At 39.6% G+C, this 144,179-nt stretch overlaps 1 protein-coding gene across 3 annotated transcripts; it reads left to right on the top strand.

The window, feature by feature from the left end:
* Window positions 1-44,427: 44,427 nt before the first annotated feature.
* On the top strand, window positions 44,428-109,655 carry GPAT3 (glycerol-3-phosphate acyltransferase 3). Of its 3 annotated transcripts, none has more exons than XM_004472687.5 (13): window positions 44,428-44,559; window positions 44,846-45,135; window positions 52,853-52,919; window positions 91,192-91,462; window positions 94,562-94,636; window positions 95,136-95,225; window positions 96,801-96,894; window positions 100,597-100,712; window positions 102,355-102,410; window positions 102,920-103,005; window positions 103,552-103,680; window positions 105,492-105,571; window positions 108,408-109,655. In XM_004472687.5, the coding sequence occupies exons 2-13, from the start codon at window positions 44,995-44,997 to the stop codon at window positions 108,517-108,519; spliced, it is 1,317 nt and encodes a 438-aa protein (XP_004472744.1). In that variant the 5' UTR covers window positions 44,428-44,559; window positions 44,846-44,994; the 3' UTR covers window positions 108,520-109,655. The 3 variants fall into 3 exon arrangements, with proteins under 3 accessions (XP_004472744.1, XP_004472745.1, XP_004472746.1); XM_004472688.5 differs by having other exon boundaries at window positions 44,428-44,722; XM_004472689.5 differs by having other exon boundaries at window positions 44,428-44,760.
* Window positions 109,656-144,179: the final 34,524 nt, after the last annotated feature.

Raw genomic sequence — 144,179 nt, 5'->3', positions numbered from 1 at the left:
TGAGAAAAATGAAAATGAGAATACAACTTGTGGGCAAGCCGCCGATGCCTTGTTAGACGTAGGAAAACCTCTCTAACTATAAGGCCTTTGGGGTTCCACCCAAAAGATGGCGCCGAGGCATGCGGCGGACATGCCCGGGAAATCTGCCTTCCCTCCAGCAACTAGAGCGCATGAACCAATCAGCCTTGCTAAATTAGCATAGCCATTAAGCTGCTTGCACATTTCCTCACGGTCTATAAAAGCTACTACACTTCCTCAATAAATCAGACCTGCACCACCAGCCTGCGTCTCCAGAGTGGTTACTGTGTGTTGTCTTGCTCTGTTCATCCTTACCTCTTCGGGAGTGGAGCCACTGGATGGCACCGCAACAACAACTTATCAAAACTTTTGGGATACAGCAAAGTCAGTCTTGAGAAGGCAATTTATAACCCTAAATGCCTATATTAAAACAGAATAAAGAACTAAACTCAAAGATTGAAATGAACAACTAGAGAAACTAGAAAGTAACAGCAAATCAATCCCAAAGCAAGCAGAAGGAAAGAAATAATAAAGATTAGAGTGGAAATAAATGAAATTGATAACAACAACAACAACAAAACACAATAGAGAAAATCAACAAAACCAAAATCTGGTTCTTTGAGAAGATCGATAAAATTGACAATCCCCTAGCTAGACTAACAAAGAGAAATAAGAGAAGATGCAAATAAATACAATCAGAAATGAAAGGGGGGAAGTTACAATGGACCCCAGAGAAATAAAAAGAATCATAAGAGGGTATTATGAGAAAGTGTATGCCAACAAACTAGACAACCTAGATGAAATGAACAAATTCCTAGAATTACACAAACAATATACACTGATGCTACAAGAAATACAAGAACTTAACAAACCAATCACATTTAAAGAGATTAAATCTGTCATCAAAAATCTTCCAGCAAAGAAAAGTCCAGGACCAGATGATTTCACAGGTGATTTCTACCAAGCATTTTGAGAAGTAACACCAATCCTGTTAAACTCTTCCAAAAAATTGAAGAGGAGGGCAAATTACCCAACACAGTTTATGAAACCAACATCACCCTAATACTAAAGTCAGATAAAGACACAAGAAAAGAAAATTACAGGCCAATCTCTCTAATGAACATAGATGCAAAAATTCTCAATAAAATACTTGCAAATAGAATCCAATAGCATATAAAATGAATTACACACCATGACCAAGTGGAATTTATTCCTGGTATGAAGCTTGGTTCAACATAAGAAAATCAATCAATGTAATACTCCACATTAACAAATTGAAGGGGGCGGCAGACTTGCCCAGTGGTTAGGGCGTCCGTCTACCACATGGGAGGTCTGCGGTTCAAACTCCGGACCTCCTCGATCCGTGTGGAGCTGGCCCATGCGCAGTGCTGATGCGTGCAAGGAGTGCCGTGCCACCCAGGGGTGTCCCCCGCGTAGGGGAGCCCCACGCACAAGGAGTGCGCCCGTGAGGAAAGCCGCCCAGCGCGAAAGAGAGTGCAGCCTGCCCAGGAATGGCTCCACCCACACTTCCAGTGCCGCTGACGACAACAGAAGCAGATAAAGAAACAAGATGCAGCAAAAATAGACACAGAGAACAGACAACTTGGGGGGGGGGGGGGAATTAAATAAATAAATCTTAAAAAACAAAAACAAAAACAAAAACAAAATGAAGGGAAGATAACACGTCATCACAATCAATGCAGAAAAGGCACTTGACAAAATTTAGCGTCATTTTTTGATAAAAAACACTTCAAAAGATAGGAATAAAAGGAAAATTCCTCAATCTGATAAAAGGCATATATGAAAAATTCACAGTCATCATTGTACTCAATGGGGAAAAGTTAAAAACGTTCCCTCTAAGATCCAGAACAAGACAAGGATGCCCACTCTCACCACTGTTATTCAATATTGTACTAGAAGTTCTAGCTAGGGCAATTAGACAAGAAAAAAAATTAAAGGCATCCAAGTAGGAAAAGAGGAATTAAAACTCTCACTGTTTGCAGTTGACATGATCCTGTATTTAGAAAATTTTACAGAGAAATGGACTTGGCCCAGTGGTTAGGGTGCCTGTCTACCACATGGGAGGTCCGCAGATCAAACCCCAGGCCTCCTTGACCTATGTGGAGCTGGCCCATGGCAGTGCTGATGCATGCAAGGAGTGCCGTGCCATGCAGGGATGTCCCCCACATAGGGGAGCCCCATGTACAACGAGTGCACCCCGTAAGAAGAGCCACCCAGTAGGAAAGAAAGTGCAGCCTGCCCAGGAATGGCGCCGCACACACGGAGAGCTGACACAACAAGATGATGCAACAAAAAGAAACACAGATTCCCGTGCTGCGGACAACAACAGAAGCAGGCAAAGAAGAACATGTAGCAAAATAGACACAGAGAACAGACAACTGGGGTGGGGGCAGGGGTGAAAGGGGAGAGAAATAAATAAATAAACCTTTAAAAAAAATAGAAAACTTTACAGAATTTTTAGAAAATTCTGATGTATCCATGACAAAGCTTCTTGAGCTAATAAATGAGTTCAGCAAAGTGGCAGTACACAAATCAAAAAACAAAAAGCAGTATTGTTATTGTACACTAGTACTAAAAATCTGATGAGGAAATAAGGGGGAAAATTCCATTTGCAATAGCAACAAAAAGACTCAAATACCTAGGAAACAATTTAACCAAAGAAATACAGGACCTATTGTATTAGTCAGCCAAAGGGGTGCTAATGCAAAACACCAGAGATCGGCTGGTTTTTATAAAGTGTATTTATTTAGGGTAGGAGCTTACAGATACCAGGCCATAAAGCATAAGTTACTCACCAAAGTCTATTTTCACATGTTGGAGCAAGATGACTGCCAATGGCTGCAAGGGTTCAGGCTTCCCGGGTTCCTCCCTTCCAGGGTCTTTCTTCTCTCTGGGTCAAGGTTCCTTTCTTCCCAGGGCTTGCTTCTCTTTCCTCTGTGTGCTTACTTACTGGGGTGCCAGCTTAAGAATTCAGCATCAAACTCCAACATTTAAACTCCAGCATTAAAACCCTCAACTTTGTCCTTTGCCATGCCTTTTATCCATGAGTCCAAAGATGGGGACTCAATGCCCTAATGATGTGGTCCAATCAAAGCCCTAATCATAACTCAGTAATGCCCAGGTACAGACCAGATTACAAACAATCCAATATCTATTTTTGGAATTCATAACTACCGCAAACTGCTGCACCCATGTGCAGAAAACTACAAAATAATGCTTTTTAAAAATCAGTGAAGATCTAAACAAATGGAAAGGTTTTTTGTGTTCATGGATTGCAAGACTAAATATAGTGAAGATGCCAATCCTAACCAAACTGATTTATAGATTCAATGCAATATTAATAAAAATTCCAACAACCTAGTTTATAGAAATAGCAAAGAAAATTGCCAAATACATCTGGAAGGGAAAGTACACCCAAATGCCAAAAGCATTCTAAAAGGAAAAGCAAAGTAGGAGGAATTTCACTGCCTGACCTTGAAACATATTACAAAGCCACAGTGGTGAAAACAGCATGATACTGGCATAAAGATAGACACATTGGTCAGAGGAATAGAATTGAGAATCCAGAAATAAACCCTCACCTATATGGTCATTTAGTTTTTGAAATACCTACCAAGTCCATGTTAATAGCACAAAACAGTCTCTTCAACAAATGGGGCTGGGAGAACTGGATATCTATAACCAAAGGAATAAAAGAGGACCCCTATCTCACTCCCTATACAAGAATCAACTCAAAATGTATCAAAGACCTAAATATAAAAGCCAGGACCATAAAAATACTAAAAGAAAAAGTAAGGAAATATCTTAAAGACCTTATGGTAGGTGGTAGTGTCTTGGACCTTATACCCAAAGTGTGCACAACAAAAGAAAAAATAGATAAATGGGACTGCCTCAAAAGTAAACATTTTTGCACCTCACAGGACTTTGTCAAAGGGTGAAAAGGCAGCTGACTCAATGATAGAAAATATTTGTAAATCACATGTCCGATAATGGTTTAATATCCAGGATATACAAAGAAATATTAAAACTCAACAATACAAAGACAAACAACCCAATTAAAAAATGGGCAAAAGACTTGAATAACCATTTGTCCAAAGAAGAAATACAGATGGCAAAAAACCACATAATTTTGTGTGATCTATGTATTATAAAAAAAAATAAAAAAATAAAAAACAGGTCATTTCACACCTAAAAAAAAAAACATGAAAAAATGCTCAACATCACTAATGATTAGGGAAATGCAAATCAAAACTACAATGATATATCATTTCACACAAATCAGAACCAAAAGCTGGTTCTTTGAGAAAATCAATAAATTGACAAACCTTTAACTAGACAAACAAAGAAAATAGAGGGTAGATGCAAATAAATAAAATCAGAAATGAAAGGGAGAAGTTATGACTGACCCCACAGAAGTTAAAAGGACCATAACCGGATATTATAAGAATTTGTATGCCAGCAAACTAGACAAGGTGGATGAAATGGACAAATTCCTAGAAATGTACAACCAACCTACACTGATGCTACAAGAAATACAGGAACTCAACAACCCAATCACATTTAAAGAGATTGACTACATCATCAAAAATCTCCTAATAAGAAAAATACAGGACTTTTGGTGTCACAGGTGAATTATACCAAACATTTCAGGAAGAATTAATACCAATCCTGTTTAAAGGCTTCCAAAAAATTGAGAGGAGGAAAAATTATCCAACACATTTTATGAAATCACCATCACCCTAATACCCAAAGGTAGATAAAAACACTACAAGAAAAGAAAATTACAGACTAATCTCTCTAATGCTCATAGATGCAAAAATTCTTAACAAAATACTTGCAATTTTATATACCATCACCCAGTGGGGTTTATTCTTGGTCTATGTATTAGTCAGCCAAAAGGGTGCTGATGCAAAGCATCAGAACTCTGTTGGCTTTTTAGAAAGGGTATTTATTTGGGGGTGAAGTTTACAGTTACAAGGCCCTAAAGAGTCCAATTCAAAGTTACTTTCTCACTGAGTCTGTTGCTACATGTTGAAGGAAGATAGTGGGCAACATCTGCAAGAGTTCAGCCTTCCTCTTTCCTCTTAAAATTCCATGGACCCAGCTTCTTCCCATCTCAGCTGTAGGCAAGCACAGGCTCATCTCTCTTCTCGGGACTCATTTCTTTCCAGTATCAGATGCTCATTTCTTTTCACAAGGTCAGCTGTGACATGAACAGTCATCTACATACAATGTTCATAGAGGCATTATTCATAATTGAAAAATGTTGGAAACAACCCAGGTGTCCATCAACTGATGAATGGATAAACAAACTATGGAGTATTCACGTGATGGAATATTATGCAGGTATAAAAGGAAATGAAGTCATAAAGCATATGTCAACATGAATGAACCTGGAGGACATAGTGTTGAGTGAAGCAAGTCAGACAAAAGGACAAATTTTGTATGATTATGCTACAATGAACTAAATATACTCTGTAATCTCATGGAATTAATAACTTGAATATGGGTCACCAGAAAATAGAAAGAGGTTAGAGAATGGAAAGCTGAGGGTCAACTTGTGAAGAATTGGTAAAAAGTTTGAGGTAGGGAGGGAAGGAAGGTAGGAAGGGAAGGAAGGAACGAGGGAGGGAGGAAGGGAGGGGGAGAGGAAAAGAGGAAGGGAGGAAAGGAGGGATGGAGGGAGGGAGGGAGGAAAGAAGGAAGAAAGGAAGGAAGGATTTCCAAGAACTTGCCCATTAGTCTCATGTAACCACCAGCCTCCATGTGCGCCAGGCCATTTGCATGTTGGCCTGACTCACAGGAGCACAGACATGGTTGAGAACTCTGTGGAGAGACCCATGGTGTTCTTGTTAAGCTGAACTGGCTGAAAAAAGCTGCCTCCATCACTAATCTACTCTGAAATCTCATAAGAGCCACCTCTTCCCATCTCTGAATCAGGTACTGACCTACCAATAGTGCTCTGGGAGCCTGCCTGATTCTTGCAGTTGGAGGCCCAGTATCTCAGCCAAGACAGTGACCCCACACTAGCAATCTGCTTTTGGTTCTGATATTCACCTTCAAGTTCTTTAGCCTTGTGGTCTCTGGGGAGAAGGAAGCAAATTAGAGGCAAGGTGGAAGGACTGTGAATACTCCATTTCAGGTGAGTGGAGAATCATGATTAAAATTCACCACAGGGGAAATTGTGGGAGGGAGAGGATATATGGGAATCCCCTGTATTTCCAAAGTAACATTTATGTAATCTAAAGCTTCTCTTAAAAAATGTGCCAATCCTCCCACCCCCTCCCCCTAAATAAATAAATAAAGATTAACCTTGGAAACCAGAAGATCAAACCAAGAAAACAAAAAAAATTCACCCCAGGTCACTCTGGGTAAGTGTGTGGTATGGAAGTGGAAAACCTGCCTCTTTGTTGCTTGCACAGCTCTTTTGTCTCATCACAAATGTATTGTTTCCTGTAAACTTGAAATTGGTCATGGTTAAATGCTGGTAAACCAGAGTGAATGTATGACATTTCAGGCTACTGGTCCTGGCTCTTTCCTGCTGGTTTGAGCAATGTTACAGATGGCCCAAGAGTTAATGACACAGGACTACGTTAATGCTTCCCCAGGACCACAAGTTTGAGTCATGATAAATGCAGTGATCAAGCAACACCCTGTCTTGAGGGTAGATGCTCAAGACAGAAAAGATAAACTCTGTCACATTTAGCTGAGTTGGCCACTGCTCCTGTCGCCACTTAGGCAAAGTAAGAAGGTAGGATTAACAGAACCCCATTATTTTCAACAGTAGGAAGGGAGAGAGATGTAGGTTTTGGAAGTGTTACAAAGGGAGAATGGTTGGTGGAGAGAGGTTATACTCTGCCCCTGGCCTTTACAGTTCCACTTTTTGGAGTGTTTTGGTTTTGTTACAGGTATATAAAAATAGGTAATGGGATTATTAGATTTCATTTACACTCACTTGGGTCACCCCATTCCCAGTTTACATTTTCACAAAATTAGTCACTTGCCTGCCTGCCTCCCATAGGAAATATCTTGAGATGAATGAAAACAAGAACACAATGTATCAAAACTTAAGGGATGCAGCAAAGGCAGTCCTGTGGGGGAAATTTATAGTCCTATATGCTTATGTTAAAAAAGAAGAGCTAAAATCAAAGACCTAACTGCACACCTGGTGACTCTGTAGGGGTCCTCTGAGTCTTGCCTTGAGCAGATGAGTTGGAGTCCACACTGGTATGGTCATAAGAGAAAGTGGGTTTCTTAATGCTGGTAGAAGGACAGAAGATGAAGGTGTATTAGTCAGCCAAAGGGGTGCTGATGCAAAGTACCAGAAATCTGTTGGCATTTTTAAAAGATACATAGATCACAAAAAATATTATCTTAAAAAAATATAGGAGATTCCCTTATATCCCACTCCCTATACCCCCTACTTTTCCCACACTAACAAATTCTTTCATTAGTGTAGTACATTCATTGCATTTGATGAATACGTTTTGGAGCATTGCTACACAGCCTGGATTATAGTTTATATTGTACTTTACACTCTCTCCCAGTCCATTCAGTGGGTTATGGCAGGATATATAATGTCCTGCATCTGTCCCTGCAATATCATTCAGGATAACTCAAAGTCCAAAAAATGCCCCCATATTACCACTTTTTCCCTCTCCCTGCCTTCAGCAACTCCAGTGGCTACTGTCTCCACATCAATGATATAATTTCTTCCATTGCTAGAGTCACAATAATTCTATAGTAGTGAAGCAAGTTAGTAAGATAGGGCATCAATAGACTGATCTGGCAAGAAGTCCACATGGACATCAATAACCCCAAGATGGCTGCTGGAAGACCCTCCCTCAAGATTCTGCCACTCGGAAGAAGGCTTTTTCTGGAAGCCAGGAGAAGCCCTGGATATTCCTCAAGGACTTTATCATTGGGCCCCCCTGGGAGATTGATGGGAGAAATAAGCAATCAAAATGGTGAACAGCTGGAACTCCTCCCCTGCCATTAGCAAAAGGGTGGGATAATTAACAGTTTAAAAAGTGGCACCAGGCCTGAGTTCATGCTCTTGCCTCTGGACCCGGACTCTGGCTGCCAACTCCACTGCTTGGATCACTACCATAGTCAAGAACCTAGATAAAATCCAATAACAGTAGAATACCAGTAAGTTCACTCTAGTTCATATTTTATTCCCCAATCATGAGGACTCTGGGATGGTGATGCTCACTCCACCTCTTAATTGAGAGGAGGCTTCAATCCCACATGGCTGATGGATGGGATTCTCCTGCTTGCAGTTGTAGACTCTCTCGATTCCTTAGTGTGATGGTTTACCATCCTCACCTCCTTGTTAGCTGGCCTGAGTATGTCCAACGAACTGGAGAGTGTTGGCTTTTACAAAGGGTATTTATTTGGGGGGAAAGCTTACAGTTACAAGGCCCTAAATAGTCCAGCTCAAGGTACCATAAGAGGTACTTTCTCACTAAAGTCAGCTGCCATGTGCTGAAACAAGATGGTGGGCAATCTCTGCCTGGTCTCTCCTTCCTTCTTCCTCTTAAGGCTCCATGGGCCTAGCTTCTTCTAATCTCAGCTGTAGGATGGTATAGGGCTTGTTTCTTTCCAGGCCTTCTCAGCTATTCAGCAGCTCTGTTCTCTTCAGCTCCAAATTATTGGATGAATGGTTTCTCTCTCCCTGGAGTCCCAGGATCAAACATGATAGAGCTTTCTCCACTTTTTTTTGTACCTTCCTGAGTGAGTGTTGTTTATATCAGCCACCAAGAGGGTGGGGACTCAACAAGAGTCAAGCTCTACTGATGTGGTTGAATTAAAAGCCCCAAATTGATTTAATCAAGGAAACTTAAAATCTTTGAATTTAATACAATCAAAGGGTATCATACTCAGAGGAACAGACCAGTTTACAAACATCTTTTCAGGATTCATACATAATCTCAAACTGCCACAGGGTGTATCTCAGATCTGCTCCCCCTTTAAGGGTTTTCTAACAAAGACAGTTAACCATTAGGGCGATATTTCTAAGAAGAGTCTGAAAAAAATAATTTTTGCTTTTCTCAGTTTATCTGCAAATATGCATGGTACCTAGGGTCAGGCAATCTTAGGGTGATAGGGATGGGGAGTGGTATGGATGTGAAGGTACAGATAATAACAGATGAAGTTACAGACACAGGTATGGATAATGAAGATAATGAAGATACAGATAACGACTGATGATATGGACAGATTTGAGTAAAGATGAGTGAGGAAGTGTATAGTTACACATTTTTAGTGGTGCTATATCTGGTTAATGTTAAATCTGTAGTACTGCTGCATGCTTGTGAGCAAGAGTCCCATTGAATTTTTCTAACATTATAAGGTATAGTTCAATGCTATTTTCTAACATTACAAGGTATAGTTCAATGGTATTTAAGCTATACCAGGTTTTTCTTGTACTACAGAGGAACTAGAACAAATAACAGAAATTAATTCCAAAGCAAGCAGGAGGAAAGACAGAACAAAATTAGAGCAGAAATAAATTAAATTGGGAAGAAAAAATAGAATTCACACAAAAAAGTTGTTTTTTTTGGAGAAGATCAATAAAATTGGCAAACAGACTGATGAAGAAAAAAAGAGAGAAGATAAATATAAATAAAGCCAGAAATGAGAGAGAGGCATTTCTACTAACTCCACAGAAATAAATAACACAAGAGGATACAATGAACAACTTTATACTCACAAATTAGACAACTGGATGAAATGAACAAATTCCTAAAACGTATGCAAAATCTACACTGATTTTAGAAGAAAAGAAGACTTTACAGGTAAAGAGACTGAATCAGTCATCAAAAACCTCCCAAAAAAGAAAAGCCCAGGACCAAATGGCTTCACAGGAGAATTCTACCAGTCATTAGTTCTACCAAGCAGAATTAATACCAATCTTCTCAAACTCTTCAAAAAAATTGAAGTGGAGGGAACTCTACCTAACTCATTCTATGAAGCCAACATCACCTAATACCAAAGCCAGATAAACATACTACAAGAAAAGAAAATTACAGAACAACTTCTCTAATGAACATAGATGCAAAAATCCTCAACAAAATACCTGCAGATTGAATCCAATTGTATATTGACTCAATTGCACACCATGATCAAGTAGGTTTTATCCCAGGTATGCAAGGGGGGTTGAACACAAGAAAATCATTTAATATAATACACCATATTAACAAAATGAAGGGGAAAAACATGTGAAAATCATCTTGATTAATGCAGAAAAGGCATTTGAAAAAGTCTGGCATCCTTTCCTGATAAAAACACTTTGAAAGATAGGAATAGAAGGAAACTTTCTGAACATGATAAAGGATGTATATGAAAAGCCCACAGTTAACATTGTACTCAATGGTGAAAGATTGAAAAATTTCCCTATATAATCTGTAACAAGACAAGTTACCCACTATTATTCAACAGAGTGCTAGATGTTCTAGTTAGAGCAGTTAGGCAAGAAAAAGAAATAAAAGTAATGCAAATATTGGAATGGAAGAGATAAAACGTTCACTATTTCACATGATCCTATTCATACAGAGTTCTGAAAAGTCTACAACAAAGCTATTAGAACTAAGAAATCAAATCAGCAAGGTGGCAGGATACAAGGTCAACACAAAAAACTCAGTAGTATTTCTATACACTAGTGATGGGCAATCTGAAGAGCTAATAAGGAAAAAGTTCTGTTTACAATAGCAACTAAAAGAATCAAAACATAGGAATAAATTTTACCAAGGATGTAAAGGACTTGTACACAGAAAACTACAAAACATTGTTAAAATAAATCAAATATCTAAATAAATGGAAGGACATCCTATATTCATGGATTGGAAGACTAAATAACATCAAGAAGTCAAATCTACCCAAACTGATTTACAGATTCAATGCATTCCCTATCAAAATTACAACAGCCTACTTTGTAGAAAAAGAAAAGCCAATTACTAAATTTATTTGGAAGAGTAAGGGACACCAAATAGTCAAAAACATCTTGAAAAGAAGAATAAAGTTGGAGAACTCACACTTCCTCACTTTAAAGAATATTATGAAGTTACAGTGGTCAAAACAGCATGGCACTAGCATAAAGATAGATATATTGACCAATGGAATCAAATTGATAGTTCAGAAATAGACTCTCATTTCTATGGTCAATTGATTTTTTAAAAAAGTGTATCAGTTTTTTTTTTTTTCTCTTCCTGTGCCCCTCCTCCACCCTGCTGTTTTGCGGTCTGCGTCCATTTGCTGTGTGATCTTCTGTGTCTATTTCTCTTTTTGTCTTCTCTTCTCATCATTCTCCTCTAGGATTCACCGAGATTTGATCCTGGGGATCTCTGATGTGGAGAGAGGTTCCCTGTCTGTATTAGCCAAAGGGGTGCTGATGCAAAATATCAGAAATTGGTTGGTTTTTATTTGGGGTAGGAGCTTACAGATACCAGGCCATAAAGCATAAGTTACTTCCCTCACCAAAGTCTATTTTCACATGTTGGAGCAAGATGTCTGCTGATGTCTGACAGATTCAGGTTTCCTGGGTTCCTCTGGGCTCGTTTCTCTGTTTTCTCCACAAGGTCAGCTGTAGACTATCAGGCAAACGGCTCATGTCTCTCTCCCTGGATCCCCAGCTTCAGAATCAAACTCCAACTGTAAAAGCCCTCAACTCTATCCACCATGCCTTTTATGTGTGAGTCCCCACCCACAAAGGGGTGGGGACTCAATACCCGACTGGCACAAGAGGTTTACCTGATTACTTAATCAAGTAAACCTCTGAATCCAATATAATCTAATATGTATGCCCAGAGGAAAAGATCAGTTTACAAACATAGTTCAATATTTCTTTTTTGAATTCATCAATAATGTCAAACTGCTACACTGTTAATTGTGCCACCTCAGTTCCTTGTCTCTGCTGTATTTCACCTTGATTTTCCTCTTCATCTCTCTTTTGTTGTGTCATTATCTTGCTGTGTGACCCATTTGTGCGGGCACTGGCTCACCATGTGGGCACTCAGCTTGCTGTGCAGGCACTTGGCTTGCCACATGGGCATCGGCTCACCACATGGGCACTGGCTCACCACGTGGGCACTCACGTGGGCACTTGGCTTGCCACACAGGCACTTGCGTGGGCACTCGGCTCACCGCATGTGCACTCACATGGGCACTAGGCTTGCCACATGGGCACTTGGCTCATTGCATGGGCACCTGGCTCACCACATGGGCACTGGCTCCCCGTGTGGGCATGCTTTCTCGTCTTCTTTTTCACCAGGAGGTCCCAGGGATCTAATCTTGGTCCTCCCTTATGGTAGGTGGAGGCCTTATCACTTGAGCCACATCTGCTTCCCAGCCAAATGATATTTGACAAGGCTGTCAAGTCTACTCAACTGGGACAGAATAGTCTCTTCAATGGTCGGTGCTAAGAAAATCGGATATCCATATCCAAAAGAATGAAAGAGGACCCCTATCTCACACCTTATACAAAAGTTAATTTAAAATGTATCAAAGATGTAAATATAAGAGTAGGACCATAAAACTTCTGGCAGAAAATGTAGGGAGCATCTTCAAGATCTTGTGTTATGCCATGGTTTCTTAGATTTTATACCCAAAGCACAAGCAACAAAAGAAAAAATAGATAAACAGGACCTCTTCAAAATTAAAAACTGTTCTTCAAAGTAGTTTGTCAAGAAAGTGAAAAGGCAGCCTACCTAATGGGAGAAAATATCTGGAAACCACATCTGATAAGGGGTTAATATTCAGAATATATAAAGAAATTCTACAACTCAATAATAAAAAGACAACCCAACTTTAAAAATGGGAAAAATACTTGAATAGACATTTTCCAAAGAGATACAAATGGCTAAAAAGCACATGAAAAGATGATCAATATCACTAGTTATTAGGGAAATGCAAATCAAAACCACAATGAGATACCATCTTACACCTACTAGAATGGCCACTAGTAAAAACAAACAAACAAACAAAAACCCCAGAAAACTACAAATGGATGTGGAGAAATAGGAACATTCGTCTATTGTTGATGGGAATGTAAAAATGCTGCAGCTGCTGTGGTAGACAGCTTGGCAGTTTTTTAGGAAACTAAGGATAGAATTGTTATATGATCCAGAAATCCCACTACTAGGTATATACCTAGAAGAAGTGAAAGCAGGGATGCAAACAGACATTTGAACAGTAATGTTCATAGTGGCATTATTTACATTTGCAAAAAGATAGAAATAACCAGTGTCCATCAAATGATGAATAGATAAACAAAACGTGGTATATATATATATGATGGAATACTATTTAGCTCTTAGAAAGAAAGGAGTCCTGATGCATGAGACAACATAGAAGAACCTTGAGGACATTATGTTGTGTTAAATAAGCCAGATGCAAAAAGACAAATTCTGTATGATCTCACTAATATGAACTAATTATAATAAGCAAACTAACAGAGATAGAATCTAGAATATATTCTAGATTACCAGAAGATAGAATGGGGGTAGAAAATGGAGAGCTGATGCTTAACTTGTGCAGAAGTTCTATTTAGGCTGATTGTAAATGTTTGGAAATGGACAGAGTGATGGTAGCACATTATTGTGAGCATAATCAACAACACTGAATTTGTGTGTAAAAGTAGTGAAAGGAGTTATGTATGTTACTAGAAGGAAATCTAGAGGATAAAACATGAGACTGTATAACAGAATGAACACTGTAGTGGATGATGACTATGGACTATAATTAACAGTTGTATTTTAATAATCTTTTGTCAATTGAAATAATGGTTCAACACCAATGTAAAATCAAGAGTAGGGGGATATATGGGAATGTTCTATTTTTTTGCATGACTTGTATGTAAATCTGCAACTTCTTTAAATATAGATATATATAGTTTATTTATATATATATAAACTACCTTGACAGAAGAATAGATAGAATGACACAGAAAATGTGGCAAAACATTAAAAGTTGTTGGGTCTGGGTATCTGGGTGGGTAGTATGTCTGAGTTCACTGTACAGGGTTTTTAATATATTTGCAAGTCTCCAGTAAGTTTGAAATTATTTTGAAATAACAATGAAAAAAAAAGAGAACAATTATGAGATTTTCTAGCCACCCAGAGAGGGTTCACACATGTTGTCTTAAGTTCCTGTTATTACTTACATAGAAACTTGCACAATATGTAGTGACCCTGATGCCCTATACGTGAAGGAGGAAAATATTCTCAAATTCCTTGTAGTAGGATCCCAGTTAGGTGGCACCAACCTTGACTTCCAAATGGATCAGCATATCTACAAAAGAAAAAGGATGCTATCAACAGCATGAATCTGCAGAGGACCTGGGAAAAGCTTCTGATGTTGGTTTGTGTCATTGTTGCCACTGAAAATGCAGTGATGTCTGGGTCATATCCTCCCAGAATGCTGATCAGCAGTGCAATGCTGCTACCAATGGGGCCATTCCTATTGCTTAAGACTTCACTTCTTTTTTTTTTTTTTAAGATTTATTATTTATTTATTTCTCTCCCCTTTCCTGCCCCACCCCCAGTTGTCTGCTCTCTGTGTCCATTTGCTGTGTGTTCTTCTGTGTCCACTTGTATTTTAGTTGTGTCATCTTGCTGCGTCAGCTCTCCGTGTATGTGGTGCCACTCCTGGGCAGGCTATACTTTTCTCATGCTGGGTGGCTCTCCTTACAGGGCACACTCCTTGCGCATCGTGCTCCCCTATGTGGGGGAGACACCCCTGCGTGGCACTCCTTGTGTGCATCAGCACTGCACATGGGCCAACTCACCACATGGGTCATGAGGCACTGAGTTTGAACCCTGGACCTCCCATGTGGTAGGCAGATGCTCTATCCATTGAGCCAAATCTGCTTCCCAAGACTTCACTTCTTGAACTTTCACTAACCAGATCAAAGCAGCTGTCCAGGCACCTCATCTTCTGGTGGGTACCATTCCCAGGGCAGATTACTAGCCTATCACAGAGACGTTTTATGTTAACCTGCCCACCATTGCTCTGTGGAACAGATTCTCCTCCATACTATGTGGACCCTGCCAGGTTATGCAGCTACAAGAGCGCTCACTTGGGGGTATGACATGGATGCTAGGCCGGGAAGTCCAGCACTTGCATGGTGGCACCATTTCCCATGAGCATCCAAGGGACTCCCTGCCTGATCTCTACTTCTACAGAGAGCCTAGGATATTGAAAAGGAAGAGTAGCTGCTACTGAGGAGACTGTTCGTCCAAGGAGGAATTTCAGTGTTAATGGACTACTCCAGGTTTCTGAATTTATGGTCTCACCTAAGGCTGAAGACTGGTCTATGCCTATTCATTTCCCTACAGAAAATGGAGTGCTCAGCGTCAGACTCAAGGTTGGTCTGCAGCTGCCACTGTTCAGGCAGAATGGGGAGGAGCTAACACTGAGTGGTCTTGAATTTTTCTTCCACAGACTCTTGAATAGAAAATGGAAATACAGTTGATGGATAATGAGCATTGCTATCTATTTAAAAGCAAAACAAACCAATAAACAAACAAAACAATCACAAACAGTAGCTTCCTCTTCAATGATTTCATCTAGTTTTCTAGACAAGTCTTTGCTGTTTCCATAACAACACACCCCTCTAAACTTTCATTAACTAAAAGATTTTTAAAATGTTCTACCATAGGGAAGCAGATGTGGCTCAAGTGATTGAACTCCTGACTACTATATGGGAGGCCCTGGTTCAATTTCTGGGGCCTCTTGGTAAAGGCAAGTTGGCCCATGCCACAGACAGCTGATGCAGCAAGATGATGCAACAAAGGGAGACACAGAGAAGAAACAGTGAGAGTCACAGCAGACCAGGGAGATGAGGTGACTCAAGCAGTTGCTCCTAGGAGAGAGGCACTCAACTGATTGAGTCACCTCATCTCCCACACTGGAGGTCCCTAGATTGGTTCCCAGTGCCTCCTAAAAAAAGAGAAAGATGAAAAGATAAGGAGACATGGAACACACAGTGAATGGACACAGAGAGCAGACAGTGAGCTCAAACAACAAGGGGGGGAGGGGGGATTTAAAAAATGTTCTATCATGGTTGCTCCTAAGAGCTGTGAACAAAAAACGTCTTTGCTAAAATGGTTCTCTTTGTTCTTTTTTTCCCCACTCTAATCCATATTTTATTCCTCCATCCTGATGACCCTGGGATGACAATGCCTACTCTACCTCTAAATTGAGAGGGAGCTTAGATCCCACATGGCTATGGATGGGATTCTCCTGCTTGTAGTTATAGACTCTCTCAGTTCCCTGGCATATGAATATGTTCAAGTGTTCATGGTGCATTGTCATGGTGGGTGAACATCTACACAATAACTGAAAGAATATTGAGTTCGTATCCCTGGGAGTTCAGCTATATTCTCTAATAGGACAGCAAGAATCCCCCAAATACATGCACTAGTGAAGGAGGACAGACCATTACACCACGTTGTTGATATTGATGATTGTACTTACCAGCCTTTTCTAGTGAAATTGAAACTTAGACTAGTATTATATATTGCCTAAAACAAGATGATGCAATGAGGAGACACAATGAGGAAACATAATGAGAAACACAACAAGCGGGGAGCAGAGGTGACTCAAGCAATGGGGCATCTCCCTCCCACATGGGAGTTCCCAGGTTTGGTTCCCGGTGCCTCCTAAAAAAAATAAGATGAGCAGACACAGAGAGTACACAATGAACAGACACAGAGAAGAGAAAGCAAGTGCAAACAATGGGGGGTGAGAGAATAAATAAATCTAACAAAAAAAAAGTTATCTCTGAAAGCCTCCTTGTTCCTCAAATGTGGCCTCTCTCTAAGTCAAACTCATCATATAAATGCACTACCATTTTATGAATTTGTCAAAGTTTATTTTTTTTTTTTATTTTTTTTTATTTTTTTATTTTTTATTGACTTTGTAATAATATTACATTAAAAATATATATGTGAGGTCCCATTCAACCCCACCCCCCACCCCCCCTCTCCCCCCCCCCAACAACACTCGTTCCCATCATCATGACACATCCATTGGATTTGGTAAGTACATCTTTGGGCACCTCTGCACCTCATATACATTGGTTCACATCATGGCCCATACTCTCCTCTATTCCATCATGTAGGCCCTGTGAGGATTTACAATGTCCAGTGATTACCTCTGAAGCACCATCCAGGGCAGCTCCATGTCCCGAAGACGCCTCCACCTCTCATCTCTTCCTGCCTTTCCCCATACCCTTTGTCCATTATGTCCACTTTTCCCAATCCAATGCCACCTCTTCTATGTGGACACTGGATTGGTTGTGTCCATTGCACCTTTATGTCAAGAGGAGGCTCAGATTCCACCTGGATGCTGGATGCAATCCTCCCATTTTCAGTTGTAATCACTCTAGGCTCCATGGTGTGATGGTTGTCCTTCTTCACCTCCATCTTAGCTGAGTGTGGTAAGTCCAATAAATCAGATTGTAGGTGCTGGAGTCTGTTGAGGCTCAGGATCTGGCTATCACATTGTCAGTCCAGAGATTCAAATCCCCTAAATATATCTTAAACCCCAACATTAACTGCACCTCCAGCACATTAGCATGAAAGTCTTATGAAGGGAGATCCCATCTGAGTCCAGATTCATCACACATAAACACCATTTCCAAAGAGGGGCCATCTGCCCTGGTAGTTAACCCCATCGGCCATGACCATAACTCCCATGGGTCTCTTTAGCCCTCAAAGGAACCAATATCTGGGGGTTGTATCTGCTTTATCTGTCTCTCTGACTCTGCTCGTTTGTGCATGAGGGCAAACCTTCTGCCAGCCTCCAGACTCTTTTTTAGAAACTCGTAGCCATATAAACTCATTTCTCCTTTCCATTTCCCCCTTACTTTAGGTCAAACAGCATTTTAAAGTCATGGTATTTTATGTAGACATGGATATTCTGCTGATCCGCATTGAACCTTCCATATAAGGTCATTTTCCAGTTGCATCATCAGTTGGTAGTTGATAGTGGTCCCTCGTTGCCAGGGAGGCTCATCCCCGGGTGTCATGTCCCACGCTGGGGGGAAGGCATTGCATTTACATGCTGAGTTTGGCTTCGAGACTGGCCACATTTGAGTAACATGAAGGCTGACAGAAGGGAATTCCCAGGCACAAAGTTGCTCTAGGCCTTGTTATTATTTTGGGTTTATCAGCTCACAAGCATAGTCATTAGTATCAGGGGCTCACTGTTGAACCCTCACTCCCTCCCGGTCCCCACCACTGTACCTGGGAGACTGTCGCTGCTCCCCTAGGGACCACGACAGAGCACCACTGGCCGGGAACCCAGTACCCCCCCTACTGTGGTTTTTAATTGTTGCCACTATGAGTATATCCAAACATTACCATGCACCCTGGACATATGTTCTGTACAGCTGCCTGTCAGTCATATATCATCTGTCATTGGTATCCCATACCAGTATCCCTCCATTGCCATTGTTGAAACACTCTGTGATCCAGAACTCCCCGAAATTTGAAGCCCAATATAATGTCATGGTCCCTTACTAGGGAATGGCATATAGCGATGAGTTTAAAGGATAGATAAAGAACTTGGATAAAGTTAGATAAAGAACTTAGATAAAGAATGTTGACTTGAAAAAATTCCACATCCTATTTCCCCCCCCCCCCCCCAATTATTCAGCTTTTCTTCACAGGAGTCCTAGACCACAGCAATGTATATATATAATATACAGCACTCCCACACATCCACCAGAAAACCTTTTCCCTTCCACAGTGATACTCTTACTCCCTATTCATATCATATTTACTTAAAGTGATGTACAGAGTCTGAGACATTAGCTTTCTAACAAGGTGACATCTGTATTTACATTATGGTGCATACTTTAGGATACACAGTTCTTTACATTTTTAGTTATCCTATGTTTTACATTATGGTTTACATTATCAGTCTGTCATCTCCTATATGTTATGGTGTAATATTACATGTTTTATATCCATCCTTGTGTACTCTCAAGAAACTCCTCTCTTACCCCCCATTTACTTTGGTTCCACACATTTAACGTCCATTTTCCCTTCCACCTTAGTGCCCTCAGTGATAGCCAACCTCCGTTTCCTGAGGAGCCACTTCCAGAGATAGATGGAATAGTGTTCAGGGCCTAACTTGCTCAACTGCCCCAATGCCCTGGGAGCCACCCTTTCTCTCGAGGGATACAGTTCCCTCTATTGGATGGCATTAGTCCTCCCCAGGATGTGGGTCCACCCCCACTCTCACTACTTGGGTTTCTACCCCATGGTGTCACCCACTCTGGCAGAATGAGCATTTAGACATTCCCCAGGAGCCCGTCCTGCATCAGACCCTCCCCTCCGAGCATTCTAAACAGGTAACCCTCTTTATTATATTTTAATATGATTTTCTCGGCATTTTACTCTCCACCAACACCTGACCCTCTCCTGGTTCGTATGCTACCCCTCCCTCCCCCCACTTTTGGGCAACGTTACCCACCCGTCCCTCCCCAGCCACCCTCAAACCCGCAAAGCCCCAAGCAAAGGCAACCCCTTGCCCCCCTTTTATCTCTTCTTTGTGTTCATACTTACCACCATCTCGTCTTAAATTCCACCCCTGCAGACATCGGCTCATATCCTTCCTCCACCCTCCGATTTCCTGCAAGCCTATCGTTCAGTCTCTTGCTATCTAGGGCAGCTTGTTTATTTCATATCATTGAGGTCATGTAGTATTTGTCCTTCAATGTCTGGGTTGCTTCACTCAACATAAGGTTCTCAAGATTCATCCATGTTATCACATGTGTTTGTAGTGTGTTTGTTCTTACAGCCGAGTAGTATTCCATTGTGTGTATATACCACATTTTATTGATCCACTCGTCTGTTGATGGGCATTTGGGTTGATTCCAACTTTTGGCAATAGTGAACAATGCTGCTATGAACATTGGTGTACATATATTGGTTTGTGTTCTTGTTTTCAGTTCTGCTGGGTATATTCCCAGCAGTGGTATTGCTGGGTCATATGGCAAATCTATGGCTAGTTGTTTGAGAAACCGCCATACTGTTCTCCAGAATGGTTGGATCCTTCTGCATTCCCACCAGCAGTGGATGAGTGTTCCCCTTCCTTCACATCCTCTCCAGCACTTGTATTCTTCTGTTTTTTTCATAGCTGCCAATCTTATGGGTGTAAGATGGTATCTCATTGTGGTTTTGATTTGCATTTCCCTGATAGCTAGAGATTTGGAGCATTTTTTCATGTGCTTTCTTGCCATTTGTATTTCTTCTTCGGAGAAGTGTCTGTTTAAGTCTTTTTCCCATTTTTTAAATGGATTGTTTATCTTTTTATTTTCAAGATGTAGGAGTTCTTTATATATGCAAGTTATAAGTTTCTTATCAGATATATGATTGCCAAATATTTTCTCCCACTGTGTGGGCTCCCTTTTTACTTTCTTGACAAACTCCTTTGAGGTGCAGAAGGCTTTAATTTTGAGGAAGTCCCATTTATCTATTAGTTCTTTTGCTGCTCGTGCTTTTGGTGAGATATTCATAAATCCATTACCTATTACAAGGTCCTGTAGATGTTTCCCTACACTGCTTTCTAAGGTTTTTATGGTCTTGGCTCTTATATTTAGGTCTTTGATCCATCTTGAGTTGATCTTTGTATAAGGTGTGAGATGGTAATCCTCTTTCATTCTTCTACATATGGCTATCCAGTTCTCCAGACACCATTTGTTGAATAGGCCACTCTCTCCCAGTTGAGAGGGTTTGGTGGCTTTATCGAATATTATGTGGTTGTATATGTGAGGTTCTATATCAGAGCTTTCAATTCGATTCCATTGGTCTATATGTCTCTCCTTATGCCAATACCATGCTGTTTTCACCACCGTAGCTTTATAGTATGTTTTGAAGTCAGGGAGTGTGATTCCTCCAATTTCGTTTTTCTTTTTCAGTATGTCTTTGGCTATTCGGGGTCTCTTTCCTTTCCAAATAAATTTCATAGTTAGTTTTTCTAGTTCCTTAAAGAAGGCTGCATTGATTTTTATTGGGATTGCATTGAATGTGTAGATCAATTTTGGTAGGATAGACATCTTAATAATGTTCAGTCTTCCTATCCATGAACAAGGAATAGTCTTCCATTTATTTAGGTCTTCTTTGATTTCCTTGAACAATCTTGTATAGTTCTCAGTGTATAAGTTCTTTACCTCTTTAGTTAAATTTATTCCTAAGTATTTGATTTTTTTATTTACTATTGTGAATGGTATTTGTTTCTTGATTTCCTCCTGATCTTGCTCATTATTGGTGTACAGAAATGCTACTGATTTTTGCGCATTGATCTTATAACCTGCGACTTTACTAAACTCATTTATGAGTTCTAGAATCTTCGTTGTAGATCTCTCAGGGTTTTCTATGTATAGGATCATGTCATCTGCAAATAATGAAATTTTGACTTCTTCCTTTCCAATTTGAATGCCTTTTATTTCTGGTTCTTGCCTCAGTGCTCGAGCAAGTACTTCTAAGACAATGTTAAATAGGTGCGGCGACAGTGGGCATCCTTGTCTTGTTCCTGAGTTTAGAGGGAAGGAGTCTAGGATTTCTCCATTGTAAACAATATTGGCTTTAGGTTTTTCATATATACTCTTTATCATGTTCAAAAAATTTCCTTGTATTCCAATCATTTGGAGTGTTTTTATCAAGAAAGGGTGCTGTATTTTGTCAAATGCTTTTTCTGCATCAATAGATATAATCATGTGATTTTTTTCCTTCAATCTGTTTATATGGTGTATTACGTTGATTGATTTTCTTATGTTGAACCATCCTTGCATACCTGGGATGAATCCCACTTGGTCGTGGTGTATAATTCGTTTAATGTGTTGTTGAATACGATTAGCAAGTATTTTGTTAAGTATTTTTGCGTCTAGGTTCATTAGAGAAATTGGTCTGTAATTTTCCTTTCTTGTGATGTCTTTGTTTGGCTTTGGTACTAGGGTAATGTTGGCATCATAGAAGGAGTTGGGTAATGTTCTTTCTGTTTCGATGGTTTGGAATAGTTTCAGCAGGATTGGTGTCAGTTCTTTCCGGAATGTTTTATAGAATTCACCTGTGAAGCCATCTGGCCCTGGGCTCTTCTTAGTTGGGAGATTTTTAATAACTGATTCTATCTCTCTGCTTGTGATTGGTTTGTTAAGATCATCAATTTCTTCTTTTGTCAATATGGGCTGTTTATGTGTTTCTAGGAATTTGTCCATTTCCTCTAGATTGTCATTTTTGTTGGAATATAGTTTTTCAAAATATCCTCTTATGATAGTCTTTATTTCTGTGGGGTCAGTGGTGATATCGCCTTTCTCATTTCTTATTTTGTGTATTTGCATCTTCTCTCTTTTTTTCTTTGTTAGTGTTGCTAAAGGTTTGTCAATTTTGTTAATCTTCTCAAAAAACCAGCTCTTGGTCTTGTTTATCTGTTCAAGTGCTTTCTTATTTTCTATTTCATTTAGTTCTGCTCTTATCTTTGTTATTTCCTTCCTTCTTCTTCCTGTTGGGTTACTTTGTTGTTGTTTTTCTAATTCCTTCAAATGTGCAGTTAGTTCTTCAATTTTTGCTCTTTCTTCTTTTTTGATATATGAATTTATGGCTATAAACTTCCCTCTCAGTACTGCTTTTGCTGCATCCCATAAATTTTGGTATGTTGTGTTATCATTATCATTTGTTTCAAGGTAGTCATTGATTTCTTTTGAGATTTCCTCTTTGACCCACTGTTTTTCTAAGAGTGTGTTGTTTAATTTCCAAATCGTGGTGTGAAATCTGGGCTTCTTTCCCTTGCAAATCTCCAGCTTGACTCCACTGTGGTCAGAGATAATGTTTTGTATGATTTCAATCTTTCTGAATTCGTTCAGCCTTTCTTTGTGGCCTAGCATATGATCTATCTTGGAGAATGATCCATGTGCGCTTGAGAAAAATGTATATCCTGCTGTGTTTGGGTGTAGCGATCTATATATGTCTATTAGATCGAGCTCCTCTAATATACTATTCAGATGTTTTGTGTCTTTGGTGATTCTCTTTTGAGATGTTCTGTCCAGAATTGATAGTGGTGTATTAAAATCCCCCACTATAATTGTAGATGTATCTATTCTTTCACTTAGTTTTTCCAGCGTTTGCCTGACGTATTTAGAGGCACCCTTGTTAGGGGCATAGATATTTATGATTGTTCGATCTTCTTGACAGATTTTCCCTTTGACTAAAATGTAGTATCCTTCTTTGTCTCTCACAATTGTTTCACATTTAAAGTCTATTTTGTCTGATATTAATATAGCTACTCCTGCCTTTTTTTGGTTATTGTTAGCTTGTATGATTGTTTTCCAGCCTTTCACTTTCAATCTCCATGCGTCTCTGGGTCTAAGATGTGTCTCTTGTAGACAGCATATGGATGGGTCATATTTCCTTATCCAGTGTCCCAGTCTGAATCTTTTGATAGGTGAGTTTAATCCATTGACATTCAGTGTTATTACTATCAAGGAATTATTTGTGTTAGCCATATTTTGATTGGATTTGTGTTTGTCATATTTTGTTTGTATATTTTTTTTGTCTTTTTTGTTGTTGTTGTTGGTCTTATACTCTCCTCCAACTTTGCCTTTCCTGTTTTTTCCTTTCTTCCTGCAGAACTCCCTTTAGAATTTCTTGAAGGGGAGGTTTCTTGTTGGTATACTCTTTCAGTTTCTGTTTGTCTGTGAATATTTTGAACTCTCCATCATGTTTGAATGCTAGTTTAGCTGGATAGAGTATTCTTGGTTGGAAATTTTTTTCCTTTAGTATCTTGACTATATCATACCACTGTCTTCTTGCCTCCATGGTTTCAGAAGAAAAATCAGCACTTAATCTAATTGAGCTTCCCTTGTATGTGATGGTTTTCTTTTCTCTTGCTGCTTTTAGGATCTTCTCTTTGTCTTGAGCATTGGATAATTTGACAAGTATATGTCTTGGGGTGGGCCTGTTGGGGTTTATGACTTGTGGAGTGCGCTGTGCTTCTTGGATATGTACATCTGTCTCTTTCAGTAGATTTGGGAAGTTTTCAGTCATTATTTCCTGCAACACTCTTTCTGACCCCTTTCCCTTCTCTTCACCTTCTGGAATGCCTATAATACGTATGTTTGAGCGTTTTGCATTGTCATTCAGGTCCCTAAATCCTAATTGGATTTTTTCTATCTTCTTATTGACCCCTTCTACTATCTGTTTGATTTCTGATGTACTGTCTTCCACATCACTAATTCTCTGCTCTGTCTCTTCTAGTCTGCTGATATTTGCTGCAAGTGTATTTTTGATTTCTTGAACTGTGGTGTTCATTCCCATCATATCTGTTATGTTTTTGCGTATGTCTGCAATTTCCCCTCCAAGTGATGTCTTCATGTTGTTAACCTCTTTCATTACTGCATCAAATTTGTCGGTGATAAATGTTCTGAGATCTTTCATTGCTTGTGCCAAGTTTTGCTCCCCTTCGTGATTATTGGTTTGTTGATTGGATTCAGCCATGTTTTCCTGATTATTGGTTTGGTTCGTAGATTTTTGTTGCTTTCTGGTCATCTCTTTATTTTGACGAATTTAATCAGTTCCTTAGCTTCTTTGTCTGCTCTTGGAGGTTAATTAGTTGTTATTTTTGCACAGGTGTTATATCTTCTCTTTGTCACTTTTATCTTCTTATTCTAGTTACTTGTTGTTGGTTAAGTTCACTTTAGAGGAAAGTATTAGTGTTGGGGAAAGGCAATTGTGTAAGCAAGGGAAAAGTGTAAAGTTGTATTGGTGATGTATGTTAATAAAGCAGGAATATGAGATCTGGAAGGATGGAGGTTAGATTCATGTAGATTGTATAGAGTTATAGCTGTAGGTAGAGTACCTTTTATGAAGTTGATGACTGAATTTGGGAGGAATATGGTATGAACTACACAGCTATTGTTTTCATGAGAGAGGGAAAAAGAAAAGAAAGGTAATAGTTTCAAGAGTGGATAATAGACAGAAAACAGAACAAAGGTATTAGAAATTAAGAGTTAGACACTTTGTGAATCAAAGAACGGGAGGTGGGGGGTGGAATATAGGAGAGACAGTAGATGATAGTGGATATCAAGATGCAGGGGAAGGGGGATAGTGTAGGTAGCCTAAATCAGTTCACACAGAAATGAGGCAGTGGAGGATGGGAAAACCCAGCAAATGTGAGGTGTTCCCTGTAGCACCTATTGTATACTTGAATTAAAGTAAAAATAAGTGGAAGATGAGGGACAAGAGGGAAAGAGAAAACCGAAAAAAAACAAAACAACAACAACAAAAAAAACAAACTAATTATAATAGAGAAAAAAGAAAGGCAAGAAGAAATGAAGAAAGAAAAAGAGGATGGGCAAACGGTGGGGAACGGATAGGGAGAAGAGAGATACAGGTACACACGTGTCACAATTGCAACACTATCTAAAACAACAACTTCCCCCCGCTTTGCCCTAAAACCCCCCCGTCTGTCTGCCCAAATGGGTCTGCAAGCACCTCCCTTCCCACAAACCCCCAATAGGCCGCCCAGGGCCCACGAACTCCCCAGTACTGCAGATGCTCAAAAAAAAAAAAAAAAAAAAAAAAAAAAAAAAATTTAAGTAAAATTAAAAAAACAAACAAACAAACAAACAAACAAACAAACAAAAAAAAAAAACAAAAAAAAACAGAAACCCCTCCGCAGGCCCGGCTCCGCCCGCCGCGGAGGCTTGGACCGGCTCTGCCCGGCTCCTCACGCCGCCTTGGCCTGGCCTGGCTCCGCCCAGCTCCGCTCGCTACAGCGGCCCAGCCGGCTCCGGCATCCACCTCCCGCCACCGCGGCCTGGACCGGCCCTGCCCGGCTCCGTACCCGCCGCGGCCTGACCCGGGCCCGCCCGGCTCCAAACGCTACCGCGGCCCGCAGCCGGGGCCTGACCCGGCCCCGCCCGGCTCCAAGCGCTACCGCGGCCCGCAGCCGGGGTCTGAACCGGCCCCGCCCGGCTCCAAGCGCTACCGCGGCCCGCAGCCGGGGCCTGCACCGGCCCCGCCCGGCTCCAAGCGCTACCGCTGCCCGCCGCCGGGGCCTGCACCGGCCCCGCCGGGCTCCAAGCGCTACCGCGGCCCGCCGCCGGGGCCTGCACCGGCCCCGCCCGGCTCCAAGCGCTACCGCGGCCCGCCGCCGGGGCCTGCACCGGCCCCGCCCGGCTCCAAGCGCTACCGCGGCCCGCCGCCGGGGCCTGCACCGGCCCCGCCCGGCTCCAAGCGCTACCGCGGCCCGCCGCCGGGGCCTGCACCGGCCCCGCCCGGCTCCAAGCGCTACCGCGGCCCGCAGCCGGGGCCTGCACCGGCCCCGCCCGGCTCCAAGCGCTACCGCGGCCCGGCCCGGCCTGGCTCAGCCCCACCGAGCGGGGCTAGATGCCTCGTCTCCGCCTACCCAAGAAGGGAATCCTCTGCAGGTAGCTGGGATCTCCGTGTATATTTCACATACGAATCCTCTCTGTTACCTCCCCTCCAAATCGATGTCCAGACACCTCCGGACCAGCAAAAATCCCGAAACAATCCGGTCCCAAAGAGTCTCCAACGCCACCCAGCCGATTCCCTGCAGAAGACTCTAACAGGGATGTTCACTCAGCCGCCATCTTGCCCCCTCCCTTTCTGTAGTTCTTGTCAAAGTTTATTAATTGAAGGAAAGAACTTGCAAGATGACAAAGGAGTGTCCCTGTTCAAAAAAGATTTGGAAACTGAATTTATATATGGGGATAGGATGGGGGATAGAGCAGGGAAATGTGAAATTAGAAAAAGATCACTGCTCCATTTAACGTAATCATGAAAGCACCTTGTCCCTGTCTGTTGGTAATATAAGATCAGGGGCACCATGACCTTTGTTTGGAAGCTTCCAGAGAGATAAGGTATACACTAAACACTAATAAGAAATAAGAAGGAAATAATAAGCAATACACGTGACTGCTATTCTGAAAAACCAAGCAAAAAGTCTTGTGTCTTGATACTGTCAGATGAGAGCCTGGTCTTCAATTTTGTCACACTTATAATAACACGTCTAATAATTAGTCCCCACCAGATTTAAGAGGCCTGAGGGCAGGAGGCACATCTATCCTATTCACTGTATTATCCCTGGCCCTGTCACAGTGTCTGGCACAAAAGGATATTTGTTCTTCAATAACAAGGTCATTAAGCACAGATTGCTACACAGACCAGCTGGAGTGAAACTGAATATTTGTTTTGTTGCCTGGTGAGAACCCCTGCCTGCTTCCTTGGAAATTTCTGCTCCTATTGCTGGACAGTTCAGGGAATTACCTGGCAAATCCGGAATTCAGGATAGAAGGGCAGTGTATGAAAACTTCACCCTGTGTATAGTTCTCTCACTAGAGGTACAGGTATGTGGGGTAAGGTGGCAGAAATATTTGTGCATAAAATTTTGGAATCTCACACAATTGGATGACTTCAACTTCTTTTATGTATGGATTCAATGAGTATTTGTTAAACAACTACTTTGTGTTTAGCTAATAGAGATGTATGCATTTACAAGAGTCATTCTCCATATGTGACCAAATTCAAGATCCACACTCAGATCATGGTACACCTTCTGCTAGGAGAAATAGCAATGTGGAACTGGACTCAGTTTGGCACAATCCAGCCTGTGCTGGACTGTTGATATCTTACACATGGCAGTAAAACTGAATTATCCAAAATACACTGATGATTGCTTTTAAAATGACAGCTCCAATAGCAGAGTGGAATTGGGGCAAAGGGCAAAAGTGGATTCATTCTAGATTATTCTGCATTTATGGTTTCTTAATTTCTTCACCACACACTGGAACATGTTATTCTTTAGATCTCCAAGGTTTGTCATAATATCTGCGTATACACAGTATGCCTTCCATATTTGCTTACTAATGAATGGACTTTTTTACTAGGAAATTACTAATAGCCTATTATTTAGAATATGGATTAAGATGTCCCTTTATCACCAGAATTTGGAAATAACAAAAGCCTTTGCGAATAAAAACAATGTATATTTATTTCCTTCCTCATTATTTTTTTTCTTGATTACTTATTCTTATCTCTTTTCCCAAAAATGATTTAAAAGGATTTTATTAGTCAGCCAGAAAGGAGTACTGATGCAAAGTACCAGAAGTCTGCTGGCTTTTATAAAGGGTATGTATTTGGGGTAGAAGCTTATAGTTATAAGGCCCTAAAGAGCCTACCTCAAGTTAGCATAAGAGGTACTTTCTCACACAAAGCCATTGGCCACATGTTGGAGCAAGATAGTGGGAGATGTCTGCAAGGGTCCAGAGTTCCTTCTTCCTCTTAAGGCTCCATGGTCCCAGCTTCTTCCAGTCTAAACTGTAGGCTGGTATAGGGGTCGTCTCTCTCCCCAGGGTTCATTTCTTTCCAGGCTAGCCACTCAGGTCTCTTCACAAGGTCAGCTATAGACTACCAGGTTCATCTCTCTTTTCAGGGCCCCTGCTGTGTCTAAAGAGCCATCTCTTGTCCTCTGTGTTCCTCTTCTCTGTGTGTTTACTTCCCAGGCCTCCAGCAGCAGAACTAAAAACTCCCTCCTCTGCTGTGTTGCTTCTACTGAATTGGCCAAATCAAAGCCCTAATCATAATTCAATCAAGTAATAGAAACCTCTGAATCCAATACAATCTAATATGCTCAGAGGAACAGAGCAGTTTACAAACTTAATAAATGTTTGTTTTTGGAGCTCATAAACAATGCCAAACTGCTGCAAGGATGAATGAAAATATGTATTCATTTGTAGCAATGAACCCTATCAGAAAAAAACTGATAAATATGTTGCTGAAGAAATGTGAGGAACACCCAATGAAGCTGACTAGAGTGGATTTCCCAGAAGGAATGACTAAATATGACTAACATGGAAGAAACCTGCGACATTGTTGACTGTATTATACCTGTTTGAGGAAGAAAGGCAGGGTGTCCAAGCGATATCAGGAAAAAGAGGGAAGTGAAAGAGACCAACGTGGGCTATGTTCATATGGCTTGACTGAAGGAAATACGATATGCTGGTCACTCATGCAACACAGCAGTGGTCCTGACACCAGCTTCTCCTGGCCCTGGATGAAAGTACCTGGAAACTAAAGAGCTCTCTGCTTGTCTTAGTTTGCTGGAGCTGCTAGGTATGACAAATACCACACAATGGTCTGGTTTAAGCAACAATTTATTAAATTATGGTTTTGAAGGCTAGAAGTTCAAAATGAAGAGGTGAGCAAGGCCATGCTTTCTCCCAAAGTTAGTAGCATTCTGGGTGATTGCAGTCCTCCTTCACATGGCATTTTCTCTCTATGTTCTTCTGGTTTTCACTGACTTCTCTCTTCTGGCTTCTACTGACTCTGGCTTATGGATTTCTTTTCTTTATAAGGCTTCCAGTCATATAAATTAAGATCTGCCCTAATTCAATTTGGCCATACCTTAATTAATAATAACATCTTCGAAAGGTTCTGTTTATAAATGGGCTCATACCCACAGGAGTGCAAATTAAGATATGGACATGTCTTTTGTGGGGTACATGATTCTGTGCCCAAAACTGCTCTCATTTCTTTTTTTTAACCTTCTGGTTGTGAATTTGATGTTCCATTCCTTTGACACAGTGAAGAAAGCATTGTAATTGAAGATGTTCTGGTCACTAGAAAATTACCTATTTCATCATTTATGGCCATTGGCATTTGGATTTATAGCTCATACTCCTGCAGATTTGATTATTTGGAACTGGCTATAAAAGCTTGACCAAATCAAATTTTTCTGTTAAAACCAAGAGCCATTTTAACCATCTTAAATGGAGATGATCCCACTAAGGTGGGTGGCTGTTTTTGATATTCTTTCTTACCTTCTAAAACCCCTATTGGAATCCTGTGGGATGAACCTGTCATCAGGGTAGCTCATTCCTAGAAATTTGGCAGAATCTCTGCTGCAGAGTTACGTGCATGGCTTTGGCTTTAGGAGTGCTGAGAAGACTAGGTCACAGTGTTTTCCAGGTGGGAGTTATCAAGAAAATGCCTCCCCACAACACTTTTGCAAGGCAGGTCTATGGAAACATCTGAGACTCAGACTTTAGCCAAGAATAAGCAATCTGATGATGCTTATGTCTCGTTTATTCATGCAATACACATGTGTAGACAAATCATCTGCTATTTAAGGTTTCTAATGGTAATCTCATAGGATGGACTTTTCCTGGTGCCAAAGAACACTTCTTCTGGCTTTAAGTTCATTAGATTCAGAAAAGGCTCATATCACTGTCCTTCCCTGGGAGGCCAAGAGAATTCTCAGATCTCTGAAAAGATGTTGTGTATTCTAATCTAAGATATACTGAATTTAAAGAGTGTGTGACCACTACTTCTGTCACCCAGGTTATAACTGCAAACATGGCAGTATATAGCTATTAAGTAGTCATCCATGTGATTCAGAATGTGTGTGCCAACTCTAATAATGAAAACTCAAGTAAAAATTTCTTACAAAGGACTTAAGGAACTCCGAGAGTATGTTTATGTACTCCGCAGGATCCAGGGTCTCCATTTTGAGATGATTGTCATCAACTAATTCTTTATTGATGGATGAGTTCAGATTGCTAGTTGTCTTTACATTTATGTTGAGATCCTGCCCAAAATGTTGTTAGTCTTCTTCAAGTGACAACAATTTCTGATGGATTTAATTGTAAGCAATTTTGTTTGTTAAAATAGGAATGGAAATAAATGAAGCATAGGAATCGTGCTAGGAAATTAGAGTCTTAAAACTGCTACTTCTTTCAAACTTTGCCCAATTAAATGCTGGTTAGGTGAGGACTAGGCAGTAGATACCAGGAGGGAACAAAGAAAGGGAAATGGTTGAAACATTATAAATAATAGGAGTATGTTATAACAGTTATCAGGGTGGTTGGTCAGATTTTCTTTTTAATAGAGGCCAGAGTACATTGAAGTTATTAATTAGTCATCAAGTTGCTTTCTTTTTAATTGTTGCTGTCAGCTAGTTGCTCTCTGTTCAAAATGCAGAAATGAACTTTAGCACTATATACTACAGGGTGTGGCAGCAATCCATTAATTAAAGGCAACCCTCATGATTTGAACAGGTTTTTAACTTATGACCTTGCAGAATGAAAGACTTCAAGACAAATTCTAGAATTAGTTTGATTGTTCTCTTTAACTATCAATCTAATTTATTCTGTTTTAGTGAAGGATGGCTATGACCCTAAATTATATTTAAAATGCCACTTTCCATCCATTACCACCTGCCCAAATATACAATTCAGACTTGTACATAGCCTTTTTAAAATTTATTTTATTTTTAAAAGTTTTTTTTTTTTAATTTTCCTGCACTGTATGAATACTTTAAGGACAGAAGATAGAAAAATCAATCTCTATTACAAATTTTCCAATTATGAATGTATCTTGGTGTATGATTATGCTATTAGAAAACTATAAATCATGCCTGAAATAATCAAGACATATATTTATATACATACATACAAATATATTATGTGTGTATGTTTGTACATATACACATGTACATACACAAGTATGTATGTATGAGAAAGTGGTGCAATATTTTTATTAGGGAGATGAAAACCTTACCTACTTAGGTAAGTTCAGAAGGCTCAGTATCTGAGCAAAATTTTGCTATCATTCAGAGAATTCTAATACAAAGTCAATTTTAAAAACCAGATAAAGGTTTCAATGGTTAGTATAATAATATATTGATTCTTCCAAAATTGGGGAAATAGTTTGGGAAGATAGATAAGTTATGTAAGGGTTGATATTAGTGGGGATAAAGTGATTAAAATTTCCTAAGGAAGAAGTCCCTGATTTGTTTGCATTTATGGTGCTGAGTGGTTCTTTCTTTCTTTCTTTTTTGGTACATTTTAAGTCTTAACTCCCTATTCCTACCCCTACCCTGTCCCCTGGTAACCGATAGTCTAGATCTGACTCCACAAGTTTGCTTATTCTAATTATTTTATATCAATATAATATTTGTTCTTTTGTGTCTGGCTTATTTCACTCAGTGTGATGTCTTCAAGGTTCGTCCATGCTATTCCATGTACCAGAACTTTATTCCTTTTTACGGCTGAATAATATTCCATTGTGTGCATGTGAGTGGTTTCTTAACAGAATCTTTTGCTGATATTTTAGTACATCCCCTTCTTTCCCCTCCTTTATCACTGTCCTTCTCTCTTCCCTAAATGTGCCAAACTCTATAGCCAGGTTTCCTGTTTTAGTTTTGTCCAGAGGATACAAGGTACTTTGCTATCAGACTCCTTTTCTAATCTTCCTTTATAAAAAAAACTTATCCATCCATAGGATCCAACTCTTAGGAATACTGAACATCTAAAGCTTTGGTGGTGATTGGGTAATGGGAGCCTCAGAGGAAGTAGTTTGACTAACCTGTTTAGCTGAGTTTCATTTTTATCGAAATTCCAATGCTTACTGAAAGTGGGTACATAGGTAAGGAAGTAGGAAGGAGGATGAATTTAAGAAAAATGTTAATGGTACTTAGGCACAAAGTACATGCCATTTTCCTCTTAACTCTCTTCTACTAAAAAACCACATTTTTGCCAGGATGACAACAGGAGACAATGGGAGAATCAGGGAGAGGGCACACTGGAGAGGTTACATCAAGTAGGAATGTGAGCTCAATGTTGCCTGATTTTAAAAGAATCCAGAACTTCTCATTTTACTGTGAGTATTTTAATATGTGGACAATAAATCCAAATTTTCTAAAACAAAACAAAAGAAAAGAAAACATTGTATGGGCCTTTGTGCTGGAATAGGGACTCTATGTATGACCTCAGATCCATATATAACCAGTGAGTAAATGAGTTGGGAGGAGAGTTTGGGCTTTCTGGTCAGAGGTTTCCCTTTCCCTGACTGTACACTCCTTCATGGTGCATACTTGCCCTTTTGAGACAGTCCATTCAACTCAGTTAGTGTGCATTAAGCATGTCACTATATGCATAACACTTTGCCCTGGGATGAAAGTTCTCACAACTTGCTCTCACTGCAAGTTGTGGAGATTTGATAGCGTAGGTTCAGATACAACCTGCAACCTGCAACAGTGGTTCCCAATCAAACTGTAGATTAGAATCAGTGGGGGTCATAGCCTAGATCCAAGGGTTATGTCCTAAGCCCAACCAATAAAGAAAAAAGTTGGATTGATCAAAATCATCCTGGAAAAATTCCCCAGGAATGCTCCATCATGGAGATTGTTTTAGTTTGCTAAAGCTACTGGGAGTAAATACCAGAAATGGGTTGACATATATAGTAGGAATTTATTTGGGGTAAAATCTTACAGTTCTGAGGATATGAAAATGTACAAATCAAGGCATTACCAGAGATGCTGTCTTACCAAAGGTCAGCTGCAGGCAGGTCCTAGACACATGCTGTGTGGCAAGGCAAAATGGCAGGTCTGCAGCCTCTCTCTGCTTTCTCCTCTGGTATTATTTTCTCCCAAGCTCAGTTGTGGGTGATAAGGCACAATGGTTCATCTCTCCTGGGCTGCTCTGTTGATTCCAGACTCTGGTGTCTCTCAACCTGTATGGACTTCTCTGTCTTTCTGCAGCTGTGGTGATCCTGGAGTCCTTTCTCACATGGCGGGGTAAAATGACAGCTGTCTTTCTCTGTGTATTTCTGCTTTCAAGTCTCTGCTTACATAAGAATCCTCACTGATGTAGTCCAGTCAAAGGTCCTAAAATGATCTAATCAAAAAGTCCCTTAACTGAATCTAACTCAAAGCCCCACAGCCACAGGAATGGGTTAATTTAAGAACATAATTTTCTGGCGTTCAAGAAAGATTCAAACCAGGACAGAGGCTGTATTGGTCAGTCAAAGCGGTGCTGATGCAAAATACCAGAAATTGGTTGGTTTTTATAAAGGGTATTTATTTGGGGTAGGTACAAAGCCCTAGAGCATAAGTTACTTCTCTCACCAAAGTCTATTTTCACGTGTTGGAGCAACATGGCTGCCGACATCTGTGAGAGTTCAGGCTTCCTGGGTTCCTCCCTTCCAGGGGCTTGCTTCTCTGTGGGCTCAGGTCCTCTGTTTTCTCCACAAGGTCAGCTGTAGACTATGAGACTCTCTAGGCTTTGCTTCTCTCCACAAGGTCAGCTGTAGACTATCAGGCAAACGGCTCTGTGTCTCTCCCTCGGGTTTCTGTCATGTCTAAGGAGTCATCTCAATTCCTCCGTGTTCTTCTCCTGGCTCCAGCTTAAGACCATAGTATCAAACTCCAACATCAGAAAACCCCCAACTCTGTCCTTTGCAATACTTTTTATACTGAGGGCTTAACTGTTAGGCATAAAGAAAACAGCAACTGATTCTGGAAATTCCAAGCCACTGGAAATCAAGCCCCCAGATGAAAGTACCCCATTGGAAGACTTAACTAAACTTGGAACTTATAAATCAGGATTGAAGATGCAGTTATCAAAGAGAGACTTGTGCAAAGTCTTACTGTCTGATAGCTTGGACCCCTGTTTCTTGCATGCTAAACCAAGGTTTTTGAGAGAGGTGTATGAACAAAACTGCTGTCAGCTTGGACTAAAAGGGACATGGAAAGGAGAGATTGAAGGAGAAACAGCCTTAAGAGGAAAATCATGGAAGCTGAGATCTGGAATTAGGACATCACCTTGGGTCAAGAGAGGAAGCCCATCCATGTGTACAGAGAGGGTGAGTTTGCCCCAGCATTTGAAGAGGTTGGATGTTCCTACTCAATGTTCTGGGAGAGTTTTGCTGCTCCAGGGTACAGAGAGGGTGGAGCACATTCCCCAAGGATTAGGGTGCTTAAAGTCAGCACCCTACAAGTCTGAGAGGGGTGGACCTGTCACCCAAAGGTTAGGGAAGGCCATGTGGTCAACTCTTTGCTCTGAGAGGGTTGAGCCTGTTTGGCAAAGGTTAGGGGGAATGTTGTCTTCATGTCACTGTACTAGGGGGGTTAAGACTCTAACTCAAAGATTCAGTAAAATGTGGCAAACACCCCAACACTCTTGAAGGGTGAGGTCTGGAGCTTGGTTGACACCCAGATGCTTGATGAGGGTGAAACCAAGAAAATGGCCACTGGGCAAGCATGTGAAAAGAGTGGGTTACCATAAGGCCCCAAAGAGAAGAAACCATCACCTTAAGAATGACTCTCAGAATGAAATCGAATGGAGGATGCCCTGCAGGTTTACTGAACTGTAGAGGACCCATGACTCATGTTTCCCTCCCAATTTCTCCTTATTTTAATGAAAATGTTTATCCTTTGCCTGTCCATTTGTGTATTGGAAACAGATAAATTATTTTGCAAGTTTCAGAGGTCTATAACAGACAGGACTTTGCCCCAAGACAAACTGTATTTCTTTAAATTGATTGTGATATGATTTATTACTTGCATTGCTACTGATTTTTTTTTTAATATTATAATGTCTTTTTTGAATTCAGAGGGTGGAGTGTAGAAATTTGATATGGCTATGAATTCCAAAAAATAGATATTGGATTATGTTTGTAATCTGGTCTGTACTTGGGCATGATTGAGTTATGAATAGGGCTTTGATTGGACCATGGCATTAGGGCATTAGGGATAAAAGGCATGGCAAAGGACAGTGTTGCGGGTTTTTGATGTCGGAGTTTTGATGTTGGAGTTTGATGCTGAAGCCTTAAGCTGGAGTCCGAGGAAGTAAGGTCACAGAGGAAAGAAAAGCAAGCTCCAGGAAACCTGAACCCTCAGATGGCAGCCATCTTGCTCCAACACGTGGAAGTAGACTTTGGTGATGGAAGTAACGTATGCTGTGTGGCGTGGTATCTGTAAGCTCCTACCCCAAATTTTATTTTGTAAAAAACAACCAATTTCTGGTATTTTGCATCAGCACCCCTTTGGCTGACTAATGTGGCATTTAATATACTTTTTAATATTTTCCATGTAAAAGGACTTTATGTAATTTGATTGCATTGTGATAATAGAATGCTATTTACATTATATTAACTTTTTTATTTTGAGATTTTCATTGTGGCCATGTGCAGTTGAAAGTGTATTCCTGATTATCAGGTACAGATTTTGGTATACATCCACAAAAGCTACCTTATTGACTCTTTTGTTTAGGTTTTCTATATCTCTGCTCATTTTTTAGCGAGTGACAAGATTAGAATGAGAAAAGACTTAAAATCTCCTACTCTTCATGTGTTTCTTTCTACTTTTCTTCATACCTCTTGTATTATTTTTAGTATCATTGTTGCTAGTTTAAATGAAGCACGGATATTCATAACTGTTATATATTCATTGTGAACTACGTACTCCAACATTTCTTTTGGGTCTGAAATCCTACTGAGAATTCAGATAAGCAAAGAATCTCGACCCCTGCCTTATTTTTGTTTGCATTTGCCTGGGTTAATTTATATTAACCCACCCTTTATATTCAGTTTTTCTAAATCACTTTGTTTTAGGCGTATCTCTTATAAAAAGCATAGAGATAGATTTTGCTTTGTGAACCAATCTGAAAATTTTTTTTCACTAATTGAGTTAAGCCCATTTGTATTTATTGATATAATAAAATATGTTTGGTCTTAGATTTGTAATATTCTATACTTACTGTATATATATACACACACATAGATAAAGTGTGTATATACACTTTAATATACATACATAAAGTATTTATGTGGTCGATTTTCTTTGCTCTTTTAAATTTTAATCTTGTTTTTGTGTTTCTTTTAGTATATAGAAAGATTACATTTTTGTTCTATGGTTTAGCCATGGTAATTCTTTTATATAATATCCTTAGTCACTTTTTTCCTTTAGACAATGTCTATTATTTCCTAATATAAACAATAATTAAATTTCTATGTCATCTCTTCTTCCACCACTTCCACCATTCAATTTCTGTCAATAATCTAGTCAGCCTTCATATTAATCTCTGTTATCTTAAATTTAATTAGGCTCTTTAAATTCAGTTTTCATTTTATTTTATTTTATTTTTTTAAAGATTTATTTTTTAAATTTATTTGTCTCCTCTCCCCCCCCCCCAGCTGTCTGTTCTTTGTGTCCATTTGCTGCGTGTTCTTCTTTGTCCGCTGCTGTTGTAGTCAATGGCATGGGAAACTGTGTTTCTTTTTGTTGCGTCATCTTGCTGTGTCAGCTCTCCGTGTGGGCAGTGCCATTTCTGGGCAGGCTGCACTTTCTTTCACTCCAGGCAGCTCTCCTTATGGGGCGCATTCCTTATGCGTGGGGCTCCCCTACACGGGGACACCCCTATGTGGCACGGCATTCCTGGCGCATATCATCACTGCACATGGGCCAGTTCCACACGGGTCAAGGAGGCCCAGGGTTTGAACTGCGGACTTCCCATGTGGTAGACGGAAGCCCCAACCACTGGGCCAAGTCCACTTCCCTCAGTTTTCATTTTAAGTCTTGTTGCTTCATCTTGTTGTGTCAGCTCACTGTGCCTGCCCATGGCTCAGCTTGTGGTCTTCTTTAGGAGGCACTGGGAACCTCTGTTCCCTGGTTTGTTTTGTCTCTCATTACGTTTTTTTTCTTGTGTCTCTCATTGTGTTGGCTTGCTGTGCCTGCCTGTTGCGACAGCTCATTGTCTTCTTTAGGAACCTTACCAGGGACCTCCCACATGGTAGGTGGGAGTTCAGTCCCTTGAGCCATATCTGCTTCCCAAAACTATTTTGATAGTAGTACTAAGGTTATTTTCCCTTTCACCCTCCTTCTCTCACTTGTTGTGATACTCTTTTTGATGTGTCAACTTTGCTAGGTTGTAGTCCTCAGTTAGTCAATCAACACTAATCTAGGTGTTCCTCTGAAGGTATTTTGTAGATATGATTAAAGTATATAATCAGTTGACTTTAAGAGAGGGAGTTTCTTTAAGGTAATTTGGGTGGACCTGATTCAATCAGTTGAAAAGTCTTAAAAACAGAGCTATCTATAGGGACTGAAAGTAGATTAGTGGTTGCTTAGGGCTAAGTGGGGGGTGGGTATGATGGCTAAAGGAAACAGGATTTCTTCTGAGGTGATGAAAATGCTCTAAAATTAACAGTGGTGGGAAGCTGACTTGGCCCAATGGGTAGGGCATCCGCCTACCACATGAGAGGTTTGCGGTTCAAACCCTGGGCCTCCTTGACCCGTGTGGAGCTGGCCCATGTGCAGTGCTGATGTGCGCAAGGAGTGCCCTGCCACACAGGGGTGTCCCCCACATGGGGAAGCCCCACATGCAAGGAGTGTGCTCCGTAAGGAGAGCCACCTGGAGTGAAAGAAAGTGCAGCCTGCCCAAGAATGGTGCCGCACACACAGAGAGCTGACACAGCAAGATGATGCAACAAAAAGAAACACAGATTCCTGGTGCCACTGATAAGGATAGAAGCTGTCACAGAAGAACACACAGCAAGCAGGCAAATGGGGAGGGGGGGTAAATAAAAACTAAATCTTTAAAAAAATAAAAAATAAAATTAACTGTGGTGATAGATGTACATATCTGTGAATGTATACAAATGTCACTGAATTATACACTATAAATGCATGAAATGTGTGGTATGTGAATTATATCTCAATAAAGCTACTTTTTTAAAAAAGAGAAACTAACAATGATGAAGAAATTCTGCCTATTACTGCAGCTTCAGCTCTTGTTCAAGAATTCCAGCCTTCCATTCCTGGCAGCCTGCCTTATGGATTGCAGACTTGCCTAATGAGTTCCCACAATCATGTATGCCCCCATAATCATGCAAGAAATTTATTAATATATATCTCATACTGTTCTATTTCTCTGGTTGTACCTGACTTATACAGATTTTAGTAATAAGAGTGGACCAAGAGGAACAAAATTTAAAGAGTCGTTTTCTTAATTGGTTCTGGGTTTTCTGGAATTGGATTCCTAATCTGATTAGATTTAAAGGAATTAAAGACTCTTTCCATCGGTAAAGAGTGCACTGATAGTACATGGAGTGTAGTGGTTGTACATGTAAAACATCACCATTGGCTACTCCTGATCAAATACATATAAAGGGCAAAGTTCTAGGTAACCATGTATTTACTTACAACATTTTATTTTATTTTACTTTATTATTTATTTATTTCTCTCTCCTCCCCCCATCTGCTCTCTGTGTCCATTGGTTGTGTGTTCTTCTGTCCACTTGCATTCTTGTCAGTGGTCCCGGGAATCTGTGTCTCTTTTTGTTACATCATCTTGTTGCATCAGCTCTCTGTGTGTGCAGGCGCCACTCCTAGGCAGGCTACACTTTTTTCGCACAAGGGAGCTCTCCTTACAGGGCGTGCTCCTTGTGTGTGGGGCTTCCCTACGCAGGGGACAGCTCTGTGTCATACGGCACTCCTTGTGTGTATCACCACTGCGCATGGGCCAGCTCACCACACAAGTCAGGAGGCCCTGGGTTTGAACCTTGGACCTCCTATGTGGTAGGCAGATGCTCTATCCATTGAGCCAAATCTGCCTCCCTACTTATAACATTTTAATCAAAAGAAGGAATATAATGAGATTGGCTTGTTGTTCTTAATTGCACTGCAATAGTGGGAGGGAGGGGGAAAATGAGTTTAGTGTTTCAAATTCCTATGTGAAGCTTCATATAAATGATATGAAAGCATCTATATTCACTTTAAAGAAATCATCATCTCCTGTAGCCATGGGGTTGAGATTTCTGAAAACCAAACTCCGAACCTCAACCTGTAAGTAGCTGAGTTACAATGCAAATTGATTCCCAATCTCACAGGGTTTATTCTGTTAAAGTGAGGGCATTTACTGAGAAGGAAAAGAATCCTGAAAATTGGCATGGTGACATATGGGTAGATCTCAGTAAAGCTGGCATCAAATCCCTAAATTCTGTTGAGTCTTCTTTGCCAGTATAAGCAGCTTTCCAGCCCTGCCCAAGGATATGAACCCTGCTTTGCCTGAAGAATCTATAATGGCCTCTTGTGAGGCTGGTGCCTTTCAAGGCACTGTTAAGTCTCTTCAGGACCCACTAATCACCTATCCTTGCTTCTAGACCTATAACTAGATTCAAGTCCCATCTGGTCCCAAAGTTGAGGTACTAAGTATTACCTGCAAGGAAGTACACTACACTCCAAGAAAACTGCCTGATTTTTTACCAACTTAAGAAGACAGAAATCTGGGGAATATGTGTGGGGATGGATATTAAAGATGTAGGATTGTGGTGAAAGTTACTACTAATTCCAAGAGAGTAAAACACAACTGTGGTCCACCAGTAAGAGTAGGGACTTATGGAGATCAAGTGATCAACGGAATTTTAGCTCAGGCTTTTCTCACAGTGGGCACAGTGAACCCACCCTAGGGTAATTTCTACAGTTCTGGAATGCATAATTAAAACAGACATATACTGCAACTGGCAGAAACCCCACATTGGGCCCCTGATATGAGGACTTTGGAGAAGGCAAGGAGTTGAGGGCTAGGGGGACAATTGTGATGTGGTCAAAGACCCAGGTACTGAAGAAGTACTGCATAAGTCAGGGGAAGTGAGAAAGGTTTTATTGGAATGTAATGGAAGTTAAAGTGGGTTGGACCCAGACAGTGGAGGGCCTTAAGATCTAGCCTAAGATGTTCATTGTTTGGATTTTAATTTGTGACCATTAGGGAGTCATTGTTGGTTCTGAAGAAGAATGTGAAACGAAGTATAATTCTGAGTGGGTAGAGAGGGGATAGCCAAAAGGGGAGAGAGGTACAGCTAAATGATGTGCTTCCCAGTATTAAGGAGTCCACAGTTTTTCAAGGCAGGTTATGATGAAGGATCAAGAGAAGCGTTAAATCAGAGAAAAGAGAGGTTTCCTACAGAGACTGGAGACCAGAGATGCAAACTTTGTTTATTTAATAAAATATATCAGCGATCTGCTTCACACCCAGATTTCCTAGTTTCATCTTACCTCTTAAATTAAATCAGTATTCATCACTTGGCTGCAATTACAACATCCTATTTGTCACAAATAACTATTTGTAAGAGTGTGACATTTGTACAAACTATTTTAGCCTCTGCTTCTCTGTTTACATGGGCCACAATTGCTGTCAAAGGAGGGATTTGAAGAAGGTGCAAATGAAACAGTGTGTTCTCAGTTAAGGGCCAGCTCTGAGGAATCACTTCTATTTTGTCCTGGTGCCCTGAGACTTACCTGGACCCATGTGGCCATACATTATTGATTAAGTGTAAAGTTGCTCTCTTTGTCTTACCCTAAGTCTTTGCTACTCAGAGTGTGGTCTATATACTAGTAACATTAGCATTGCTTGGGAGCTAGTTGGAAATGCAGAATCTCAGACCTAATCCTAGACCTACTCACTCAGAATCTGCATTTTTAAAATGAGATCCCAGGAGGTTCCCACCCACATTAAAGTTTGAGAAGATCTGGACTGTGGTCATCCTTTTTCTTCATTCTCCAAAGCAACCTCGTTTGGCCTCAGGCAAAAGGTCTCCAAAATGATATCCATTTGGATTAACGCAATTCAAGAAATAACTGGATGGGTTTCACAGTGAGTTTTGTCAAAGAGTCTGAAAGTCTAGAGTTGGAAGAGATCTTAGGAATTATGGAAGCATAAGGAAATCATGGTGATTTATCACCCAAACCAGGACATCTTTTTGTATTGAGCATGAAAGTGCTCACTATTAAAATATATTCCAGGATAACAGGTGAAAAACAGGATTGTCCTGGACAACTTCCTTTTTGAGCATTTACTATCATTTTCCATATATAATCTATAATCCTAATAACCTCTGCTGTTATGTGTTATTATCTCAATTTTATAGAGAAGTTAAGTGAAGGGAGTCCCAACTACAGGAAAGGAGGGAGATTCCTACAGAGATTTAATTGAAAGAGTCTCAAAGGGAGGGATAGGTAACAAAATCAGTTGAGAAGAAGGGAGATGAGGGCATGCTCCCTCTCCCATCATGGGGAAGGTGAGGCTTTGTGTACTACTGGAAGCATATCTCTGTGCTCCTCTATTTTAGGAAGGAAAAAGATGGAGATCTTCTGCACTTGAATCAGGCTGCCTTCTGATAGCTGCAAAGAGTTTTGTCCTTTACAAAGCAGTTTCAATTTCTCACAGTCACATTTGACCCTAAAAAGAACCCACTGAAGCACAGAAGAGCAAGTCATTTGACTTGCTCAAGCTAAGACTCCAATCCCATGTTGTTATCATTTCACCACTTTGTTGTGTAAGAATAATCCTTTCCAGACAGTTACAAAAGCAAAACAGAACAAAAATTGATACCTAAAACCAGTATGTGGAGTTTGGTCACGAGCAACAGAAATTGCTGGAGATTGTTTATAGCGTGCCCTCTGCCAGTCTTTGGGCAGAAAGAGGCTGCCCTTAAATGAAGTTGCCTGTGCTAATTCATTTGTTGGGTGAACTTTGGTACAATAATTCATCATACCTTAGTCATCTTGTTTGAGGCAATAGAAAGAGAGAGTTTTGTCTGAATGTAGTCTTGGCCATGGGACAAGATTTCAGGTATTGTTAGAGGCTGTCAATTACAAGGATGGCTTAATTCTATAGTTAGTGTTAAATAAGCCAATATAAGCTTGAGGTTTTGTGCTAAATATGTATCAATATTAGCAATTTTGGATCCATTTTGGTAGTTGTATTTTCTTTGTTTTTGTAAACAGGCAAACCAAAGAGAAGCTTATTATTATTATTATTTTTACTTTTACCTTTTAATTAATAGCTGCAGTATCTGAAATAAATATCTTCTTTTATCATCAATGTCATCAGAAGAACAGCAAAAGAAAAATCGTCAATGTAAAAAAAAGTTTATACATTTAGTATTGGTTATTACCGTACAGACTATCAGAGGAAATGCAGACCTAAGGGACATGGTGATTGCCTATGTGAAGCTTGGGATGTAGCTGTGCAGCACTAGGTAAAACCCGATCACAACAGAGGATATAACCTGCTGTATTGCATGGCAGAGTCCAAAAGTTGTGTCAAAATTCAAAAAGCATAATCACTTCACTTAAAAAATATGGATTAAGTACCTGCTTTGTATCAGGCACAGAGTTTGGTGTTGGGGTACAGGAGTAGGCAAGACAAAGTCCCTGCTCCTTTTTTTAGGAGTTACGTGGGAAGCAGGCACTCAACCACTTGAGCTACATCTGCTCCCCCTTCTTTCATAATTTTTGGACTGAAAGTAATATCTTGTAACATTAACATACATAACATTGGTTAAGTTTAAAAGAAAAACGGCAATATATGCAATATTACCCATATTCTTATTTCACATGAGGTTTTACTATGCTATACAGTCCCAAGCTACATATTTTAGCTTTCCTAAACGAAGGTCTATGACCTTGATTGTCCCCTTTCAACCCACTGTCATACCCATAAGAGGCTTAAGTTTTAGAAACCAAACTCCTGAAATCTGATTTTTCCAGCAGGTGTGTGTGTGTATGTATATATATATAATTTATATATATAATTTTCCAGTTTCTTGGGGGAGGGATTTGTGACACTTACGTGGGACAAATATTTACATTATTTACCAAGGGCCTTCCCTCCTCCCTTGCACTTCCTGCTTCCACCACACCCTGGGAAGGGGCAGCTTTCTTTGCCGTATTTTCTACCAATAAATTTTCAATTCAGTATTGTCAACACTCCCAGTTATTTACAGCTTGAAATAACTCCCGAAAGAGGATTGCCTCTAAAAGATTTTGGTTCGATTCAGGGGTGATCTGGGCAGCCTAGTTTTCTTATATCACTGCAGTTCTTAACACCTCTTCTCATTCTCACTCTTCAGAACAGTTCAGGTCTATACAGAAGCCAACTGTAATGGAATAAATACTCACAGTTTGTCCTTCATTGCTCTCATTAGGGTTAGCACGGTTGCAGTAAGGCTACTCGGAAGAGCCAAGAGGCGCATGCCAGCTCGGCGAAGGTTTACTCCAGCCGGAAATGTTTCTGCTGCTCTGATACAGTGGCTGGCGCGCTACCGGAATGTGGTGATGGGTACGGAAAGCAGTGGTTGGAATCTTCCCCGCAGAAGGGAGCGGCAGACCAGTCAAGGATTTGTGTGTCAGGGAGCTAGTGACTGAGTGGAGTAGGCAACTCGCGGAGAGCTTTCTGCTCTCATTAGTGGGATTTAGCCACAGAGCTCCGTAAGCAAGAGAGGCGAAGGCAGTGCAGGAGGTGATGGAGCGGTGTAAACTGCCGCCCCTCAGCATTCTCTTTCTCTCTCTTTGAAAGCGCTTCCCAAGAGGGAAGCTCACAAGATCTTCAAGCTGTTTCATTTTGGGAGTGAAAAAAAAAAGCTAAATTTTGCCGATGAATACCCTCCGCCTGAAAGGGGCTTTGCTGGAGGCGGCGGCGGAGGGGAGGGGCGGGCGCAGAGAAAAGGGGAGGTCGCCGGGAGGCGGCGGAGGTCTCAGCCCAGGTCCCGCCCTAGAGCTCCTCCCCGGTAGCCGAGGAGGTGGGGCGAGGGCAGGGTGCTGAAGTAGAGCGCCGCTTGCGATCCGCGCGGTCTGCGGCCAGGCGCCAGCGCCGCCTGCGCCGGGGGTGCTGCTGTGCAGGGAGCCCGCAGGGGTCTTTGCTCCAGGAGGGCCTTCGTGAGTCAACCTCTGAGTTATCGCAGTCGTCACCTGAGGAAATTAGGCACGGGGTGGGGCGCGTCCTGGCTCCGTTCCGCGTGCCTGCCTGCGTCGCAGTGTTGCTTCGGTCACCCCCAGCTCCTGTCTCTTACACGCCCTATCCCGGTCTGCCTTCCCAGCGGTGGGTTCTTTCCTGGCCTGGCCTCTAGCGAGGGAATGGTAAACCGAACGGGCGAGGAGGAGCCTGAAAGGGGAAGAAGGAAATTGCCGTAGTTCTGAAAGTTTTTTCTCTTCCCTTCTGCAGTGCTGAGCACCGAGAGGCGGCGGCGCTGACTCCCCGAGCCCCGCTCCGCGCCTCCGCACCCGGAGCTCCCGCCAGAGTGCCTGGGGACAGGGACAGCTGTCGCGCTCGGACCTCTTCCGTGGACGTCCTCCGAGTGGGTGGGCCGAGCCATGGATGGCACAGAACTAGGAGGGAAGATCCTTTCCACCTGGCTGACGCTCGTGATCGGCCTCATCCTCCTACCTTCGGCCTTTGGAGTATCTCTGGGTATCTCCGAGGTCTATATGAAGATCCTGGTGAAAACTTTAGAGGTGAGTGCCAGGGGGGATGCGGCGTCCCCCCACCACTGAGGGCTTTAGGGAGACCCCGGGCCGAAGTTAGAGCTATGAGAGCTGAGTTAACGCGAAGAGTCTAGTTCGGAAGGTCAGCGGTCGCGAGTGGATCTGTTTCTACCAGCATCTTGGCTTCTTGCGTGGAGCTGGAGGCATCTGAGTTGAGACCACTGAACTGCTCCGTTATGTCTCTGGTTGGAAAGAGAAGGCAGAACCAAACTCACCTTTCACCCTGCTTCGTTATTGTTATTATTTTTACTAATTAGAAAAACAATGCGATAGTCTTTTATATAAGTGAATTTATTTCTCTTATGAGGTGCAGCTGTCATTTCACTCTCCTTAGTTTCTATAGCCGCAGGTTTCAGAGGCCCTTTCTTGTACTAAAGCATCCTGTCCAGAAAGGCATTCTGTACTTGTTTATACTCAAGATAAGAAACCAATTGCTAAATGACAGAAAGAAATTTGATTTTATTTTAATAGAGTTATGGAAATTTTATCTAACCAATGGTACTTGAAATGCCTTTGAAAATGTATACTCTGACCTCAGCTCTCCTTACTCCTGTTTCCAAACTGCAACAAAGCTGTTAGGTGGGAGGGGGCTGCAGTTTACCCTTATACTGGTTTTATTAAGTTACAAAGAGGGGAAGCGGATGTGGCTCAACTGATAGAGCTCTGCCTACCATATGGGAGGTCCAGGGTTTAAACTCAGGGCCTCCTGACTGGTGTGGTGAGCTGGCCCATGCTCACCAGTGCTGTGCACAAGGAGTGCCATGCCACACAGGGGTGTCCCCCTGATTAAGGGAGCCCCACGCACAAGGAGTGCGCCCCTCAAGTAGAGCTGCCCTGCACAAAAAAAGCGCAGACAGCCCAAGAGTGGTGCCACAGGTTGGGTGCCACAGGCATAGAGAGCTGACGCAGAAAGATGACGCAACTAAAGAAGAGACGCAGATTCCCTAGAGCGCCCAAGAGGGCAAGCCAACACAGAAGGACACAGAACACAGAGCAAACAGGCACAAGAGAGCAGATAACGTGGGGAGGAGATAGGAATAAAAAATAAAATAAATCTTTTGAAAAAAAAAGTTACAAAGGGTTTTCTGTTTGCTATGTCACCAGATGTTCCTAACAGCCTTGAGAGGTAGGAAGGGCAGGTGCTATGTCCCTTTTACAGATAAAGAAACTCAGGCTCAGAGAGGTGTGACAGACAGGAGTCTATGAGGAGAGGCCTTGTGGCTTCGTGGTTAGGAGTATCACATAGTGGTTCTGGATTCAAATTTGCTTAGATTGAAATCCTGGGTCTGCTTTTCGGAGTGTGACCTCGGCAGGCCACCTATTTTTTCTCATCTGTAAAATAGTACTAACAATAATACCTGTTTCCACAGGGTTGTTAATGTGGTTTAAATGAGTTAAAATATATATCAAGCACCTTAGAATCATGCCTGCTCATGTTAGATGCTATATGTTTGCTGCTTTTAAAAGGGTGTTATTGTTTAGGTTTAACATTCTTGTTTCTCTAACTTTTACAGTACCTTCTGATTTGGGGTCCTATTTTTCTGCCTTTATATTCTGTCTCCTCCCAGAGCTTGGCTTCATCTGCTCTTCTTCTTCAGCCTGTGGGGTGGCTCCCAGCTATGCCTTTCTAAACCATGGCACATGGTCTTCTACCTGATCAACTTCTGTTTTACCCCAGATTCCTGTTGGAATTTTTCTTCATTGCTCTCTTTCTGCCCAGGCTTTGAAATTGTATATTTAATTCTTCACACTCAACTTTTAAAGTTTTATTGTTTATAAAAGTTCTGCTGTTTCTATTTGAGGGCTATTTCTCAGTTTTGAGCCTTATTGACTTCCTACCCTGAGCTTGGTCACACTTTGCTGTGAATTTCTTAGCTGGCTCCTACTTAGGTAGACCTTCTTTAAAATCTTCTTCCTCTGGAAGATGAGCCACCTTTGCTGGTATTGGCTCTTAGAAATCTGAAATCATTTTCCCATACAGAAACGGAAAAGGTCTTTGGGATTTATATTCCAAAGTGAGTATGGAGTGAACGTAAATTGCAGCACACTTGCTTCCAGGCAGTGACTCCTGTCTTGCCACGCTTTAGGAATTCGGTGTACAGCTAAAGAGATAATCAAGGAAAGAGACCAGATAGTTGCTTTCAGCTACACTTCAATGGAATGACTCCAGTCCAGGATCGGGCCTTCGTTTGGCAGGTCCCAGGTTTTAATTTTGTCCATCTAGAATTAAAGAGACTTTCAAGGAGATGCCCATTGTAAATCAAGCTCTTGAGAATGCCATTTTTCAGATTATAGTGGGACATATGCCACTTGACTTAGAAACCAGGTAGATAGCAGTGTAAGGAGCCTCCTTTTTTGCTAAGAATAAGTAACCAGGTCAAAGAGGTACTTGACATATATGCAATTAGAATGGAGATTTGTCTTGTGAACCAACTCTGATTTATTGATCATGGTTGCCTGGAGCACCGGTGTTTGGTAGCAGGTGGGTCCTGCAGGAAAGAACACACCCCATAGGGATGTGCTTTAGGTGCAGGAGAGGGAAATAGCAACTCAGAGTTTTCCATCCTTCAACATGAACAGTATTAGGTGTCCCAAAGACACAATTCTGTTAGGCTGTGGTTAGTACAGTAGATTGCTTTTAACCTCCGTAGAGATAATCCTTCAATTTTTTTCTTAAAAAGTATGCTGCTTGTTTAGTATTAGAACATCATTAGTCCTTTTTTTGTACATTCTGTTCAAGTCCCCACTTTTCTGTTGCTCATCAGATTTCAAGGGGATATAGGGTTGATGGAGAGGAAGAAGATGGGGGAATAGTATGCAAGATATAAATTATTCAATGTAGTCAGATAATATAAGGCTATGGACAGATAATAAATGTTAATGATCCAATTTTCCTCTTCACTTTTTTTATATTTTTAAATTTATTTCTTTCCCCTTTCTACAACCCCTCCCCTCCCCGAGTTGTCTGCTTTCTGTGTCCATTCGCTGTGTGTTCTTCTGTGCCTGCTTGTATATTCTTGTCAGCAGCACCTGGCATCTGTGTCTCATTTTGTCATGTCATCTTGCTGCTTCAGCTCTCTGTGTGTACAGCACCACTCCTGGGCAGGCTGCACTTTTTTCGCTGTACGTGGGGAACACCCCTGTGTGGCATGGTACTCCTTGAGTACATCAGCACTGTGCGTGGGCTAGCTCATCACATGGGTCAGGAGGCCCTGGGTTTGAACCTTGGACCTCCCATGTGGTAGGTGGACGCCCTATCCATTGGGCCAAATCCACTTCCCTCCCCTTCACTTTTGAGAAATAAGCTGAAAGCATGAACAGTTTCTTTCAAATTACTGACTTTGTAGCCTTGGACAGGTCACTTACCATCTCAGTCTTAGTTTCCACATGTGTATATAGGAAAATATCTGTCAGGTTACTGTGAAGATTTAAATATGGAGAAGTAAATGAAAGCCCTTGATACATAATGGTGCTCAGATCTTAGTGGAGTTTGAATTGGAACACTCAGATATTTTTTTTTGTCCTATATGGTAAGATTCAGTGTATCTTCAGATTCTTTGATAAATCAACAAACATACTCAGAGCAGACTATTCCTGCCTCTTATTTTAATAATTAATTTTTCCTTTTCCCCTTTTCCCCATCTACCACTTTTTTTTTAAGGAGGTACCAGAGATTGAACCCAGGACCTTATACGTGGGAAGCAGGTGCTTAACCACTGAGCTATATCTGCTCCCCCACCAATTAGTTTTACAGCTTTTTAAAAAAGGCATGTCAAGAGTTCTCAGATGGTTTTTAATACCTATGGTGTTAGAAATTTAATAAATTTGCTGGAAGGTCATAATTGTTTATGACTAAAAGTAATTATAAGAAAACCTACTATATCACTCAGGAATTTTCCATAGAAAGAGAGCCATAGGAAAATAAATTTTTTATAAGAAATTGGCTCACATAACCATGAGGCTTGCAAGTCTGAATTCTGTGGAATGGTACACAGACTGCAAACTCTGGTAAAGGTGAATTCCTCAGTGTGAGCTGCTGGGCTGGAAATTCTGGTGGGAGGAATCTTGAAACCTTGAGGCAGAAATTCTTCTGACCTCTGGAACCTTCAGTTCTTGCTGTTAAGGCCTCCAACTGATTAGATGAGGCCCATCCACCTTATGGAGGGCAATCTCCTTAAGAGCAACAGATTGTTGATGCTAATCCCATCTATGAAATACTCCATATTATTTGGCCAAACAGCTGGACACCATAAACTAGCCAAGTTGACATACACAATTAACCATCACAGCTACCATGTATTAATCACTCTATATGTGCCAGGTCCTGTGTAGTGCGGTTTTATGTCATTTAATTCTGCATCTTTCTGAGTAGGGTCTATTGTTATTCTTACTGATATACTTGGAAAAGAGCTTCATAGAGAGAGACACCATTTGTCCAGACAGTGGCATACAGCTGTAAGTGGTAGAATCAGGACTTTAATTTGAATCTGGAACCCAAGTTTTTATCCTTTTAAGAAGACATCCTCTGCCAAAACCCTGCTTTATTTTGCCACAGTTGAGGGCCAGCTGTTACTTAAGTAAAACTCATAATTTGAGTTTTTATCAATTTTATGCATTTTCCTCCTCTTTATGCTCTCCTTAGTCAATTCTTTTTTTTTTTCAAATTAAAAAAATTATTTATTTATTTCTCTCCCCTTCCCCCTCCTCCCCAGCTGTCTGTTCTCTGTGTCCATTTGCCGTGTGTTCTTCTGTGCCCACTTGTATCCTTGTCAGCAGCACCGGGAATCTGTGTTTCTTTTTGTTGTGTCATCTTGCTGCATCAGCTCTCCTTGTGTGTGGCACCATTCCTGGGCAGTCTGCACTTTTTTTGCACTGGGTGGCTCTCCTTACGGGGCGCACTCCTTGTGCATAGGGCTCCTCTGTGCGGGGGACACCCCTGCATGGCAGGGCACTCCTTGCATGTATCAACACTGTGCATGGGCCAGCTCCACACGGGTCAGGAGGCCCTGGGTTTGAACCGCGGACCTCCCATGTGGTAGGTGGATGCCCTATCAGTTGGGCCAAATCCGCTTCCCCCTTAGTCAATTCTTAAATGCCTTTTAGAATTGTATAGTTTTTAGTCACATTTTTGCAAGCCTTTGACCTAAGCTTTAAAAATTCTTCTTGACATTATTTCTTTTTTTGTGAATTGTGGACAACTATTTTTTTTTCTTTCAAAAGGATTTTGAAATTAAGTTGGAATGAAAACTTTATTGGAAATTGTTTTTCAACTTTCTTTTGCGGGTGAGGTAGAGAGAAGTAATGAAAATTGTTAGAAACTGCTTCTGTACTTCGGTACCATTTAGCTGACAGTGGCATCTTACTTGAAGAGATGTACTCTGAGATCAATCTGGAAAGGATTCTACCTTTGTATTTGGCTTTACCTGAACAGCTTAAAGAGAAATAGTTATTTATTGGGAGAAACACAGTCTGTAAATAGCCGAACATTTTCGATACCTATAGTGAGGGGAGGGAGGAGGAAGCCAACATTTTTCTAGTGCCTACTTTGTGCTAGGTTCCTATAGGTTATGTCCTTTAATCTCCACAAACAACCCTTGCTATTTGTCCCATTTTAGAGCTGATGAAACTGAGACCCTGAGAGGTTAAAATCATTTGTCTGAGAGGATTACAACTAGGGAGTGCAGAAACCACACTTTCAGTGTGCTTCTGTCTGGCTGCAAAGCATAGGTGCTTTTTTACTTTTCACTGGAGAGTAAGCCTGAAGAAGAAAATGGTCTTCCAGTGCAAATTCCCACTGGCATTAAATGGCTCTTCCTCAAACTTTAATATTTGCTAAATTTGAATACCATTTCAGGAGAGATTATGGGTTCTGAAACTTGTTTGGGGGCAGAACACAGAGCTTTTTGTTGCACAACATGCTATTTGAGGAATGCCACAAAATACCAAACTTTTCCATCATATGAACAGGAAATAATTGTACTAGCCTCAGGTAATTACCATTTGTATAAAATATAAAATCACATGCTCACAATAAAACAAAGTAAGTTCGGACATGAATAATAATTGGTTGTTCACAAAGTTTTACTTTATCATCTTGGGTTATTTACAAATAATAATTTATGATGTCAAAGTTTTAAGTAGCAATCTATGGAGATAAAACTACCTCAACTACTGAAAAGATGGGAGGTGAAAGTCCAGAGTTTGAGAACTCCTGAACCAAATCAGCAAGGAAGATAAAAGGATGCAACAAGATTAAGACTTGAGTTTTAGCATTAGTGATTTACCACTTATAGCATGGAACATTAGACCTCTATTTATAGGTTGTTCTCTAAGTGCAAATGGCATGTTCCTACCTGGCTGTCTGGGTTGTAATATGGGGGTCTTAATATAGCCTGACTCCTTGGCTTTCAGGGGCATGTTTTAGGGTGTTTATTCTCTGTAAGTTATAGTCTTATTTATTTGAAAATTAAATAATTTAATTTTCAAAAATCAAACAATTTTAATTTTCAAAATTAAATAATTCAATTTTCAAATAAATAAGACATTTTTAATAGAGTCTGGCATTTGCCTTGATATATTTTCTATCTTTTGACCCTCTAAGGGTGCTTAAGTCCTAATTATAATTATTACAATGCCTTTTACCTCTTATTTTGCTCCTTCTCCACTCAAATCAGTCAATTTAGACACTGTTAGCTTCTGGAATTATGATAATCTGAATAACATTTTAATTGCTGCTTTTCTAAACTGGGATATTCTGCAATGCTAAGTTAAATAAGTTTTCTTGCAGTCTGCACAGCTGGGATGTTAATGGTAAATAATTTTGGGAATGTGTAAAAATGTATAACAAAGAAAAATGTTTAAAAAACCACATCTTGATATATTTCTGCTCCCATATTCATACAAAACAAAATGGGAATTGAGTTTTTCACTTCCTAAAGTATATGAAACCTCTGGACGTCAATCATAACTATGCATCTTAGAAGGTAAGTGACCAGGTAGAGAGATAATCTCTTTAGTTATGATTTCACTGATTCCTTCCCAGGTTTCCAAGTCTTGCACTGCCTCTTTCTGCAATCTTGTTTCTGATGCAGGCAATTAGGCCTCTTTGAGCATGCTCTATCCCTGAAGGCCTAATACGTTATGAAAATAATAGTTATCTTTATTTGGGGTTTGTGTTTAATTTCTATGTGTATTATCTCATTTAATCTTTATGGCAACCTTTTGAGATTAGGAACTGTATATTCATTTTATAGATAAGTAAACTGAGCCTAGAGGAATTAAGTAACTTTAAACCTAATCTTTCTTTCCTTTTTTTTTTTTAAAGGAGTTTTCTTGAGATATATTCACATATCATACAATCTCTCCAAAGTGTATGATCAATGGCTTTTGCCAAAACCTTTCCTCTTGACAGCCCTGCTTCATGGCCTTGCCAAGGAGTACATTATTGGGACACCAGGTGTGGATGAGGGATTAGGATGGGTGAAAGTGATCCTTGCTTGTTTTAGTAGAGCATTATTAGTAATTAATGTAAGAGTGTATCTGGGACAATCAGAAATTCACTGGGTTATATCATAAATTCAAATAGAGCCATGGCTTAATGTATACTTTCACATCCACATAAGAATAGTTTAAGTATTTTAAATTGTCTGTGGATTGGTTTACATGAATACTTTTTGTTTTGGAACAGTGGGCCACAATACGAATACAAAAAGGAGTCCAAAAGGAGTCGCTTCTTAAAAACTCAGCTTCTGTTGGTAAGCCTTCTTTTTCATTGTGATTGTTAAAATATTGAAATTAAGTAGAAGAACATATATCTGATTTGAACTCGAAATATGCTGAAAGAAGTGCTTTCTATAGCCCTTGGATCATTCATAATTCTGTCCTATTTGCAAAATAGCGATAGTCTTGAGTTTTGATTGACTTTTTCCTGTAAGGGGATAATTTCTACTAATTCATCTGTGTGTTGTTATAGGGTAGTGTTTTCCTTTCAAATGGCATACATTTAAAGATGGCTGCCCATATCTTTTTATTTCATTTATTTAATTTAAACAATTTTATTGATACTTATTAATAAAGCATACAGTTCATCCAACGTGTACAACCAGTGGTATTTGGTATAGTCACATAGTTATGCATTTATCACTTCAAAAACCGTTAGAGCATTATTTTTCAAAAATTATTTTAAAAAATTAATTAGAGAAGTTATAGTTTTATAGAAAAATCGTGCAGAAAATGCAAAGTTGGGAAGCGGACTTGGCCCAGTGGTTAGGGCGTCCATCTACCACATGGGAGGTCCGTGGTTCAAACCCCGGGCCTCCTTGACCCGTGTGGAGCTGGCCCATGCGCAGTGCTGATGCGTGCAGGGAGTGCCGTGCCACGCAGGGGTGTCCCTGCGTAGGGGAGCCCCACACGCAAGGAGTGCGCCCCGTAAGGAGAGCTGCCCAGCGTGAAAGAAAGTGCAGCCTGCCCAGGAATGGCACCGCCCACATGGAGAGCTGATGCAGCAAGATGACGCAACAAAAAGAGACACAGATTCCCAGTGCCGCTGATAAGGACAGAAGCGGTCATGGAAGAATGCACAATGAATGGAGACAGAGAACAGAAAACTGGGGCCGAGGGGTGGGGGGGTGGGGGGGGAGGGGAGAGAAATTAAAAAAAAAAAAGAAAGAAAATGCAAAGTTATCATATATGCCCCACATCACTTATGTAGTTTTCTCCATTATTAACATTTTGCATTAGTGTGGTACCTTCATTATGATTGTTGAAATTATTATAATTGTATTATTAACTATAGTCCATGGTTTACATTAGAATTCACTGTGGTTGTATATTCCTATGTGTTTTTTTCTTTTTTAATTCTAGTATCATATATACAACTTAAAATATATTCAAATATATAATTCAGTGGTTTTATTATATTTACAATATTGTGCTTCTGAGACCACCATCTATTACCAAAACTTTTCCATCACCCCAAAAAGGAACTCTGGATCAGTTAAGCATTAACTCACCATAACCTACCCTGAACACAGTCCCTGGTAATTTGTATTCTAAGTTCTAATTCATGTCAGTGAAATCATGTAATATTTGTGTCTGACTCATTTCACTCAAAATGATGTTTTCAAGGTTCTTACATATTGTAGCATGTATCAGAACTTCATTCCTTTTTTTTTTTTTTTTTAAAGATTTATTTATTTATTTAATTTCCCCCCCTCCCCTGGTTGTCTGTTTTTGGTGTCTATTTGCTGCGTCTTGTTTCTTTGTCCGCTTCTGTTGTCCTCAGCGGCATGGGAAGTATGGGCGGCGCCATTCCTGGGCAGGCTGCTCTTTCTTTCCACGCTGGGCGGCTTTCCTCACAGGCGCACTCCTTGCGCGTGGGGCTCCCCCACGCGGGGGACACCCTTGCATGGCACAGCACTCCTTGCGCGCATCAACACTGCGCATGGCCAGCTCCACATGGGTCAAGGAGGTCCGGGGTTTGAACCACGGACCTCCCATATGGTAGACGGACGCCCTAACCACTGGGCCAAAGTCCGTTTCCCTCATTCCTTTTTAATGCTGAATAATTTTCCATTGTATGTATATACATTTTGTTTATCTATTCCTCAGTGGGTGCTTGGGTTGCTTCCATCTTTTCACAATTGTGAATAATGTCAATATGAACATTGGTGTGCAAATATCTGTTTAAGCCCCTGCTTTTAATTCTTTAGGGTATTTATCTAGATGTGGGATTTCTGGGTCTTCTGGTAATTCTATACTTAACTTTTTGAGGAAATGCTAACCTGTCTTGTACAGTGTCTATACCGTTTTACATTCCAACAATGAAGAGTGTTCCTCTTTCTGTACATCTCCCCAACACTTGTTATTTTCTGTTTTTTATAATAGTAACCATTCTAGATGGTATGTAATGGTATCTCATGGTAGTTTTGATTTGCATTTCCCTGGTGGCTAATTAAGTTAAGCATCTTTTCATGTTTTATTGACCATTTGTATATCTTCTTTGGAGTTGTCTATTCAAATCTTTTGCCCAATCTTCAATTGGGTTGTTTGTTTTTTTCTTGTTATATAGTTGGAGGATTTCTTTATATATAATGGATGTTAAACCCTCATTGGATATATGTGGTTTCCAAATATTTTCTCCATTGTTTGTGGGGTTTTTTATCTTCACTTTTCATGATAAAGTCCTTTGATGCACAAAAGTTTTTAATTTTGATAAGGTCCCATTTATCTATTTTTCTCTTCTGTTGCTAGTGTTTTGGGGGCAAAGTCTAAGAAACCATTGTCCAACATAAGGTCCTGAAGATGCTTCCCTATGGTTTCTTCTAGGAGTTTCATACTTTTGGATCTTACATTTAGGTTATTGATCTATTTTGAGTTAATTTTTATATATGGTGTGAAGTAGAGGTCCACCTTAATTCTTTTGCAAATGGATTTCCAGCTTTCTCAATGCCATTTGGGGAACAGATTATTCTTTCCCTATTGAGTGGACTTGGCATCCTTGTCAAAAATTAGTTGACCAGAAATGTGAGGATTTATTTCTGAACCCTAAATTGGATTCTGTTGATCTATATATCTGTCCTGTGTCAGTACCATGTTTTTTTTTTTTAATTTATCTTAAAAATTTTTTTATTTAAAAAAAATATATATTTAGATTACATAAATGTTACATAAAATATATAGGGAATTCCCATATGCCCTTCTTCCCACACCACCCACATTTACCCACATTAAAAACATCCTTCATTAGTGTGGTACATTCATTGCAATTGATTAATACATTTTGTAGCATTGCCACTAAGCATGGATTATAGTTTACATTGTAGTTTATACTCTTTCTCACACAGTTCTATAGGTTATGGCAAGATATATAATGGACTGTATCTGTTGTTGCAGTGTCATTCAGGATAATTCCCAAGTCCCAAAAATGCCCCTGTATTGTACCTGTTTTCCCTCTCCCTGACCTCAGAACCTCCAGTGGCTGCTGCCTTTACATCAGTGATATAAGTTCTTCCATTACTAGGATCACAATAAGTCTGTAGTAGAATACCAGTTAGTCCACTCTCGTCCGTAGTTCATTCCCCAATCCTGGAGGATTCTGGGATGGTGATGACCACCCACCTCTAATTGAGAGGGGCTTCACTCCCGTGTGGCTGATGGATGGGATTCTCTTGCTTACAGTTGTAGACTCTCTTGTTTCCTTGGTATGCTGGTTGTCCATCATCACCTCCTTGTTAGTTGTCCTGGGCGAGTCCAATGAACTGGAAAGTAGGTGTTGCAACTCCACTGAGGCTCAGGGCCCAGCTGGCACATGGACAGCTCAAAGTTTCAAGTCTCTTGAATGTACATGTACCAACTCCAGCACCAACTATAGGTTCCAGTAGAAGGGACTAAAGAGCCATGTGTAGAGAAAGCAAAACTGAGTCCAGTTCTTTCACACTGGGGCCATAAACTCCAAAGTAGGACCCACTGGCAAGGCACCAAACTCATGAGCTGTCTGCCCTGATCATAGTGCCTGGGTGTCTCCAGAGCCCTAAGGTGCCCTGCTGTTTGGGGTAGTGTCTAATTTGGCAGTCTGTAAGATCCTGCTGAGATGTGCATAAATGTGACCTCTGAAATGACCTCCCAACTCACTTTGAAGTTTTTTAGCCATATAAACTAATTTCTCTTAACTTTTTCCCCCTTTTGGTCAAGGTCTTTTTCCAGTTGCATTTCTGTTTGGTGCTTGGTCATAATCCCTCAGTGCCAGGGAGGCTCATCTCTGGGAGTCATGTCCCATGCTGGTGGGAAGTTATTGCATTTATATGCTGAGTTTGGCTCAGAGAGAGGCCACATTTGACCAATAAGGAGGCTCTCAGGAGCTAACACTTACACAGCCTGTAATACTATGCAAAGTTTCAATTTTAAGGGTAAAAGTTTATAAGCACAGTAATCAATATCAAGGGCCCATCAAAGGACCATCCTCTTTCACTAACCATCACCTCTGTACTTGGGAGATTCTTGCTATTCCATAAGAGAATGTGGCAGATCTTCCCAGGATGAGGATTTCAATATTCTTTTGGTTATTTTGTGGCTCTCCACCTACCATGACAATGCTCCATGAACATTTGAACATATTTATTTGCCCAGGTGAACTTCCTCCCAGTACCATGTTGTTTTGAATACTATAGTTTCATCAATATTTGCTTCATATGTTTGTACGTTGTATGTCCAACACCATAGAGTTATTATTGCTTTTTATACATTTGTATTTTAGAACCTATAAGAAGTAAAAATGGAGTTATAGACCAAATACAATAGTACTGGAATTTATAATTACCGTATGGTTGCCTTTACTGGAGGTCATTATTTCTTTTCTTCCTCTTCTTCTTCTTCTTTATTTTATTTTCTAAATTATCCATTTTTCAATTAAATGTATTGGATACATATACTTTTTTTTTTGAATCATACAATATGTTACACAATATATTTGGTTCATAATAACACAATCATACAGTATTTGTCCTTTTGTGTCTGGCTTGCTTTGCTCATTATTTCTTTATATGCTTTCAGTCCACTGTCTAGTGTCCTTTCCTTTCAGTCTGAAGAACTCCCTTTAGCATTGCTTATCGGTCATTTTTGAAAGAGCCTCACTGGATATAAAATTTTTGGTTGGCAGTTGTTTTCTTACAATACTTTTTTTTCATCCCACTGCCTTCTTGCCTCATTGATTTCTGATGAGAAATCAGCATCTGATCTTATCGGAACTCTCTTGTACATAACAGTTTGCTTTTCTTGTGTGGCTTTCAGGACTCTCTCCTGTTTGCTGGCATTTGACCATTTGACTACTATGTGTCTGGGAATGGTTCTCTTTGACTTTATTTTGTTTGGAGTTCATTGACTTCTTGGATGAGCATATTCATGTCTCTTATTAAATTTGGGAAGTTTTCTGCTGTTTTTTCTTTGCGTATTCCTTCTCCCCTTTTCTCTTTTTCTTCTCCGTCTGGGGTTCCCATAATGCACATATTGGTATGCTTGATGGTGTCCCATAGGTCTCTTAGGCTCTGCTTGCTTTTTTTCATTCTTTTTTCCTTCTGCTCCTCAGCCTGAATGATTTCCATTGTCTTGTAATCTTGATATTCACTGTTTCTTTTCTCTGCCAACTCCAATCTACTGTTGAAACCTTCTAGGTTATCTTTCCTTTTATAAAAAAAGATTTATTTATTTATTTATTTCTCTCCCTCTCCCCCCCCCCCCCCCCCCCAGTTGTCTGCTCTTTTGTGTCCATTCGCTGTGTTTTCTTCTGTGACTGCTTCTATCCTTATCAGCGGCACTGGGAATCTGTGTTTCTTTTTGTTGCATCATCTTGTTGTGTCAGCTCTCCGTGTGTGCAGCACCATTCTTGGGCAGGCTGTACTTTCTTTTGCTCTGGGCGGCTCTCCTTACGGGAGCACTCCATGCGCGTGGGGCTCCCGCACGTGGGGGACACCCCTGCGTGGCACGGCACTCCTTGTGCGCATCAGCACTGCACATGGGCCAGCTCCACACAGGTCAAGGAAGCCCCGGGTTTGAACTGCGGACCTCCCATGTGGTAGGCGGACGCCCTATCCATTGGGCCAAGTCCACTTCCCCTAGGTTATCTTTCATTTCAGTTATTGTAGACTTCATCTCCAATATTTCTGTTTGGTTCCTTTTAAATTTTCTATCTCTTTAAGGAGCTTCTCATACTGCTTACATATTATTTTCCTAGTGTTCTGTAGTTCTTTCTCTGTGTTTTCATTTATCTCCTTGAGCATACTGAGGATAATTTTTTTAAAAGTCTTTCCACTATGTCCAAAGTCTGGTCTTTTTTTGTTGATGGCTTCTGGATTTTTGTCTTCATTTGGACGGGCCATGATTTCCTGTTTCTTGTTTGTCTTATAATCTTTAGTTGCACACTGTACATTTCAATGTTTTTAACTGTAACTATGGGAGTTAGTTTCTGGGCTTTCTGTACCTTAAGTTTTTATCCAGCTAGTGATCTAACAGAGATTTCTTTGAGTTCCTGGAACTAATGAAAACAAATCAATGCAAAAATCACCCTTCATATTCTTTTCACATTTATTCTGCATTGGCTGGCATTATCTTTTAGAGTTTAGCTCTCTTAGCAAGAAGATCAGCCTGAAGTGAGTGTGAAGTACAGGGTCCTTTCCATCATTTCTGAGCCTGGTTCTTGTTCTGGGCTTGTGCTTGCTGGTGGCCTTAGGAAGTCCTGTTTATAGGACTTTGAATGCTCTCAACTCCCTATGTAAGAGACTTTCTCCCTCTCTTGGATGCTGTAGCAGTTTGATATTATTGATGAATTCCGAAAAGAAATGTTGGGATCATGTTTGTAAACTGATCTTTTCCTCTGGGCATATTAGATTATATTGGATTCATAGGTTTACTTGATTAAATAATTATGTAAACCTCTGGTGCCAGTAGGGTGTTGAGACCCCACCCTTTGGTGGGTGGGGACTCACAGATAAAAGGCATGGCAAGGGACAGAGTTAAAAGTTTTTGATGTTGGAGTTTAAGCTGGAGCCCCAGGAAGTAAGCACACATAGGAAAGAGAAGCAAGCCCCAGGAAGGGAGGAACCCAGGAAGCCTGAACCCTCACAGACATCAGTAGCCATCTTGCTCCAACACGTGAAAGTAGGCTTTGGTGAGGGAAGTAACTTATGCTTTATGGCCTGGTATCTGTAAGCTCCTATCCCAAATAAATACCCTTTATAAAAACCAACCAATTTTTGGTATTTTGCATCAGCACCCCTTTGGCTGACTAATACAGGTGTGCTATTTTATGACTTAAACCCGGTAATCCTTTGCCCCAGGTTACTTTAACTTAATTTTTTCTTATGCTGCTTTAGCTGTCTACAAAATGCTTCTATCTATAGAGCATGTTCTGGGAGGGGAAGCTGGAGATGAGCTGCCACCTGATTGATTGGCACCAACATATGTGCACTGCAGTATGGGCATGGGGTTACTCTGCTTTCTCTGGAACAGGGGTCCCACAATAGCATTGGCTGGCTCCACGCTGTGGAGAGATGTGGGAAAGGGGCCAGCAAGGGCACTGCGAGCTACCATTTTTCAAAGCTGCCTTTTCTTGATGGCACTCGGTCATGAACTGTAACCCTGTAACTATTTTCTGGAGTTTTGACGAAAACAGCTCTGCCAGTTTTTACTAATTGTTCAAGGATTTTGTGGGAGCATGGCCCCCTGTGGCATCTTAGACTGTCACCTTGATCAACTTGTCACCTGCCCATGGTTTTAAAGATGTAGACAAATGGTTAACAAAAAAGGCTAATTGAACCATATAGGTGTTATATTTGTTTTTGAGTCTTCATTAACACCTTATTCTAATTTATAGTTCTCAAACTGTGTTCCTCAAAATGCTCTTTCCTCTCAAAGGCTAATTGACAATGCATTAAGTAAAAAATAACTTCTTGGTGAAATAAACTACTACACTTTGCTTTGGAGAATCATGGCTTGGAAAAGCCCTTCAATAAAGAAACTTTAAATGTTTTATTAAATTTAGTGTTTCCTAATGTTTAATGATGGTACACTTTTTCCTGCATAATACCAGTTAGCTTCTGGTAGAAGTGAGCTAACAAGTCAGCTGAGCTGATCAGTTCCTCCTTGTATTTATGTACTTTCTTTTTATACAAATAAACCCTTTCACTTGGTATAAGAGTTTTAAGAATTGTTTAAGACACTGAGTTCATAGGTGAGAAGAATTCTATGGGAGCAATGGCTATGCAATAAAGAAGCAATAAATCACTAGATTTAATTTTTAGATCTTTGAAAAACTAAGACTTTATGGATTAAAAAAAATAATACAGAAATAATTTTGTGCCTACCTAATTTAGGATTTAAAAAATGGCCAAAACATCAAACACATCACTAGGAGGAATTAATCTTTTGGCGGCTATGCTAAAGGGAATTGTATACTAGAGTGAGTTTTAAAAATAAAATATATGCGTGAAAACATCTTAGTATTTTTATATAATTGAAACAACTTGTAGAGTTTCATGGGGTACACTTAAACACCAAGTGCTATCACCAGTAGCATTTTATCTAGGTTGGCTATTTCTATATTTTTATCTGTACTTGATCCTCTTTTTATTGCTGGATATCTTCTCCTAGATATAGCAGATCTAGGTTGTTGGTTTTTTTCTGGATGCATTTTAAAACATATGCTCTTATGATTTAAAGGAGAGAATAATTTCTCTTGATTTTCTATTGTACTTGGTGGGACTTTTAGATTGTCATCAGTGACCTTGAGTGAAATTTTATGAGACACTATGGATTGAGGTGGTGGTGGTGCCTTTCTTAGGCCATGAATTTAAAGGAGCACAGGGTTTTTCAATTTTTTTTAAAGTTAACGGGGTTAACTAGGTAATTAGGGGAGAGTGTCCTGAAGCACTGTTGCAGCCTAGATGGAAGTGAGGATTTTTTGCATATCTTTAACTTTTGTGGGTTTTTATGTGTTTTTTGTTTTTGTTTTTTGTCATTCTACTTTTTCTATCTCTGGACTTTGTCTTTTCCATGGTATCCCTAGGAAGAAGTAGACATGAACAGGAAGAGAAAATATAAATCAGAATATGACTGATGCATGCAACATTTGTCATATTGCATCCAGAGTGGCCATTCTGTGATAAATGCTAAATAGGTGCATAAGCAAAGGACAATGAGCAATCTAATTTAGGCTCTGATATGTGCTGCTTTCGTCTCCGTTAATCCCACAACTGTTCATGGTATGTGCACCTGCTCTCATCTAAACCCTGTGCTTGGATAGCCACTGCTTACAGGGTGTGTGCCCTGTTGATATATCCTGAGGTTTGGAGTAATCTGAGAGGTAGTGTCACAATCCTAGAATGACAGAGGTGATGAAATACTTACGTTGAGCACTTGTGTGCTTGACTGGTGAAATCTTTTCCCTTTGGAGCATCATGTCTCTGTACTGCAACCAGTGATACATAGGTCAAAGCTGAGCCAGTGTAAGTTTAGGGCAAGGGTCACAGTCAGGCCAAGGGCCTCGGGAGTACTGGAGCTTTTTTTTTTTTATTTTAAAATGAGCCTGTTTTCCTTTATTAGGCAAGGTTGATATGTTCCAGAGTTTCTGGTCACCTTATTTGAGAAAGTAGTAACACTTCCCCAGGAGGGGAGTTTAATTTTGTTTACTGCACAGCCTCTTTCAATCCAGGAAACATACCTGTGGCCACAAGGCTGCTTTTGTAGCCCAAAGAAGTGTGTAGCTTTATGATGGTCAAGCTGTTTAAAAGCCTTGTTTGTCTAGATACCTGACCATGTAAAACAGTTTAACTTACAGGGAAATTTGCTTGTTTCTGTGACAAATAACATTTTTCTAATAATAAAATATGCAACATTCCCACACCCCCCTCCCATTTTTGACACTTGGCATTGGCGTGGTACCTCTGTTGCATTTGAGGTAAGAATGTTAAATTATTACTGTTAACTATCATCCATATTTTGCTTTAGGTGCATTTCCCCTCTCCCCCATATACCAGCCTATTATTAACACCCTGTATAGTGATGTACTCTTGTTTTAGATCCGAAAGATCTAAATACATTCTTGTATTTATATATTATTAACGCCAATCCTTGCCTACCACAGGGCTCACTGTGTTATACAATCCCTTCTAGTAATGCATATGGCCCCACCCTTCTCTTTCATCTGTGCACACAGGCACGCCTCAGTGCTGCCAGTCTACACTCACAATATTGCACTGCCACTGCTGGTGCAATTTAGATATGTTTCTGAATGATATCATATTACTAATAGGTTTGGGGGATGTATTAGTCAAGGTTCTCTAGGGAAACAGAATCAACGAGGGATATCCATCGATAGTAAGAGATTTATCAGAGTCTCTCATGCAGCCGTGGGGATGCACAAGTCTAGGTTCCGCAGGCAGCCTGCAACCAGGAGCTCCAATGAAAGTCCAGTGAAGGTTCTTGACGAGTTCTGGGAGATGCTGGCTGTCCAAAGACAGCTGGGAAATTCTTTCTCAATGCTGGAATCACTTCCCCTTTTAAGGCATTCAACTGATTGGATAAAGCATCACTCATGGCTGATGGCGTTCTCCCTATTGATGTAACTGTAACCAGCTCTCTATGATTTACCACTGCAGTAAAGTCAATGGTGACTGAAGTCCATAAATGCCCTTATATTACAGTTAGCCCAGTGCTTGCTTGATCAAACAACTGGGCACAATTACCTGGCCGAGTTGACACGATAGCCTAACCATCACAGAAGAGTTCAGGAGAGATGAGTTAAACTGGGAGAATAGTTATCTTTATTTTCTGCACAAAAAAATTCCTTCTGCCCTTCTTATTTTTAGTGAAACACACTTTTGAAACGCATCCTAAACTCTCCCTGTTTAAACTCCTACTGATTTTTCTTTCAGCCAAATTAAAGCTGAACTCAGGGAAATATTATTTTTATGGGTTAAATTACCCTTTTCCATCTTTACCTGTGTCCTACTTTGTCTCTTATTAGTAAAATGACTAACTTATTGGACTTTAGATGTTGTTCTAAATAAGAGCTCTTTAAGAAGCTCTAATTACTGCACCTTCCTTTTCTTGATTTAAGGACTTTTCCTCATCGTTAAAGCAAAGGTGAAGAGAAACCTTTTTTCCTCTTCAAATAACTTTGTTTTATTGAGCGTTACACTTTAGTGATAGTTATGGCCCTACTCTATTCTTTGTTCTTGAAGATCTGATGTGCTACAACTACAGTGTAGAAAGCTAAAATAAAGCAAGGAAAGAGAAGGGTAACAGCTCCTTTCCTTCTTTGCAACAGCTGTCCTGTCATCACTCCTGGAACATGGTCTGACAGATTTTAGCAATCTGTATTTTACTCTGTTGTAAGTGGCACAATGGCTATTTGACTATTAAGTGTGGCCAGTCTTCACTTTGGGTACTTGGCTGATTTCTAGGAGTTATTATGCTATCAGCCTTGGATCAGTTAGAAGTTTTAATTGTAATGATATTTAATGTAATTAATTATATAATATTCATGATTCAAGATTAATTCCATTCTAATTATATCCTGATACTTGGACATTTTTGAATGATTACCAACCAGAAGTCGACAGGCACGCATAAAGGTCTGCCTTTGCCATTGACCTTGAATGAGTCACAGCAATACCAATAAATAGAAGCCATGGCGCAGTCATTTTGGCACGGTTCCCGTGGCTGTGCAACTGGCCTGACTCAGCACTGTTGGCAACAGGAAATGATGCAGCCACCACAAGTCCTCATATAGTCCAAATCTGGGAGGTGCCACATAAGGATTTTTGGTAATGGGTCCTACTGTTAAATTAGCCCCTCTGTTAATTTTCTGTTCTGCATTTAATCAGATTATCTAATTGATAAATTCCTGGAATTTAGCTGGCTACTTGTAGAGAAGAAAATAATCCAGGTATGGGGTATGGAAGGTTTGTAGGTTGAGGTTTCTTGTCTTGCTTGAGTCTGCATGCTTTTATGTTAGTAGTTTATCCCTATTGGTAAGTATCATGCATGATGATGATGATGATGAAATTTTCAAACATAAATTAAAGTTGAGGAAATACTATGGTGAACCTTCATTTGTCAAGATTTTGCCATACTTGCATTATCTATCAATTCTCATTTTGCTAAAACGTTTTAAAACAGGTATAAAAGGTCATGCCTTTTCATGCATCTTTAAAATAAAAGGACTTTTAAAATAACCACAATGCCATTATCCCTTTAACAAAGTTAATAATTTCTTAATATCATCTAATGCACAGTGCATATTCAAATTTCCATAATTGCATCAAATTATTTTTATAATTGATTTATTTGAATCAAGATTCAGTCAAGGCCTACAAATATGTATTTATTTATTATATTTAAAATTTTTACACTGCCTTCAAAATATGGAAGTGTTCTTTTAGTTCTGGGGGGGTTGGGGAGTACAGTTTTTGTTCTTAGAACAAACAAAAATTACTTAGTAGCAAGTGATTCTGAGAAAATTCTTTTTCTTTTTATCCTCATATCTTAATATAGCTCTGTAGAAGGCAAAGGTTTGATCCTTTTGTTTGTTTGACAACTATCAGACTAGTAATCTGTATTTCTTTTAAGTGCTAATATAATGAAAAATTAGTTAATCACTTTGGAGAACACTTTGGCAATACCTAGTACAGTTGAACTCCTTACAGTTACTCTATAACCCCACAATTCATTTTCCTAAGCTATCTCACTTAGCTGAACTCCCAGCATGTACGTATTAGGAAACATGTTGCAAGTGTATATAAACAATGCGAATGTGGAAACAACTGTCACCCATCAGAGGAATTAGTAAGTAAGCTGGTTTAGTCATACCCTATACTATTCAATGATTAAAGCTACAGGAAGGGAAAAGAAGTAGATCAATCTCCAACAATGTTGAGAGAAAAGAAAATATGTTGTGTGATAACATTTCTTTAAAATTCAGTACCACAGATACTATATATTTATGTTTATATATGTAGATAAGTACAAATATATGTATGAAAATGCTATATGTAACAGAATAGTAGTTATATTCTAGGAGGGAAGGGAAGAGATGGGAAGGTGTGGCTGTAACTGTGTCTATAATTTTTCTTTCCTTTTTATATATTTTTTTGCGGTAATGGGGACTGGGGATTGACCCTGGGGCCTCATATGTGGGAAGCCAGCGTTCAGTCACTGAGCCACATAAGCTCCCCTGAGTTTTTTTTTTGTGTGTTTATTTTGCATGTTGTTCATCCTTTTTTTTTTTCAGGAGGCACAGGGAACCAAACCCAGAACCTCCCATGTAGGAAGCAGGAGCTCAACCACTTGAGCCACATCTGCTTCCCTATAATTTTTCTTTTAAATATCTAAAGCAAGTATAGCAATGGGTATCTTATGTTTTTTCCTTTACTTTTCTGTTTTTTTTTTTTTTCTTACCTTTTTTTCAAACTTTATTTCAAATTCAAAAAAATAAAATAACAGACAAAAGGAAACTCAACAAGTTATGGAAGCATTATTCCTAATGTTCTGTCCAGGTACTTTTATCTCATCTAATCCCACAACAAACTCTGTTGTTCCTCCAATATTCAGAAAGATTCATAGATTAACATAGATTAGATCTGAATCTCTGGACTGACCATATGATAGCCAGGCCCTGAGCCTCAACAGACTTCAGCTCCTACACTCTGGTTTATTGCACTTACCCCACTCAGCTAACATGGAGTTGAATGTCAACCACCACATCAATGAGCCAAGAGTGCCTACAACTGAAAGCAGGAGGATTGCATCCAGCATCCATGTGGAATCTAAGCCCCCTCTTGATATAGATATGGAATGGACACAACCAATCCAAGGTCTACAGGATGGAGGAATAGAATATGGATTAGAGTGGACTTACTGATATTTTATTCATGAACTATTGTGATTAGTAATTGAAGAAAATGTGGCATTGGTGTGGAGAAAGTGGCCATGGTGGCTGCTGGGTGTGGGGAATGGGAGGAAGAGATGAGATGTGGGGGCGTTTTCGGGACTTGGAGTTATTCTGGGGAGTGCTGCAGGGACGATTACCGGACATTGTAGGTCCTCCCTTGGCCCACTGGATGGAACGTGGGAGAGTGTGGGCTATGATGTGGACCATTGACCATGAGGTGCAGCGATGCTCAGAGATGTATTCACCAAATGCAATGAATGTGTCATGATGATGGAGGAGAATGTTGCTATGGGGGGAGTAGTGGGATGAGGGGAGTGGGGGGTATATGGGGACCTCATTTTTTTAATGTAATATTGAAAAAATGAATTAAAAAAAAAAGAAAGCTATAACAGCTTTTTAAAAAAAGATTTATTTATTTAATTATCCCCCCCCCCCCCCCCCCCCCGTTGTCTGTTCTCTGTGTTTATTTGCTGCGTCTTTGTCCGCTTCTGTTGTTGTCAGCAGCACTGGATGTGTGGGCGGCGCCATTCCTGGGCAGGCTGCACTTTCCCCCGCGCTGGGCAGCTCTCCTTACGGGGCACACTCCTTGTGCGTGGGGACACCCCTGCGTGGCAGGGCACTCCTTGCGCGCATCAGCACTGCGCATGGGCCAGCTGCACATGGGTCAAGGAGGCCGGGGGTTTGAACCGCGGACCTCCCATGTGGTAGACGGATGCCCTAACCACTGGGCCAAGTCCGTTTCCCTGTAACAGCTTTTTTATCCTAATAAAGAACTCAATAGATCATGAAACTTTTTAAAAAGCCCCCTGCAAAAGATCCAAGAATACATAGAATTTAATAAATGTGAAAGGTCATATTAAAAAAAAATAAATGTAAAAGATCAGTTTTATTGATACATATTAATAAGCATACAATTCATCCACAGTATGCAATCAATGGTATTTGGTATAATCACATAGTTGTGCTTTTATCACCCCAATCATCATTAGAGCATGTTCATTATTTCAGTAATAGTATTAATAAACAAACCAAACAAACTCAAATTCTTCTTATTAGTGAAGAAAATGAAGAAGAGGGAAAAAGCTTAATCATATTCTATCTCATAAAACCATATTCCTTTGTTTTTGACCCCTAGTATTAATATAATATGTCTTTGCTTTTGTTACAAAAACATTACATATTGTTGTTGATTATATTCTATTAATTATATTAGTTATATTTACTTTTCTGTTTTGTTAAACTAATTTTATGCTTGAAAATTAAAAAAAAAAGAACTAACCAAACAAATATAAGTAATCGTTCAGTTAGAGTCTTCAGTCTGACAAATAGTTTTATGTGTCATAAGTTGTGACATGTCTCAAGACATGAGTTGTTTATCTCTCAAGAGTTGTGATTTATTGGTTACCTGCTCCCTAAGACATCTCCCTTCCACCTAACCAGTGCCTGGAATTTAAACTTGAACCTTTAGAACAAAGGAGTTGCTAATTGAAATATATTACCTCTTAGAGCAGAGTTTTGCAACCTCAGCATTAGTGGCATTTTAGACCATGTAATTCTTTGTTGTGGGGCTGTCCTGTTTGTAAAATGTTTAGTGGCATCCCTGGCTTATACCCTCTAGATGCCAGTAGTATCCCCCTCCCATATGTGACAACCACCAAAGTCTCCAGACATTGCCAAATGTCCCCTGGGGGAGGGGAGGTAAAATCTACCATTGTTATTGAAGAATAATGCATTAGTCTATGGTTACCCATTCCCTTAGCATGGTTTACTTTAGTTTTCTGACAAATAAGACCTGCAAGGGAGCAGAATTTTCTTTCTACAGTTTTTGGTGGCTGGTTTAGGGAAGGATGGCATGACAAGTTTGGGCATGGGAATGGCTCTGTAGGCAGCATGTTTAACAGAATAGAAGAGAAGCATGTTCCAGAAAGGAAACGTAAAGGTGAGACAATGGATTTTTCCTTCAAATTTGCCTCATAATCTAATGAAAATGTACTGTTCTAGAGAAGGTATACCCTAGAGTGGGTTAGAGACTTGCATATAGCTGTGATAGCAAAGGATTTAGCATTTATCACTGACTAACAGTGAATAAGCTGGTTGGAATGATTCCGGCAGGCAAGGAGAAGGTAGAAAATCAGATTTAGATTGTTTTATAACTGCATTGTGAAGCCAGGAGTGAGAATGGGAGTGATATAAGCCTAATTCATAGGTAGGAAGCCCCCACATCCTAAGAATACAGTAAGTCTAAAAAACATACTCTGTATTATTTCATGAATGTTTTTTATTTTCATATAGCAGTAAGAAAATGTATGGCACCCTATTTTCAGTGAAACTATTATTATTATTTTCACATAAATAATATAAGCAATATTAAATCTTTCATCCACCAGCACTAGCTATTATAACTTGGAGATCTGGTTGGTCATTTAGCTCCTCCCTTTAGTCTCAAATCCCTCAGCAGTTTGAAAGGAGGGTACTTGTATCTCAGACCGTGGAAGGTTGAAAACTGCTGGGTAAGACCTGATATTCAAAGTTTATTTGAAAGTGAGAAGAGGATAGGATCTGATGATACAATAGTCACCTCAAGAATGCAACCTGTATATTTTAGAGAGTCCTCTTTACTTTTGGGAGGTATAGGCATCTCAGGAGGTAAGTACCAAATTGGAAATCCAGCAAGTCATTTTAGAAGGGTTCCCTAAGCCAAACTCCCTTCTACTTCCATTCTGGCCATCTCATCTCCCAGAGAAAACCCCCAAAAAACCCCAAATCTTCTCTATTTTATTTCAGTCTTATAAGCAAGAACTTTATCATTAATAATAGCAACCATTTTTGAACATTGATTCTACGTACAAAATTATTTACAAGAGGTAAAGTTGAGTGCTGGCTTTGTCACTTATAAGGAAACTCAATAGCAGTAAAAAATCATCAATAAAATCTATTAAGAATATTTAGCATTATAATCAAAGATACTACACGTAAATGCCAAACCATAAGATTGACTTCTTTTTTTTCAGGTTGACATTTTAATTGAATTTATGGCTCATTTTAATGGTGCAGTTTTATGAATGCTTCTGTGTTATGGGATTTCTTGATTAGTCAAATTAAAGTCCAAATCTACAAACTTAAATGTATATCAACAAGGTATGGGCCAGCATTATATTGAATGGTATATTAAAATATTAGTTGTTAAAATGGAATTCTGTCTTTTATTGCCTGTTGGTTTCTCTGTAGTGTTGACTGACGACTGAGTATGTTTTGAAATGCTCTCCCTCACCTTAATTATGCTTTAGAGTAGATATAAACACATGGTTCCAACTCCATGATTAGCACTTATATTTGGTAGGTTAAAATCTTCTCATTTTATAATCATCATTGATTATTTCAGAATGATGAAAAGGGAATAGATTTTCCCATCCGTCTTTCTCAAGAGAAAAAAGTAAATCTTCAGTACCTCTTAGTATTTTTAACTTAGTTTTCTTTTTTTTTAATTATGTTTTATTTATTTTCTCTCCCCTCCCCCGCCCCAGTTGTCTGCTCTCTCTGTCCATTCGCTGTGTGTTCTTCTGTGACTACTTCTATCCTTATCAGCAGCACCGGAAATCTGTGCTTCTTTTTGTTGCATCATCTTGTTGTGTTAGCTCTCCATGTGTATGGCACCATTCTTGGGCAGGCTGCACTTTCTTTCGTGCTGGGTGGCTCTCCTTATGGGGTGCACTCCTTGCAAGTGGGGCTTCCCTATGGGGGGGACACCCCTGCGTGGCAAGGCACTCCTAGAGCGTATCAGCACTGCATGTGGGCCAGCTCCACACGGATCAAGGAGGCCCGGGGTTTGAACTGTGGACCTTCCATGTGGTAGGCGGATGCCCTATCCATTGGGCCAAGTCTGCTTCAATAACTGCACCTCAGATAAACCTTATTAGCTATGATACTGCCACTGTGCAAAACTTTAACTTGGTTTTGATAACAGAGAGACACTAGCAGAAAATTACTAACTAAAAACAACAAAAAAATTATTTTTAAAAGGACAAATTATTCTGTTTCAGAATGCAAACCATGTAGAAAATGTGATAACTGAAGGGATCTTTATTTCCGTTAACACTTTTGATTCTATCCTAATCCCAGATAACAAGGTCAACAAATACATGCTCTGTTTTCCTCTTCCATAACCCTAGTTATTACTGGCTAATGAAGTCTTTGTCACTGAATGGAGATGAGGCCTCAAAAGCCCACTTTAATGCAGTCCTACAGTTGGTTACTTATTCCTAACTGATTTGCAGTTGGCCTTGCTGATGAAACCTTTTCACCATTCTTGACCTAGAGAATAGATGGGGGTTCTTACACTGCATAACAGGACATCAGTAACTGTAAAGAGAGGACCCCATTGAGTAATTGGGTTTTGTCATAGATTCAGTTTTATTGTTTGAGGTTGCTTTGATTACTTTGACGTAGTTGAAAGTGCAGTGCAGTCAACTGAATGCTCTTAAGTTAGTCAGGGTTTAAACAACATGGGAAATGTGAATAGAAATTATGGTAATCTTGATAGTTTTGATGACTGAACTATAAGAGAGAGGGTCTGCATTTGAGATAGCTTACTCAAGAATGGTACTCTTAAGTGAGTTAGAATAAACAGTCTTAGTTACATGATAGAAAAAGCCTCGCCATAAAACATCAGATGCAGAGTTGATGTCTAGGTTATGTGCTGATGTTGTGCATGCTCTCAAGTACATCCTAATCTAAATAAGGAGAAATCACCATTATCCTTGTGGCAATTGAGAACAAGATGGTGTTAAAGGTAGTGACTTCCATACCCATATTTATATATAAATAATAAAGAAAATTTGTATCAGCTGCATGAAAAGAGATCAACTTGGGATGGGGGACATCAGAGAATTTTTTTTGTGGTTATTTTGGTATTGAATCAGCCATTTAGAGGTGAATTGGGATTAAATGAGAAGAGAAGAAGGCTTTCTCAACTCGGGGGATGAGGGACTAGTTTAGTTAGCAATGGGAGTGAGCTTAGTTTATAAAGGGATACAAAATAGAAATGAGGTTGAGTAAGAGGGTAAGATTAAATTATGGAAAGTCTTAAAAGTAGAGCAATTTAGATTGAGGTAAAGGCATAGATAAGCCTAGGTTTACAGTTTTTGTTAATGATGATAAAGAGGAAATCTGAATATCATAAAAATGGTTAATATAGAGGTAAGTGAAACCTGTGAAGTTTGATTCTTGAATTTAGAAAAATATTGAGGGGTGATTCATAATAAAGTTGAAGGAGGAAGTTAATCTATTTCATCCATGTCCATAAAAGATGGAACAAAAGATTGACAAAGTAAAATAAAGTTGTGAGTGAGAAAGAACTTGTTAGCAAAAAATGATTAGAAAACTGGTCTAGGCTAGTCTTTTACATCTAAGAGAGACCGTTGAATATTTTGGGAGAGGTATGGTTTTATAACAAAGCTCTTATTTGGGGGATGGATGGGTACAGTGGACTTTATTGATGGTTTATGACAAGGTAGGGCCCTCTGAGCTCTTCCCCTTCTTCAGGGGTGGAAGCTGTGGAGGATGGGCAATTCTCAGTGTTGGGGAGCCAGTTGGGGCTAGGACTCCCTGGCTGCTGACTCCTCTGTCTTCCTCTTATGCTGTCACTGGGGCTGGTGGTCCAAGGATCTCTTACTCCTTGGAGGCCATGTGGACCATGAGGTCCACACCCTTTTGCTGTAGCCTAATTCATTGTCCTACCATGAAATGAGTCTGACAAAGTGATCATTAAAGGCAATGCCAACTCCAGCATCAAAAGTAGAAGAGTATCACTTGCAGGAGAGAGCCTGTCCTTACTGTAGCCCAGGAAGCCACCTAGGAGGCCCTCTAGTGCCTCCTTTACCAACCTCTTGATGTCATCATATTTGGCTGCTTTCTCTAGATGGTAGGTCAGATCCATGGTGGACATGTTGGAGGTGGGGACACAGAAGGCCATGCCAGTGAGCTTCCCATTCAGCTCTGGGATGACCTTGCCCACCACCTTGGCAGTGGTGGTAGATGCAGAGATGATGTTTGGGGCAGCTCTGCAGCTGTCACACTACGTTTTCCCAGAGGGGCCATCCACAGTCTTCTGGGTGGCAGTGATGGCATGGCCAGTGATCATGAGTCCCTTTCCAGTGCTGAAGTTGTCATGAGTGACCTTGGTCAGGGGGGCCAGGCAGTTGATGGTGCAGGGAAGCATTGCTGACGATCTTCAGGGAGTTGTCAGACTTCTTATGATTCATGCCCATTACAGACATGGGGGCATTGGCCAAAGGGGAAGAGATAACTAGTCTTCGGCACCACCCTTCAGGTGAGCCCCAGCCATCTCCAGGGTTGTGAAGACACCAGTGAACTCCACAATATACTCAGCACCAGCATCACCCCATTTGTTGTTGGTGTGATCTTGCTTCTGGAAGATAGTGATGGGATTCCTGCTGATGACAAGTTTTCCATTCTCAGCCTTGATGGTACGGTGCCTCTGAACTTGCCATGGGTAGAATCATACTGGAACATGTAGACCATGTAGTTGAGGTCAGTGAGGTAGTTGATGGTAACGACCTGCACCTTGCTAGAGTTTACTACCCAAGAAGAGACTGGGACATGGCCTACTTTTATGTTGGGCTGTGGGGTTCCCTTGTTAAGAGCTTTCGACCTTTTTAGCCTCAGTGTTTCTTTCTGGGATTGACTGACCTTTCCTTTATTTTTCTGGGTATTTTGCTGGGTAGTCTGTATCTGCTCATTTTACCTGGGAAACAGGATGGCCTCTGAAACATGAGGTTGTAGGGGATGCCAAGGACAAATTTTGGGTTGGATAATTTTGCCTTTTTATCTTTAAGTATCTGGAAAAATACACTGTGTGTAAAGGACAACAACTTATAGGATCATTGATTGCAGTCCTTTACAAAAAGTTAAAATACTTTGGAGACAGTGCTATATGTATAACATGTGACACCCTTCTCCAAGTTATTGGAGAAAGTGACATTATAGGCAGTGATTCCCAGTATCCTCTACAAACCATGGCATTCTTTTATTTTAAGCTGAGGGAAAACTGATGATTCCAGAGATCATCCCCTTTTATACAGAACAGAAAGATTAAGATCAGACAGAGAATACAGGCTTTGGTTATATGTAATTCATAATATGCATTCTGCTTGCTAGACTATGTAAAGTATTTAAAATCTTTGTAAGGGGTAATGTGTTTAATTCCTATTTTCCAAACTTGGTAAGCTTTTTCTTTATTAGTTGGTATCTGTCAGTGTATCATACAGATCCCTTTCTGTCTGTGCCTCTGCAGTGATGTTGACACAATCTGTTCTAGTAAATTAATGTCCTCATTTTCCCTGAGTCATATGTCCAAAACGGTAAGTGTACTTGCGAGTGTCCTGAGCCAGACCATGTGACCCCTCCACAAAGAGATACCAGGTGCGTGATGCCAGTAGGCATTGCCGAGTGCCAGCATGCAGAGGTGTACACCTCTGATGCTTATCTGGCATTCTGTGTAGTGAGCGTGTGCCCACGATTGCTAGTCAGTAGAGAAGCCTGTGTATTGAATGTGTTGCTGGTAGAAGAGAGAAAAACAGGCATTTCATAAATGACAAAGACGAAAGAACTAAAAACCTTTTGTTCTTTGCTTTTTGGGTAAAGAAAGGGAGGGCATTGCCTTGCTACTCTATCCCTTCTCCCAAAGGACACACCACCCCAGGTTTTGTTTAGTTCAAGCATGATTTAATTTTAGAAGCTTACAAATGATATTTCATAAGTTTGGTGTAACTTGGTCCTTTTTTTTTTTTTTAATCTTTGCTTATAATCAATTAAAACAACCCCTGCATCATATAATGAATGGAGTTGGTGGTTAATGAGCTCAAGGAAAACAAAAAAGGGGAAGTAGAGTTTTGCTGATGTGAAATATGTATAATGATTTTAGGAATGGGAGCGTCAGATGGAAGAAACAGTGCAAGGCAGGCACGGGAGTATGGAAAGCCTAAGGGACTGCGGTTAACAGGGGCCCAAAAACTGATTCAATTTGGCAGAGCCAGGATGAGCGAAGATGAGTTGGGGGTAGAAGGAGCTGGGATTGGCTATTCAAGTTTAGGTTGAGTCCTTAAAGGCCTTGGGTGTCAGGGTAAGAAGTTAATTCCTTAGATGAGGGGATGGCAGCTCTGTGGAAAGGGTGGGGAGAGTGGAGGAAGGCGGGATGGAAGACATAAAGCTATTCTGGAAGGTGAGGGAGTGGAGTTGGTGGAGAGGTGGAGTTCCCCTGCAGTGATCTAGAAATGTGAGCAGTAGGGAGGAAGTCAGGACTACAGATGTACATTTGGGAGTTATCTGCAGAGCCTGTGATGAGATTTACGAAGACGATAGAACAAGGGCAGGGAGGAGATGAATGAACTGGGGAATGATTCAGGGAGACGATACAGTAAGGAAAGAATGGGAAGAGCAGAGTGAGTGGAACCTAAGAGAAGGGGGGTTGCACTATATATTTTACCTTCCTCCTCATTCTTCTGCCTGCTGGTACCCCCTTTTTTTTTTGAGGTAGTGGGGCTGGGGATTGAACCTAGGACCTCTTATGTGGGAAGCTGGTGTTCTACCACTGAGCCACATCAGCTCCTCTGAGATGGTTTTGTTTGCTTGTTCGTTTTCTTGTTTTTAGAGGTACCAGGAATAGAACCTGGGACCTCCCATGAGGGAAGCAGGTGTTCAACAGCTTGAGTCACATCTGCTCCCCTGCTGGTACTTTTTGTGCTATTTCCTCCCCGCCAGGAATAATGATGCCTCTTAACTCTTCTTTAGAAATGATCACAGTGAATGCTTTCTCCATAAACTGGACTTTTCAGTGAGGGGTAGAGGGTTAATGGAGAATTCTAAAGCCCAGAATTTAAATATTTGGGGGTAAGACTGGAAATGACAGCATGACACTGGTTATGTGGAAAGTGATCATAGCACAGTTGCACCTTGTTCCAGCTTTTCAGTTCTGAGGTCCTGTTAAGCCACCTGACTGACGAGATTCTGGGAGGACAAGCAGACAAATACAGGGAATGTGTGTGTGCAAGTTCTTGTGTAAATATTTTTAATTTGGCTTTAAATGCCCTTTAAAGTATTAATTTTTTTCTGATAAATTCACATGGTTTAAAAAAATCACTGTAATTTAAAAGCATTCTTTGAGAAGTCTAGCTCCCACCCCTGTTCCTGTCTACCTCCACCTCTGTTTTAGTTTCTTATGTCTCTTTCCATTGTTTCTTTGTGCTATTACAAAAAGTACAAATGTTTGATACATTCTTGACTTGCTAACAAAGATGACGTACAGTAAACACTGTTTTCCGTCTTGTGTTTTTCACTTACTTTATATCCTATATCCTATAGGTATGTATGAAATATGATGTAGAAGTGGGACCCTTCCTCATTTTTGAGAGCTACAGGAAATTTCATTATATGAATGTGAATTAGTTCTTTTGACCAATTGGGTGTAGTTCACAGCCTTTGACTGTTAAAAAATAATGCAGCAATAAACATATCAGTAACATGATTTCTCAGGAATGGGATTGCTGTCAAAGACCACTTGTAATTTAGATTGCTATTGTCGAATTGCCCTTCAAATGAGTGGGCTATTTATGCTTTCACTAAGAGTGTATTAGAGTGAAACAGATGTGGCTGAGGTGATAAGGCCTCCACCTACCATGTGGGAGGACCCGAGTTCGATCCCTGGGGCCTCCTTGTAAAAAAGAAGAGAAGGCAGGCCTGCATGACAAGCCAGTGCCTGCGCGGTGAGCCGAGTGCCCATGTGCTGAGCCAAGTGCCAGCGTGGTGAGCCAAGTACCCATGCAAGTGCCCGCATGGCGAGCCGAGTACCTGTGTGGTGAGCTGAGTGTCTGTGTGGTGAGCCAGTGTCCATGTGACGAGCCAGTGTCTATATGGCAAGCCAAGTGCCTGTGCAGCGAGCCAAGTGCCCGTGCGGTGAGCCGGTGCCTGTGCAAGTGAGTCACACAGCAAGATGATGATGCAACAAAAGAGAGACGAAGGGGAGAGTCAAGGTGAAGTGCAGCAGAGACCAGGAACTGAGGTGGTGCAATTGACAGGGAAACTCTCCTCATCAGAGGTCTAGGATCAAATCCCAGGGAATCCTAGAGGAGAAAGATGAGAAGACGAAAAGAAAAGTAGATAGAGAAGATCACACAGTGAATGGATACAGGCAGCAGAAACAAGGGGGGAGAGGGAAGCAGAAGGGGGAAGGGAGGGGAAGAGGGAGGGAAATAAAAGAGTGTATTAGAGTGCCCCACAGCTTCATCCATGGAGTAAAATTATATTTTGATATCTGATAGGTGAGAAATGGAATCTCAGCTTAGACTTAGTTTTCATTTCTCTTGTAAAGAGTGGTGTTTTATACAGTTTCGTGTTTAATGGTCATTTGTATTTCTTTTTCTGGGAATCCATCTATTCTTGCCTTTTGGCCATTTTTCTTCAATCAGGCTGTTTTTTCTTTGATTTCTAGGATTTCTTCATAAATTAAAGAGATTGATTTCTGTCTGTGCTGAAATGCAAATATTTCTGTTTTTGATTTGTGTTTTTTCCTTTGCTTATCATGATTGTTACTATGCAGATATTTCATTTTTATGTAGTCAAATTGATTGGATTTTCATTTTATAGCTTTTGGATTTTTTAGCAGAAACTTTTTTAGTAGAAAGCTTTTCCCTCTGCCAAGTTTTAAAGGAATTCTATAATGTTTTCTTTTACTTTTAGGTTTTATTTTTTATATTTAAATCTTTGATCTATTTATTCTGGTGTATTTGTTCAGAATGCTGTTCAGTTGTTGCAACAGCCTCTATTTAAAAATCCATCTCTACCCAACTGCTTTACGATGTAACCTGACAATTTCTTGAATTACAATATTTGTTTGGATCTGTTTAAACTTCATATTCTGTTCTGTTGGTTTACTTGGCTTGACATGCATTGGTGTCGTGTTGTTTTAATTATTGACATTTTAATAGGCTGTTTTAATATCTGGTAGGGATAATAAACCCTCATTGTTCTTCCTTTACAGAATATTCCTGTTTATTCTTGCTTATTTATTTTCCTGTGTGATCTTGAGATTCAGCTTGTCTAAGATCCAGAGGAAATAAATTTTTTTATTGGAGTCACATTAAATTTAGAAGTTACTGAGGGAGGCCTGACATATGTCTTTTGAATCTTCTGCTTCAAGAACGTGATTTCTTTTCATTAACTTAAGTCTTTTATAAACTCCAGAGATGTTTTTAAAGTTTTCTTCATAACTGGTTTTGTACATTTTCTTGTAGGTTAATCTTTGTTTCCAGCTATTCTAAATGAAGTGTCTTCTTTAATCATATCGTCTGATTATTGTGTGTATATAGGAAAGCTTTAGAGTTTATTAAGATTAATGTTAGGAATTCTCATAATACATGTTTTTTTCAGATGAATCCTCATTTCCTCCCCACCCCCACCCCCAGGTGTATAACTATTTTATCTTTAAATAGTGATAATTTTACAACTTCTTGTTCAGTTTTGGTTGGCATTTATTTCTTTTCCAGTTTATACTTCATTTGGTTTTCTTCCCAGTTGTGTTGGCTGATACTCCTGCCAGTGCTGAATAATAGTGACAGCTGGCATTCCTACTGGGGACTGGCTTTAGTGTGTTCAGTGTCTTCCCAGTAAGATCATGTTGGCCTTGATCTATTCCATCTCATGTTACACAAGTACTTATTGATTCTTGTTTTGTTTGTTTTTTTAGCCATTAGGAAAATGCACATTAAAATTGAAATGAAATATTATTTCACTCCTACAAGAATGGCTACTGTTTAAAAAAATGGAAAATTACGAGTGTTGGAGAGGATCTCTCATTCACTGTTGATGAAACCATAAAATGGTGCAGTCACTGTAGAAGACAGTTTGGCGGTTCCTCAGAAAGCTAAGTATAGAACTACCATATGACCCAGTAATCCCACTACTAGGTATATACCCCAAAGAAGTGAAAGCAGGGGCTCAAAGAGATATTTGCACACTGATGTTCTTAGCGACATTATTCATAATTGCCAGAAGGTGGAAGCAACCCACATATCCATCAACCGATAAATGGATAAGCAAAATGTGGTATTAATATATATACACACTGGAATATTATTCAGCTGTGAAAAGGAATGAGGTTCCGATACATGCAGTGGATGAATCTTGATGACATCATATGGAGTGAAGTAAGCCAGACACAAAAGGGCATATTATATGATCTCACTGATATGAAATAATTAGAATAAGAAAATTTATGGAGTCAGAAACTAGAATGGAGGTAACCAGGGGGTAGGGAATGGGGAGCTACTACTTTATTGGTTCAAAGTTTCTGTTTGAGGTGATGGAAAAGTTTTGGTAATGTATAGCGGTAATGGTTAATGCCATTAACACCTGTGAATTTGAATGTGGTTAATGAGGGGAATTTTAGATGGTATATGTTGCTAGAATAAATATAGTAAAAAAGGCAATCATGGAAATCTACAATACAGTGAACCCTAATGTAAACTATGGACTATAGTAAATAGTACAATTATAATTTTTTCTCACCAGTATTAAAAAAGGTACCATACTAATGCAAAATGTTAAACATGAGGGCAAGTATATGGGAATTCTGTATTTTATGCACGATCTTTCTGTAAACCTACAACTTCTCTAGTAAAAAAAAATTAAAAAAGAAAAAAATAAATGTGTGCTGAATTTGTCATGCCTTTTCAGCATCTCTGGGGATGAATATATAAAATTTTCCCCTTTAGATCTGTTATGGTGAATTATATTGATAGATTCATGAATATTTGAGTCTTTACATTTCTGAAATAGTGCCTGGTCATAATGCTGAAAACTGCCAAAATTGGAGTTTTTACAATTCATGCGTATACTTGAGATTGGTCTATAATCTCCCTCTCTCTCTCCCTCCCTTCTTCTCTCCCTTTCTCCTTTCCTCCTTCTCTGCTTCCCTGGTTAGGTTTAAAGGTTTTATAGAATTCCCTCTAAAAGAGCCTGGAGTTGGTGCTTATTGGGGGAGGGGCTAAGTTATTTTGTTCTCCACAATACTCTCATCTATGCAAACACTTCTTTTTAGAGTGTCAGGAAAGGGTTTTTTTCCTTCATATTTTTATTAAATTTATTTTAATAGGATTTCGATTGTGCAAAGTTGTCTTTTATGATTTTTGTTATTTTTCTCTGTTAACATTATTTCTTGTTTGTCATTTCTGACTTTGTATTATATGTTTTTTTTTCCCTTTGTTCATATTTTTTTCTTAAGTGGATTAAATAGTGGGGTATACAGATGTCACAAGTAAACTTTACCCTTTTTCATGTGAAAAAAAAATTCAAGAGTTGGTTGAAACTCTTCATGTGCCAACTGGGGAAACATTACTGGGGGTTGGGAGGAGCATGAGTGGTTTCACAACTTCAATGCCTTTTAAAAAATAGGCAAATTAAGATTAAGTAGCTCTTAGGAAAACCAGGAGAGAGACTAGGTCAGCTTTCGTTGTGAGCAAATTTCTGTCTAGGTGACATATCGTGGTGGTTGTGCTGATTTTTGTTCCTTTTCTTTTCATGGGCCTATTCTATGGCAGATGGTAATAGAGTACTTTTAAAGTAGTTTTTCTGCTATAAGGAACTTTTGTGTAGTGAATTTAAAAATTTTGCATTGTATTCACATTTTCTGATTGTTACTCCCCTCAATTCCTTCACTCCCAAGAACAGAGAAATTTCAACTATCTAACCAATAGTAACCCCTCTCAACTAGTACATTACAAATTTGACTATCGCATAGATGAAATATTGATGGTAGACTTAAGCAGGAGTTTAATTCTTATTCTTTCTCCTTCTAATTCATCTTAATTTGTAAGGCAAATGATTTAACATAGATATATTGCTTATATTAGCAAAATGATAACATAATTCAGAGTACCCCCCTCGCCCTTTATTAGAGAAGTTTGGGTTTACAGAACAATAAAATACAGGATTCCCACATAACTCCCTACCGCCAACACCTTGCATTGGTGTAGAACATGTTATAATTCATGATAGCACATTTTTATAATTGTACCATTAATTAAAGTCCATGGTTTAACTTAGGATTTACTGTGTATTGTAGTTCCCTGGATTTAAAAAAAAATTATTCTGTTACCATATATACAATTTACCATTTCCACTTTTAATCATACTCAGGTACATGTTTTGGTGCTGTTAATTGCATTCACAATGTTGGGCTACCATCACCATCATGAATCATGTTACCAAAACATTTCCATCATTCCAAGTGGGAACCCTGCACATTTTAAGCCTTAGCTTCCCATTCCCTATTTCCACTGAGGCTCCTGATAACCTACATTCTAGATTCTGACTATGGGTATGCTTATTCTAATTTTTTCAAATCAGTGAGATCATAGAATATTTGTCCTTTTGTGTCTGGCTTATTTCACTCAACATGATGTCTTCAAGGTCATCCATGTTGGCGCATGTATCAGGACTTTATTCCCTTTTAATGCTGAACAGTAGTCCGTTGTGTGTATATACATTTTATTTATCCGTTCATCGATTGATGAACACTTGGGTTGCTTCCATCTTTTGGCAATTACGAATAATGTTGTTATGAATGTCATGTGCAAATAACCTCTTTGAGGCCCTGCTTTCATTTCTTTGGGGTACATACCTAGTAGTGGGATTACCAGGTCATATGATAGTTCTATACTTAGCTTTCTGAAAACTGCCAAACTGTCTTCTACAATGGCTGAACCATTTTATATTGCCACCAGGAATGAATGAGTACTCCTATTTCTCTGCGTCCTCTCCAACTCTCCAAAGCTTGTTATTTTCCTTTTTTAAAAAAATAGCAGTCATTCTAATGGATATGAAATATAATGTCATTGTGGTTTTGATTTGCAATTCTTTAATGGCTAATGATTTTGAGCATCTTTTCATGTGCTTTCTGGCCATTTGTATATCTCCTTTGGAGAGATATCTGCTCAAGTTTTTGGCCCATTATTTAATTGGGTTTTAATGAGTTATAAGGTTTGGAAGTGTGAGTCCTCTAACTTCATTCTTTTTCAAGATGGCTTTAGCTATTCAGAGTCCCCTACCATCCATTTAAAGTTGATTGGCTTTTCAGTTTCTGCAAAGAAGGTTGTTGAACTTTTGATTGGGAATGCATGGAATCTATAAATTTCTTTGGGTAGTCTTCTAATCCATGACATGAAATATCCTTCCATTTATTTAGGTCTTCTCTGATTTCTTTTAGCAGTGTTTTGCAGTGTACTACGTACAAGTCCTTTACATACTTGGTTAGATTTATTCCTAGATATTTGATTCTTTTAGTTGCTATTGTGCATGGAATTTTTTCTTGATGTCTATTTCTGATTGTTCATTGCTTGTATATAGAAACACTGCTGAGTTTTTAGTGTTGATCTTGTACCCCACTGCTTTGCTAAGTTCATTTATTAGCTCTAGGAGCCTTGTGGAATTTTCAGGATTTTCTGTATATAGGATAATATCATCTGCAATTAGGGAAAGTTTTATTTTTTTTCCTTTCATTTGAATGCCTTTTATTTATTTTTCTTGCCAAATTGCTCTGGCATGTGCTTCCAGTACAGTGTTGAATAACAGCAGTGACAGTGGTCATCCTTGTCTTGTTCCAGTGTTAGAGGGAAAGCTTGCAGTCTTTCAGCAATAAGAAAGATGTTAGCTGTGAGCTTTTCTTATATTTCCTTTATCATGTTGAGGTAGTTTCCTTCTACTTCTAGTGTTCTAAGTATTTCTATCAAGAAAGGGAGCTGTATTTTGTTGAATGCATTTTCTGCATTGTTTGAGATGATCAAATGGTTTTCCCCCTTCATTCTGTTAATGTAATTAATTAATTCTATTAATTGATTTTCTTATGTTGAACTTTCTTGCCTACCATGATAAATATAACTGAAGCTTAATCTTATGAACATCACCATCAATCTGTCTTTAGCTCAGAGACTTTGAAATTAAACCTAGAGTCATGGCTGAGGACATAGGAGGAGTCCAGTGGAGGCCACGATTCTAGCTCCTCACTCCATTGTCAGATTTCATTGGTTCGATGGGCATATGATCCAAAGTAGGTCAATTAGAGATCTTCCCTGGCATTTTCAAGCAAAGGGGAAAGGAAAACCCATCTATGGTGAATAGCTTGTAAAACGTGAGCCTTTTGACAGCCATATCCTTGACGCATGGAAGAAGCATACCTAAGAAAACTGATGCCCAGAACTGAGAGATGGGCAGATTCTGGTGGTGATGATCCCTGATTCTTATCATCCCAGACGACTAGATCCATCTCACCCCTTCCCTTGGTTAGCTGAGACAGTCCAACATATTTCAAGGAGAGTCTCTTTTTCCCTAAGCTGATTTTGATTTGTGTTTCTGTCATAACTCAGAGTCCTACTTTACTTTGCCTAAAAATGATGATTTAGGGTCATATAACTATCTTCAGGCTTTAAAGTGCTGGTAGGTAGAAAGAAGAGAATTAAAAAAAAATAACTGTGATAACTAGCCTAACATTATGAAAGGGGTGAATTTTTGGTCTCAATAGCTTTAAGAACTTTTTAGTGATCAGAGCTGAAATGGGTTTCTCATTGAAGAAACATTAACAGTGGGGGACATGTGATCATTTCCCAGGAGAGAGTTGATCTCTGAAATCTCTTCCAACTTGAAGGTGGAGTATTTTACCTGAATGTAATTTTGAGAGTAGTTAGAGTTTAGTTTGAACAGGGTATTTTGTGATCAGAATACAGATATTGGCTCAGTTAAGGACTCTGCATTATTTTGTTGGTGATGTTATACATGTACTGTGGTAAAACAGTTGATCTGATTAGTAAAATGTCTAATGTACATCTAAGTAATTGAGGAAGCATGGGAGTTGCCTCTTCTTTGGCAGTGAACATTTCTGTTCTCTCATCTACCCCTGCTCCCAGTCCCGACCACAGACTATTGGTCTTTACAGCTACTCTCCTTTAGTCAGACCAATCGCATTTACTGTGTATTTTTAAGTAAACTGTTTTATAATTAAGGTTAACTTACATAGAGAAGAGTATAAAATTATAAATGTACAGCTTGATGGATTTGCCAAAGCAAACACTCATGTACCACTCATCCAGATCAAGAAAAAGAATCTTTCAGGACCCCAGAAGGTTTCCCTAATGTCCTCTTCCAGTCACTCTGGATTGAGGGAGTATATTATTGTCAATTCCAAATGAGATTTTATTTAAAATTCTCCCCTAGAAGCAGTGTTTGAGCAATTTCTATTTCATGGTACTACAACGTTTCCACAAGAGAATGGATTCTGAATTCTCAGCTTCTGACTTATAGAACATAGCCCATTGCTAGGTTAAGAATAGGCTTCTATATATAAACTGCACTTTTTGGATATACTTTTGTTCTTTAGTGGATACTGATTTTCTAATTGCTGGCTTAGAAAGCACGATTTACAACTGCAGGACCAAAACTCTTGTGTGATTTATAAATGGGTGGTTATTCCAAGGGTTCTCTCAGCTAATTTACAGTTAATTATGTTTCAGAGGTTTCTAACTTCAGCCTTGATTTTTATGGAGGTATTATTTATGTATAAGTGACTTGCTAGGGGCACAGGACAGCTTGTGCAGTTAATCTCCATGTGCTGGGTAGAGAGAGAGTTCTAATTTTATTTTCATCCAAGCACAGAATGTATCAGATTAGCCAAAGCATTTTGTATAAGAACAAAATTCAAATGTTTATGGTTTTATTTTTTTAAGCAGACTTGTGAAACGAAAGGAAATATTTCCTGGAATTGGGGTTTTACTGATTTAAGAACTGTAGGTTACTAATTTTGGATTCTAATTTTAAAATGCTTTTTACTTTACTCTCATTTTTCTGATAGTTCATTGGTTATGACATATTGCTCTGAAGGATCAGAATTAATTTATTAGTAATAAAAGAAATATCATGTAATAAAACTACTGTCAGAATTATTTTCAATCTAGCTAAATTTGGTGTGTGTTTTTCTCTCTACTTTGAAGACTTTTGGTCCACTTTCAAACATTTATTGGGGCCAAAAAATATTTCCTCTTCTATTTTCTAACCTGTGCTTTGAAACCTGGTACATAGTGAGTGTTGTTTATATATTTGCTTGATTGAATTTTTTTTTCTTTTCCACGTATGTATTTAGTGTAAATTGAATAATATAGTCAGTATATTTCAAGACTGAAGAAACATTTTTTTTTTGTTTTGTTTTTTGTTTTTTAAGGAGGCACTGGGGATTGAACCTGGTACTCCATACTTGGGAAGCAGGGACTCAACCACTGAGCTACACCCGTTCCCCAGCGTTATGTTTTTAGTTGTTTCTTTTGACACTTATTTTATCATAATACCCATTTCAGGTTTTGTATACTTTATTAGAAAGCTCTCTTACAATATAGATCTTCATCTCAGTTCCATATACTTTTTGTTTATAAAACATACATACCCACCACCCAATTTAATAAATAAAAGAAACCAGTAAGTTCCCCTGGGTACCCCTCTTTGTTCCATGTACTCTGCCACCCCCAAGAACTACTCTGATTTTGATGTTTATTATTCTTATGCATGTTTTCATCCTCCTACGTATGCAAAGTGTGCACTCAGTGGCTCTCAATTTCCTTAAATAATGCATACTATTGTTTTCCATTATTCAAACTCTAAAATTGGAGAAACTGGGCAACCACCATCTTAAACTAAGTGAACAAAGTTAACATCTCTAGTAATGAGAAAAACTGACATCAAGAGAAAGATATATCGCTTATATAGTATTCCTGCCAAAAGTATACAGCCTACATCTAATCCTGAAGAAACATCAGAAAATGCAAATTAAGGGTTATTCTACAAAATAAATATGCTGTACTCTTAAAAAATGTCAATATCTTGAAAGGCAAAAGAAAGGCTGAAACACCTTCCCACATTAAAGAAGACTAAGGAGACTTGACAGGCAAATACAGTGCATGATTCTAGATGGAATCTTAGACTAGAAAAAAATGCTGTAAATTCTATTATTAGAACAGTTGTCTAGTGTTTGAGGAAAGTCTGTAGATTAGATATTATTACATTAATGTTAACTGTCTTGATTTGGATAATGGTACTGTAGTTAAATAAGAACATGTACTATGAAAATGTACGCTGAAATATTTGTGAGTAGAGGGTATAATGTCTGCAACTTATTTTCAAGTGGCTCAGAAAAAAATTTTTTTTATACATAAGAGGTAAAACAATAAAGTGACAAAATGTTGATAATTGGTGATCTGGTTGAAATGTCTGTCATTGCAGTTTTTCTGTATATTTGCAATTATGTAAAAAAAATAAGAAGAATCTTCCTGAGTTATACCCAGGAGAGGAATTGCTGGGTAACAGGCTATGAAAACCTTTGAATTTACTAGAGACGGCCAAATTGTTTTCCAGTGTGACTGTACTAATTGCATTCCTATTTTTCTACATTCTTCCAACACTTGTTGTTATCAGATATAAAAACTTTTACCTACCTGTAAGTGTGTAGTAGTATCTCATTGTGGTTTTAGTTTGCATTTCTTTGATTATAGCAAGGCAGAAGTTCTTTTCAAATGTTAAGCCATAAAGCTTACTCTTATGAATTGCTTGCCATATTCTTTTTTTTTTTTTTTTTTTGCAGCTGACATCTGGTGCTTTATTTATTTAGTTTGTTCCAAATTCTACTCAATTTATTCATTTTTTAAAAAGATATTACATTAAAAAAATATAAGGTCCCCATTCGCCCCCACTACCCCCACCCCACCACTCCCCCCACAGTAACACTCTCCCCCATCATCATGTCACATCCATTGCCTCTGGTGAGTACATCTCCGGGTATCACTGTACCCCATGTCCCGTGTTCCACACCATAGCCCACACTTTCCCACGTTTCATCCAGTGGGCCATGGGAGGACATACAACATCCGGCAATTGTCCCTGGGGCACCACCCAGGACAATTCCAAGTCCCAAGAATGCCTCCACATCTCTTCTCTTCCTCCCATTCCCCGCACCCAGCAGCCACCATGGCCACCTTTTCCACATCAATGCCACATTTTCTTGATTATTAACCACAATAGTTCATGAATAGAATATCATTAAGTCCACTCTGATCCTTACTGTATTCCTCCTTCCTGTGGACCTTGGCTTGGTTGTGTCCATTCCACATCTATGTCAAGAGGAGGCTTAGATTCCACATGGATACTGGATGCACTCCTCCTGCTTTCAGTTGTAGGCAGTCTAGGCTCCATGGTGTGGTGGTTGACATTCTTCAACTCCATGTTAGCTGAGTGGAGTAAGTCCAATAAATCAGAGTGTAGGAGCTGAAGTCTGTTGAGGCTCAGGGCCTGGCTATCATAATGTCAGTCCAGAGATTCAAATCCCCTAGATATATCTTAAGCCCCAGCACCAACTACAATTCCAGTAAAGTAGCATGAAAGTCTTGTGAAAAGAGATCCCATCTGAGTCCAGCTCCATCACGCAGAAACACCAGCTCCAAAGAAGTTTTGCCATATTCTTAGTCCAATTTTTAGTGAGTTCTTTGGCTTTTTCTTAATAATTTATTGAAGGTCTTTGTATAATCCAGAAATTAGTCCTTTCTCAGTTTGACACACTGTGGATACCGAAAGAAGTTTGACGAAAATATGAAATTGAGTTATATTTTATACTTGACTTACTCAGAATAAACTAAGTCAGAGCTCAGAGAAAATATTGAACATCAAGTGTGTAGGGTTTGGGTTGGGGACAATTTTCTGTTTACAGGTCCCTTCTTGCTCAGTTAAATAAAATGAGGCAACTTGAACTTGTATTCTTATCGCTGGCCCCTCTGAAAAAGGTTATTTTTAGAGAGCTGGCACTGTCCCCAGTGTATTTCAGAGATTTGCTGAATATCTTGTTCCCTTTCCCTCTAGACTTAAAAGAAATTTCTGTATTGCCAAATAATGAAACTCTTGCACAGCTAAATATTGGCCAGTACTTGATTGGGTAACCTGCTCTGAATGATATTGCACTGTCTACAGACAAGAGGTTAATTCAATAGGGACAATGTCTTGGCCCATCCTCTAATACTAATGAAATCCTTTTCAGAGATGATGAAAAAACATTAAAAGAGATGCTACTACTCAAAAATAAAAAGACAAATGACCCTATTAAAAAATGGGCAAAAGACTTGAATAGACATTTGTCCAAAGAAGAAATACAAATGGCAAAAAAACATATGAAAAAATATTTAGCATCACTAGTGATTAGAATGCAAATCAAAGCTACAACGGATATCACTTCACACTTATTAGAATGGCCACTATAAAAAAGATAAGTGTTGAAGAGGATGTGGAGAGATAGGAACACTTATTCACTGTTGGTGGGAATGTAGAATGGTACAGCCACTGTGGAGGACTGTTTGGCAGGCCCTAAAGAAGTTAAATATAGATTTGTCTCATGACCCAGCAATACTGCTACTCGATATATACCCAGAAGAATTGAGAGAGGTAATGCGGGCAGACACCTGCACCTTGATGTTCATAGCGGTGTTATTCACAATTGCCAAAAGTTGGAAACAACCCAGGTGTCCATCGACCAGTGAATGGATAAACAAACTCTGATGTATTTATACCATGGAATATTATGTAGTTGTAAGAAGAAATGAAATTGCAAAGCATATGACACATGAACGAACCTGGAGGACATTATGTTGAGTGAAGCAAGCCAGACACAAAAGAACAAATACTGAATGATTGCACTACTGTGAACTAAATATATTGTGTAATCTCATAGAGTTAATAACTTGAATGTGAGTCCCCAGGAAATAGAATGAGATTAGTGAATGGAAGGCTGAGAGTTAATTGCGTAGAATTGGTAAAAAGGTTGAGAAATAAATAGAAATGGTGACTGCACAGCAGAGTGTTTGTAACTAGCAGTTACAAACTGCTATGGGTATGACATTGGTTTAAAGGAAAGCTTAAGGTCACGTGTATTACTAAAAGGAAAGCTAAAAAATGTAACACGGGACTTACAGCATAGTAAAACCTCATGTTAAATATGAATATGGGCAATAGTGCAAAAAAACCCACATTAAACCAGTTAGACTTGACTACTAAAAAAATCTAATGATTATTAGGAACTTATTTTATTACTCTAACTCTAAATGTGGTTAGGTATTAGCTTTGCATGTAGGTTTGCAAAAAGACTAAAATCACAGAATTTAGCCCTATAAAGCAGCTAAAAATTGTCTGTTCCTCTTGTTTTATAGGTAAGGACAAGTGACTTATCTGTTACTCATAGGTGGATATTCTAAATAGAACTTTGAACTCCAGCTTCTCTTTCTTTTCTCTTCAGTGCATCATGTTACCTCTCCTAAAAAAAAACAAAATATTACAGCTCCTTCTATTGATGCACCTGAAGTTCTCCAGGGGATAGCCAATGGAACTCTACAGTTTAAGACTATTCTGTAGACTCTCCACTTACCTCATTGGTTTCCTAGGAAAAACAAGAGCAGATCTACTTTAAGGGAATTTAACATATTAATTTCTATCTCAAAAGAAAAGATATTAAGGAAGTAAGAGATTACAAATTCTAGCCTTAAGTAGGAAGTTACTTCCTTTGTGACATACACAGAAGTACAAATGATAGGCATATTACTTATATTACTGTTAATATAGCTACTCTTTATAATTTTTTTATTTAAAAATTTTTTAATACTCTTTATTCTTCAAAGACCTTATATATTATTCTTATTTTGTGGTTAGAACTGGGTAGCAGTAGTCATTTTTTAAGTTACAAAATTTATGCTGCTTTGAAAATCTTTGAATTATTTTCTTTATGGAAATATAGTAACAGTATACAGGGGGAAATCTCATTGCCCAGAGATAACCACTTAATGATTCTTTCTTGATGTTTTCCATGTATATACACACACACACACACACACACACACACACGCACACACACACTTAATATAGTTAGATTTACCAAAAGTTTTAGACCATGCCTTTTCTTTGGAGGTACTACGGTCAGGGATTGAACCTGGGACCTTATATGTGGGAATTCAGCCCTAAACCACTGAGCCACATTGGTTTCCCTGAGTTGGTTTTATTGTTTGTTTGCTTGTTGTTTGTTTTTTTGTTTTTAAGAAGCACTGGGAACCGAACCTGGGACTGCCCATGTGGGAAATGGGCGCTAAACTGCTTGAGCCACATTTGCTTCCCTTAAGACCCTGCTTTTTTCACTTAATATTATCATCTTTATCTGTGTTACTGAGACTGATCTTTGTTTAATTCACATTTCTTTGATACTAATGAAAATGTTTTGATGTACTTATTAACTATTTTTCTTCTATGTATAGCTCATGAACTTTGCTTCCCTTTTTTTTTGCAGACTATGCTTTTCTTATATATATTTTTTGAATTTTTCAAAAATGTATTTTTTTATTAGAGAAATTGTGAATTACAAAGCAATCATGCATAATGCACAGAATTCCCATATAACACCACTCTACCAACATGTTACATTGTTGTGGAACATTTATTACAGATTATGAAAGAACATCATCAGACTAGTACTACTAACTATATGTCTATAGCATACATTTGGTATACTTTTTGCATAACCCCCATTTTATTAACACCATGTATTCGTATTGTACATTTGTTATAGTTCATGACAGAACACTCATATTTGTACTGTTAGCCAGTCCATTTTCCACCACATCGTTCACTGTGCTATACAGTTCCATGCCTTATGCAATCTATCTAAAGTGTGCACTCAGTGGTTCTCAGTTTCATCACAGATTTGTGCAGTCATCACTTCAGTACATTTTAAAACTTTTTTCTTATCCAAAAGGAAAAATCCCATACCTCCCTATTATTAACCCTTTGTGTTGATGTCGTACTTTCTTTGACATTGATGCAAGAATATTACAATATTGCTGTTAACTGTAGTCCATAAGTTACATTAATTGCATTTTCTCATGCATCACCATATTCTTATCACCTTCTATTCTCTTAATAGTTTATAGAAGTTCTATTAATAGTTCTATTAATAGTTCATAGAAGAACATTCTTGGATTTGTACTATTTACAATCCTTATCCATAATTTTTATATAAAAGCATTAACCTTTTTCCATTTATGAAAAGTCTCTTTTCCCTTTATGCTTCCTTTTTGACTTTTTAATTTTTATGAGGGTGGGAAGAATGGGAAATCTTCATGTTTATGTAATCTAGATTTATACTTGGAGAGTGTTTGTTACTGTCGGTTCTTTTGCTAAGGGTATGTAGGGAGGAAATGTAAGCAAGAAGGTTTGTGAAGATGAAAATTCTTCTGTAATTAATGGAAAGCACTGGGCACAGCCATTTCACATAGGCTCAGTGGTCTCACTTCTTTTCCTTCTGCAATTGCTTGTCTCTTATTTCTGAAATCTGCTCCATGTCACCCATTAAATTTTATTTACTTGTCTTCAGTATTCTGCAGTCTTAAAGCTGCCCTTTTGGTCAGCTGTTCTTCTGTCCAGTGGCATTTTCTCATGTTCTGATGCTTTCTTTTAAGGTATTATCCAAAGAGATGAGTCACCCATGGAAAAAGGGCTCTCTGGTCTGCGAGGAAGGGACTTTGAGCTGTCTGATGTGTTTTATTTCTCCAAGAAGGGGTTGGAAGCCATTGTGGAAGATGAAGTGACCCAGAGGTTCTCCTCAGAGGAGCTAGTGTCATGGAACCTCCTCACAAGGACCAACGTAAATTTCCATTATATCAGCCTGCGGCTCACCTTGGTGTGGGTTCTGGGTGTCATAGTACGCTACTGTGTCCTCCTACCTCTGCGGTAAGTTGCCTGCCCAACAACTGGATGGTATAATCTGTTTAGCTTTCTTTTTTAATCATGTGTGTAATGGCCACGTAAGAGTATTGTGATGCAAATCACAACTTTTTCCACTTAGAAAACATCACCAAATATGACCTGTGCAGGAACTTGCTAAGTATCTATCTTCTTTTCAATGTCCCCCCGCCCCCGCCCCCACCACCAGATGAAGGCATGTATGCAGAATCCAGTGGATGTGAATCAACTTTGCTATAATAGTCATAAATAATAGTCTGAGGATAGATAGCAAGTGGAAGTTAGAAAAAAGGAGAAAGGATTTGTATTTTCACATTCATCAGGGTGTCAATAAAACGAATACAACCCACTGTTCCTCTCTGCAGTCTCCCTTTCTGCTTCTAAGCTGTGAGAACCCCCTGGTGATGCCCAGCTTTCTGAAACCATAGTGTAGGAGAAATGATACTGGGGAGTGGGTTGCAGCTGCAAATGGTCGACATTTTTTTAGCTTAAAGATGGCAGGTAGTGGGCATGTAGCAGCCACAACATTGCTGTTGACTGTTTTGCTTCATTTCTCTGCAACTGGACACTGCCTCATCATCTTCTAAACACAGCCTTTTAGGCATTTGCTGGCACCTGACAAAAATCGACACATGCCTTGAATCTCTTTACCACCCCTCGGGCTGCCTATACTTGCCTCATTCGTATTTATTACAAGAGAAGGGATTGCTTAAATAAACGCAAGTGCAGTTCTGAAAGAAGCACTTTTTGTTTTCTTTTGCTTGTGTTGCCAGCGTGAGAAGTTGGGACATATTGTACCTTTTGGGCATCTCTTCAACTGTGGTACCAAAATGAAATTCAGTGTTTCACATATACTTTTGCTTGAACCTTATGCTAGTGGCTTCCAAAGTGAGTCATGAACTCTGGGGATGCAGAAGACTATTAATTGGCATGTAGAAAGGAATGTTAGAGCTTCTATTTATGTTTTTTTAATCTTAAAAAAGTTGAACTTTAGTAATGTGCATTAGTTCTTATAACCTCACTTGGTCCATGACCAAGGCACTGTTAACACAATTAACACAAATAATACAGTTAACCTAAGGGAAGAATGCTGGCCATTTATCTCAGTTAGCCACTGTAGCATCCCTAAAGTGAAGGGTCCTGGCACAGCAATGGCAGTTTTGTTCCAGTTACTGAATACCTTGTATATTGTGCAAAACTTGGTTATACCCTTCAGAAAACTAGAAAGATACAGGTAGTTCTCTGCTTTCATATAAAGGGCAATGAGATAATCTACAGTCTTTGCTTTCTCCATTTGGCAAAGTAAAATGGTTTAAAGAATCTTGTTAGTAAAATGTGATTAAACCATTGATTTTTTTTCTTCTTTTTAACCAAATCCCACTTTTTAACCTTTTCTTTCTGAGTAATATTATTTGCATTTCTAAAAAAAGACTATTTTCTTTTTGAAGTCATTGAAATGTATATTAAAAGCACTTTTCAAGAATAGAAAGTATGTATTTATGTGGAAATTAGCAATGTTGTTAATCACTTTGTTTAACTTCTGAGTTTTCTTGAACCTTAAAAATGGCCAACACTTGGATTTGCATTGAAGGAGTTCCTACATGGTGACTTATTTGGGAGTTCTCATTAAGAAAGAAACCTTAAGTATAGTTTTTTTTTGCCATGTACTCTAATGGCAAAATACCTTTTGCCCTCCTCATTATTAAAAATGAAGAAAAATGAGTATTTTCAGATTCACAAAATATTTCCTTTTTTTTTGTTTTCGTATGCTCCCCCAGTGTCTTATTTTATTCACTTTATTTTCTAAAAAGCTTTAAGTTACAGAAAAGTTACATAGAAAATATAGGGGATTCCCATATACCCTACCTCACCTCCCACCACATTCTCTCCTACCAATAACATCCTATATGAATATGGTACATTTGTTACAATTGATGAATAAATATTGAAGCATTGCTACTAAACATGGTCAATGGTTTACATTATGGTTTACCTTTTGCACTGTATACTTTTACAGGTTCTGACAAAATGTATAATGGCCTATATCCATCATTGCAGGATCATGCAGAACAATTCCAGTGCCCCCAAATGTTCTTTGTTCCACACATTCTTTTCTCCATCTCTCCTTGACAACCACTAAGTTTCTATATTTGAAGAATAAGGTTCATAGTTCCATGCATGAATATTGAGAGCTTGACATATTGGTCTGTTTTCTTTTATTAGGCACTGCCTATGTTCTCAAGAGGTTCTTGTCCCTCTATTTGAGAATGTAGCAGGTCACCCCAGGATGGGAGTTTAATACTTTTTGTTTATTATATACATCTCTACCCACAAAAATATTCCTTTTATAACTAAAAGGTAAAACTAATAGCTTTTTAAAAAAAGATTTTTATTTTTTCATTTAACACCCCCCCCTCCCGCTGCGGCTTATTTTTTTGCTCTTTTCTGTGTCCACTTGCTGCACATTTTTTCTGTGTCTGCTTGTCTCCCTTTGTTGCGTCATCTTGCTGGGTCAGCTCTCCGCAGTGTGCAGGCCATCAGCTCTCCGCAGGTGCGGGCCAGCCTGCCTTCACAGGGAGGCCCTGAGATGTGAACCCAGGGCCTCCCATATGATAGACGGGAGCCCAACTGATTGAGCCACAGCTGCTTCCCAAAACTAATAACGTTTTGCTTCACTTATGAAAGAAATTAATATATGCTTGTGGTAAAAAAAACTTAAAATAATTCAGAAAAGCAGAAGGGTAAGCCCTCTTTATCCCAAGACTATTGCAAAGATTGAACTTGACAGTTTTATGAACAAACTTCCAGGCCTTTTCTGTGCATATATAAACTAGATACACTTGTTGTAATTTTGGAATGGTATTATTCTGAAACTTACTTTATTTGTTTCTCTCAAAATGTGTCAAAGAGCATTCTTTCACCTCAACATCTGTAGATTTACCCAATTATTTTAATGAGTGCATCATATTCCATAGTGTGGATACTCCACAGTTTATTCACGGTTTCCTTATTTATGGACACTTAAGTTATTTCCTTTTTCCCCTACCGTACAACTAACTTTTGCATTGCTTTTACTTTCTTTTTCAGCATTACTTTGGCTTTCATTGGGATCAGTTTGCTGGTTATAGGAACTACACTGGTTGGGCAGCTGCCAGACAGCAGGTAAAATAGCCATAAATAGAACTGACCTTTTTCTTAGTGTGTCCCCAAGGAGAATATTTGCTACATAGTAGAATCCTGCTCACTTCATCTTCAGTCTTTATTTATTTTTCTGTCATACTTTCATACAAATGGAAAGAGTTTGTTATCCAAAGGAAGATTGAAGAGAAGAAAATAGACTGAGGAACCCCAGGGAAAGCAAGGGAGTCTGATAGTATTGGCAGGTTCATAAGGCTGAGACCAAAGAAGCTTCAGTTTCTTTGGAATTTACCATAGTAAGTCTACTGTGGTGGAAGCTATTTTTCCATTAGAATTTAGTCCAATTCTCTTAGTTTACTTTTGCCACTTGATACTAAAGGCTTTGATGAGACTAGGGGAAGAATTGAACTGTGGTTGTTTTAAAACACAGTATGCTGCTACGAGGAGCATGTTGAAGCTTTTATTGTATAGTTTCTTAGTAGTGCCCAGAGGTGCACAATAAAACATTTTCTTTCTCCTTCAGCCTCAAAAACTGGATGAGTGAACTGGTCCACCTGACTTGCTGCCGGATCTGTGTGCGAGCCCTCTCTGGTACCATTCATTACCATAACAAGTGAGTGCCCCTGTCCCTCTCGAGGTGAATCCAGGCTGTGATTGACAGCAGAGCCTTAAGAGTGAGCAGGGAGGAAGCAGGGGGAATAAGAATCCTTTCAGTGGGTTCACCTCTCCTTCTTAGAGTGCTAAAGGCTTTCCCAAAGGAAACATTTTCTAAAAAAGTAGGCTGCTTGCTGAAGGAACATAAAATAAACATGCACTACTGCTTCATAATTGGGTCTTTACAATATGCAGTCTGGGTCCCTTGCATTCCCTAGGCCATCCCTGGGAGGTGGACACTGTTATCTCATTTGACAGATGAAGAAATGGAAGCTCTAGGTTTGGTTGCCCAGGATCACACAGTAAGTGACAGAGTCAGATTTAAAAAATATGAATTCCATAGACGTGGATTCTGGAAACCGGATCTTAGAATTAGTTCTAAAATTCCATAACTGAACCTTAAAAAAAAATACCATTCTGCTTTCCTTACCCCCCCAGATTAAAGATAGCTAAGTAATGAGCTAGGTGAATGTGATTTTGATTCTTTTTAAATTACTGTTAACTCCGTTTTACTTTTTATGTTTAACTTCATTATTTTAAAAGCTCAATTCAAGCCTCTGTTCATTGATTGGGTCTTTCTGTCTCATTTGTTGAAGGGAAACATTTTATCATTTGGCTTTAACATATGAGACCCCTTAAAATTCTAAAATTATGTGATTTTGTGATTGGGCTGTGAGTGTTAGGATGAGGAGCAGAAGAAAATGCTCTGGCAGAAATGTGATCAGAGGTACTTTAATTATGTAGGAAGGTATTCATAACTTACAGAATTTCTTCTAGTTTTAAGGAAAACATGCTAACATCATGCATTTGGTTCTATTTCTTCTCTATACCGGCTCAGAGAAAACTACTTTACTTCATTGGTCTTAACTCTAGGGATGAGGTTGCCAACTAAATGATAGCCTGCAGGCCAAATCTGGCTATTTTTTATAAATGAAGTTTCATTGAAATACAGCTATGCTCATTCATTTACATATAATTTCTAGCTTTTTTTTTTGCAACTGCCTCAGAGTTGTGACAGGGATTGCCTGGCCTGCGGAGTGTAAAATATTTACTGTCTGGCTCTTGACAGAAAAAGTTTTTTTTTCTCCCCCTCTAAGGGAGATGGGAAGGAGAGAAATACGGCATATGTACTCTGTGGAGCACCTTGGCACCAATAAAAGTGATGCTTATGAAGAATGAAATGATATGAAATACTTAAAATAAGTGAAAGTTCTACAAAATTTATTTATTAACTAGAGATATAGAATCTTTGTAACTAACTAATATTTTGAAATCCTTTTCTCATGATAAAAGGAAAACATGATCGTTACCAAAAATATGACAGAAATATATATTGGCTCTCTTCTCCTATACTTCTAACTCATTCTCATCATACTGCCTAGAGTTGCTCATTCTTAAGATGGGCTCTGATACTTCCAAATTTAATGTTTTAAGGTATTATTATAAAATAAAAGAGTATGAGTCTCCATCTACTGTTCTGCATATTAATGACCATTTCCCAAGGTTTCGTATTTACCCTTGTTTGTCCTTGTAGGCAATACAGACCCCAGAAGGGAGGCATTTGTGTTGCCAACCATACATCCCCAATAGATGTTTTGATCTTGACAACAGATGGGTGCTATGCTATGGTAAGAGTGGCTCATTGATCTTTCAAGTCGTTGTGTGTTTTATGGATTGCTTAAACTTTTAATTTATTTTGGCACAAATTAGAAAGTTCATTTCATATTTGAAAGTGACAGGGTTGTCTTGTAGCTGTAAACGTTATGGAATATATTTACATGCAGAATATATGGTGCAAGAATGGGGAAAGAAAATAACTATTATGTTTATGGTAGTGAAAAACTAACTTACTGAAGTGTCTTAATTTACAAGACCTCAGCTTATAGGATTTTGTTAAGTTTATTCCATCTTGCCTCTAAAATCCCTGCCAACGTTTAATAACATTTGTAACATTAAACTCTTCTTCTTTAGAGCTGTACAAATCCCTTCGCCAGCCGGTTAGCTCTCTCTTCTTTCAGGAAAGTATGTGAAATTAAAAAACAACAAAAAAAATCTGGCTCTTTAATGAGGATCAAGCATGGAGAACAAATGTTTATTTATGTCACTTTACCTCCCTTGGTCCTTGTACACACCCCAAAAACAAAATAAAACCCAACAAACCATGAAGACCACTGTAAAACCAAATAGCATCCTTTTGTGAGGATGAACAGGAGACACATCCTGGCATTTTTCTAAATTTCTGGTTTTTCTTGCCTTTAAGAATTTGTCAGAATTTTCTGTCTCCCTTATGCGGCAGGTAAATTTGGGAGTATAACTGAAGAAGTCCTTTTCCCTGTGTTGCTGATGTGCTCTAAGTTGGTGTGTGGAATAGACTGATGGGAGAGGGGTCGCGGGGATCCTCTTTACACATTCTCCATGGTGGTGGATTGGGCTTCCTGGGAGGAAGATGAGTTTTACTTCACTGGCCATCTCCAGTGATGGGTTCTAGTGGTTGGCGTGCTTTCCTGAGAAGGTGTTTGGGGTGAGCCCTGGCTGGAGGGGTGAAGAGCCATTATGAAGTGTCTACTGCAGGTAGGTGAGTGGGGAGTACTGGCACATGTGCTTGTATTTGGCTATTGGCGGGTATATGATCATTGTGGGATTGTGAAGTCCTTTGTGAAAAAAAACATCTACTTATTGCCAGATATTTAATCTGTCTAAACTGTAAGTTCGAATGCATAACTCTTAGACAACCGCATTTTAACACGTTACATTTCTCTAAATTGTGAAGCTCTTTCTGAAGCTAAGGAGGCTTTAACTTTCTGTAGATAGACTTATGGGCATTGGTGGTTAATTTTGGGGGGTGTGGTTTAAAATCAGGTAGTAGTGGGAAGCAGACTTGGCCCAGTGGTTAGGGCATCCGTCTACCACATGGGAGGTCCGTGGTTCAAACCCCGGTACTGTTGACCCATGTAGAGCTGGCCCATGCACAGTGCTGATCCACACAAGGAGTGTTGCGCCACGCAGGGGTGTCCCCCGCGTAGGGGAGTCCCACGCTCAAGGAGTGTGCCCTGTAAGGAGAGCCGCCCAGCGCAAAAGAAAGTGCAGCCTGCCTAAGAATGGCACCACCCACACGGAGAGCTGACACAACAAGATGACACAACAAAAAGAAACACAGATTTCCGTGCCGCTGAAAACAACAAAAGCAGACAAAGAAGAAGACGCAGCAAATAGACACAGAGAACAGACAACTGGGGTGCGGGGGGCGGGGAAGGGGAGAGAAATAAATAAAAGAAATAAATCTTTAAAAAAAAATCAGGTAGTAGTTATGTACCCTTGTTTAGGAAAAAGAACATATATAGGCAGCTATATACAAACACAACTTGTAATTTCAAGATTTTCTTTTGGCAGTCATTTTCTAAGTTTTTGATCATGTATAACTGCAAACTTTCATAGGCTGAGTGGTAGAAACCTAGAGTCAATTGTATTAAATCAGATACAGTTTAGCACAGAAGTAGATGGAAACTGTATTGTAACCTTCAGAGGTTTAACCTTATTTGGCTAAATACAAACTATGTATCCAAAGAACATAAAATAATTTCTTCCTGATGATTTTTCTAAAGTCTTTTTTTCTTCTAAAGAAAAAAACCTCCACTTTTTTTGAATTTAGGAATGTTTTCAAACTTACATAAAGGTTGCGTTATTAAGAATAGTACATTGACCACCCTTTATCCACATTTAACTTTTGTTAACATTTTGCCCATTTGCTTTATCATTTGTGTTCTCAAGCATGCTGCCTCTCACTTCAAATACATATATATTAAATATTTATATTTTATATATAGATATCTAATACTTATATTGGAAATTCGAATTCACACCAGTTCCTCCAATTCCTGGGACTCTTTCTTGCTTCCCCCATTCCACATTTGTATTTCTGTTCTTTCACAGTGAAAACCCTGTTTCCCAACAATATCAACATACTTATTTTATTTGCCCAATCTTATAATACATCCAAAATAGTTTCAGAATTGCTTCATCTGTTTTACTATTAAAAAAACCAACTTATTAAGCAGAGTTCAGGACTTTTTGCAGGTGTCCTCACTATCTGCCCAGAATGTAGGGTATATAATAAAATACTGTGTTCATAAGTTTCTTGAATTCTCTCTCCCTACCTACCCCTTCAATGTTTGTTTTTTGGGAGTTACCGGGGATTGGAACCCAGGACCTTGTACATGCAAAGCATGGCCTCAACCACTGAGCTACACCCACTCTACTCTTTTATTCTTTTGAAATACAGATGGACTCATTTGTTTGAGCTTGCTTTCAGTTTTTTATTCCCATCCTTACTGACTTAGTTTTAGTTTTTGGCTATGTAGGGCATTGACATGCTTCTAAATGTTAAAACTGTACAAAAGGTATACTCAAAGAAATATCACTTCCTTCCATATCCATTTTACCCCATTCCCTCCTACTCCTTGTAGGTTTACAATTTCATTGTTTTCTGGTTGTCCTATCTATATTTCTTTTTGTGAAGGTAAGCAAATATATGTGGATTATTTCCCCTTCTGTCTTACACAAAAAGTAGTACACTATATTTGCTTTTTGGCAGTTTGCTTTTTTCACTTAACAGTGTCTCCTGGAAATTGTTCCTTATCAGTCACAGAAATCAAGCTTGTTCTTTTCATAGCTGAATAGTATACTCCCTGGATATATGTATGATCCTTTTTTCACCCAGTATTCAATGTTTAGACATTTAGGTAGTTTCCAATATTTTGATGTTAGAAGTAATGTTGTAAGTTATAATATTATGCATATCTATTTTCCTGTTGTTGGAGTTGTAATTCCACAGTAAATTCCCAGAAGTGGGATTATTGGTTTGAAGGGTAAACATATATGTAATTTTGTTAGTTGTTGCCAAACTCTCCTCCATATAGGTTAAACCATTTTGCATCTTCCTTTCCTCCACACAATGTATGAGTATCTGTTACCTGTGCTTTGCCAGCTGAGTGTGTCAAGCTTTTGAATCTTTGTTAATCTAAATGGTGAGAAATGGTATTCCACTGTAGTTTCAATGTGCATTTCTCTTAAGTGAAGTTAAAGGACCTCTGCATTTTAAAGGTGGAGGATAGCAAGTATAGCAACATCGTTTAAAATTCAAAGGTGCCACTGAAGAACACTTTTTCTTTACATATGGCCATTTTTTATCCTTTGGACAGATTAAGAATTTTAGTCAGTAGAAGAAGGCCAATCTTATCTCAGTGGGGCTAGGAATTAACTGGTACTTAGAAAAAGCTTTCTTTGGACAGCTGTGCCTTTATATATTTTTCTTTTTCCCATGGTACTTTTAGGTTGGCCAGGTTCATGGTGGACTAATGGGAATCATTCAGAGAGCTATGGTCAAGGCTTGTCCACATGTCTGGTTCGAACGCTCAGAAATGAAAGATCGACACCTGGTAACTAAGAGGTAAGCAGCAAGATTACTCCGTATTCATTGAGGAAGCATTAAAGAATGATAAATCTTGACCTTCTTGCAAAGAGGGCAGAGCAGCATCTAAGGTTTAAAACTAAAATACTTGGAGCTCTGTTTGTGGTGAATCACTTGTCTTAGCTAGATTTTAAAAAATTATATAATTATTGTAGTCATAATAAGATATACGATGGCATTAGAAGAGCCATGAGTCTTTATTGCTGTGACTTAGGTATAGTCCAGTCATTGAATTTTCAATGTTTAAAAAAAAATACCGTGAAAGTTAAATCATTGATAAATGTTTGTTGAACAAATAGATGATCAATTTAATGTGTGTTGAATTACTATTATCACTTAAATCCAGCTGGAGAAAGAGCTAATGCACTTTATGGAACAGAGAATGAGGAACCTTTGAATGTGTGGGACAAAGAATTTGAGTTACTAGATACCTTTGTTTTGAAAACACCGGGTTTTTTTTTTTTTGCCTAGGACTATTAACTGAGTGTACTCTGGTTATTGCTTCTGTAAACATGAAGGTGGTCCATGGTCTTATAAATCAAGTGAAAAGTACTTATTGAAATCTGTTTCTGATTTAAAACATGGGTTTCTCATCCTGAGATTATTTAGTAATGGGGCAGTCTGGTAGCTGAAGTCTCTCTATTTTAGCTTCCTGGCTGTTAAAACAAGTATCATACAGTGTATTGGCTTAAACAATGAGAGTTTATTGGCTCATGGTTTTGAGGCCAGGAGAAGTCCAAAATGGAGGCATCAGCAAGGCGGTACTTTCCTAGAAGACTGTGGCATTCTGGGGTTGGGGGCTGACAATCTTTGGTCTTTGACTTTTCTGCCACATGGCAATAAATATGGTGGCTTCTGGCTTCTCTCCCTCTGACTTTCACTCTGCCTATAAAAGACTCCAAAAAAGCTAGATTAAAGCCCAACCTGATTCATTTGGGCCACACCTTAACTGAGGGAGCATCTTGAAGAGATCTTATTTACAGTGGGTCCACACCCTCTAGAATGCAGACCAAGGCCATGAACATGTCCAACTGGGGTACAGTTCAGTCCACCACAGTACTTAGAGTGAGCAGAGGTGTTAACATAAGGCTGGCTGCAAGGAGAACAGCAGTTAAGCCTGAAGGACTTCACTTATTTTCAGCTGTATGATGTGTATTTCACCTGAAGGTTCAGCCTGACTCATTTAAGGAGTCTTCTTATACTTAATGGCCATAAGGCAGACAGGTCTGCAATCAGTATTTCCAATTTTCAGATGAGAAAATATATGTGCATAGAGAAAGGCACAGAGTTCCTAACACGGGAGTGCCAGAACTCACGTCACATGAATGTCTCGTGTTCTTTAATAGTAGGCAGAGGATACTGAAAATCACTCACTTCGAAAATTAGGGAAATTGAGGTAGCATAGATATCCTTCCACATGTTTAGAAAAAGAGAACAATTTGATATTATTTATTTTACTTGTATGTTATTTCCTTTTGCCTTATTGCTTTACAATTATATTAGAGTATGAAGAGTAGTAGTGTGGAGTATAAGACTGTATGAAGATTATGAAGAATACCCAAAAGATCTCTCTCTCTCTTCTCTTAAAGGTAGAATTTTAATCCTTTATTTTTCTTCCCAGACTAAAAGAACACATTGCTGATAAGAAAAAACTACCCATATTAATCTTTCCTGAAGGTAAGTATGGAGGACTGTCTTCTGAGCAATAGCTGATAACAAACACCACCACCCAAAGTGTATTGGCATTCTTAGTCCAGAGCCCTGCTGTCCTATGGGAATGGCATGGCCTTCTCCGGGCTCTTAATTCCCCACTTTCTTTTGAAAGTTGACTGTACTCTTGTGTCATGGTACTTTTTGATCTTAACAGTCATTCCTGGTTAATGAAGCTAGAGAGATATTGTTGATTCCCCTTTAAGGGTTCTGATTTTAAAAAGAGTGAAATTGTGAACTGTTGTGAAGAAGTTATACTCATAGAGTGTTCACTAGTAAAGTAAACATTCATTATTAAACCTGCTTACATCTGCCATTACTTAAACAAGGACTGATTTGTGAGATGGTGGTAAAATGCCTGTAATTTTGGTATGATTTAAATATTTTAAATTACTTTATCAAAATAATTCCTTTGGAAAAAAACCTTTCTTTGAAGACTGCCTTCAAAACTATTCTGCTCTCCGCACCCCCTGTAGGGACTTGCATCAACAACACTTCAGTCATGATGTTTAAAAAGGGAAGCTTTGAAATTGGAGGAACTATACATCCAGTTGCAATTAAGGTAAAACGGATTCTTCTGTCCTCCTTCATTCCCCCAAGTAATGACTTGGCAACTTTTTATTTTGCTATAACTTCAAGAATAATTTAAGGAACACTTGACTACTCTTTATTTAGCTCCATTGGTTGTTTACATTTTGCCCCATTTGCTCTAGCATTCTCTCTCTATTTTTGTGTATGTAGATATGATCTGTTTGACTGTGTATCAGGCATAGTAATAAGTACTGAAGACACAGTGATAAGCAAAATTGATATGGTCCCTACATTCATAGACCTTCCAGTTAGGCTGGGAGACAGATCCTCAATTGCCACATAATTAACCCTGTTGTTGCCATTTTTGCCCAGGACTGTGGGGCTCTAGTTGTGAAAGCAGTCTGCCCTAGTCAGAGGCTTCAGTGGGCTCCTTTTCATTTCCATCAAGTGAAGTAGCTTCTCTTTTCCTTGGGGTCGATAGAGGTGTTTGACCTGCTACTTTAAAAACACTGGCATGGATAAGAGAAGCCACCACCTAGTTCTTAACTGAGATGTGTTTTCCTTTCTTTTTTCTTAGTACAATCCTCAGTTTGGTGATGCATTTTGGAACAGTAGTAAATACAACATGGTGAGCTACCTGCTTCGAATGATGACCAGCTGGGCCATCGTCTGTGATGTGTGGTACATGCCTCCCATGACCAGAGAGGTAGGGCACAGATAATAGCTGATCTGTGTGGCTTTATCTTGTGAGACAAGAGCTGAGAAAACCTTTACCTGAAAGCCTGGGTGTATCCCTTCTTTACTTAAGCCAAATTTGACTGCCTTCCTGCTTTCTCAACAAACGAGTCATTTTAAAATAATGCACAGGCATACCTCAGAGATTTTGTGAGCTCAGTTCCATACCACCACAATAAAGCAAGCATTGCAATAAAGCAAGCCATACTGAAGTTTTGGTTTCCCAGTGCATATAAAAGTTATGTTTACGCTATGCTGTAGCCTATTAAGTACGTAAAAGAATCATGTCTTTTAAAAAGTGTACATACCTTAATTTATAAAAGTGCCTTATTACTGAAAAATACTAACCATCATCTGAGCCTTCACTGGTTCTCAGTCTTTTTACTGGTCTTGCTTCAATGTTGATGGCTGCTGACTGATTAGGGTGGTGGTTACTGAAGGTTTATGTGGCAGTGACAATTTCTTAAATAAGACAGTGAAGTTTGCTGCCTCGAATGACTCTTGCTTTCATGAAATATTTCTCTATGGCATACAATGCTGTTTGATAGCGTTTTGCCCATACTAAAACTTCTTTCAAAATTAGAGTCATTCCTCTCAAACCCTACCTCAGCTTTATCAACTAAGTTAATGTAAAATTCTACATCCTTTATTGTCATTTCAACAATGTTCACAATATCTTCACCAGGAGTAGATTCTATCTCAAGAAACCACTTTCTTTGCTCATCCATAAGAAGCAACTCCTCATGCACTCAAGGTTTTTCATGAGATTGCAGCATTTCAGTAACATGGGCTTCAAATAGTCAGTAAACCATGCTGTAAACAGATGTGCTGTCATGAGGCTTTATTCCATTCATAGAGCACAGACAGAGTAGAGTTAGCATAGTTCTTAAGGACCCTAGGATTTTCAGAAAGGCAAATGAGCATTGGCTTCAACTTGAGTCACCAGCTGTATTAATCCTCAGCAGGAGAGCCTGTCCTTCGCAGCTTTGACACCAGGCATTGACTTCCGTCTAGCTGTGATAGTCCTAGATGGTAACTTCTTCCATAGAAGACTATTTTGTCTGCATTGGAACTCTGTTCAAAGTAGCCATCTTCACCAATTATCTTGTCTAGATCTTCTGGATAGCTTACTGCAGCTTCAACAAGAAATCAATACTTGCCACTTCACCTTGCACTTTTATGTAAAGATTCCTTATTACATAAACCTCATGAGCTAACCTCTGCTAGCTCCAAGCTTTTCTTCTGCAGCTTCCTCACCTCTCCCACCCTTCATAGAATTGAAGAAAGTTAGGGCCTTGTTCTGGATTAGGCTTTGGCTTAAGGGAATATTCTGGTTGATTTCATCTTTCTGCAGACCCCTACAACTTTCTCCGAATCAGCAATAAGGCTGTTTCACTTTCTTACCATCCTGTGTGCTCACTGGAGTAGCACTTCATTTCCTTCAAGAACTTTCCCTTTGCATTCACAACTTGGCTACCTGGAGCAAGAGGCCTAGCTCTTGGCCTGTCTCAGCTTTCAATATGCCTTTCTCACTAAGCTTAATAATCATTTCTAGCTTTTGATTTAAAGTAAGAGATGTGAGATTCTTCCTTTCATTTGAACACTTTGAGGCCAATGTAGGGTTATTAATTGGCCTAATTTTAATATTGTTATGTCTTCGAATAGAGAGGCCCAAGGAGAGGGAGAGCGGAGAAATGGCTTATAAGACATTCTGAGGTTTTATGTAAAAGCTCTATACCCAGAAGATACATATATATGTAATTTTATTTTTCTTTTTTGCAGGAAGGGGAAGATGCAGTCCAGTTTGCTAATAGGGTTAAGTCTGCTATTGCTGTACAAGGAGGATTGACTGAGCTTCCCTGGTAAGAAAATTTTCAGGATTACTGTAATTTTTTTTTTTAATTAGAGAAGTTGAAGGTTTACCAAAAAATCATGCAGAAAATACAGAGTTCCTATATAACACACCCCCACCTCCCTCATAGTTTTCCCTATTATTAACATTTTACATTAATGTGGTACCTTTGTTATGAGTGATTGTATTAGTCAGCCAAAAAGTTGATGCAAAATACCAAAATTGGTTGGTTTTCATAAAGAGTATTTATTTGGGGTAGGAGCCTGCAGATACAAGGCCCTAACGCATAAGTTACTTCCCTCACCAAAGTCTATTTTCACGTGTTGGAGCAAGACAGTTGCCGATGGCTGTAAGGGTTCAGGGTTCCTGGTTCCTCCCTTCCACGGTCTTGCTTCTCTCTGGGTTCAAGGTTCCTTTCTTCCCAGGGCTTGCTTCAGCATCAAACTCCAACATCAAAAACCCGCAACTCTGTCCTTTGCCATGTCTTTTATCTATGAGTCCCCACCCACCAAGGGATCCAGCCTCTGGATGAAGGGCTCGATTCTTACTCCTTCATGCAAGTGTGGGGAATCTCTGAAATATTTTAGCCAAGTCACAACCCTTGAATACAACGAATTTCACTCTAGAAAGCCTGTTTCCAATATCCATTTTGCTAATTAACAAACCACTAATTTTGACAGTGAAAGTCAGTTTCTAATATACGAGACAAAGGTAGCTGAAGCATGGTAGTGGCACCTCTGGAGTGTGGCCTTGTGACTTCACTCTGTCCAACCACCCCTCAGGCACAGGTTAAGACTAACATTTGTATTACATAAACTAAGCTGGAAATGCTAAACTAAATTACAGACACCTTAAAATTGCAGCCTTCCCTTGGTTTGGAAAGGTTCAAGTGATCCTTGTTCATCTGTGTAACTGGCTTGCTCTTTGATCGTTTTTTCCTCCCTTTCCCAACTTCCCGCTTATCTGCTATCCAACCACTGCTGCTCCTACTCTGAAGCCATCGTGAAAAGTTGGGAGCTTTGGATCTGTACACTGAGGCACACAGGAAAGGAAGAAAGCTGTGAGAGACAAAAATAGCCCCAGGGAGTAAGTCACAGGATGGCCTCCTGAATGAGATCAAGCTTAACCAAATCTGTCAAAATGCTCCTCAGAAGTTTTCTATTTCCTTATATCAGGCCATATATAATTTTATAATGAAAGATTGTTTTGAATTAGCTTCCTTAAAAAAAAAATCCTCTTTACCCTTCCAGGTAATATTTTCCATTCACCCATGGGATATGCATGAACATGTCTAGACTGCTTTTTTCCTGGATTAAATGAGAACTTAATTGAATAGCCTTAAACTGGCTCTTAAGTATGACTTCTGCTTTTCTTATGAGTTAAGACCTGCTTCCATTACAAAGGAGAATTGGAAAATTTTGAAGTCTTTGAGGATAGCAAGTTGCAATTGGGGTCTTAGAGCAGTAGGTCTAGGAGGTGCTTGGGAAGGAGAATTGTATGAAAATAACATCAGGATGCTCAAAGACTAAAATTGGTTACTCCATAAGTTGCCTCTTTTTGCCCTGAACTTCAGGAAAGAAGGAAAAACCTTTCTTCTTCTTTCTCCTTCCCTTCCTTCATTGTTATGATTCAGAATTTATATGAAGGCTATGAATAGTGAGGGATTTTTATGGATAAAAGAGGCTTTTATGGACAACTCTGGGACCTAATTGCCGTTTATAACCTTGTTTCATGAAAATATCTCACCACTGAGCCCCTGAAAAATTATGGACCACAGTCTGTTTTTTCAGTTGAGGACTTAACTGGTGAGCTGTGTCTTGGATTTGGTTCTTGAGACCAGAATATTGCTTTGGTCTCAGGCTAGCGTCTGTATGTTGGTCAAGTTCTATCCTGATGGCATTGAACTCACTGGCTAGCCTGTGATCTGCTCTTCGTCATCAGAGAGCACCTGGTAAACATTTGTGATTAACTGGGTTAAAATTAAGCAGACATAGTTTTAAGTAAGCAGGTTCTCAGTCCACACTCTCCTAGGAGTAAAAATCTAGAACATATAGGAGGGAGATAGTGGTCCCTGATTTTGCAGGCTCCTTTCAGCCTTCTAGTTTGTTGTTTCTCTATGTAGTCCAAAGAAGGAAAGGCAGGCAGAGACCTTATAACCCAGGCAGGTCTATGTTTTCCCCACTTTGAAAGGAGTTCAAGGATTCACAGGCTCGGAATTAGGAAATTCTGCTTACACAGGCACTAACCACTGATTGAATGGGATTTATGGTTTTGTTGTTTGTTTTATTCTGAGTCTGTTTTGGATTAAGGTAGATTACAAATACCTAAAATATAGTGCTTTGAATGAAAACACAACTTGTTGACATATGATTAGATTTGAATAATGGATAACCCATTTATCGTTAAGGAGTTTACCCCCCCACACATTGTACCCCCGTTTCTTGTGTGTATGTTTTTAATTTCCCTTATGTTTTTCCAGAAAGACATAGCCAGATGGAAAACCAGTGTTTTGCCTTTTAGGGTAGAACATCTTGATAAAACAATCCTAGTTTTATTATAGTGTCCATATGTTGAGCCCTAACATTTAAATAGAAACTGTGTAGAGATATTATTGTTTATTCTAACCAAGTATGAGGGAGATTGCTCCTTTCTCAGAGTTGCTCCCATCTGGTAAGTGGTAGAGCAGAGAATGATATCTGGGTCTTTCCACATCCAAATCCAGTGTTCTATGTCCCATTGCTGACCAGCTCTTCACTTCATGGTACCATACAGCATTCATTAATATGTAATACTTTTCAATCCTTCTGGGGGGTATCTTTTATATATTTTTATCTTTATTTTCCCAGGGATGGAGGACTCAAGAGAGCAAAGGTGAAGGACACCTTTAAAAAAGAGCAGCAGAAGAATTATAGCAAGATGATTGTGGGCAATGGATCTCTCACCTCTGAATCACAATAAATGTCACCCTGAAGATCGACCTTGGCTTCCCAGAACTAGCCCGTAGACATGGAATGTGTTTTATTTTTGTTTTTGTTTTTATTTTTATTTTATTGTTCTTGTTTTTTTAATGATAATCTTTTTACAGGATGATTGTTTCTACCTCTTTATGCCAGAGGCAGAACCCACAGGTGCCCTTTTTGGACTTTCGTTGTTATTACATTAGCCCATGAAGTGGAGGGTAGTTTGCTGGGTGAGAACAGATGCTGCCGTTTGCAAAATGATGAGTCACTGTTGAATGAATGAAACTTTTGTACAGGAAAAGGTGTTGTTTGGAACTTGTTGATAAGGTAATTCTCAAAAAAATACTCCAAACTCTCTTTCCATATGTAGCTTTCTTCCTCCCTCCTCTCCTCCACTCTCACTCCCTTAGAAAATCTGAACATCGGGGTTACTCATCTGTGTGAGGTTACCCTTTTGGTTATGTTCTACTGCAAGGTTGAAAAGAAAAACGGAGGATTACATTTAGGAGAAATGACAGCTTGTGGCCAAGTACATGATTTGAAATTCAATAGGAAATGTAAACAATTTTTACTATCCTGTTGGAAGAGAAATACTATTTGGTAAGCTTCACCAAAGAAAAGTGAGTTGAAGTTAACGTGTGTGTGGGTTTATATATAGGTAACTCATGAGTAAATACATTATTAGACAGCAACTGGTGATAAGGAGCTTAGTTAGTGTTTCTTGTTTGTGTACTGAAGACCTGTACCTAATTCCCCTCCCTTCCACTGATTTATTTGTTTATTAACCAAACAGGAGGAGCCTTTAACAAAAAAAATCACAGCGACTATTCCTCAGTAGGAGGAAGAAGGTGTGAAAGTGACACAGCCTCCTCCTACCCCCACCCCCTTGTGGTTTGTTTCAGAACTTCCCCAGTCACTTACACAGAATATAAGGGGTAAAATTACCTTTTGGAAACTGAGCCTTAAATTTTTAAAAAGGAAAACAAATGTTTCCTGACTCACACAGCATAAGCAATGTTTGATAGCAATATAACGTCATCTTAAACTCTTGAGAGTGTTATATATCTTCTGGTAATCATGTACAGAATGTGAAACAGACTTAAGGTGAATATGAATAAATTCTATATTTCTAAATGTGTGGTGCATTATTTCCACCTCCCCTTCACCTTTCTTTGATTTTAAGTAAGCTATCTTTTGTGCTTATTGCAAACAACGATTCTTTTTTTTTCTCCATTTGAATAACATAGACATTATTGCACTGGAACACCTGGGAAAGGAAAATATGAAGTACGGGTCTTTCTTTTCCTTTATTCTCTCTTTTTTCAAAATCAATTTTATTTATTTTTATTTTTTTTAAAGATTTATTTATTTATTTGTTTATTTTTCTCCCCTTTCCCACCCATCCCCCGCCCCAGTTGTCTGTTTCTGTGTCTAGTTGCTGCATCTTCTTCATCCACTTCTGTTATTGTCAGTGGCACTGGAATCTGTGTTTCTTTTTGTTGCATCATCTTGTTGTATCAGCTCTCCATGTGGGCAGCGCCATTCTTAGGCAGGCTACACTTTCTTTCGCACTGGGCGGCTCTCCTTATGGGGCGCACTCCTTGCACGTGGGGCTCCCCTACGCAGGGGCGCGCATCAGCATTGCGCATGTGCCAGCTGCACACGGGTCAAGGAGGCCTGGGGTTTGAACCGCGGGACCTTCCATGTGGTAGACGGACGCCCTAACCACTGGGCCAAGTCTGCTTCCCTAAAATCAATTTTATTGATAAAGCTTACAGTACATCCGAAGCCTACAATCAATGGTATTTGGTATAATCACATAGTTGTGCATTCATCATAAAAATGCTTTTTTATTTTTATTTTTAAAACAGTGTTATCTTCTGGATTCTGGCCCTGTAGACTCTTTTTTCTTTTACAGATTAACTTTATTTTATTTATTTCTCTCCCCTTCCCCGCCATTTTCTGCTCTCTTGTGTCCATTTGCTGTGTGTTCTTCTGCGTCTGCTTGCATTGCCAGGCGGCACTGGGAAACTGCGCCTCTTTTTTGTTGCATCATCTTGCTGCATCAGCTCTCTGTGTGTGTGGCACGACTCCTGGGTGGGCTGCGCTTTTTTTTTCACATGGGGCAGCTCCCCTTGCGGGGCGCACTCCTTGCACTTGGGGCACCCCTATGCTGGGGTGCCCCTGCATGGCACAGCACTCCTTGTGTGTGGCAACACTGCATGGGCCAGCTTACCACACGGGTCAGGAGGCCCTGGGTATCAAATCCTGGACCCTCCATATGGTAGGCGGATGCTCTATCAGTGGAGCCATGTCTGCTTCCCTGTAGATTCTGTCTTGAGGAAAATCATAGACGTCAGTTATTTGCAGGTGAACTCAGGCACCTATATCTTCATTTTAGAGAAGTTGTGAGCTCCCAGAACAGTCATGCACAAAATACAGGATTTGCATATACCACCCTATTATTAACACCTTGCATTGGTGTGGTAAATTTGTCACAGTTGATGAAAGCACATTTTATGATTATATTACTAACTGTAGCCCATGACTTAACTTAGGTTTTACTGTGCAGTGCAGTTACATGTATTTTTTAAAAATTCAATTACTATATATACACCGTCCAGTTCCCATTTTAACCACATTGAGATACGTGTTCAATGCTATTATGTTCAAAATATTTTGCTGTCATCAACACCATCCATTGCCAAAACATTTCCATTGTTCCAAACAATTTAAGCCTTAACTTCCCATTCCTTATCCCTTTTTTTTTTTTAGATTTATTTTTTATTTCTTTCTCCTTCTCCCCATTGTCTGCTCTCTGTGTCATTCACTGTGTGGTTTTCTGCATCTGCTTGCATTGTCAGGCGGCACTGGGAAACTGCGTCTCTTTTTTGTAGCGTCATCTTGCTGTGTCAGCTGTGCAGTGCCACTCCTGGGTGGGTTGCACTTTTTTCATACAGGGTGGCTCTCCTTGTGGGGTGCACACCTTGCGCATAGGGCACCGAGCCTGCATGGCATGGTTCTCCTTGCGCAGCAGCGCTGTGCATTGGCTAGCTCACCACATGGGTCAGGAGGCCCTGGAGGGCTAACCCTGGACCCTCCATATGGTAGACAGATGCTCTTATCAATTGAGCCATGTCCGCTTCCCTCCATTCCTTATTCCTTGGTAACCTATATTCTAGATTCTGAGTATGAGTTTGCTTTTTCTTATTATTTCACATCAGTGAGATCATAAAATATTTGCTCTTCTATATCTGGCTTACTTCACTAAAGATGATGTCTTCAAAGTGCATTCATGTTGTTGAATGAGCCAGAACTTCATTCCTTTTTAATACTGAATAATATTCCATTGTACATATATACCACATTTTGTTTATCCATTCATCAGTAGATGGACACTTGGGTTGCTTCCATCTTTGGACATGTGAATAATGCTTTTGTAAACATTGGTGTGCAAATATCTGTGTGAGTCCCTGCTTCCAACTCTTTTAGGTATATATTTAGTAGATGGCTTGCTGGGTCATACGGTAATTCTATACTTACTTTCTGAGGAAACGCCAATTTATCTTCCATAGTAGCTGCATCGTTTATCATTGACACCAGTAATGAGTGTTTCTACTTCTCTACATTCTCTCCAACACTTGCAGTGTTCCATTTTTTAAAATAACAGTCATTCTCATAGGTGCAAAATGGTGTCTCATTGTAGTTATAATTTATATTTCCTTGGTGGCTAATGATATTGAGCATCTTTTCATGCACTTTTTGGCCATTCTTTGAAATGATGCCAATTCAAGTCTTTTGCCCATTTTTTGCCTTTTTTGTTGTTAAGTTGAAGAATTTTTATATTCTAGATATTAAACCTTTATCAGATATGTGGTTTCCAAATATTTTTTCCCATTGTGCAGATTGTTGTTTAGCTTTCACAATAAAGTACTTTGAGGAGCAAAAGTTTTTAATTTTGATGAGGCCTCATTTTTTTTCTTCTTTTGTTGCTTGTGTTTTGTGTGAATAGTCTAAGAAACCACTAGATAATTTTCTGTGGATGCTTCACTATGTTTTCTTCTTAGAGTTTGATAGTTCTGGCTCTTGTTTTAGGTCTTTGATTCATTTTGAGTTGATTTTTTAAATGGTGTAAGGTAGGGAATCCTCCTTCATTCTTTTGCAAATGAAAATCCAGTTTTCCAAGCACCATTTGTTGAAGACACTCTTCTTTCCCAATTGAGTGTTCTTTGCCCCCTTGTCAAAAATCAGTTGGCCATAAATGTGAGGATTGCTTTCTGTGCTCTTCATTTATCCCATTGGTCTATGTCTATCCTTGTGCCAGTACTATGCTATTTTGATTACTGTGGCTTTGTAATAAGTTTTGAGATTGGGTAATGTGAGTCCTCCAATTTCATTATTTTTCAAGGTGGCTTTGGCATTCAGGACCCATACCCTTCTATATACATTTAATGATTGACTTCTCCACTTTTGAAAAGAAGGTTATTGGAATTCTGATTGGAATTGTATTGAACCTATGAATGCTTTGGGTAGGATTGACATCTTAACAAGATTTAGTGTTTAATCCATGAACATGGACTCTCCTTCAGTTTATTTAGGTTTTCTTTTTCTTAGCTATTTTTTGTAGTTTTCTGTGTAGTAGTACATTACACACTTGGTTAAGGTTTTTTCCTAGTTGTTTAATTCTTTTATTAATAGTTACTACTGTGAATGGAATTTGTTTTTTTTTTTTAACTTCTCCTGATTGTTTATTGCTTATGTGTAGAAACACTGATTTTTGGTTGTTGCTCTTTTTTTTAAAAAAGATTTATTTATTTATTTCTCACCCTCCCCCCCATTGTCTGTTCTCTGTGTCCATTCGCTGTGTGCTCTTCTGTGTCCACTTGTATTCTCAACAGTTGGCACAGGAGATCTTTGTCTCTTTTTGTTGTGTCATCTTGCTGCATCAGCTCTGTGTGTGTGTGTGTGTGTGTGTGTGTGTGGCACCACTCCTGGGCAGGCTGTGGTTTCACGTGGGGTAGCTCTCCTTGTGCAGGGGCCACTCCTTGCATGGGGGGCACCTTTATACAGGGACATCCCTTCATGGGCTGGCACTCCTTGTGTGCAGCAGCACAGCACTTGGGCCAGTTTACCACATGAGCCAGGAGGCCCTGGGCATCAAACCCTTGGACCTTCTACATGGTAGGTGGATACTCTTATCTCTTGAGCCACATCTGCTTCCCTGGTTGTTGCTCTTGTATCCCACCACTTTGATGAATTAGTTTATTAGCTCTAGGAACTTTTTTGTGGATTTTCCAGGATTTCCTATATATAGGATCATGTCATTTGCAAATAGGGAAAGTTTTACTTCTTGCTTTCTGATTTGTATGCCTTTTTTAAAATTTATTTTGTCTAATTGCTCAAGCAAGAACTTCCAGTACAGTGTTGAATAGCAATGGTGACAGAGATTGTTTTGTTCCAATCTTAGAGGGAAAGCATTGTCTTTCATCATTAAGTAATATATTAGCTGTGGGCTTTTCATATATGCCTTTTATTATATTGAGGAAGTTTCCTTCTATTCCCCATGTTCTAAGTGTTTTCACCAAGATGGAGTACTGGATTTTGTCATTGCCTTTTCTGTACCAATTGGGATAATCATGTGGTTTTTAACCTTTATCCTGTTAATGTGCTTTACATTCATTGATTTTCTTATGTTGAACCATCCTTTCAAACCCCAGATAAATCCCACTTGATTATGGTGTATAATTCTTTTAATATTTGGATTGGGTTTGCTAGTCTTTTGTTGAGGATTTTTGTATCTATATTCATAAGAGATAATTGGTCCATAATTTTCTTTTCTTTTGCTATGTTTTTCTGGCTTTGGTATGAGGATGATATTGGCCTTGTAGAATGGATTAGGGAGTGTTGAGGGTTCAATTTTGGGGGAGAGTTTGAGCAAGATGGGTATTAATTCTTATTGGAATGTTTGGTAAAGTTCCTGTGTAGAGCCATTTGGCAATGGAATTTTCTTGGGGGAATTTTGATTACTGATTCAATTCCTTTACCAGTAATTGGTTTCTTGAGAATTAGTCCATTTCATCTAGGTTATTGCTGTAAGAGACTTGATAGAAAAGGCTGAGATTGCTTTGCAGAGACTGCTGGTAGGGGTATGGATGCTAAGGCAACTTTTTATGATGTCTTGGAACCTGAAGGAAAGGCAATCTGTGTTTTAAAGTCACAGAGAAGTTAGCAAGATTAACCCCTGGTGTTTTATGGAAGACAAAACTTGAAAATGGCAAACCTGAGCATTTAGCTAAAGAACTTTCCAAAGTAAACACAGAGAACATGGCTTGGCTTCTTGCAGCTTATAGCAAAATGCTAAACAAGTGAGATAAGCCGAGGACTGAACTGTTGGACACAAAGAAAATAAAAACTGATTCTGGAAATTCCAAGCCTCTGGAAATCAAGCTCCCATATAGTAGTGCCCATTTAAAAACTAAACTTAAAACTTGTAAATCAGCATTAAAAATGCAGTTATCTTGGAAAGACTTGTGGAGAATATTACAGCCTGATGGCTTAAACCCCTGCTTCTTGCATGCTAAACCAACAAGCTTATCGAGAGAGCTATATAAACAAAACCACTGTCAGCTTGGACTAAAAGGGACATGAAAGAGAGAGACTGAAAGAGAAACAGCTTTAAAAGGAAAACCATGGAAATTGAGACCTAGAATTAAAACATCACCTTGGGCCAAGAGAAGAACCCCACCCATGTGTAAAAAGAGGGTGAGTTTGCTCCAGTAGTTGAAGAGGGTGAATGTTCCCATGGTATTTGGGGGAGAGTTTTGCCACCCCAGAGTACAGAAAGGGTGGAACACATTCCTCAAGGATTGGGGAGATTGAAGTTGATGCCCATAGGCCTAAGAGATGCGAGCCCATCCCTCATGGATTAGGGAAGGTCAGGTGGTTAACTTTTGCTCTGAGAGAGTTGAGCCTGTATGGCAAAGGTTGGGGAAGATGTTATGTTCACCTCAGTGTACTAGGGAGGCTAAGACTCTAACCCAAAGATTAGGTAAGGTGTGGCCATCACCCCAACCTTCTTGGAAGGTGAAGTCTGGAGCTCAGTCACCACCCAGATACTTGATGAGGGTGGAATCAAGAAAATGGCCATTGGGCATGCCTGTGGAAAGGGTGGGTCTCCATGAGGCCCCAAGGAGAAGTAACCACCATCTTAAGAATGACTCTCAGACTTTGAAATCAAATGGAGGATGTCCTGCAGTTTTACTGAACTGTTCTGGACCCATCACTCATGTTTCCCTCCCAATTTCTCCTTATTGTAATGAAAATGTTTATGCTTTGTCCATTTGTGTATTGCAAACAGATAAATGGTTTTGTAAGTTTCAGAGGTCTACAGCAAATGGAACTTTGCCATAAGACAAACTGTATTTCTTTAAACAGATTGTGATATGATTCTATACTTAGCATTGCTACTGATTTAAGTTTCTTTTGAATATTGTAATGTCTTTTTAGAATTCAGAGGGTGGACTGTAGCAGTTTGGTAGAGTTTATGAATTCCAAAAATAAATATTGGATTGTATTTGTAAACTGGTCTGTACCTGGGCATGATTAAATTATGATTAGGCCTTTGATTGGCCCATGTCAGTGGGACATAGAGTCCCCACCCTTAATGGGAGGGAATCATGGATAAAATTACACAGCAGAGCAGAAGAGTTAGTTGGAGCTTTGATGTTGGAGTTTTGATGCTGGAGTTTTGAGCTGGAGCCCAGGAAGTGAACACAGAGGAGAAGAACACAATGGAATAGACACAGCTCCTTAGACATGGCAGAAGCCCTGGGGAGAGAAACAGAGCCAGTTCTACAGCTGGCCTTGTGGAGAGAGCAGGGCAGCTGAGTCTGGAGAGAAATGGAGCCCTGGGAAGAGAGGAACCCAAGAAGCCTGAACTCTTGGCAGACATCAGCAGCCATCTTGCCCCAAATGTGGCAGTAGACTTTGGTGAGGGAAGTAACTTATGCTTTATGGCCTAGTAGCTGTAAGTTTCTACCCCAAATAAATACCCTTTATAGAAACCATCTGATTTCTGGTGTTTTGCATCAGTATCCCTTTGGCTGACTAATACATTGGTGTACAGCTGTTTATAGTTCTCTCTTACAGTCCTTTTTATTACCAAAGGGCTGGTAACATTGTCCCCTTTTCATTCCTGATTTTTGTTGTGTCCTCTTATTTTTTTGTCAGTCTAGGTAAAGTTTTGTTAATTTCAGGGATCTTTTCAAAGAACCAACTTTTGGTTTTGTTGATTCTATTTTTGCCCCCCACTTTATTTCATTTATCTCTGCTCTAATCTATGTTTTATTCCTTCCTCTTGTTTGTTTTGGGTTTAGTATGCTCTTCTTTTTCAAGATCCTCCAGTTGTGAGGCTAGATCTCTGATTTGCTATCTTTCTTCTTTTTTAATGTAAACATTTTGCACTATAAATTTCCCTCTCTGTACTGCCTTTGCTGCATCCCATGAGTTTTGTTAAGCCATATTTTCATTTTCACTTGCTTCAAAGTGTTTCCTAATATCCCTTGTGATTTCCTCTTTAACTCCTTGGTTATTTACTATGTTGTTTAATTTCCACATATTTGTGAATTTTCATTTCTTCCTTTGTTACTGATTTCTAGATTCATTCCTTGTGATCAGAGAAGTTGTATGTTTTCAATATTTTTTAATTTATTGAGATTTGTTTTGTGACCAAAGCTACGGTCTTTCCTGGAGAATGATGTATGTGCATGTAAAAAGAATGTGTACTCATTCTGCTGTTGTTGGGTGAGGTGTTCTCTTAATATGTAGATCTGTTAGTTCTAGCTGGTATAGAGTATCATTCAGGTCTTGTATTTCCTTATTGGTCTTCTGTCTACATGTTCTATCCTTTATTGAAAGTAGTATTTTATATTTTGCTGCTATTACTGTAGAAATGTCGATGTTTCCCTTCAAACCTGTCAGTATTTGCTTCATATATTTTGGTACTGTGTTGTTAGGTGCATAAATAATTGTAATAATTACATCTTGTTGAATTGACACCTTTATTGATATATAATGACCATCTTTATCCCTCAGAACAGTTTTTGGCTTAAAGTCTATTTTTTTTCTGATTAGTATAGCTACATCAGCTCTCTTTTGGTTATTACTTGAGTTTATTTTTTCCATCCTTTCACTTTCAACCTACTTATGTCTTTGAACTTAATACTTGTGTCATATAGACTGCATATGTTTTATTCAGACTTTTTTATCCCTTTTGCCAATCTCTGCTTTTGACTGGAAATATTAATCCATTTATATTTAAAGTCACTACTTTCTTTTGCCATTTTTCAATTTAGTCTTTTTCAAGTTATATCTTTTTTGCTCCTCAATTTTTCTAGTGATGCCTACTTCATATTTATTTGATTTTTTATATTTTACTATCTCAGCCTACTGCTTTCTTGCTTCAATGGTTTCTGATGAGAAATTGGCACTCAATCTAATTGGGACTTTCTTGTACATAACATGTTGCTTTGGGAGGCGGACTTGGCCCAGTGGTTAGGGCGTCTGTCAACCACATGGGAGGTCCACGGTTCAAACCCCAGGCCTCCTTGACCCATGTGCAGCTGGCCCATGTGCAGTGCTGATGTGTGCAAAGAGTGCCGTGCCACACAGGGGTGCCCTCCATGTAGGGGAGCCTCACGTGCAAGGAGTGCGCCCCATAAGGAGAGCTGTCCAGCGCAAAAGAAAGTTCAGCCTGCCCAGGAATGGTGCCGCACACACGGAGAGCTGACACAACAAGATGACGCAACAAAAAGAAACACAGATTCCTGTGCCGCTGACAAAAAAAGAAGCGGACAAAAGAACACACAGCAAATAGACACAGAGAACAGTCAACTGGGGTGGGGGAGGGGCAGGAAGGGGAGAGAAATAATCTTTTAAAAAAACATGTTGCTTTTCCCTTGCAGCTTTCAGAAGTCTCTCCTAGTCCTTTGTTTTTGATAGTGTGATCAATATATGATAGGATGTATTTTTCCTCATATTTATCCTATTTGGTGTTATCTGGTCATTGTAGAGGTACATATTAGGGAAGTTCTCTGCCATTATTTCTTTGAATATTTCTTCTACCCCTTTTTTTCCCTCTTCCTTCTGGGACTCTTTTAATGCATGTATTGGTACACTTGTTGGTTTCCATTGTTCACTGATATCCTTTAGTTCCCTCTTTGTTTTCCTTCATCTTCATGAACATTTTTAACATTATTTTTTAAAAAGTCTTTGGTATATCCACATCCTTGTCTTCATTGGTGTTTTCTGGGATTTTATCCACTTCCTTTGCATAGACTATCTTTCCTGTTTCTTTGTTTGTTTTGTACTCTTTTCTTGCACACTGTATATTTCAATATTTTAAAATGTTAACTCTGGGATTTATTCCCTGAGATGTCTGTTTCTTGATTTTGCAACCAGCTGGTGATAAGGCAGAAACTTTCTTGAACTTCAGCCCTCCTATCAGGAATGTCTGCCCAAGGCAAATGCAATGTGCAGGTCCTTCCTGTGTTTTCTAGGCCTGCATCTTCTCCTGGGCTTAGGTTTCTTAGTTGTTTTGGAGATTCCCTATTTACAGGAGTTTGAATGCCCCCTTTATAACCCAGGAGACAGATCTCCCTCTCCCAGGTGTTTAAAGCAGGCAAGTCTTTGCCCCAGACTGCCTTCCTCTATAGTTTCTTTTAGTTATTTCAAGCTGCTTTCGCCTGGAGGGAAAATTCTGGGAGGTGGGCCATGCCCAAAATGAAGTTCCCCAGTCGAAACAGGACCAGAGTCCAACGAACGGGGCACCAGCTGGCTCCAAAGGGGAGGGTGTCAGGAAGGACACCAAGAGCTCCTTCCATGGTTCTCCAAAGTTGAATTTTCTTGACCTGCCCAGCAAATACAGCTCTTCAACTGTCTCCCACACTCCTGAGGAAGCATAACAACTTTAAGTCTCCTCCTCCACCACCTTTGTCCAGGGCAGCTCGGAACAGTGGCCATCCTCAGAGTCAAGTACCCAATGCTCTGAAGTTGCCAATCAAAAGCTGCAATGAATGATCTGTAGTGCTCTGATGGTGGCTTGCTGGCAATCAATCTCTATCCCAGAGATCTGTCTTCTATGGTTTCCTCCTGTGGCATCTGCTTTTCTGTCCCAATTTCCGTTGCCTACAAGTACTCCAGTCATATTGGATTAAGAGCCACTTTGATTCAATTTAACATGATTTTTGAAGATCCCATTTACAAATGAGTCCACACCCACAAGTCCAAGAATTAGGACTTGAACATGTCATTGCGGGGGGCGGGGGTGGGGGTGGTGGACGGGACTGATTCAATCCCAGCACCCACCTTAGGAATATTGTGCCTGGAGTTTCATATTCCTGAGTCTTTAACTATAGTATTATATCAAGGCTAGGCAAAATTTGGTAGAAAAATCCCATTAGATAAGATCTATCATCTGACCCTTGCATGGTTTCATTAATTGAGCCAGGAGGTTGCCTTTCATTATTCCAACTCTTTATCCTGACCATATTTACAGATCTGGATTTTAGAAATGCTTAATGTATTAGTCAGGGTTCTCTAGGGAAACATAACCAAAGGAGATATCTGTAAATAGGATAAGATTTTGTAAAACTGTCTCATGCAACCATGGGGATGTACAAGTCCAAATTTGGTAGGGCAGGCTGCAAGTCAGGAACTCCGATGAGGGTCATTAATGAGTTCTCCAGGAAAAGCTGTCTGTCTGAAGTAGAGATGGGATTGTCTCCTTGAATGCTGAAATAATTTCTCCTTTTAAGGCCTTCCCTGATTGGATGAGATACCGCTCATTGCTGATGGCAGTCTCTTCAGTTGATTGTAGATGTAATCAGCAATCAACTCACTGATGATTAAAGTCCACGAAATGCCCTTGTATTAAAATTAGCACAGTTCTTGCTTGACTGAACAACTGGGCACCATCACCTGGCCAAGTTGACACCTTAGCCTAATCACCACACCTAGGTTTCTGAAATAGCTGGCACATCCAGGAACTGAATGAGCAGTCATATATGAAACAGTAATTATCCTTAGAGCATAGAGGAAATTATCTTGAATTGCAGTATGGGGCAGAGAACAGCCTCAAGTTTTTCCTATATAAACAGACTTCCTGAGTTGTATTCAACTTGTCTTGGAGGTTGGCATTATTTCTGGTTCTCAGTGCAGATGTTACACTTTGGGCATTCTGTTGATATTTAAAAATATACCATAAGCATCATTAGTTTCTTGTGATTACAGATAATGTGCTGTGGTCATGAGATCTGCATCTTGACCAAAGCTGCTCTTAGTGTGGTAGTTTAATATTATTTATGGGTGGCAGACTTGGCCCAGTGGTTAGGGAGTCCATCTACCACATGGTAGGCCCGCAGTTCAAACCCCGGGCCTTCTTGACCCGTGTGGAGCTGGCCCACGTGCAGTGCTGATGCGCGCAAGGAGTGCCGTGCCACGCAGAGGTGTCCCTTGTGTAGGGGAGCCCCACGCGCAAGGAGTGCACCCCGTAAGGAGAGGCGCCCAGCGCGAAAGAAAGTGCAGCCTGCCCAGGAATGGTGCTGCCCACACGGAGAGCTGATACAGCAAGATGACACAACAAAAAGAAACACAGATTCCTGTGCCACTGACAACAACAGAAGCGGACAAAGAAGACACAGCTAATAGACACAGAGAACAGACAACCAGGGTCAGGGGAGGAAGGGGAGAGAAATAAAATAAATAAATAAACAAATAAATAAATAAATAATATTTATGAATCCCCAAAAAGGAAAACGATTATGTTTGTGAACTTATCAGTTCCTTTTAATATAAAAACCTTTAATTGTATTAAATTCAAAGGTTTTAAGTTACTTGATTAAATAACTTTAAGGCCTTTGATTCAATCATGTCAGTGGGGCATGACTCAGGGTTGAGTCCCTGCCCCGTTGGTGGGCTGATATAAATGGACATTCACTTAAGAAGACACACAGAAGAAGACACAGAAGAGGGAATTTTGTCACTTTTGATCCTGGAGCCCCAGGGAGAGATGAGCCATTCACCTGAGAGTTTGCAGTTGAAGAGAACAGAGTAACTGAGCAGCTCAGAAAGCCTGGAAAGAAATGAGCTGTATGCCAGACTGATATACGAAGCCCTGAGAGACAAGCCCTGTGCCAGCCTGTAACAGAAGACCTGAGGGACCAGGTGGAGATTGCTCACCATCTTGTTCAACACATGGCAGCTGACTTTGGTGAGAAGCAAACTTGAGGTGGACTCCTTAGGGCCTTGTAACTGTAAGTCTCTACCCCAAATATGTACCCTTTATAAAACCCAACAGATTTCTGGTACTTTTGCATCAGTGCCATTTTGGCTGACTAATATACTCAGTCTTTGTTTCTGCAATGTCATATTATTGACATAAACTGCTTAATGATGGGACCAAGTAGGTTGTATGGGAGGAGGGCGTGAGGTGGGAATCAGAGGAGTCCTATGAAGGATCTTGGCAGAAGCTGTGTGTTTGCTTTTGTCTTTTAACATTTGCTCCTAGTGGATTGATGCTAATATTGAATGTTATTGTTTGTAATAATGCTTGAGATGATGGGATAAGAGTCAGAAAGACATCTTCTTATTTTGCCTCTAGCATTTACTGGTTTGTGGCCTTATTTATTGTGAAGTTATAGAACATACACAAGTGTATATGAAAGTGTATAGGTACACTTTAAGGACAGTGATAAACAAATACCTGCATACACATTACCCAGGCCAATAAATAGGACATTACCATATGCCAGAAGGTAGGAAAAATCACAACTTGTTATTCTCTTTATGTCAATGCACAGTAGACTTATTTCTAACTTTGTTGTAAACATGCTTGTATGTCTCCTGGGGTACATGCTCAAGGGTTTCTCTAGCTTGTGTGCTTAGTACTGGATTAAGAATTGCTGTATGTAGGATATCAGTATGTTCAGCTTTAGTGTAGAAACAGACAAGCTAGTTTCCAAAAAGCTGTATCATTTTATACTATCCATCAGCAGTGTATGAAAGCAACATTTATTTTTAGTGTAATTGACATATTTGGAAGTATTTTTATCATCTTATTTTGTGCTTCTTCTTTCTTTTTTTTCCCCTCTTTCTTTTCTTGTTCTCTTTTGGATTTATTACTCTTTCCATTTTTTTTCTACTAATTTTGGAGGCTAATGATCTTATTTCTATTTGCTCAGTAGTTTCCTCATAAATTTCAATTTACGTACTTATCAGTGTCTAAGTTGTCTTAGTCCTTCTACCTATCACTTTTCTTTAGTGAGAGTCTTCTGGGAACAAATTCACTGTTTTTGCTTTTTAAAAACACATATATTTTGCATTCATTTTAAAAAGTTGTTTGCTAGCTATAGAACTTTATGTTCAAGTTGACAGTTCTTTTTTTCTGACCACATTAAAGATCATTCCATATTTGCTATTGAGAAGTTAGCTACCGGCCTGATGATTACATCTTTGAAGGTAACCCTTCTTTGAGTATATGTAAGACCTTTATTTGTTGTTACTTTGCCATTTTACTACGATGTGGATTTCTTGTAATTTATCTTACTTGGGGCTTGTTGGCTTCTCATCTCTGGGATGGTATTTTTCATCAGTTCTGGAAAGATCTCAAGCATCCCTTTAGATCAGGGGTTCTTAACAAGCGGTCCATGAACTTGAATTGAAATTCAAAGAAACATCATTCTTGAGGAGACATGTTGGTATGGGTGTGATATATTTACTAAATAATACACAGTATAGCATGGACTTAGTAAAGGGTCCATGGTTTTCACCTGAATGGCAAAGGGGTCTGTGGGACAAAAAAGTTAAGAACCCCTGCTTTAGGTAATGTTATTCATTGCCCCATTTTGCTCAGGTATTGTTATTGATTGCCCCCATTTACGTCTCTTCTCTTTTTAGAACTCTGCTTAGAAAAATGTTTTACTTTCTCCCTTTATCCTATGTGAATTGTAATCTTTTTCATATTTTTCTTTTATTTGACTCTCTAGGTTTCTTTCAGGGCAAGCTTCACTTTTGTTTTCTATTTCTCACATTTACTCTTTAATTCTATCTAACCTGTTATATTCCTTCACTGAGATTTTAATTTCAACTTATATATTTCTCATTTTTATGACTTATATTCGATCCATTTTCAAGTACGTTCACTCTTATATAAAAATTTAAAGTACCATAAGCATATGGTTTTATGTACTTTTTGACAATTCCAAAATCTTCTGTCTTTTGCGCATCTCAGATTTTTTCCTGTTGCTGCTTTTCCATAGTGCTTTATTTCTTTGGGTTTAGAGAATTTTAGTGATGGTTGTCATCTCTGGAATTTTCTCTACTTCTTTCAGGTCTCTAGAGCAGGGGTCAGCAATTCACAGCCCACAGGTCCAATCCTGCCCTAAGCCCATTTTTGTAAAAGGAAATTCTTAGTGGAATACAACTGAACCCATTTGTTTACATATTGCCTGTGACTGCTTTTGCATTACAACAACTTTTACAAAGTTGAATAGTTGTAACAGAGTTTGTATGGCCCACAAACTCTGTGTCATGCTCTAGGGTATTCGCAATCTGGGACCACTTTAAACTAATTATTGACTTGAGGCTTATTGCTTGGGTTTATAGGCTAAATTCTGAATTTAATCTATAAACCCAAGAATGGCATCCAATGGTTTTGAGTTCTCTGCATAATGTTTTTGAGATTCATCCATGTTGTTGTGTTTATAAGTAGTTAATTCCTTTTAATTGCCAAGTTAGTTTTAAGTCCTTAGGGAAAACCTATTTTTCCCTTTCACTTAGCTCTAAGGTTTGATTCAGGCGGTTTACCTTGCAGGCATCTGGGAATGGAGGATGGATTATTTCTTCTTAACTTTTGCATAAAGTTGGAGACACCACCTTCATGGGAAGGGTTTCTAGTTAGACTGCCCACCTTGTGCAAGCACCCTTGTCTTTTTTATCCTGTTTGCCCTGGAGATTGTGGAAACCAATGCTCAGGTTTGCAGGATTCATCAAATACCCTCAAGGTAAAAGCTGACAGATGGCCTTCACTCTCTGCTCATCTCTCTGGGAAACTATCTGCTCTGTATTCTTGGTCTGAGTAGTCCTAACTTTCCTGGGAGTTTATGAAAGCATCCAAAAACATTTTCTTCCTCCATTTGGGGAGGGTAGGCACAAGTTTCTGGAATTAAAATTGCTAGAAAGGGGCATCTCTCAATTCAAAGAAAAAGTTTCTCTGAAGAGTGAAAACTCCCCCTTTAGAAACAACTTAATTTAAATAAAGGGTTTTTTTAATAAGTTGAAGTGGTTCACTGGAACATATGGACTGACATGGAGGAAGGCTGTAAGATTTTTCAGTGTCAGTAGAGAATACAAAAACCTAACAGTGTGAAGGTAGTGGAGAGCACCAGGCAGTTCAGTGGCGTTCCCTCATTGTGGGTGGGTGGCAATTTCTGTGGCTGCCATGTCCTCAGGAAGGTGCTCCACTGCGTAGGTTATAGTTTGGGATGAGGATCCATCACGGTCTTTGAGAGGCTCAGCCTGGGCCCTTCAAAGGAGTCATAAATCCTTGTGATGAACATTCCATGACATTGTAAGAAGCATGTGGCAATTCTGGCTACTGGCTGGCTCCTTGGCTACATGTCTGGACAAGTATGCCTGGGAGAGCTTTGAGAAAAGAATATGCATTCTCTATCTTGGTGAGCAAAGATAGTTCAGATCACTTTGAGTTCTAACCTATGAATAGGGATTAAGGAAACTTGGAAGGGAAAAACCAGAGTCTCCTCTCAAGGCAAAATATAATATGAATTTCCTTTAAAAATAAGTGAATTTAAAATTCTTTGAAAAGAAAAACAACAAAATAGAATGAAATTTCTTGAAAAGTTTTAAAAATTGTATCCCTTGACATAATCAAGGGATATTGGTTTTGCTGATTACAACAATCAATTAGAAATCACAAGTAAGAGTTGGGAAAGTTTTTAAATGATTGTTTCTGTAGCTTTATAAAGAAATACACATATCTTTGGTCCCTACTATGTGTCTGTCACTTTTCTGGGTCTGAGGACATAGCAATGATAAACACAAAGCCCCTGGGTTTATGGGGGATCCATTGAAACAGCTGGAAAATAAAAATCAAGAAACATGTTTGAACAAAACTATCATATATTTTTTATATATATAAAACTTGGGTAGTAAATGCCTAAATTTTCTACAAGAGTTTACAGAAAAAAAAACTACAGCTAGAAAATAGTGTCAGTGAATCCCAACTTCATGACTGGGAGCAGGAAATGAACCTGATCCCTGTAGAAAGCATACTTGACAGTGCTCTTGTGCCCAGTCAACTGGGGTATGACCTTGGTAAAGGACCGTTTATTTTAGCAACCATGTTTTGATAGAGGCAGCCCTGATCTCTGGTTGTTGCTAAATCAGGCACAAGTGCGCTCTGCCAAACTGCATAGCTGGAAGGAATTTTCAGAGCTGTTTGTTCATAAGGCAGGTTCTGAAATCATTCCTGCAGAGACAGAATTTGGTTCAAGAAGGGTCAGAGGAATGTCTTCAGGAACCCTGCCCTATCCAGCTATATCTGCAGAAATTTGATTAGCCGATGGTGTGATGAATGAGATACTACCGTTTCAACTAGTAAATCCCTTGGTCTAAGTAGTCTCAGATGTTTAAAACATATTTTCTGAAATATGTATTGTGATTCAGACTCTGTGAGGCCTTGGGCTGTGTGCTACCCAAAATAGGAACATACCCTTGAAGAATTAGAATCAGAAAGTGGAGACAAACAAAACACTTCTGACCACAAGAGGAATCGGCAAGACCTTTTACTTTTGGCCCACAAGCAAAGTAACTTGGGAACCCGAAGGTGTGATTAATGCTGGGGTGGAAAGGAGGACATTTGAGAAAGCTTTTAAGGATGAGAAAAAGGCTCTCAGGTGAATTTAGGAAAAATACAGGTGAGTGGATTCCTTCTTCTGTACGTGTTCATACCCCCCCCCCCCCAAATAAAAACCCCAAAGCGGAAATGGTTGTTTACAATCACAGATGTGTTTGCTTCTGAAATATTCGCTGTTCTTATTTTGGAGCCATTTACTCCTTCTCCACTACTGCCCTAAGTCCAAGCCATCAACATCTCTCAGCTGGGCTAAGAACCTTCTGTAGCAGCTTCATATGGTTATGAATTCCAAAAATAGTTACTGGATTATGTTTGTAATCTGATCTGTACCTGGACATGATTAGGTTATGATTAGGGCTTTGATTGGGCCATGTTATTAGGGGTGGGGACTCACAGAAAAAAGACATGGCAAAGGGCAGAGTTGAGGGGTTTTGATGTTAGAGTTTTGATGTTGGAGTTTGATGCTGAAGCCTTAAGCTGGAGCCCTGGGAAGTAAGCTCACAGAGGAAAGAGAAGCTAGCCCTAGGAAGAGAGGAATGCTGAGCCCAGGAAGAAGCAAGACCTGGCAAGAAAGGAACCTTGAACTAGAGAGAAGCAAGACCCTGGAAGGGAGGAACCCAGGAAGCCTGAACCCTCTCAACCATCGGCAGCCGTCTGGCTCCAACACATGAAAATAGACTTTGGTGAGGGAAGTAACTTATGTTTTATGGTCTGGTATCTGTAAGCTCCTACCTCAAATAAATACCCTTTATACAAACCAACCAATTTCTGGTATTTTGCATCAGCACCCCTTTGCTGACCATACAGAATTTTGTACTGAGAAGTGGGGAAGTGCTTTTGCAATTATCAAAATGCTAGAATGTCGGCCTGAAGGGTATTGGGAATGAAAGAAAGAGAAAAAGAAGGAAACAAAGAGAAAGAAAGAGAGAGAGCTGGGATCAGAGGGGGTCTGTGAGTAGAGACTCATCAGACAACTTTATTGTTTACAAGGGGCTCTCTATATACCTCAGCCTTCATGAGAACAAGCAGCCACCTGCAGTTAACTAGTGGCATTACTCATGATCTAAGGAAATTCAAAAAATCTTATCTCAGTGCAAAGTCTAAGTGTTCTATTTACTATAAAATACATGTGCTCATTTTTATCTCTGCCTATGGCATCACCCTGATAGCCATCAAGCATTCAATGGTTGCATTCCTTATGTTGCAAGCATAGCCACAGAAACAGCACATCTCTTCTTGTGAGACCACTGTGCCTCAGTTTCCAACACTGGAATGGTTTTATAAATGGGTAAGGGGTATTTTTTTTGAGAAATTGTGAGATGCATGATGGAAAAGGCCTAGATTGCTTTGAAGAGACTGTTGATAGCAATATGGATGCTAAAGAGGCTTTTTATGATGCCTTAGAAGTAAATGATGAAACTATTATTGGAAACTAGAGGAAAGGCGATCTGTGTTTTAAAGTTACAGATAACTTAGCAAGATTAACTCCTGGTGTTTTATGGAAGGCAGAATTTGAAAATGGTGAGCCTGGGCAGTTAGCTGAAGAAATTTCCAAAGTAAACCCAGAGAATGTGACTTGGCTTCTGCTTGCAGCTTATGGCAAAATGCTAGAAAGAGAGATATACTGACAACTGTACTGTCAGGCACGAAGAAAACAGAAACAGATTCTGGAAATTCCAAGCCCCTGGAAATCAAGCTCCCGGATGAAAGTGCCCCATTGGAGGACTTAACTAAACTTGGAACTTGTAAATCAGGATTGAAGATGCAGTTATCTTAGAAAGACTTGTGGAAAGTCCTACTCTCTGATGACTTGGACCCCTGCTGCTTACATGCTAAACCAACAAGGTTTTTTGAGAGAGCTGTATAAACAAAACTACTGTCAGCTTGGACTAAAGGGGGGCATGGAAAGGAGAGATTGAAGGAGAAACAGCTTTAAGGGAAAAACCATGAAACCTGAGATCTGAAATTAAGACTTTTCCCTAAGCCAAGAGAGTAACCCCGCACATGTGTACAGAGAGGGTGAGTTTGCCCCAGCGGTCGAAGAGTCCTCGAAGGGTCCTGCCCGATGTTCTGAGAGAGTTTTGCTGCTCTAGGATGCAGAGAGGTGGGGCACATTCCCCAAGGATTAGGGTGGTTAAGGTCAGCAACCTACTGTTCTAAAAGGAGTGGACCTGTCCCCCATGGATTAGGGAAGGCCAGATGGTCAACTCATTGCTCTGAGAGGGTTCAGTCAGCCAGCTTTCCTGATTTCTCTGATATAAACTTACCCTTTTACCCTATGTAACATAATAAGCATTTGGAGGGAGAAACTATGTAAACTATCCCATTCCTCATCAAACTTTCAATTTGTTTATTTATAAGTGTATGGACCCATGGTTTCCTTGGAGCACAGGTATCTTTGAATTATCTTGGGAGCACATGCGTCATCTTTTTTTTTTTTCAGGAGGTATTAGGGATTGAGTTCAGGACCTTGTACATGGGAAACAGGAACTCAACCGCTGAATTGCACCCCCTCCTTCATGGGTTCCTTTTTCATTTTGTGGGTCAGAATCTCTTACCATCACTGATTATTTTTTGCCAGATTTGGCCTGTGGTAGCCTCTTTCAAATTGGCTTCTATGTCCTTTGACGCATCCCCATCATTTTAGCTGTTGTTTTTAGGCCTTGTTTTCAAGATAATCCGGGACCATGGTGCACTTCCTTGCCTAGCCCTAAAATTTTTTTTTATGAATTTTTTTTTAAGATTTATTTTTTATTTATTTCTCTCCCCTTTCCCCCAATCTGTTGTCTGCTCTCTGTGTCCATTCATTGTATGTTCTTCTGTGTCCACTTATACTCTTGTCACCAGCACTGGGAAATTGCATCTCTTTTTTGTTGTGTCATCTTGCTGCATCAGCTCTCCATGTGTGTGATGCTACTCCTGGGCAGGCTGCACTTTTTTTTGTGTGGGGTGGCTCTCCTTACGGGATGGGGCTTGTGTGTGGGGTTCCTTGTGTGTGGGACTCCCCTAAGCAAGGGACACACCTGCCTGGCACAGCACTCCTTGTGTGCATCAGCACTGCGCGTGGGCCAGCTCACCACACAGGTCAGGAGGCCCTGGATTTGAACCCTGGACCTCCCATGTGGTAGGTGGATGCTCTTTCACTTGAGACAAATCTGCTTCCCCTAGCCCTAAAATTAATTATTTCCCCAGAGAGCCCTGGTTTCTTTCCTTGGAGAATGGTACTTAGAAGCCAGGACCTGGGTGCTAGGTGGATGAATTGCTTCCGAGTTGTTGCTGCTTCTAGACCTCAGTGGACAGAGCAAGGGAGCAAAACCTTCCAAACACACATATTTACATTTGTATCTATATTTACTTATTTTATCTAAATCTATGTATCTGTCTATGTATCTCTATCCAGTGATGGTTAATTTCACATGTCAACTTGTCTAGGTTATGGTGTCCCGTTGTTTAGTCAAATAAGTACTAGCCTGATTGTTTATTGTGAGGGAATTTTGTAGATGGATTTGCATCTATAATTAATTGATTGGATCTATGGCTGATTTCATCCACAATCTAAGATTGCCCTTAGCACATCCTTTCAGTCAGGGGTGTTAAAAGCCAGAACTGAGGATTTCAGAAATCTGAAAGAATTTCTTTCTCAAGTCAGCCAGCTTTCCTGGGGAATATGCAAATGCCAGCTTCAGGATCAGCTTTATTGTAGTTTCTGACTTGCAGCCTGCGCTAGAGTTCAGATTTGCCAGCCCCAATGGTTGTGTGAGCCAATTCCTTATAAAAAATCTATCTGCCTATCTATCTGTCTATTATCTTTCCTCTCTCTCTTTCTTATCATCTACCTATCTATCATCATCATCTGTATCTATCTATCTTGAAAACCTGGGGTTCTCTCTAATACCTTCATTTCCAATCCAAGGCCACAGGGTTCATTTTAAATTTTTTTCCTTTCTATGTTTATAACTCCCTTTTCACACAGTGAGGAAACTGTTTCCTTTCTTTGACAGATTTACTTATTTGGAATTGATCCATCTCCCATTGCCACTCTTTTCTCACATGAATCCCCTCCTCACCCCATGCAGGTTTCAATACTCCAGTGCACTGTCCCTGAGTGGAAACTCTCCTTACTCCAAATGGGCTCTAGCACCCATACTCTGTTTGCATGGATGCCCTTCTCATTAAGTTTGTTCTGATTCCCCACCTTGTACCATATCACGCATGGATGCACTCCTCACTCCACTCAGTCTCTGTCTCCTCATGTTGGATCTCCTGCTTACTTAAATGCCTTTCTCAAGTTTCTCGGGCTCTGATACCCCATGTGGGGCTACTGCTGCAATACGGATGCCCTCTTTTTTCAAAATTTTTAATTTTATTTTATTTATTCATTTTAAAAAATATATTGCATTAAAAGAATATGAGGTCCCCATTCACCCCCACTGCCCCCACCCCATCACTCCCCCCACAGTAACACTCTCCCCCATCATCATGACACATCCATTGCATCTGGTGAGTACATCGCTGGGCCTCGCTGCACCCCATGGCCTGTGGTCCACACCATAGCCCACACTCTTCCACGTTCCATCCAGTGGGCCATGGGAGGACATACAATGTCCGGCAGTTGTCCTGGAGCACCACCCAGGACAACTCCAAGTCCCGAAAATGCCTCCACATCTCATATCTTCCTCCCATTCCCCGCACCCAGCAGCCACCATGGCCACTTTTTCCACACCAATGCCACATTTTCTCGATTATTAACCACAATAGTTCATGAATAGAATATCATTAAGTCCACTCTAATCCTTACTGTATTCCTCCTTCCTGTGGACCTTGGCTTGGTTGTGTCCATTCCACATCTATGTCAAGAGGGGGCTTAGATTACACATGGATACTGGATGCAATCCTCCTGCTTTCAGTTGTAGGCACTCTAGGCTCCATGGTGTGGTGGTTGACATTCTTCAACTCCATGTTAGCTGAGTGGGGTAAGTCCAATAAATCAGAGTGTAGTAGCTGAAGTCTGTTGAGGCTCAGGGCCTGGCTACCATATTGTCAGTCCAGAGATTCAAATCCCCTAGATATATCTTAAACCCCAGGCTTGACTTCCCATACCAGACTGTCCGTTCCCAATATGGACGTCCTCACCATCCTGCCAGGCTCTGTCTTCACACCCTGCTTGGGTTCCAACGTCTTTCCCTGGGCAGCCTTTCTCCATGGACGTTCTCCTCACCCTGCACAGGCTCTGACACCCCGCTGCAGTCCACTGTGGTTGCCCTACCACAGGTGAGAATGCCTGCCTTGCTCTGCTCCACCTGTGGCTTTAGGACTGTTCAGGAGGGGAAGGAACAAGGATGGGTAAGGAGGAAGAGCTATTCCTGCTCTTTTATGTACATACTTACACATATTTTTATTTTTTCGGCTATAGAATCCTTTTTCTCCCCAAAGAGTCTTACTTAGGACTCCAAAACATAATACATTGATTGAATCAGGATAGGGTTTCAAAGGCCCAGAGTACCATTCATTTGGTCTCCCTTTTCTTCAACTCTCTATGGCACCCTACACAACCCTAGAGAGGAAGGTTAGTATAGGAAACGAGGGAAGGCAGCTGGTCAGAATAAAGCCGTAATAGCTGGGACAGCACTGGCCAGAACATAGCCAAAGGACACTGCCCGGAACTCCCCTGAGGGGAGGCAGCTGTTTGAGGGCAAAGCTATAACCATTACAGCTGATAAACCTGCCAAGACCCTCGTCACAGGGCCCCATTTGAAACTCCCGGGCTCAAAAGAAACCCTGGATAACTCCAAACAGAAAGGCCTCCTAATTGGCTCCTTGAAAGCTAACAGGTGAAGGTAGAATGGCAACTATTCAGGACAACAGATAGCTGAGTGCCTTCCTTAATGTGGTGAAGGGAGAGGTGGAAAGGCCTTAAAAAGGCCAACCCCGGTATTACTGGATTTTGTCTAGGTTCTTGACTCTGCTGCAGAAATGAATTTCAAGAGCATGTGGGGTGAGTTAGGCCAGTAATTTATTCAGGTAGGGAGGGACGAGAAATGCAAGAAAATAACAGATCAGGGGTCCTGGTTAGAGAGGAAGGGGCTGAAAAGTAATAAAAAGCTGCCAGGCTATAATTCCCCATTATAGATTGTAAATACCCAGGTTTTACTTGTGTGGTGACCATGGCAGGGGAAAAACAGCGAGAACAGGGTGCAGAAAGCAGGAACGTGTCCAAAGGTGAGGGAGAGCGTGTTCAATTTTTCAAGATATTAGCATACCCAACTGAAAACTCTACTTCCCAGGTTCAGTTGCAACTAGGTATAGCCACTGGACTGAGTTCTTGTCAAAAAGACATGAATCAAAGTCTTAGTAAGAGTTCTGGGAAGTCTTTATAAAAGGCAGTATTATAACTAGATGCTTGGTTTAGGGAAGTGATGGCTGGAGCTCTAGTAGCCATCTGGGACATTGAAAACAAGAGTCACAACCTAGGCAAGGTAGATCTGGAAGGAATCTGGGTCCCTAGTGACTTTGTGGAATTATCTGAGTAGCCCTGGCTTACATTTTATTTAACCGTCATTTTATTTTCTTTTTATATGAAACTGCACCTAATTCCAAGTGATACACATGGTTCATGGGAGAAAGCATTGAGCTGGCCCTTGAAGGAAGAGTAGAGTAGAGAAACATCAAAGGCAGAGACAAAATAATCATAAATTCCCACTAAATTTACAGAGTACTTTATAGTTTGCAAGGTACATTCTCAGCCACTGTTCCTTTTGTTTCTCAGAAGAACTGGGCATGTTAAAAGTAAAGCAATTGTTATCCCATATTACAGATAGAAACAATGGGGTCCAAAGCTAGACAAGTGGTTCAATGGAAAGAACATTGGATTTGTAGTCAGAGATCTAGGTTGAGTTTCTTATGGTGATGGACAGACTTAAAAGTGGCCTCATGATCCTTCTTGTGCTCAGGCCTTTGAGTAATGCCCTTCCCTTGAGTCCAGGCAGAACCTGTGATTTGCTTCTAATTAGTAGAAGAGAGCAAAGGTGATGGGATGTTACTCCCTGATTACATTATGTTACATATACCTCTGTTTTGCCAGCAAACTCTCTTTCCAGTCTCTCTCTCTCTCTTTCTCTCTTCTTTGTTGGCTTTGAAGAAGGAAACTTCCATGAATCCTAGAAACTGAACGCTGCAAGGAAATGAATGCCGTCAAGAAACTTGCAAGTGTGGAAGTGGATCCTTCCCTATTAGAGTTACCAGAAGAATCAAGAGCCTAGTCCTGGACGACACATTGATTACAGCCTTGTGAGATTCTGAAGCAGAGAACCCAGTGAAATCACGCCCAGACTCCTGACCCACTGCAACTTTGAGATACTCAGTGTGTGTTGTTTCAGCCTCTTGGTTTTCAGTAGTTTGTTACAAGAAGAGGCATTTAATACATGTTTCTACTTGTTGTGTATCCTTGAGGTAATTGCTTAACAACTTGAAGTATCTGTGGCACAGATGATTAGCAAGCCACCCTAACAGTAGCATTTTCCCTGGGATGTGGCTGCCCAGCCACATTTCCCACTGCCCCTTGAATCTAGGTGGAGCCACTGACTTGTTCTCACCAATGAAATGTGGGTGAAAGTCATGTGGGCCACTTCCAGGGTACGGTCGTTAAGAAGTGGATAAGCTTTCTCCATTTTCTCCTTCCTGTCTGCCAGGTGGAGGCAGAGAACTCCAAGGTCCACAGACAGATGGAGCCACAGGACAGTTCTTCAATCACCTCATGGAAGAGAACTCATCAGTGACCAGTGGGTTACTGTCACATGAGTGAGAAATAAACCTTTATTGTGTTGAACCACTGACTTTTTTGTTTTGTTTTGTAGCAACTACTGTTTCCCTGACTAATGCAGTATCAATTGTCATATCTATAAAATGGAGATAAAGTAGTTATGTAATTGAATGAAACTATCTGAAACACTTCTTGAATTGTGAAATATTATTCTAACATGAGCTGTTAATAGTGTCTTCCCCCAAAGCTCTGAACTAAATAGGGAAGGAAATATTTCTTCATTTTGTTGGGAACAAAATGAAAACAAAGTGGTTAGATGACTTGCTTGAGGTCACTCTGAACCAGTGACAGGGTAGGACTAGAAATTTTGATTTCCTGTCCAGTCATCTTCCATGACATCATGTTACGCATTCAGGGGAGGAGTAGAAGGTGTGCAAGAGCAGCGGGAAGTTGCAGAAAGGCATATTTCTTTGGTATAGGATATTGAACCTGAGCAGATGAATGCAGTGATTTCAGGGCTGTCCCTGTGGAGTTGAAGGAGGGATATCTTTATGCAGAGGCTGTATATTTGGTTGTCACTACATTGAAAGAAACGTAGCTACACCATACATACGTTTTTGTTATATTAAAAGATGGATGTCTATTTTATTTTGAGGTGATTGTTGAAATACCTTCCTTGTGTATAATGGAATTTTCTCCTTTTGGCAATGCTGAAGGCAGTTCATTTAAATACATATGTTGTCAGTGAAATTTCCCACATGCTTACATGAAACATTTGTCTTCTCCAGATGGCCTGCAGAAAGCCCAGTTGTTCTTCCAAATAAATTTATAGTTATGACAAGTGTGTTATCTCTCTAGACTAGATAAGAGTTCTTTCTTGGAAAAAGAAATGGTCTCCTAACATCCAAATGGGAAGATTTTGATATCAAAATAGGCTAAACTAAATTCTAAGTCTAAAACATGGTAAGATCTGAGTTTAAAGAAATTAATAGATTAGATCTGTTACTCTTATCCCCACATAAAATCTCTGTGGCCTAAAGTTCCTGCCATAAAAGAATCCCAAATACAAAAGTTCCCTGAAGAGAGGCCACATATTTCTAACCTCTCGTTTTATGGTTTTTGTTTTCTTCTAGTAATGCTTTACTTTCTTTGTAAAAATAAACCCAAACATTTATTATGAATATTTAATATATAAAAAAACAATAACTGTAACACATATTTAAGTTAAGAAGCCTAGTAATAAACTGAACATCTGTGAACTCACTGATCTATTTAAGATCTGTAACAAAACCAATGGTAATTGTAGGGATCTGTGGTTCCTTCCTTTTCCCATCCTTTCTCTTACTTCAAACTACAACATTGCTTTTCATTCTTACATTTCCATGAACTGATTAAAATAATTTATAAAAAGGCTTGAAAACCTTAGTAGGAGGATAATGCAATGGAACTTCAGATCAGGAATAACAATAATCCTTAACTTTATGCTAAGGATGTTCAAATCTATGATCTCATTTTTTTTTTAACAATAAATTCTTTAAAACAAAACAAAAAACACAATATTATACGAAAGCCATTGATTATACACTTTGGGTAGATCGTATAGTACTTGAATATATCTCAAAACTGCTTAATAAATAAATAATTGTGCAAGGGAAGCAAAAATAGTTTGCTGACCTCTGCCCTCAAAATGACCATCAGTTGTCTCCCGGGAAGAGAACTAGGAATTGCAGGACAGAAAAGAGAGACTTTGTACTATATACCCTGTACTACCTTTTGTTTGTTGAAACATGAATATATTATCAAAAAATTAAAACACACTTCTGTAAAAAACAGAAAAAAAAAAACCAAAACCAAACTCACAATAAACCTGTGAGCTTCACAATAAACCTGTGAGCTAACCAGGACATATATTTTGTCATTTTGCAGATAAGAAACAGGCCAAGGCAGTATCATTACTTGCAGGTAGCAGAGCTGCAGGGACAATCAGAGTCTAAATGACACTACCCATGAGTGAGAAGCTGCTATTAAGTAGATTTCAAAGCAGAAATCCTTGTTCCTTTCCTGGCAGAGACATCACTGCAGGCTACAGCAGTTGACTAAGCTCGTATTGTTAGCACAGAAGGCAGCTCAGGGCCAGGAATCCTATCTTTTCCTCATGTATGCCCAGCTCTTGGTGGTGTCTGAACATGGTAGTCTGCCTTGGAGCCCGGTCTTGGGCATCAAACAGCATGGGTTCCAAAGCTGGCCATCCGTTTAGTACCTATATGACACTGAGCAAATAAATTAACCTCTGTAAGCCCCAGTTACTGCTTGTGAAATGAGCCTAATCATACCAATTCTCCCGGGGTGCTGGGAGGATTAAATGACACAATGGCTATATAGTGATTGACAGAGTGCTTGGCATACAGCAACCACTGAAGAGACGGTAGCCAAAAATAAAAAGGAGTGTCAGTTTCTCTGTCCTTGGGTGAGTCACTTAATTCCACCTATCCTTCCCTCTTCCAAGTTTCAGTGTCTCATCTTTATGGAGAGGTACATAGCTAAGATGAATTATCCTGGCCTTTCCAGCCCTGCCTTTCAAAGATGCTGGATTTAGTTTCCAAGTCTTTTTCTTTTTCTTTTTTTCTCCTTTTTTTAAAGAGCAGTTGTGGGTTTACAGAAAAATCATGCAGAAATAAGGGTTCCCATATACTCCCTCTCACATACACAGTTTTCCCTATTATTAACATTTTGCGTTATTGTGGTACTTTTGTTACAATTGATGAAACAATATCATCATAATTATATTAATAATTATAGCCCATAGGAACTTCATTCCTTTTACAGCTAAATAACATGCCATTGTATGTATACACCACATTTTGTTTATCTATTCATCAGTTGATGGGCACTTGGGTTGCTTCCACCCTTGGGCAATTGTGAATAATATCATTCTGAAGTTGATGTGCCACTATCTGTTTGAGACCTTGCTTTCAATTCTCCCAAGTATATACCTAGAAGTGAGATTGCCAGGTCATATAGTAATTCAATGATTAACTTTCTGAGGACCTACCAAACTATTTTCCATTGTGGCTACATCATTTTACATTTCCACCAATAATGAACGATGTTCCTATTTCTCTGCATCCTCTCCAACACTTCCTATTTTCCATTTAAAAAATAATAGCTATTATAGTGGATGGGAAATGGTGGTTTTGATTTGCATTTCTCTAATGGCTAATGAAGTTGAACATCTTTTCACATGTTTATTGGCCATTTGTATAACTTCTTTGGAGAAATAACTATTCAAACCTTTTCCCCATTTTTAAATTGGGTTGTTTGCATTTTTGTTGTTGGGTTGTAGCCTTTCTTTATGTATTCTTGCTATTAGACTCATCAAATATATGGTTTCCAGATATTTTCTCTCAATCTATAGGTTGCCATTTTACTTTCTTGATGAAGATTATTTTTTTTCTTGATGAAGTTTTGATGTACAAAAGTTTTTAATTGTGATGAAGTTCCATTTATCTTTTTTTCTTTTGTTTTCGATGCTTTTGGTGTAAAGTCTAAGAAACCATTGCTTAACACAAGGTCATGAAGATGTTTCCAAGACTTTTATTGTCTTAGTTTAATGCATTCTTTGTCTTAAGAAACCACATCCCAGTGCCTTTCTTGGTCATTTCCAAGTCTTCATGAAACAAAGAATACTGTGGCAAGATAAACTTTTCAGATAATAGCCAATATTTCTCTTTCCTGCAGTTTTTTCTTGTTGTCCCATAGCTTTTTAAAAAAAGATTTACTTATTTATTTTCCCCTGCCCCCTGCCCCAGACCTGCTGTTTTTGCTGTGTCCATTTGCTGTGTGATCTTCTATGTTTATTTTTCTTTTTGTCTTCCCATTTTTCCTCCTCTAGGATTCACTGGGATTTGATCTTGGACCTCTAATGTGGAGAAAGGTTCCCTGTCAATTGCACCACCTCAGTTCCTGGTCTCTGTTGTGCTTCACCTTAACGTTCCCCTTCGTCTCTCTTTTGTTGTGTCATAATCTTGCTGTGTGATTCACTTGAGAGGGCACTGGCTCACTGCTCAGGCACTCAGCTTGCTGAGTGGGCACTCGTCTCACCACATGGGCACTCACATGGACACTTGACTCACCGCGTGGGCACTCACATGGGCACTCCGCTCACCATGCGGGCACTTGGCTCACCACACGGGCACTGGCTCACCACACAGGCACGCTTTCTGCTATTTTTCACCAGGAGGCCCCAGGGATGGAACCTGGGTCCTCCCATATGGTAGGTGGAAGCCCTATCACTTGAGCCACATCTGTTTCTCCCAATAGCTTTTAACTCTCTGCAGCATTCATTGCTTCAGCCCAGAAAAATAGAGGTCAGTTGAGTTTCTAAGTTGATAAAACCAACAATGATGGCAGTTTACGGCATTCATTATTATCGTGAAAGCAAGGATATTTCTATTGGAAGAGTCATTTGTTTGTTTGTTTTCAGAGAAAGAGACAGAACAAAGGAACCCTTAAGTATTGTGTTTATTTTATAATTGTAGCCTGGGGAAGGATGCACAATGATGTGGGAGCAGTTTTCCCATCTGAAAGACATTAAAGTGAAAGTGACTGGTTCAGAGGGAACATGGCCAAGGCTTTGATGCTGTGAGAGCCTGAGAGGGGAGCCCTGTACCAAGCCCTGCACTGGATATGGAGAATGAGAAAGGAGAGACACTTGATACATTTTGGAGGATGTCAGGGCAGAGAGGACCTGCCCCTCATTTCCCAGGTGAAGCCTGAAGCCAGTAAGCCTTGCCAAGAAGTCCTTCTGCCCCAACCCCCATGACAATATGCTGCAGCTGAAGAAGAGCAGAAATGGTGGTTAGGCATGTGTAGACAGAATCCCTCCTTCCCTTCTTACCCCCCACCCCCACACCTGATGTTACATAGAAGAGTTACCGACAGTGACATAGAATACTATTGACCAGGAGCCAAGTAGAGAACTTGTAGAGGCCTTGGAGGTGGGGTGAGGAGGACTCAGGATGGATTGCCTGGATATGGTGACCAGAAGGGCAGGGATAGACAATACACTTCTGCATGAAGTGGGGACCAAGGTCTGTGAACTGTGACAGCAATACATACCAGTCTGAGAAGAGACAGATCAAGAAGGACAGGTAGACTGTATTCCCTTGGTCCCCAAGGCACTGTGAGCTACAGCTGTCAGGAGACAGAAACACTTATTAGGAATGCCATATGTTGTGGGTGTTATGCTATGTTATGTCCAAGGTGCTCTGGGTATTCAACTGAGGGACTAATGAGCTCCACAGAGAGGCTGATGTGAACTGAGTTTTTTTTCTGTTGTTGTTTTTGAGATACTGAGTCCAAGGATTGAACATGGCTCCTCAGATGTGGGAAGCTGGCACTCAACCACTGAGCCACATTGGCTCCCCCTAGTTGGTTCCTTTGTTTGTTTGCTTGGTGTTTTGGTTTATTTTTATTTTTTTAGGAGGCACTGGCAACTGAATCCAGTACCTCTCATGTGGGAAGCAGGTGCTCAACTGCTTGAGCCACATCTTCTCCCGAGTTTTGACGTATACATAGGAGCTTGTGATATGGAAAAGAGGAAGGTAGTAATCCAGGGGAGAGGAAACAACATACACAAATCCTAGAGAAGTAAATAACATGAAATATGTGGGAAACAGTGAGAAAACCAGGTGTCCAGAAGGTTGGATACATGTGGGAGAATGGCAGGACAAGAGACAGGGCAGGGGTGTGGTGGCTGGATGTGAAGAACTTTGTTGCCCTCTTAATTTCATTTTTCCAACTCTAGTTCATTACCATGAAGGTTTCTAAAGTTTTATTAATTAGAGACAATCCGATCATGCCACTCAGCTTAGAATCCTATATTAACTCTCCTTAGAATATATTTTTAAACTTTTTTGTGCCTAAAAGTGTTTTTCAGTTCATAAAATAAAATCAATGAGATCACAAAGGTAATCAATTATATTGAAATATAGTTAACAAAGTAGTTGAAATTTTTATATTTATCTTTTTAGTAATGTATTAAGTTTGAGAAGTAGAAGTAGAAATTACTTTAAGTTTAAAGTAGTGATAACATTTCATGATATATGCAACACTGTAAGGTGTTATGAAAATTTATGACATTGGTTGTTTGACTAAGTCACAGATACTGCTAAAACTATATGGTTTATTACCTATATTCTCTCTTTTATAAAAAAATTGAGATATAATTTACATTCCATAATATTTACTCTTCAAAGTATTCAATTTAGTGAGTTTCCGTATATTCTAAAAATTGTGTATTCTTCACCATCTAATTCCAAAACATTTTCATTACTCCAAAAAGGAAACACTGTACCCATTAGCAGTCACTCTCATTCCTTCCTCTCCCCAGTCCCTGATGTTGCCTGTATAATTTGTTGTTATTGTAGCCTATATTTCTAATTGAAGGAATACTATATTCCAGTTAGAGGTTAGTGAAAAAAATAAGAAAATCTTTTTCCTATCCAAGTTCTTGGATACCTTGATTTCTGTGGACCTTGAAACTTATAGAATATAGTAGATGTTACTTAATACCTACACTATTTTAGGCAGAAATTCATAACTCTTAGGGGAAAATGCTTCTTTTCCTCTTCTGGTTTCCTTGAGGTAGGACTTCTTTTTCCCTTGGTACACCCGGCCCTTAGACCTACCTGTATTCCTAACTTTGGAGGCAGAACATATAGTTACAAATTGTGCCAAGTGCTTAATAGGAAAGTTACAGTTTGTGAAAAGAATTTATAAACATGTTATCCCCCTGTGGAAAGAAGGATAAGGGACATGGGAAGCTGAATAATGGCCCCCAAAGATAGCAAGTTCTAATTCCTAAAGCCTGTAAAAGTTACCTTATATGGAAAAAGGGTCTTTGAAGATGTGATTAAGAATCACAGGATGGGAAGATTAACCTGTATTATCCTGGCGAATCCTTAAGTGCAATCACAAGTATCCTTATAAGAGAGCGGCAGAGGGAGATCTGACACACAGAAGAGAAGTAGGATTTTGACAGGAGCAGAGGAAAGCAGGATCAGTGCTACTCCACTGGTTTTGAAGTTGGAGGAAAGGTCCATGAGCCAAGAAATATAAGGAATACAACTCTAGAATGAATAAATAAGGCATGGAAATGGTTTCTCTCCTAGAGCCTCTGGAAAGAACACGATCCTGTTGACACCTTAATGTTAGCCCCCTAAGACTCATTTCTCACTTCTGACCAAGACTTTTGTTACGGTAGTAAGAGTCTTGGATTTTAGCCAAGAGGCCTTGTCCTTCAATTTTTTAAAAACTCCGGTGAAAACATAATTCAAAGATAGAACTTGTAAGATGACGTATATTTTTGTGTTGACTTTATGTGTAGTAGGTTGTGATTGAAAACTGATGACAAATTTTAAAAAGTTTCTTAGGCAAATGAGAGGAAACAAAGGCTGCTGTAGAGATAGGGCATACACTTGTGACTTAAAAGCTATTGTTAACAGGGAAAACAATTTAAAAGTAATATAAAGTTGTATTTGGCCGTGAAGGAAGGGCAGATAATTAGGCTGATTTCATGGGTCCATAATAGGGTGATCTCAGCCATTATAGAACATTTTGATATGACTAAATTTCCTGAACACAGTGGATTGCTTTGTTATCCTGTAACTCACCTGTTCATATTTGTTCAAATTTTTATGATACGACCATCCATTCAAGACCATCAAATGAAATATATTCTATAAGGCACATAGTAACTGCCAGTGCACATATGGAATCATCTAGACTGGAATGATTTTGCAATGTAATAGGATCTATATGGGGCATGAATAAGGCATTAAAATTTGGCGATGATCTTGGGGTTCTGATTGAGAAGTCTTTGAAAGAATGGTTTAGGTGCCATCTTGTGGTCAATGTTATGAATGTATTGAATTCAACTCAACCTCAACTTGTCACAAAGATCATGCTGAAATAAATTTAAGAGGGGAAATTCCATGATGAAGAAGCTATATCACTATGCCAGGAGGGTGATTTGTTCTGAATCACATGGGGAGCATGTGAAGGACACAGAAGCTATAATCAATCCACATCTTCTTCATCTATGTATACTTGCAGTATTTAATACTGTTACTTGAATATGGTAGATACTCAGTGAATGGTTATTGAATAAGTGATACAAAAAAGTTTATTGATAAGTGACATTGTCAACATGGCAAAGTAAGTTGTCTCATGCAAGTCTCCCCTCAGAAACAACTAATAAAAGGACAAATTCTACTCGTTTGGAATTCTGGAGAATGATAGATACTGGACCAGGACTCACCAAATGCTGAATTAGGCAAAAAGGAAAAAAAACCACAGAAATAAATGTAGGAGATCTATGACCCATACCTGCCAGTGTGGACTCCACCCCCTCACTTGATGCCACACAACTTAAGAGTCACACAGATGCAGCATGGGCCAGGTACCTCCTGCCGTGGAGGCAGACCATAGAACCATTCACAGCAGTGAGTTAGAACCCCGTGCATATTCAGGCACAGGGACCCAAGTCCACAGAGACCCAGGGCAGGACACAAATGTCCAAGAAGTGCCACATGCAAAAGTGACCCCAGGAGAAAAAAGAGACCATGGCAGAACTGTTGGCAAGAGATGCACACACTCAGCCCAGTCTCTGAATTTTGGATCACATTAATGAAAAAATGGACATTTATAGATTGACCCCATCTGGCTCCCTAGAATGTGTCTCAGAGTAGGTCTCTTAGAGTTTATTCTGTTTGGAGTATGTTGCACTTCTTGGGCATGTCTATTTATGTCTTTCATAAAGTTCAAACTTCTCATAAGTTTCAAAGAGTTAGGTAATTTGGGGCCATTATTTCCTCAAATACTCTTTTTTTAAAAAAAGATTTATTTATTTTTTCCCCCCTCCTTGCACCCTGCTGTTTTTGCTGTCTGTGTTGTCTTCTTTTTTCCTTCTCTCTCCTTTAGGATTCACTGGGATTCAATCCTGGAGACCCCTGATGTGGAGAGAGGTTCCCTGTCAATTGTGCCACCTCAGTTCCTAGTTTCTGCTGCACTTCACCTCAACTCTCCCCTTGTCTCTCTTTTGATGTGTCATTGTCTTGCTGCATGACTCACTTGCATGGGCAGTGGCTCACTGTGTGGGCACTTGGCTCACCACATGGGCACTTGCATGGGCACTGGCTCATCATGTAGGCATGCTTTCTCTTCTTTTTCACCAGGAGGCCCCAGGGATTGAACACAGTCCTGCCATATGGTAGGCAGAAGCTCTATCACTTGAGCCACATCCACTTCCCTCAAATACTCTTTCTGCCACTTTTCCCATCTCTTCTTCTGGGTTTCTCATGAGGTATATGTTTGAATGCTTCATGCTGTCACTCAAGTCCCTGAGAAACTGCTCTATTTTTTCTACTATTTTCTCTGTTTTTCCGATTGCATGATTTTAATTGTCTGTCTGCGAGTTCACTGAGTCTTTCTTCTGCCTGTTCAGATCTGCTATTGTATGCCTCTAGTGTATTTTTAATCTCCATTATTGTGCCTTTCATCCCCATAATTTCTGTTGTGTATCTTTTATTCTTTCTAAAAACTTTCTTTTTGCTCACAATTTGTCTTCTTTATCCTTTAGCTCTTCTACATCCATCATTAGTTTGTTTTTATTCCTATATTCCTTCATCTCCCTACAATGATTTTGGAGATTTGTTTTTACTTCTCTGATGAGTTATTCCAAAGTCTGTGTCTCCTCTGAATTTTTAATTTGTTCCCTTGACTGAGTCATATCTTCATGTTTCTTAGTATGGCCTGTAATTTTTGTTCATTTCTAGGCATCTGATAATTTTGATCTGCTAACTCAGAAGGTCAGTTTCTCCCTCTTGCCTAGGGTATTATTAAGATTGCATTTTATTATAGATTGGATGTGTGTTAAGGCTCTTCTTTGATGCTTGGTCAACTTATACTG

Source organism: Dasypus novemcinctus, chromosome 1 (genome assembly GCF_030445035.2).
Source record: "Dasypus novemcinctus isolate mDasNov1 chromosome 1, mDasNov1.1.hap2, whole genome shotgun sequence".
Taxonomy (NCBI): Eukaryota; Metazoa; Chordata; class Mammalia; order Cingulata; family Dasypodidae; genus Dasypus; species Dasypus novemcinctus.
Note: the sequence above shows the minus strand (reverse complement) of the source record. Positions and strands in the feature narration are given on the sequence as shown.

What these genes read in the sequence shown, in the direction of transcription:
- GPAT3 (XM_004472687.5), top strand. Translation starts at nt 44,995, where the DNA reads ATGGATGGCACAGAACTAGGAGGGAAGATCCTTTCCACCTGGCTGACG. An exon ending in TAAAAACTCAGCTTCTGTTG is followed by an intron (nt 52,920 to 91,191) that starts GTAAGCCTTCTT and finishes CTTTCTTTTAAG; the next exon opens with GTATTATCCAAAGAGATGAG. An exon ending in GGGCAGCTGCCAGACAGCAG is followed by an intron (nt 94,637 to 95,135) that starts GTAAAATAGCCA and finishes TTTCTCCTTCAG; the next exon opens with CCTCAAAAACTGGATGAGTG.